The sequence below is a fragment of the Ursus arctos genome, unplaced genomic scaffold, assembly GCF_023065955.2.
Source record: "Ursus arctos isolate Adak ecotype North America unplaced genomic scaffold, UrsArc2.0 scaffold_9, whole genome shotgun sequence".
Lineage (NCBI taxonomy): Eukaryota > Metazoa > Chordata > Mammalia > Carnivora > Ursidae > Ursus > Ursus arctos.
The window spans coordinates 46251953-46396131 of record NW_026623111.1 but is presented as its reverse complement, the minus strand read 5'-3'; the positions used below and the strand labels follow the sequence as shown (position 1 = coordinate 46396131).

Below are 144179 nucleotides of genomic sequence, written 5' to 3'. Positions count from 1 at the left end.
TACAAAATTATAAAATAAATTACTCATGGTGATATAATTTATGGCATATGACTACAGTTAACAATCCTGTATTATACATTTGAAAATCGATAAAAGTGTAGATCTTAAAAGTTCTTACCATAAGAAAAAATTGTAACTGTGTAGTGATGGATATTAACTAGTTTTATTGTGGTGATCATTTCACAGGAAGTACAAATATTGAATCATGTTGTATACCTGAAACTAATGTTATAGGTCAATTTTAACAACAAAAAAAATCATTGCTAAGGCAAATGAATTCTCCACATGTGAAATACAAACTTTACTACTTAAAAAATACTATGTTTAAAGCATAACTGAAACTCTTTGGTTAAATTATGATTCAAGCTAGAACATGTAGCTTTTATATCAGTGCCCAAAAGCACTAGAATAATTTTCAAGATTAAGGTATTTTATCTCATAATATGGAAAAAAATTTCCTCAGAGGGAGTATCCACATGCAAAATTGGGGGACAAAATTTCAAAGTTGGACCCAGTATTTTTTATTTAGGAAAGTTATGTTTGAGGATTTATCTAGATTCATGATGCTTTGGCAAATTAAGTGATCAATTTAATAAGATATTCTATTCAAAGAGCTATTTGTTTGTGGGAAAAAGTGCTGGGATATGACCTTTGAAGATGGATAGTTTGGTAAATACATAGGACTTCTAAAAAATGTGAATGAGTTCTGTGTTTAGTTTTTGTTTAAAATATGTTAGTTTATTTTTTATGTACTGTGGTTCTGAAAGAGCATTTATATTTCAGTGATAGTCTAAACATTTTTTTTTTACCTTGAAACGGATAGTTTTTATAACAATATATGATTTAGAAAAAGTACAAATGTCCCAAAAAGGTGCTATGTATAACATTTCATTTCAATGTATGCATTTTGCAGTGTTCTGATAGTTTAAACATTACAATTGTTGGTGGACCCACTTTCATTACAAAGAAAGAATGTTATTCCATCATACTGAAAACAAAAACACAGTCTTTCCACAGATTTGTCAACAGTATTCAAGTATGGTACACTTATGAATAAGGAATAAACTACAAGAAAACTAATGAATGCTCTCAGAAAATGTACCCAGAGTAATTTTCCTTCACAATATTTCCATTGGAGATAAGTGCGTCAACAGCAGCATCATTAAAGTCTTGTAGTCAGTACCAATGGAGCAACCCTTCACTTTAAGAATTGAGTGGTTTATCATTTTCAGGTCCTCAGAAGGCGAAGAAACAGGCTATTATCTATCTCTTACAGTAAAGAAGTTTATTTTGGATGTGCTCTAACTGGAATTCCCTTCTGAAACAATTTGAAACAATAACCATTTCTATTTATTGTAATATCACCAAGACTGATAATTCCTCCTTTGCAAAATTCTAGTGTAATCAATGTACCCCTGCATATCTATTTAAAAGTATAACATTTCAAATTAAGACTTTGTCATGTTTTCCTCCTGGGTAGAGTAGGATTGTTTTATTTTTTTGGTGGGGGTGGATAGGGAAGTAGAAGACAACGGGGCAATAGTGTTAATGACAGAGAAGTACCTGATGTATTTTTCAGAGGATTCCCCAGAATTTCTAGGTCATATTTGGAAATAAGCGATCTTTTTTGGTGATCTTTTAAAGAGTTGAAGCTGTTTACATTTTTAATATATGGATTTTTGTTTTGTGGCCAGGAGGCAAATGATGGTGAGTTGGGGAATAGCTACAGCCAGAATCTACCTGTTATTGTTCACTTAATCTATAGACTATTGTAAGAAAATAAGTTAATGAACTGTGTTAATCTTACTTGGGTCTATAAAAAAATTTACACTTTTCTTTTAGAAAAATATCATTCTCATGTCTAGTTTTTACTCTATTGGGATATTTAATAAAAACAAGTGGTTGTAGCAGATTTAAATCTGAATAGGACATAAAACTGATTTTTTGACTGGTACTATAGCAATATTTCTGAAAAAATAATAAGGAAACAAATTTTCACTTATAATTCTCACCTCAATAATCAATTAATTGCTAGGATATCATAAAGGTATTCTTAAAACATTACCTGACACATGCCCCTTCTTAGGAAACTATTTTGGGATATATTGCCCCGGAAAACTAAGAAACAAATCAAACGTATTTGTAGAACTCAGGCACAGACCATCAGGATGCTAGCAGGGGTACTGTAGCACTGGTCAATAATTAGTTCTGGATCTAATTAGGAAGAGCAGTATAACGAAGGCAAGGGAATTAAAGGACAGCAATGTCAACTGGCCTATATTGTAAGCGTTACAGATTGGAACAGCAGGAGTGACAGATCTAAGAGGAGGCTTTCTGGGGAGGGTGTGAGCATGAAAGCCAACGTGGGACTTGTAGATTATGTGATTTAGAGTCAGGATAGACGTGTTCACTCCAGGCCATCAATTCTGTAGCTAGGTTACATTCAACAGCTCTGTACTTCCACTTCTTCCTATGTGCAATTGGGATAATAGGGTTATTGTAAAATAATTAAATGAACCCTTGTAAACAAAGCAGTAAGAACAATGCATGACACAGGGAAAACCAATAGTAGGAGCTAAAGGAAAGATGAGAATATGGTAAGAAAAATGAAAGGTTAGAACATCTATGTACAAGAAGGACTACTTTTCTAAAATGTGGCATCACTTAAAAAGAATAACACAAGTTTTCGTTTGACCTTGATCTTAGGGTACAATGTCACTTCAGAGGGCCAGACTTATAGTTTTCCAATGGATAAAGAAATACTACTATTCTAACTCAAAACTTGACTTGATATTGAATAAGATTCATAAAATCCTAAAGACATAAATTTCTAGGAACTAAATTTTAGAGCAACCTCAGGAAAAAGTAAGTTATTGGAGAACAGAAGGTAAATGATTGTCACCATGGCAATGTAAAAGTGAAAGTAGATGTGTAGCTGAAAGAATGTGGGCAGTAAAAAGGGAGAAAAAAGTAGTATTGCTTACTAATATTCTTATCTGACCAAGTATTAAGCAGAAAGAACTTTTCATATATTGATGGAGTCCCAAGTATATCATTTCAATTACAACCAATAGAAAAATTATACATATATGTATAAATAAATTCTCATTTAATATAGCAAAATCCTTATCACTCATATGAATCTATATGTAGATTCTGCCTAGCTTTTGGTTTATCACAGAATAATGTGTAATAATCTAAATAAAAATCTCCCCCACCAAAAAAATAATAATTTGGATCTTTAGCATAACTATGAAATGGAGAAAACTGAACTTCAAACTACCTGTCCATATGAAAAATAAACACCCCAGTCCACCAGAAACAACTCCAGATTCCACACCTAGGTGTGGTGAATCACAGGTATATTCACTGAGAAAAACAGATCCCATCCTCAATGGTAAATATTGAGAACAAATCTGATGTCATATAGATTGATTCTGTCCTTAGGAAATTAAAAGGAAGAAGGTTAAGTGTTGTGAGGCCCAAGAGAACAGTACTGTAAAACCACTTCTGTGGAATAGGGGATAACTTGGAAGGAGAAAGCATCTTTTGGAAACTTGGCTGTAAAGATAAAGAAAACAGGAAAATAAATTACCCCGCTGAAACGCAGCAGACTACATATTTGTAAGTCACGCTCTTTATTAATTTCCCACTGTATTGGTAATATAACAAATTATCATAACTTGGTGGCTTAAAACAACACAAATCTTTTTTCTCACAGTTCTTGGGACCAGAAGTCTGAAATTATTTTCACTAGGCTAAAGTCAAGGGGTTAGCCAAAATATTATAAGACTGTTTTTTTTCTGGAGGCTTTGGGGGAGAATCTGTCTCTTGCCATTTTAGGCTTCTAGTAGCTGCCAGTGGCCTTAGCTCGCAACCCCTTTACTCATCTTCAAAGTGCATCACTAAAAAATCTCCTTCCATCATCACATTTCTTTCTGATTCCTCTTATGTCCCTCTTACAAGAACCATTGTGATTGCATTGGATCAACTCTTATAACCCAAGATAATCTTCCCATCCCAAAGGTCCTTAATCACAAAACCCTTTTCTAGATAAGGTAATATATGTCCTGGGGATTATGGCATGGACATATTTGGGTACCTTTGTTGAGTTTATCCTCCCCACCCCCAAATAAAAGAGCACTATAAATAAACTGCAACTTACTACACCAATGGTAGAGGGCAGTCTTGAACTAAGAAACTTTGTTAGACTCCCATACTTGCACCTGTGAGTGCACATAACTGTTATAACTCATCCAAAGGGAAATAAAATAAGGAAATGAACAGAAACAGACTAGAAAACAGAGGGGGAGACGAACCATGAGAGACTATGGACTCTGGGAAACTGTGGGTTTTTTTGGGGAGGTGGGGGATTCGGATAGGCTGGTGATAGGTATTAAGGAGGGCAGGTATTGCATGGAGCACTGGGTGTTATATGCAAACAATGAATCATGGAACATTACATCAAAAACTAATGATGCAGTGTATGGTGACTAACATAATAAAAAAAAGTGGAAAACAACATTCATACAATGCTTCAAAAAGAAGAAAACTAGAAACTAGAATAAAAATACTTCAAATTATGAAAACCTTCCCCCCAGTCACAAACATAAGACTGAAGAAAGCTACATCACAGCATTCTAACCCGAATAAAATACACTTCAACAAGAATTTTCAAATATAAATATCTTGAATCAGAATTCAAAAACAGAACATAAATGTATAAAAAACCAGAACAATATGAAACAAGAATTAACCAAACTCAGGAAAAACATTGAACAAACATACCACATCATTTAAAAAATTATGGCTAAATTACAACCACCAAAGAGACAATATGCTCATTTAAATTTAATGAAGGACATTGAGGAGGTGCTTGAAAATCCACAGGAATATGAGTATGAAATAGAGAATAATATAAATGTCAGGAAAAAAAACATTCATACATAGCATAGGGCTAAGAAAGTCTGTAATACATATAACTAGAGTACCTGGAAGAAAAACAAAAGAAAGCAAAAGAACGTAAAATAAATAATATATAATAATAACACCAAGAAAGGAATTAAAAAGAAAGCTAAGGAATTAGACCAGATAAAATACAATACTTACATACACATAGATAAATGTAGCACAATAAAATGGCAGAGTTGGGACAAAATATATAAATCATATAAATAAATGTAAATGAATTTCACTCACATTAAAAAGATCTGCAAGTGGGCACACAAAATTTAGCTCTGTGTTGTATACAAGAAACCTACCTCTGATTAAAGGACTCAGGAAGCCTAAAAATAAAAGGGCAAAGGTATGCTGGAAAAATACGTAAACATCAAGAAATTAGAGGTTGCATTCGAGATATCAAACTCAGAAATTCAGGATAAAAAAGAAATATGTCAAATAAGACAACCTGAGATTCTGAAAGCCCCAATTCACAATAGCATATTAGAACTTTGAATATCTATACTCAAAATAAGATAGTAATAATCATAAACAGAAACAGGAGATTCAAGAAGAAATAAACAGAAACACACTAATAGCAACTTAACTCACAATTAAATACAGGTCACCTGAACCAAACAATATGGATATAAAGTCATCAACAGCATATCCTTAAAGTAGATTTTAAGGTGGTATCTCACGTATTATACCCTACAAAAGAGAATATCGCTTCTGCTCAAGGACACACAGAACACTGACAAGAAATTTGCCTACATATTACATTTTAAAACAATATTAAATTCTATGCTACAGAAAAGTTACAAACACTCCCTGGTAAAAATGTAAAATGGAAAAGTAATAAAGTAAAAATTCAGAAAGATGTTTTCATCCAGAAATTTGAAAGCTACCTATTAAAATTCTATTGTGAGATGGAGCCCCACATAGGCCTCTGTGCTGGGCGTGGAGCCTGCTTAGGATTCTTCCTCTCCCTCTCCCTCTGCTCCTCCCCCTGCCTCTCCTTCTCTCCCTCTCTAAAAAAATAATAATAAAAGTAAAAATAAAATAAAATATTTTTGGATGGGGAGTTCTGGTCCAAGATGGAGATGTAGGAAGACCTTCAACTTAACTCCTCCATGGACATACCAAATGTACATCTCCTTATAGAGCAATTACTTCTGAGGAAGAACTGAGGGCTAACTGCATGGCTTTTGGACAACAAAAGATAGACCACATAGAGAATGGCAAGAGAGATGGAGACACGGAGACACAGTAACAAAGGGTACCTTCACCTCTGATGCTGTGAACTACAGTGGGGAGAGAGAGTACCTGGGACTGTAAGCAGTTTTATCTGCTCTGGGGCACACAAAAAGAGCTGAGGTTTAAAAGGACAACTAGAATATAAAGGAACCAGCCCTAGAACCCTGCCAAACAGCTGGGAGCTGCTAGAACTCTCTCCAAGTCTGAGGGGCTAGTGAGTGCAATGGTTTATGTTCCCTTGCACCTTGATAGCATGAACAGAGCAAGGTCTGGGCACTCTAGCTGGACTACTGCCTTAGTGAGCCCTGGGCTCCTGATCTACACCAGCCATTCTACCAAGGAAGCCCCAGTGCAGCATACACCAGGACACCTCTGATAAGTGCTCACTACAGCACCAGTTGTCTTGTCAAGGTGACACAGGCACAAAGTACCCTATAATATACAGGCCCATATTATTTTGGCTCTAGCCTACCTCAAGAAAAAAGAAAAGTTTCAAACAACCTAACTTTATGCCTCAAGAAACTAGCAGAATAACAAAATCCAAAGAGTAGAAGGAGTTAAATAAAAGATCGGAGCAGAAATAAATGAAATAGAAACTCAAGGAAAATATAGAAAACATCAATGAAACCAAGAGCCATTTCTCTGAAATGATGAACAAAATTGACAAACCTTTAGCTAGACTCATCAAAGAAAAAAAGAGGACAAAAATGAAAATACAATCAGCCATGAAAAAGAAATAACAATTGACACCAAATAAATATTCTTTTATAAAGGATTATAAAACACTACTACGTAAAATTATATGCCAACAAGTTGGGCAACCTAGAAGAAATGGACAAATTTCTAGAAATATACAGTCTTTCAAAACTGAATCAGGAAGAAATAGAAAATCTGAACAAATTACTAGTAACAAAATTGAATCAGTAATAAAAAAAAAAAACCAAAAACTCCCAACACATAAAAGTCTAGGGACAGACGGCTTCACAGGTGAATTCTACTAGACATTAAAAGAAGAGTTAATACCCATTATTCCAAAACCATTCCAAAAAAGAAAGAAAGAAAAGAAAGAAAAAGAAGGAAATATTCCAAATACATTCTACAAAGCCAGCATTACCCTGATACCAAAATAAGACAAAGACACCACAAAAAAAGAAAACTACTGGCCCAAATCCCTGATGAACAATAGACGTGAAAATTCTCAACAAAATATAGCAAACTGCATTCAACAATACATTAAAAGGTTCATTCACCCCAACCAAGTAGAACTTATTCTGGGAATGCAAAGATAGTTCAAATCAAGCATGATATACTACATTAATAAAATAAAGGATAAAAATCTTGTGGCCATCTCAATAGATGAAGAAAAAGCATTTGACAAAATGTAACATCCATTCATGATAAAAATTCTCAACTAAAAATTCTCAACTAATACCTCAACATAATAAAGGCCATATATAAAAAACCCACAGTTAACAAATTCAATGGTGAAACACTGAGTGTTCTTCCTCTAAGACCAGAAAGAAGACATGGATGCTTACTATCCCCACTTTTATTCAACATAGTACTGGAAGTCCCAGTGACAGCAGTCAGACAATAAAAAAATAAATAAAAGACATCCACACTGGTAAGGAAGAAGTAGAACTGTCCACTACTTGCAGATGACATGATACTATACATAGAAAACCCAGAGGACTCCACCAAGAAACACTTAGAATAAAAGAATTCAGCAATGTTTCAGGATACAAAATTAATACACAGATCAGTTGAGTTTCTATATGCTCATAATAAAGTAGCAGAAAGAGAAATTAAGAAAACAATTTCATTTACAATTGCACCAACAAGAATAAAAAACCTAGGAATAAACTTAACCAAGGATGTGGAAGACCTATACTCTGAAAACTGGAAGACACTGATGAAAGAAATTGAAGATGGCACCAAAAAAATGGAAAGATATTCTATGCTCATGGATTAATCAATACTATTAAAATACTATTAAAATATACTATACTACTCAAGCAATCTACAGATTCAGTGCAATCCATATCAAAATATCAATAGCATTTTTTACAGAACTTCTGTATAGAACCACAAAATATTCCAAATAGCCACAACGGTCTTGAGAAAGAAGAACAAAACTGGAAGTATCATGATCGCAGATTTCAAGATAAGCTACAAAGCTGGAATAATCAGAACACAAAAATAGACACATGGATCAACAGAACAGAATAGAGAACCCAGAAATAATCCACACATATATGGTCAATTAGTCTACAATAAAGAAGGCAAAAATATACAATGGGGAAATACAGTCTCTTCAATAAATGGTGATGGGAAAACTGGACAGCTACATGCCAAAGAATGAAACTGGATCACTTTCTTACACCATATACAAAAATAAGCTCAAAATGGATGAAAGACCTAAATGTGAGACCCAGAACCACGTAACTCCTAGAAGAAAACATAGGCAGTAATCTCTGACCTAGGCCTTTGCAAAATTTTCTAGTTATGTCTACTGCAGCAAGGGAAACTAAGCAAAATTAAACTATTGGTACCACAGCAAAATAAAAAGCTTTTGCGCAGTGATGAAAGCCATCAATAAAATGAAAACACAAACTACTGAATGGGAGAAGATATCTGTAGATGATATATATGACAAGGGGTTAATATCCAAAATATATAAAGAACTTATACAACTTATCATCAAAAAACAGAAAAACAATTCTCGTAAAAACTAGGCAGAATAAGCAAATAGACATTTTTCCAAAGAACAAATACCACATAGATGGCCAACAGACACATGGAAAGATGCTCAACATCAGGAAACATCAGAGGAATGCAAATCTAAACCACAATGCATTATTATAACCGTCACCAGTCAGAATAGCTAGTTTCAAAAAGATAAGGAATAACAAGTTTGGTGAGGATCTGGAGAAATGGGAAATCTTGTGTAATCAGTGGAAATATAAACTGGTACAGCCACTGTGGACAACAGTATGGAAGTTCCTCAGAAGATTAAAAATAGAAATAACATGTGATATAGTAATTCTACTACTGAATATTTACACAAAGAAAATGAAAACACTAATTCAAAAAAATATAAAAAGTACATATATATGCACCCCTGTTTATTGCAGCATTATTTATAATAGCCAAGATATGGAAACATCCCAAGTGTCTATTAATAGATGGAAAAAGAAGATGTGGGATATATAAAGTGGAATATTACCCAGCCATAAAAAAAGATGAGATCTTGCCATTTGGGACAACATGGATGGATCTAGAGAGCATTATGCTAAGTGAAATCAGTCAGACAGAGAAAAAACAGATACCATATGATTTCAGTTAGTATGGAATTTTTAACAATAAAACAAACAACACACACACAGCATTAACAAACATATAAATCCAAAAAACAAACTGGTGGTTGCCAGAGGGAAGGGGGGATGATGTGGCACATTGGGCAAAGGGGAGTGGGAGGTAGAGTTTTCCCATCATTGAATTAATAAATCATGGGGATAAAAAGTACAGCATAGAGAATACAGTCAGTGGTACTGTAATAGTGTTTTATCATGAGAGTTGGTAGCTACACTTGTGGGGAACATAACATATAGAGTTGTGGAATAACTATGTCTTACACTTGAAACTAATGTAATATTGTATGTCAATTATACTTCAATTAAAAAAAAACTTGGCAACTTGGTAGTTTCTTAAATGTTAATTGCAAAGTGGATGGGAAACCATTTCAATCAGCTTCTGTCATCCCTTACATTAAAATCCTATGGTTGGACTTAGACTTTGAAGGAATCTTTTCACTACACATGATTCTGTAACATCATGCATTGATAATTTGGAAAAATCTTGGCTTGCTAATTTATGCAGATCATCCAAATGTTGACATAGTTCACTATTTAATACTTTAAAAGTACAGTTGTTAATATTGCCAATGATTGTATTGAGTCTTTAAATATTGGTAAGTTGTCAAGCTCACAGTGGCAGATACAAATTTTCCAAACTTCGAATTTTTACTTGGAAGCTCTAATTTTGTCACTGGCCACAAATACTATCAGCTATTTCCTTGAAACAACAGGATCACTATTTTTTTTTTCCTCAAAAAAAAAAAAAAAAAACCAACAACAAAAAAAACCCCAAACAAACAAACAAAAATGCTAGCAAAATATCCAAATTAAACGTGTGGTGCTGGATGTGTTAATTTACTTGATGGGGGGAATCCTTTCAAAATGTATACATATTTCAAATCATTATATTGTAGATTTTAAATATCTTAAAATTTTATTGGTCAATGATACCTCAATAAAGCTAAAAATTTCTACCTAACAAAAAAGGAATAAAATAAAGAACTTCTGGATGAAAGGGGAAATGCAAACCAAAACTGTAGAACTTGTGAACTATAATAATATAAACATTTAATACCAACAGGACACATTTAAAACAATGGACAGAAGGAAAAAAATAATGCTTTAAATTATCAATGAAAATTAAATCATGTAGGTATGAACTACTTACCAACTCAATAAAATAGAAAAGGTACAAAGAAAATCATAAAGGAAGGACAATGGATCCCTGTACAGCTCATCAGTTAAGTGTCAGATTCTTGACCTTGGCTCAGGTCTTGATCTTAGGGTCATGAGTTCAAGCCTCACATTGGGCCCACACTGGGCATGGAGTCTACTTTAAAAAATTTTAAAAATTTAAAAAAAAAAAAGGAAGGATAAGATAGGGTGTATCAGAGATAAAAGAAGAAAATAATGAGGCAGAATAAAAATAATATAGTTAACAAATCAAGATACTTATTTAAAAAATTAATAGGCAAACATAAAGAAAATTGGAAAAAACAAATATTCAAAAAATTACAAAGGAAAATTAAATATAACAGCAGAAAATTAAGAAAAAATAGATATTCTATACTAATCTATCCACAAAATTTTGAAAATCTTGATGAAATGGATAACTTCTGAGGAAAATACATGATTCAAATTTGATAATAGTGGAGGGAAAAATTAAAAAACTGACAAAAGAGATAAAGAAAATGATAAATATACCTCACAAAAATTTACCAAGTTCAGATGATTCATTGGGGATATTCAGATGATTTCATTGGGGATATTTAGCAACACTTAAAAGACCAGAAAACTGAATTGTTTTATATACATTTTTCTAGATTATAAGAAATTGATACTTAAACCTGAAGAATGGAGCTCCCTCTCAGGTTAACTACATACCACTTTGTTATCAATATTAATGGAAAAATCCTAAATAAAACATTAGTGAACAGATTTATGATAACATTCAGAGAATAACATACTGTGATTGAATCTATCATCTTGAGTTATACTTGTTTTTCTCAGAGCTGCTCATTGTTGTTCAAAGATTAAATTGCCTCTCTACAGTCATTATCCATACAAAGGATTCTGACAAATGACTCAAAGACAAAAACAGTGAAGATATGGTGAATGATGTTTAACTACAAACTAAGCCTGCTGATGAAACCCTTCTTTAGGAGAATCAACCACCGTGGTGAAGATCTGGACAATCCCTGATGATCTGTATTATAGCTTGGAACAAAGACTGAACTCAAAAGAAGAAAAAAAATAAGAGAGAGAGAGAGAGAAAGAAAAAAGAAAGTCTACCCTCCCCCCCCCCCCAATAGAAAAGATCTCTTTCAAAGTCCAGCCTAACTTATATAGGATTTTGAGGAGGGTTTGTTCTGGAATTGTGTTGCCTGCTAAGGAAACACAAGGTTGATTTTTGCCTTAGAGGATATTTATATTGGTTCAAAAGCAGGAGGGGATTGAAATTACCTACAAAATTTTATTGACTGAAGTGAGTCTACCACAGATCTGCTGACTTTCAAAATATGAGGTAGCTACTAATTGATTTATTTTCAGAAGAATGTTCATTGTAGTGATCTGTCATTGATCAATTAAACATGGAAATCAATTATGGTATTGCTTATCATGATTAACTCCCATTAATTAAAAGTTTTAAACCTCTTTCGTATTTACTTACAATCATTGATACAGATGATTTTCCTAGAACTATGAGAAATCATTATTTTCATCTCTTTGACCTTATAGATCAGAAGATGCCCCTTTTTAGTCAAGGGGAACTAGTTTAATATTTTGTGTTTTCTATTTAAAAGACCTATTTTTTTTCTATCCTAAAATTGGTCCTGTTGATAAGCACATAGAATCCAAAACATTTTATGTGTCATGTTCACCTCCCCAGTTATCTGTTAATTCATGTTTCTTCATTCCTTCAAGATTTAACATCTCTTCATAAGACAGTATGCTTCATTTATGTTTCACTGATAAGTGTAGTTTATTAATAACTATCTGTTATTTCTTTTAGGTAGAGGTAGAAAGAATGTGGATTTATTTTGGATATATTAAATATTTTTACCATTGTGCAGCAGAACAGAATATTGTGGCTGTGACTGGTAATTACCTACCCAATATCTATTTTCTTTAAAAACAGAACCCCAATTTGAGTCGAGGTTCCCAATGAAAGCCATATGACTCTGTTAGCAGTAGTTACCCAAGAGATATATAATTCATTCATGAGGCTTTACGAAAAGACCTTTAAAAGTGGGCTAATGTCTTGTGATCATTTGCTCTCCCCATCTCCTTTCTTTTTTACCTTTCCTAGAATGGGGGTATGATGCTGGAAGTGGAGAACCATTTTTTGAAGTGCATACTCTGAAGATGCTGAATAAAGGCAGGTGAAGGTACCTGGGACAGAGAAGACATCATAATACCAATAAGCCAGTCCTGCATTGCCTTCCTCTAAATTTATTGTTATATGATAGGGAATTAAAAAAAAATCCCGCTAATTTGTTTAAATGGAGTGCGTATGTGTGTGCCTATTATTTCCAACGAAATGTATCCCTAACTTTTACAAATAGCTCTGACTAAATGCTATTACTATATGCGGTACTATCAACTTAGTGGTCACAAAGTGATAATAAATTGCATTATTTTACAGTGACTTCATGTCACATACTGTGGGCTTTAGCAAATATACTCAAGTTTTATACTAGAAAAAGATACTGAGAAATAGATATTTATAGAGTATACCTTTATTAATATAGGTTGCATAGAACTTTATTTTTCATGTGTTTGAATATTTTGTGCTTCAAGCAGCCAGGAATGGTGTCGCTGGTCTCTACAGTCAAACAACAGAATAAAATGCAATTCATATTGGGTTTTTTGGAATATATGAACAAAAAAGTCAACTAAACCTTACACATTTCAAAATTGTTGTTATAATGTAGACATAGGGGATCCAAATGGTACTATAGAAAATAATAATGATACACTTTTCAATGATCCTCTATGGAGAGGACAGTGGGATCTGTAGCTATGAAAAATTCAATCACCTTTTGAAACCACACTATGACAAGAGATATAGCTTTGCATTTATTATCCTTTTACCAAGAGCAAAATTTACTCTTATTAAGTGCTTCTGCTTAACCAACCTTAAAATAATCTAATTTTGATCATTAATTCCTTATTAAAATACTAAATATTACAAAAGAGGGACAGGTTTGATTGAATATTAAGGAACCTTTTGATTAATTCTGAGCTTAAAGCTTGCTGCCTCATCTTTTTCTTGTCATAAGAACACTTTCGTTTTTCATTATATAAAATTAGTTACATTGGAGCAGTTACTTAGGGAAGAGTAAAGGAAAATATTTGGTTTTTAGTCATTGCGCTAAAGTTTTCAGGCCTCCTGCTTCTTCTCCAGGAATTCTCCAAGTTAAGTTTATTTAAACGCTTACATGATCATTATTAAATATATAAACACTTAAGAAAATATATTTCAAGGACCCTGGGTCTAACAGCCCATCACACTTACGTTAATTTAGAGGGCATTATAGTAACAAATGAGCATTTACAATGACACAGGCACACTTCTTCCTAAGATGATAATCATTCCACCACAGGTATGATTTCAGTCTGGTCTCCTGTCCTTTAGAACAAACTGTCAGGAGAGCAGAGTCCTAGTTTTGACTCTGCGTGTATAGTAGCTCTTGGAAGTTGGGAAAGACTCATACACTTACTAGTTTTAGTTTCCAGAAAGTGAAAGAGGATACTGACATATATGATGTTTAAAGTTTCACCATATCTGGAAGGCAATGAAATTTATGGATGGATGGTAGGAAATATTATTTTATTCTTAATACATTTTCCTTGCAGGCCATGTTTCAGCTTTACCATTACCTCACTTTCCTGTATCTATTGCACAAGCCAGTAGGGTCGACGTAAAGAATGTTGGCTTTGGAATTAGAAGACAAGAAAAGAACTGGACTGAGTAACAGTTTTACCGCTTACTGCCTGTGCGACATTTACCGAAGCAATTAACCTTTAGACACTCAGTTTTATAATCTGCTAAATGGAGATTACTATTCCTCCAGATATAAACAATGGATGAGATAACTTTTCAAGACACCTATTAAAATGGCTAGTACACTGTATAAAATTAATAAATATTAGGCTAATTACAAGTATACTTTAAAAACAAACAGATAAACTCTGACATGGAATACATGGTTTATTATGATTCATTAGTAAATTGCTCAAGTGACTTAATCAGATTCCAGGAGAGCAGGAATCTTGTTTGTTCAAATTATGATGCCAGCATCTTGAATTAGTTTGTCCCTAAATATGCCTCCTTATTGAATTTGAGTAATATTAACAAAATACTTGTACTCTGAAACAACAAGTGGGACAGTTTGTATATTTTGATGGAAGAGTCTTAGGAAGAGCATGTATGATTTAGGGCTGCACAGAACAGCATTCTAAGAAGACCTGTGGCAGTGAGTTGAAGAGGCACATCTCAAAGGAAAAGAAAATAAACCAAAACAAATAGAACGCACTGAAAATGAAATTTTTCTATTTTATATCTGCTTAGCCAAATACGTTTGGGGTTTTCGCTAGAGGATGGAGAAGTTATTACTACCTCTTGTGGCTTAAATTCCATATACCTTATATGAATATGAACTATAATCAAGGAAAAGTCTTTTTATTTATTTATTTTTCTAATAATTAATAGTCATTGTTATCAAATCTGCCTCTTCTTATCTGGGAGACTTAGTATTTAAATACAACTTACATATTAATTATTATGATTACTTGTGACACAACCAAATGCAGACCCCTGTGAAAAGGTTTTTCTTGGTCTTCAAAAATCAATGTAGTAATAGAACTAGTATTTTCCAAACTAATCCCTACAGTTTGGTCATTATGACAACTTAAACCAATGTTTCCTGCTGTCCTAGAATCTGATGAAGTCATCTGAACTACTTAGCAGTGATTCATAACAAACTAATGAATTCCATATCAGGGTTTGTCTTTATGTTTCAATATGAGATTTAACACAGATGAATACCAATCCAGCCTCTTGTCCCCCTTCAGTTATAGTTACTATTTCCACTTTTAGGTCTGAAACATTCAGTTATCTATTTTGGTCCACTTTTAGGAGTTTTTGAAGACTCATGATCTTATAAATGTCCAAAATAGAATTTTAAAATCGCTTGTATATTGAAGTTTAAGTTAGATCAGATGACACTGAGGGACTTCATGCCTTATTTTTATGCATGCTATATTTTTCTATAGACATGGTATTGGAAGAATGCTACTTTTTTTGTGAAATATTATGTGTCATGACAATGTCCATTAAACCCTTTAATGTTTAAAGCTTTTCTAATGTTCTCAGTTAGATGAGAGAGACTGTGAGAGACTGGATACACTAACAATGGCCAGATCATATATTAAAAATGGGCCTCTGACCCACAATCTGGTAACTAGCTCAGGAAACCAACTCATTATTACAGTAACCAGTACATGAAGCCATCCTATTATTTATAAGTCAAACTTGTAGAAAGTCAGACCACCATCTCTAGATAATACTCCACAAAGCCAAACAATAGCGCCTGTAGCAGCTGCCCCCAAATAGCCAGGACTTGATTAATAATTGATAGCTTTCCTAATAATTGTCTTCTTCCAATTTCGTATCAACCAGCAAAGGCTAAATATACACCCCTACCCAAACTTTACATATGATACCTCCCTTCTAATAAGCCTGCCAAAAGCCATGTCAACAGCTGCCAATCAGGACACACCTGAAACCTTCCATTTTTTTCCCACATAAAGCTTTGCTACCCATCAGCCTTTGAGTTTCTGTCAAAATTCAAGTGACAGAGGCTGATTCCCTTGCTAGAGCAAGCTCTGAATAGATAGCCTTTGTCTGTACTCATTTGGTTGTTTCTTTTTTTCTTTCCATACTTGCTTAGCCTACATAAAGTGAATTTACTTTATTTATTTGTTATTATTTTTTATTTTTTTAAAGATTTTACTTATTTATTTGACAGAGAGAGAAAGCCAGCGAGAGAGGGAACACAAGCAGGGGGAGAGGGAGAGGAAGAAGCAGGCCTCCAACGGAGGAGCCTGATGTGGGGCTCGATCCCAGAACACCGGGATCATGCCCTGATCTGAAGGCAGACGCACAACAACTGAGCCACCCAGGCACCCCTAAAGTGAACTTACTTTAATACCTTTGGTGTGAACATTTTTATCTGTTAGGATTTGTGCTAGGCACAAAGTTATGACAATAAACTAAATAAGTGAAGTTCATGCCTTTACCCAACATATAATTGGCAAAGAAAATAAGCAAGCAAATAGAAAATATTAATATTATAGGTTGACTTTGAAGATAAAGACAGACACAAGTTGTTATGGGAATACAGAATGATCTGCAGGGAGGAAAGACTGTGTAGCTAAAAAGAACAGTACACATATAATATGTTTTTAATATAAACATTTAACAAGCTATTTAGTGAGCACAATTATCTCCCTTATGTTTTACTTTTCAGTTCCTTTATTTACAAAAGGATCATTTTCATTATTGTGGCTTTACTGTATTTGCAATATGCACATGCCTTCAGATTTGCTATTATGCTGATATATATTCAGCTGAGTATATATTTTTTTTCTTTTGGATTAATGAGATTAGACACTTCCTTGAGTATTTAATCAATGTTTCCTCTTAGATTTTCATGTTTTTGACATTATATATGGGCCAAAAGTAATATTTTTTGTAATTTGGACTTGATAATTAGTATTCTCCAACTGTCTCACATTTAAATAAGGACATTTAATTTTAATTTATAAAATATTCTTTGCAAAATTTTGAGCATGCTATTGGACAAAAAGTTCTCTCTTCTTTTGGGGCTAAGATGGAGTATGTGCTATCCAGTATTGTTAGCTTGCTTAATTCTTTTTGAAACTTGAACACTATTCAAATGTTAAAATATTGCTCCGCAAAAAAAGATGAACTATATCTAAAATTTGAACATGATTATGCCAAATTCATAAACTTGTTTTTGATCAAGTTGATTCATAATAAACTATAGAAAAGTCTAGTATTTTCTCTTCATCAATGACTATCCCAATCATGCCTTTTTGTTTTTCATTCTCTTTTTAGTAGCTGGACAAATGAGTTGCCTCAACTGGTTCATCCTGTGATATTTTTAGTGATTAGAAATCCTTCTTTCTTATTTAGCTTATCTCTGATGTTAGACTATTCTCCATAGTTGATTACTTGTGGTTAAATTTAGGGGATCTGCAAAGTGTCCTGACAAAAAAGAGGAGTATATGAGTAACTGCAAATGAGAGAGGTAAGGTGGGTTTAAAAAGACATAGCTGGATTGTGAATTTTAAGTAGAATTTTATGAGAGAGAAAACAATGAAAGAAAATTCTTCTTAATATACATATATCATATATATTTTATAATATATATATATAGTTTTCAGATAGCTGCTGAGTGTGTAGTCGTAAAACATATGAAAATATTAGAACACATACATATATTTTAAATTAATTAATGAGTGGTAAAGCCTACAAAAAATAAGGAAAATCACTTAGAAGATAAGAACTAATCACAGACATCACTCCAGATAAATATCATGGTGATGAACCCCCAGTGGTTTTGGAGTGTATCTCTAAAACCAAGTGACATAATGCTTCGAAAGACTAAGGGTTTTTGGTTTTTTTTGGGTGTGGTTGTAGACAAACTATCTTCACTTTCAGGATGAGAATCTAGCTAGAAGACCCTTTCCAACACATATAAAGTCAAGATTCTAAAAGTGCTATAGTCAGAGAAAAAAAAAAAAAAAGCTAGTCAGAAGAAAACCTACCCAGTAGAGGCAGTGACTGTCTTGTACTGAGCTTTGGATGGTGTGACAGTGGTAAAAGGTGAAATTCAAAAAGACAAAACAACAACAGCAACAGCAACAAAACCCTTGTGTGATTTTTCTAAACTCACTAGCTTATATTCACTTGGGTTTGGGATCTAAATACCCACTATTTGTATATCCTCCTCTCATATTCACTGGAAAACAACAGCAACAATGTAAAAAGAACATTTTTAAATTACAGTGAATCATTTTTAGGCAAACCCTCAGTACCATGGAAAAACAACTGCTAGAGAAGACAGGCTCAATCCAGGTCTGCTGGTAGCTCTTTGTGAGAAGCCCCATATGAAATATGCCATTTAACTACAATTAACAAAAATCACATAACACAAAAATGACACGGCACATTTAATGAGAGTCAGAAAAATCAGCAAATTTTCAGTAACAAAATGATAAAAGGACCAGAATTACAAAAAATTCAGATAAAGGTGTTATTTTATAATTATTATTATCCAAGCTTTTAAAAAATGTTTTGTATGTTTTGTTTCTTAAATTCCACATATGAGTGAAGTCATATGGTATTTATCTTTCTCTGAGTGAATTATTTCTCTTAGCATAATATTCTCTAGCTCTAGCTATGTTGTTGCAAATGGCAAGATTTCATTCTTTTTCATGGCCAAGTAATATTTTTTTCATGGCCAAATAATATTCCATTACATACGCGCGAGCGCGCGCGCGCACACACACACACACACACACACACACAACATCTTCTTTAGCCATTTCTCGAGGTGGGTGGGGGGACGGATTAAATAGGAGATGGGAACCAAGGGGTGCACTTGTTATGATGAGCACTAGGTGATGTGTGGAAGTGTTGAATCACTATACTGTACACCTGAAATGAATATTTCACTCTATGTTAACTAACTGGGATTTAAATAAAAACTTTAAAAAATCTATTCTGTGTTTAAAGGAATAAAAGCTGGGTTTTAAACAATGAAAAAGAAGCAATAACGTACTAAAACAATATGAAATATTTGAAAAAGAGCATGTAGGACTTCTAAACATTGGACAATAGGAAGCACAGGATTGAGATCTTTTTAAGAGGAGGAACAGAGAAAATGAGCTTCACATTTACTTCATATTTCTACCTAATGCAAATTAAAAAATACAACAGGGGGAGACAGGACACAGTGGACACCATGAAGAACAACTGGTGAAAAACTAGTGGAACAGGAACAGAACAGGAGGTACTGATGTTCTTGAAACATGAGGGTCAAAGGATCAGAGGAGGGAGCTGCAGAGAACAGGCCTCAGAAGTCTACACAGGCATTTCACCAAGGTAGTGGCTCAATGTTAAGCTGTCCATGTGTACGGCAAGACTCTGCAAGGCCTGGAAAAGAGCAGCTATGAAAGCAGTAGCTGAAAAAAAGACTTTGGAGATGATTTCACTCTGCCGGAGAGATACTGGTGTTCTTATACAGCAATAGTTTCAAGACTGGTGCAGAACTTGATAATTTAGTTGAGATGTCAGAAAGGAAGTTTTATTTTAGGAGTAAGGACCATGCCCTAGGAATAAAGGAAACATTCTAAAATGAAAGACAAAACTGAAAATTTTCTGTACTAATGAAGTCCAAGCTAAGCCTTAATGGGATCCAGGTGATCTACCAGAAATGTGACTGCTTGCCAGAAAAAATGTCAACATTCTTTAGAAGAAAATAACATAATCCAGGACCACTGCAATATATCATTTACGGTATCCAGCATAATGTAAAAAAGAACAAATTACTACATGTGTGAAGCAACAGAAAAATATAATGCATAAAAAGGAAACAAAAAATAGAAACAGCAATAAATGTCCCAAGTTCTTCAATTATCAGTTAACTACATTAAAACGATACATTAAATGATTTCATGTAATGATAGGCAGAAATAGTAAAGAGAGAAATTCAAGGAAGAAACGGGTTCTCTGAAAGAAAAGCAAATATAATTATAGAAGTGGAAATTTCTATATCTGAAATAAGAATTTATTGGAAGCATTTAACAGCACACTGGAAACAACAACAACAATAGTGAAACAAAAACAAAGAAACACTACATCTGTACCTTTGGGGTAAATATCTAGTAGTGCAATTGCTGGGTCATAGGATAGCTCTATTTTTAATGTCTTGAGGAAACTCTATACTGTTTTCCAGAGTGGCTATACAACGCTGCATTCCCACCATCAGTGTGAGAGAGTTCCCTTTCTCCACATCCTCACCAACATTTGTTGTTTCTTGTCTTGTTAATTTTTGCCATTCTAACTGGTGTAAGGTGGTATCTCATTGAGGTTTTGATTTGTATTTCCGATGGCTAGTGATGTTGAACATTTTTTCATGTGTCTATTTAGCGACATGCCCTCCTTAATACCCATCACCTGGTTACCCCAAGCTCCCCCCTCCCCCCTCCCTTATGAAACACTCAATTTGGTTCCTGGAGTCCAGAAACTCTGATTTTTTCCAAGTTTCCCCTCCCTTCCCCTGTGGTCCTCCATGCTATTCCTTATGTTCCACATACAAGTGAAACCCTATGATAATTGTCTTTCTCTGCTTGACTTATTTCACTTAGCATAATCCTTTCCAGTTCCATCCATGTTGATGCAAATGGTGGGTATTCATCCTTTCTGATGGCTGAGTAATATTCCATTGTATATATGAATCATTGAACACTACATCAAAAACTAATGATGTTCTGTATGTTGGCTAATTGAACATAGTAATAAAAAATTAAAACAAAAAACAAAACAAAAAAAACCCAAAGAAACAAAAAACACAGGGGTAAGAGGACAGGTCCAAAAATATTTCTAAATCAAGATCCAAAGGAGATAATAGAATAGTATGAGAAAAGTAATAGCAAAAGACATAATAGCAGATGTTTTTACAAAATTGTTAACACAAATATTCACAGCTAAAAATTTTATAGTCATATTGTAAAGCTTCTAGAAAACTTTAAAAAGAATGAGAAACAAGAAACAAAGAAAAATTCTTCAGATGAAAGTTGATTCCCCAAGGTATCAATGGTATTCAGATAGTGGAGTAAAAATACTGTAGAAAATCTCAGTCAACTTGAATTGTGTATCAAGTAAAGCTGTATTAAAAAAAAATAGGATGCAAGAAAAATGAGTAATTTACAAACAATAGAACTTTGGTATGGAAAATTCTTAAAAGAATTTACTCTGATAGGCAACTGACTTCTGAAACATTTAAGAGAAAAAGAAAAGAAAAACAATATACTGCTAAATGTGTAGGTATATTCCAAACAAGTATTTAGTGTATAAAAAGATCACTTGAATAATGTTTAATTTTTGTGGTTAAAAATACATCAAATTCTGGAAATTCTAGTAGATAAGTAGAGTGAGGGAAGAGTGACTGGCATTATAAAGGCGTATGATCCTTATATAAATTGAGTAGAGAGCAAACCTACGGGTTAAGGGAAGATACTGTAAAACTAACATTTCAGGTTAACATTTCAATTGTAACTACTCAAAGAATAGAAATCAAATGTTTATTTTCCAACTGGTAAAAAAGGGAACTAAGGGTCAGAATGTGAAAAAGTAAATCAGTTTGAAACTATGCAATAACTGCAAAAATACCCAGCGGTATAGCATGTCAGATAGAAATCACAAAATAAGATGATATAAGTAATGACAAATAGTCACCATAAATACAAATGGATTTAACTTTCAATTTTAAAGACATACATTAACAGACTGGGGAACATATACACATAGACTCCAAATATGTTATCAGCAAGAGATACAATAAAACTTAAAAGTAGAAAGAGACTTAAAATAAAAACATAGAAAAATATACTAGAAAAATGTTAATTATTAATCGTGCTTTAATATCTACTTTGTTTGATATTTATATTACCATCCAGATTCTAAGACAAGAAGCAACAGAAATTAGTATGTATTCGTTCATGGGAAAAGTTTTAATTCACTGGAAAGATACAGATATTATACTTTTTAAGAACTTAATAAGGAAGCTTCAAATTAAAGTAAATATCAGAAAATTGCAATAAGAAAGTGAAAGATCTATCATTGTACTGGAACACTTTTATATATATCCCAGTAATTTACTGAGCAGCAATATATTTATTAAAGATGTAGAAGATGTAAAAAATTAACATAGATGATCCAATTTATATACAGAATCTTCAGCCAACTATTAGAGAATGCATATCTTCCTTAAGCATGTGCAAATCAGTTATGAAATTGAGCATAAATCATGCATTAAAATACGAGCCAACAAATCCCAAAGAACAGATTTCATACAGAGTCAAGTATTTTTACCAAAATGCAATTGTTATAAATCAAAAACCAGAAAAAGAATAAAAAATAAACTCTCATAAATCTACATATCATATACTTTTCTAAATAAAATCTGAGTCCAGATGGAATCAAAATGGAAATTAAGCTACTATAATGGAAAAACTGCTTATCGAACTTGTGAGACGTTCATAAAGCAATAGTTGGAGGGAAATTTGCCACCTAAGGTGTATATATTCAATAAGAAGAAAGACTAAACAAATAAACTAAGAATATACCTTAAGCATTTAAAAAATGAACAATATACCATACAGAGAAAATAGGAAAAAAGCATAAGAAAGTTTAAATTAATAAAACAGAAAACCAAGATATAATAAGATTTTAAAACTCACAAAATGTGGTTCTTTGAAAAGACTAACAAAATTGATAAAACCTGTAGTTGAATCAAGAAAAGATATAGTGCAAAAATATTAGAATATAAAAGGTATAGCTTTAATAACAGTAGCCATTAAAATACACTAAAAATAAACTTAGACAAATTGTATACTTTCCTAGAAAAATGTAAATTATCAAGACTGACTCATAAAAAATAATTCCAAATAGCTCCAATAATCAAAAACAATTAAATCAGTAATTTAAAATTTTCCCACAAAGAAAACACAAGTCAGATAGTTTTGAATGTGTATTACTCTCTATCAGACAATCAACATAGTTCTAATCTTTTACAAACTCATCAAAAGGGAGTAGAAAAAGAGGGAGTTCAAATTCTTTAATTCTAGCATAAATTTAATTCTCAAACCAGATGAAAAAGTCCCAAATCTTAGTGATTGGAACAATAAACATTTATTCTCTATTTTGTGGGTCAGCAACTCAAGAGTTTGCTTACCTGATAGGTTTTGGCTTGGGATCTCCCTCTGGGCTGCAGTCACCTTGAAACTCACCTGGAAGACTATCCGCTTCCAAATTCATTGAAGTGGCTGTTGGCGGGCCCCGCTGACTGTCGGCGGGCAGAGGAGACATTTCCTTCTTGCTGCATGGTTCTCTCCATAGGGCTGCTCACAACATAGCAGCTTGTTTCTCCCGAAGAGAAATACCTGAGAGGAAAGTGTGCATGAAAGTAACCAAAACGGAAGTCACAATAATTTTAGACGCTAATATTAAAAATGGTATCCCATCCTTTTGTAGTATTTTATTCATTAAAAGTCAGCAACTATGTCTAGTCTACAAAGGAAAGGGTTACACATGGGTGTGAACACCAGGAGGCCAGGATTCATAGGAGATCAATTTAAAGGCTGCCTAGCGGGGCTCCTGGGCGGCGCAGTTGTTAGGCGGCTGTCTTTGGCTCAGGGCGTGATCCCGGCGTTTGGGATGGAGTCCCACATTGGGCTCCTCCGCTGGGAGCCTGCTTCTTCCTCTCCCACTACCCCTGCTGTGTTCCCTCTCTTGCTGGCTGTCTCTCTGTCACATAAATAAATAAAATTTTTAAAAATAAAAAAATAAAGGCTGCCTACTGTACCAGATAAGGAAATTGAGACCATACAAGTTAATAAATGTAGATGCAAAAATCCTTAATGAAATAATAGTAACTAGATTGCATTAGTGCTTTACACTGATACATCCTAATCAAACTGGGATTGTCCAATAATATAAAAGTGGTTTAAGTAACATTAGAAAAAAAATATTGACTACACTGTAATGTACTACATTAATAGTATAAAGGTGGAAAAAATGATTAATTGAATAGATGCGGGGGGGGGGGAAGCCCAACAACAAAAGACAGCATCTAGTCATAACAAAAGCAAATTAGGGGAGAGAACTTTCACAAACTTATAAACAATGTCAATTCAGAGATTTACAGCAAACATTATACTAGGTGGGGAAGTATAAGAATCATTAACTATAAAATTAATAGACAAAGATAGCCATTATCATGGTATTTATTCAGTATTTTCCTGGAAGACTTAGGGAACTCAGAAAGAAAAATAACTAAAAAATATAAAGAGAGCAAAATAAGAAAAAAATTAATGTTGCTTCATATACACATAAAACTACTGACAAATTACAGTTTAAAGCTCATTTTGTTAAATGTTAGATAAATATAAAAATTACATTTTTGACACCAAAAATAACTAGTAAATATAATGAAAAATAAGATACTTAAATAGAACAAATACCATATATACATAGGAATTAATTTTAAAAATATATACATGCACCTTATAGCAAAAATTATAACTCTGATAAAAATTATAAAAAATTATCTGCACATATGGACAACTATTACATACAAAAATAGAACAAGAAAATAAGAATTTTATGGAAATCACATCACATAATATGGAAACATTTCCCTGTCTTCATTTATCTATTATTTCATAATATTGATATTAAACAGTATTGCTTAGTAAAATATATTTTTCATGTAAATAGTTTTTAATAACCTAGTCAGTTAAAGAGATAAATCTAAGACATTTCAGTGAAAAACAGTAAGTGTTTTGAATGAATATTTATTTAAAATATAATAAAATATTTAAAAAACTCTGCTAGTTACAAATTGTTTTAAAAAGATTTTTATTTATTTATTTGACAGAGAGAGGCAGCGAGAGAGGGAACACAAGCAGGAGGAGTGGGAGAGGAAAAAGCAGGCTCCCAGCGGAGCAGGGAACCCGATGTGGGGCTCGATCCCAGGACCCTGGGATCAGGCCCTGAGCCGAAGGCAGACACTTAACTACTGAGCCACCCAGGAGCCCCTAGTTACAAATTTCTGAAGGATGAAATCTTGTGCTACAAAACATAATTTGAGGATATTATGGCAACCCAGTAGCATATAGGCTACATTAAAATAATGCAGGTAATTTCCCTCTTGGTAATCAATTGCTGTCCAAGTTCTTTCTTTTGTATGACGACTATAAGAAATAGGAAAAAGAAAATCTGGACTTATATTTTCCTACTCCATACAACTGAAGAAGTCAATCACTTGTTCTGAATTAGGTTCCATATTTTGCATTCTCTACTTTTTTGTCCTTGCTATATAACCTATACTATGTTGTCATAGAGAAGGAAAAAAAAAAAGGCAGCAGTGTTTTGTGAACTGAAATGGAAGAGATTTACACTGTTACTTATTTGTAAGTGTGTGGAAAAAATGATTTAGCTCTAAGCATTTGTGCCGAGATGTGTCACAGATTGACCTCACTTTGAAGGTGACAATTCAAGTCACTACAAAAAAAAAAAAAAAAAAAAATGAAAGTGTACTTTTAGAGTTATAATTACATTATATAGAAAATTAATTAGTGGAATTAAATAAGGTGAAATTTCTGAATTGATGCCCTCTAAATTTTGATTCCTTCTTTTCTTTTTTTCTTTGTATGGATTTTTTTTTAAAGCTTTGCAAGTGAAAGACAGCAGTATTGTTCAAGCACAGATCTTAATGTGTGTTAATGAAGCAGAAATGAGGATCTGCTCATGGACTCAGACATCTCTATAGACGATTTTCTTGCAGGGGATTAATTCCAGTTATGCTCTCTTCACATTGATAATAAATTAAGATATATATTACTTCTCTTTGATTTTCCTTGCCATATTATGATAGTTATGATGCTAATTAGCTAATTGTGTATTTGTTCACCAATTTATTTTGATTTTTTAAAACAGTAAGAAATTAACAAATTAACAGACATATTATACAATCACCATAATAGCATAGCAAGCAAAAGAAAATGGATGAATGAATATGCACATAGCTGAAGTTACTTGGAAGGCAATTCGTTATTTTTTGAGATGGAGGATAATGATTTACCTACTTTTGGTGGAAATTTCCATTAAAATGGGCAACACAGTAGACTCTTCTGAAATTTGAAACTGAATCAACCATTACTATGAGAAAGGTGAATTATTTTTTATTCTATGAAGGTTTTTTCCTGCATTTTTGACTCACTGAAAATATATACTGCAAGAGGTTTGTTTGTGCTAACATTCCAGAAATTCCTAGCCTCCTTGCACTCAGGATGTGTCTGCACCAATTATTTATTCAAGGTAGATTAATCATGTACTATTTTAGTGGGGTTTTCTTTAAAGATTTTATTTATTTATTTGAGAGAGAGAGAGAGCATGAGCAAGAGTGAGAGGCAGGAGAGGGGCTGAGAGAGAGAGAGAGGGAGAAGCAGGCTCCCTGCTGAGCAGGGAGCCCAAAGATGATGACAACACAGGGCTCGATCCCAGGACCCTGGGACCACGACCTGAGCTGAAGGCAGACGCTTAACCTACTGAGCCACCCAGGCACCCTACTATGTTAGTTTTATGTACAAGAATAAAACCATTAAAAATCCTTTAAAATAAAACTTTAGTTATTTTACTAAGACTAAATTTTAAGAACAATGAAATTATATGCTTAACCTCTTTATATGCAAAGATACCCAGCAATGTGGTACACATGCAATGACTAAAAAGTAAATAAATATATAAATGGACAAATGGCATCCGAGATCCATAAATCATTCTCCCTGCTTTTATTTATTTGCTGTTACATTAGCAGACCTATGTTTCATGTTTGTCGTGTGACAATCTTAGATTGGCTTTGAGGTAGAAAGGGAAGTATAATCTCCAGGTGACCAGTCACACATTATAATGGGATAGCATAAAATGACACACAGAAATAAAACAAGGGTATTGGCAACCCGTCTGGCACATCATGTGCCAATTTTTTTCCCTTCAGGAGGTCTCTTTTTAGTGACTTTTAGCAGTCCAGTTGGTACTGGAGTTTGATTTGTGACTGATGAAGGCAGTTCACGTCTGGGTGCCAACACAATCACCTGGAAAGGAAGATCTGTTATCATTTAGACCCATAACAAAATCTGATGTTTACAAAAAGACCCTTGGCACAGGGACACCAATCCTTGAAGCCAAGAAACCTCTGCAATAAAACGGCTTAAAAGAGGAAGAGAGAATGGGATTCTTTTATGCTTTGGTTTGATCGAGCTTGTGTATAAATGGTAATTGATACTTTTAAAGGCATAAATGGCCTCCTAGCTGGGGTTGAATTTAGGTTTTTGTTGTTGATATCCATTCTCCTGAGGATTTATTTATTAGAAATCATTTTCTTTTTTTGCCTTTCATATAGTAAGAGATTCTGGGCCTGGCCTCACAAACCCTCATGTTTGGTCTCCTCTATAAAAGACCCAAATATGACTTATAACTCACATAAAGCCTAAATTGTCTTTTTTGGAAAGGGATTAATGAATGTTAACAAGAGTTGTCTAAATCCTTTTGCTGGAAAAGTTTAAGATTTTAGAGCTAGACCATTACAAATGGAATTCCCACGGTTTTGTCAATGCAGTTTGAATTAGTCTCTATACTGACTTGAATAGTGACCCTGCAAAATTCATAATCACCTGGAACGTGTTAATGTGACCTTATCTGGAAACAGGATCTTAACAAATGGAATCAAGTTAAGATTGGGGTATACCCTAAATATGCTTGGTGTCCTTATAAGAGGACGGAAATTTGGACAGAGACACTGACTGACACATGGGGGAAAGGCTGTGTGAAGATAGAGACGAAGACTGGAAAATCAAAAACTCCTGACAGTAAACAGATGCTGGGAGAAGCAAAGGAAGAATTCTCCCCTGCAGTCTTCAGAGGGAGCATGGTCTTGCTGACATCTTCATTTTACACATCCAGCCTCCAGAATTGTGTGACACAGAGATTTTTGTTGTTTTAAGTCTCTATGTTTGTTGTAGGAAACAAATACAGATTTGGGTACTGGGAAATTAGGTGCTATTGTAACATATACCTGAAAACGTGCAAGTGGCTATATTCAGCAAAGAAATATTTTTCATTTGCAGAAAGAAAAAATGTTCTAGGTTTATTGGTAGAGGGTGGAAGTGTTTGGAAGCACATTATAGTAAAACCTAAACCACCCTGAAGGGACTGCTGGCAGAAATATGGTTATTACTGGTAATTCTGGTGAGGACTCAAAGAAATGAACGTGGGGCAAAAAGCTCCTACCATCTTAGGGAATACGTGAACGTTAATGCTTTTCAGTTGAGATCTCCGAAGGAAATGAGGAGCATGCTATTAGGAAACAGAGTAAGCTATCCTTGCCATAAAGAGGCAGAAAACTTGACTGGATTGTTTTCTGATGTCGAATAGAAGGTACAACTGTAAAGTGATTAGGTTGGATATTTAGCTGAAAACATTTCTAAGCTAGGTATGGAAGGTACAGCCTGATTTCTCCTGTTGCTTATACAAATTGTAGAAGGAAAGAGAGCAACTGAGGAGTTAAGTGTTAAGTAAAAAGGAACCAGTACTTGAAGATACAGAAAATTCTCAGCCCGTGCAGATAGCATGCCCTGGAGACAAGGCCAAGGATGTAGCTGAACAACCATTTACTAAGGTAATAGGCATGTGATTAGGCATGTGCCGTCTGGATCCAGCAACCTTCTCAGCAGATGCCAGAATAGAGATGAAATAATCCGGAGGGAATCTATGAAGAGCCCTGCTGTCTAATGGCATAGAGCTCCTCAATACTAATGGAAGACAAACAAGGATTTTGGGAATTTTATACCAGCAGAAATACTGCAACCTAGACTAAAAGGGACAGAAATGGGATGCGTGCGTATTGTTTTAAGCCACTGATTTTGTTTTAATTTATTACAGCAGCCCAAGGCAACTAATATAACTTCTAAAAGAAAGAAAACTCCATTGAACAGTTTCTAACCTAGGGAAGGATATGATCTATGGTGGAGGGGAGATGGCCAAGATTAGCTACACGTGCCTCTCTGTCTTTTGAAAAGTATCTCTAATGTCTTATACATTGAGTTGAAGCAGAAAAGGTATGTATCGACCTATATCCATATCGACTGTCATTATCACATCCATATCTATATATCTATGCTTATAATTATGTCTACATTTATATCTCCCCATGAAAGAGTAAGTACATAATATCGTAGAAAAAGAAAAAAATCAAAAGAATAAAATATCCTGAGGAAGGTATAAAATAAACAGTTCAAGAACAATCTATAGGCTAAATCACAGGCATAGTGATTGACAATTTATATGCCTTTGGGTGTTATATGGGCAAATTAATTGAATGAAGCCCATTAGATGCTTATATGTTAAACACATGGAGATATTTTTCATTTATACAAAGAAATGTGGTCTCCCACAATTTTCTCGAAATCATTATTTCAAAATGCTTTCCAGTTCCATTGAAATAAATTTTTCCACTTTTGATTGAGACAATGGTATAACCACAGGGTCTTTGTAACAACTACTTAACTCTACCACTGTAGAGTAAAAGCAGCCACAGACAACACATAGAACAAACATGGCTGTATTTTATTTACAGAAAAAAAAAAAAAAGTCAGCAAGCTGGATTTGGATCATGGACCCTGATTTACAAATCTCTGCTCTAGAGAACAGCAAAATTAATACTTTCGTTCTCTACCAGAGAGACAGATAGTCACCTATGTGATACAGTATCTGCCATTAAACTCAAAGTAGGCTGCGTGTATGTGGGATATGGCATCAGCCACCTTACTAGATAGGCTTCAGACATTCTCAACCCTGGTCTTTTTTTTTTTTCTTTTTTTTTTTTACAGACTGCTGGCCTAATGTATAATTCTGAACGAGTTCATTTCCTGTAAAAACATCTTCATAGGATTTCCTACTAATAACAGAAAGAAGTTCAAACCCCTGCTTCCCGGCCTCCAGACTTCTTTAAAATTTCCTCCCCTTATGCCCCTTAATATATCTTGTTAAACTGAAATAGGCCCTTTATGCAGTTTCCTTCTCTTTGGTCATTCTTTTCCTTCCAATTTGAATTGTCCATATTCACAGCTGGCTGAAATGTCATTTTTCCTCTTTTTTGAATGCAATGGTTTTTCCTCCCCCAAGTAGATGTCTCTCCTGTTAGAATGCCCACATTTATTTTATTCATACTTTCTTATGGCATTTCATTATTACATTCTGCTTGCATTCTTTGTATGATACATTAGCTCTTTTATTATAGCAAGATTTTTGAAGATAGGGCTGCTGTTTGACTCAACCTCATTTGTTCCCAAAGAATCTCACTAGGTGCCAAATAAATACTTTGTCTTTAAATTAATGTACATGGGACAACTGTGACATGGCTTTACTTAGAGGAATGAATTTCTATATTATTTTATTTATAGGCTTATTCTAAATCATTCTGTTTTGCATACAGCTTAAATCATTCTTCTTGAGGTTTTTTTCTTGCTGTAGCTATTTTATGTATATTAATACACACATATATACATACGCATATATGTATTTTTTATGTTCTTTAAAAATATTTGATTAAGTATGAGGATTCCTAAAGAAGAAATTATTTGTTTAGAATTAAGCGAGGACGTATTCAAGAACAGGAATGCTAAATGCAATAACCTCGGCTTTTATCTTGACTCCTTTATTTACCTGTTGCCTGACCATGAAAAAATTTCTTAAATTAATTTCAGACTTTTAATCTGTAAAAAAGAAATAATAAAAATAGTTACCTCATAGAGTTTCTGTTAGGACTAAGAGCTTAGCACAGATGAGTCATATTGTTAGCACTTCAATTAATTTTGGGTATCAGTATCATTAATCAATACTAAGTGGCAGCCATACATATAACGAATGTTATGTGTAGTGCTGGGTTTGTACACTCACCATTCATATCACTGTACTAATTTTCACTTTTCAACCATTCAAGCTAAATTTTAATTTCTATTGATTTCTATGCTCTATTGCAACAGCTGTTAAAATACTCCCGTAGTGCGACAGAAGCAAATACCACATATGGTTCCTATGCGGTGCCGAGGACAGCGACTTCTAATTATGCTAATGTGTACAGAGGCGAAAGTTAACTGAGCAAGTTAAGAATAACACAAGTTGTAATAAGTCAGCATTACTATTTATCATGAGTAAAGCCATTTACACCAGAATGCAAGAAATATTTAAGAATTGAAAAATGATCAGAATCTATTTTCAACACAGAAACACCATAAATTTTCAGAGTTGTGTGTGTGTGTCTTTTCCTTTTATAGTAAAACAGTATGAAATGCTTCTCTGGCTTCATCTTTTCATAAATTGAAGAAAAATTATTGAATTCATACTTAACAGAGTTATCTTACTTAGCTTCATAAATATAAATCATCAATAAATAAAACATCATAGGCCACTTCAATAAAAACACAGTACATGCCTAAGATCTGGAAAATTATTCCATTTTCCTGATATACTTAGGCATTTAATAATTCATTTTTTAAAAGTGAATAACACACACTTTCCATTCCAAATGTGAATCCTCTCAGAATTAGGATTTTGATAGTTCAGTTTGTTTCTGGTTTATGAAGCCACTGCCTTTATGGGAACTTAGTTTTGGAAGCTATAGAGACATGGTAAATCCACTGGTTGCTAAAACAACCCACTAAACTATACTCTCAAAACCTGGGATATACTTATTCATGTAATATTTGAATATTTTAGTACTAGCTTAATATGCATCAGTTTAATTGTAAATCAGATTCTCTACCATATCAAAGTAAAAGAAGCTTCTCTAAACACAGTATAAATAGATATTTTGTAAATTATTCTTACCAGGTAGAAAAATCTGAATATTCAAGTTTTAAAAATACCGTATGATTTCACTCACACATAGAATTTAAGGAACAAAACAGATGAATACAAAGAAAGGAAAAAAAAAAAAAGGAGAGGGAAGCAAACCATAAGAGACTCTTAATGACTGAGAACAAACAGAGCTGATGAGAGGAGGTGGGTGGGGGATGGACTAGGTGGGTGGGTTTTAAGGAGGGCACTTGTGATGAGCACTGGGTGTTATATGTAAGTGATGAATCACTCAATTCTACACCGGAAACCAATTTTACCATATATGTTAACTAACTAGAATTTAAATAAAAAATTGAATTCAAAATAAAAAAAAATAAAACTTATTGCTCCTAAACCAGCCAGGCAGCAGATGTTACTGTTATAATGCCTCAGGGTCTTCAGTGGAGGAATATCTGGTTGAACGCAAGGGGAGACAATAAATGACACAGTGAAATTGTAGGTCAAGCGCCCTGAAGCTAGGTAGTATTCCAAAATTGAAGGAGTAGTGTCCTTTGTATTCCCACGTCCAAAGGAACCATGTTAAATGATTGCAGGAGTGTGTTAGGGACTGGGGTCAAATATAAATGCAGTAGCCTTCTTAAAGTCTATAGTCTTATGAGTCAAGAGACCTTATGTCAAAAATAAATGCCTTCTGTTACAGAAACATTTTCTTTCAAGCCAGAATGAAAATCCACCTGATTGTCTCTGTCATAAATGGCTAGCTGCTTAAAAGGTTCTCTCTCTCTTTTTTTTTTTTAAATCAACCTGAAGTTCTGAATGTCCTGGAGATTAAATATCTGGTCTTGCAGAATTCTTACCACTGTTGTTACATTCATCCGGATTTTGTATTATAGTGGTCCTGATGAAACTCAAGAAACTGAAGTTCAAAACAATTCTGGAATAACTTGTGTATGTATATAAACATATAAAGATGCAGGGAAACAAAACCTCAAGATGTTACTTGGTAAAAATATTTGCGATTAAATAATGTGAAAGAAACTATGGAAGTTTATCAAGATGTTTCAATTTGATATTGAAAATATGTAGATGAGCACCTGACTGGCTCAGTCTGTACAGCATGTGACTCCTGGTCTCAAGGTCGTGAGTTCAAGCTCCACTTTGGGCATAGAGCTTATTAGAAAAAAAAAAAAGAAAAAGAAAAAAGGAAAGAAAATATATAGAATAAGCCTACTTAAGGAATCATGTAATGAAGATAATCATTCACCTCTGGATAAGAATCTCAGTGAACTGGAAACAGTTGGGAACATAAGCATTTGTGTTAGAGTTTTATTTGTTATAACTAATATTTTAGTATTTATTCACATTGGTGGAGCAAGAGGGAGCAGAGAGAGACTACGCTGGAAAGGGTGGAGAGAAGAGAATTGTGCACAGAAGAAAAAAATGTCTTTATAATCTAGAACAAGAGAATTATGACTGCCTTACAGTAGTCACACTGATAGTAAGTAAGAGAAGTGCTAAGAGATCAGTTATCATAGGTCACAGAAACCACACCTTCCATGGGTTTCAGTTTCTTCATGAAGAACTAGAATTTTATAGTAGAGACCTCTAAGTTAGAATTCTACAGTTTGACAGACTTTGGTTAAACCTCACTCTACCTCCACTTACAGCTTTGTTTGCTTAGCCAAGTCTATTAAATAATTTGAGCTTTGCTTTGTTCAGCTATAAAACTAGAATAATATTATCTACCTCAAAGAATTATGTTGAAAATTAAATGAAATAATAAATATTGGCTGTTCTGGTATAATTTTTAAAAACATTTTATTCATTTGAGAGGGAGAGAGAGAAGGAGCATGAATGGAAGGGAGGGACAGAGGGAGAGGGAGAAGCTCCCCTGCTGAGCAGGGAGCCCCATGTGGGGCTTGATCCCAGAAACCAGAGATCATGACCTGAGCCAAAGAGAGATGTTTAACTGAGCCCCCCAGGCACTCCTGTTCTAGTATAATTAACATAGTATGTGGCATAAAATAGATTTTGTTTAATGCTGGTGCCTCTTTCTTTTTCTGTTAACTTACATAATAATTCTACCATTAATTTAATAGGCCTGTGAATTATCCCTTTAGAATGCTTCTTACTACTGATTTGGTGAATATTTCTAGTCATCAATTGAATGAAACCTCTGTGTCTTTCACATGAATAGTGGCAGGAAATCAGTACTCTCAACCTGGAATGTTGCCATTTAAACATGCGTGTTTTTATTTATAATCTAATCTTGTTGGTTTAATCTTATCCTGATAATGTATAGAAGTCTTTTGGATTTCTAATTTTTGTCTTTTTTTCAATATTTTATTATTTTTAAAAGTTTATATGTGCACATCATTATGCAAAATGTATTTGAAATGTGTCCTACATCTTTGAAGTGGATGGAGCTTGGGCCACAGTGCTCTGGACTTTCTTCCCAGTTTCCCTGAGTATAGTGTCTGTATTCCTTTTATATGGAGATTCAAACTTCACCAGTATGAAGCTCATGGATTTCATCTTGTATATAAGATTACCATGAGACTTTGTTACTGTCCTCTTGAAATTCTAAAATACTCTATGTCTGGGGTCCACCTGATCTGTCATCCTAAAGTGTGAATCAATAAGGGAATTGATGTCAGTCTAGCATGTCTCATGCCCAGCCATGACTACTCCCCTTTCCAAATACTTTACAGGCTCTTCTTTAAATAATCCATTTGAAGATTTTGTCTGGTTCCAGGTTCACTGGTCTGTATTTTTTTCATCATTTTTACCCTTTCAAAAATTGAAATATCACTTCCCCATATCTGTTCTTTCACAATGTTCCAACTGGTTCATACTTAGTCAAAAATTACTACCAATAAGCTTACAGTCTTACTATAACTTTTCTCAGTGGCCTGGTATGATTGTTTCTATAGCTGAAGATTGAATTCACTGAAGAATATAAAAAGTATTTTTTTTTACTATATCCTCAATCATCTTTAGCTTCTGTTCAGATTATACACTAATCATACCCTTTCTAGACTGAGATTCTGCTTTTTGACAGAGGCAAGAGAAGTAAAATCCAGGTTTCATAACTCCCTCTGTCTGCTGCATTTACTAACACAAGAGTGAGTATATCCTTTCTTTGTTCTTCTTACTCTAGTATAATTAGCAACATCTCATTCCCCCCCTTTTCTACTTTATCATTTTATAAGACTCAAGGCATTCTGGGTAGGCATACTTAACCCTGAGTACATCATATTTCCCTTCTCAAAGCAATCTCTAAACATAACCAAAGATGTTTGTCATCTAAACTAAACTATAATCTACACTCAAATGCTTGTTCCCTGAAAGTTATTGGTGATGTTGGTTATACTCTGTGTGAAAGAAAATATTATTTAGACTTCTGTTTTGAATGGGTCATTTTAAAAGGACTTGTGCATTTAAACTTTGGCATTTCGAGTCTCCTCAGCCAAACTGTTATGACAGAATGTCTAAAAATATTCTAAGAATTCTGAAAGTAAAAATAAATAACCCGTCTTAAATAGTGTTTCCTGGGAAACAGACACTGACATGGAGATTGGCACGCCTGTAGTTTGTTAGGGAGTCCTTTCAGGATCAATGCCTATTATGGAGTGACGGAAGAAAGACCGGGATTAGTGGAGGTTATAAAGCTATGCAGGAAGCTCCGAATTTCAGATGTCCTTATATTAAGTGAGGTGGTCAGGATTTCAAACCTCTGCATTGACCTGAAACAAATGAGGACTTCCCTTGATGAGATAACTTCAAGGAAGACATCTGCATTTTGTTCAGGGCTGTTTTCAGAGAATAAATGCCTAACCCTTAAGGGGAATCTGGAAAAAATACTATAATATCTACTGCAATTCACTTCTTGTGCCACTAAGATCCATTTGCCCATCTTTGAACAGATTCTCGGAAATTCTGATGAGTCTCTAGTTCCTGGGGAAACTTATAGGAAAAAGGTTAATGGGACAAATGATAAGGAGCTATCTTACTGCAGCTGGTCTTAGGAGTGCAACTGATACTTAGCATCTCTCTCCTCTACTCCTCATTTTAGAGTCTCCTCTTCTTTGTTTAGAAATTCTGAGGATCTAGGTTCCTTATGTGGTAAGTCCTCATCCTTGCACCCTTACTTATCATGCCTTTCTCATGTTGTATCTTCTATATTTGTCAATTTTCTATAAAATCTAGGTAAGGAAATACCCACAGGTGCACCTATGGATGGCAAACATATTTTTGGTGTAATAGCAGCTTCCTGTCTCCTGACACTTCAGGTCACAGAGAATCAACTTTAACTAACTCAGACCCTGTCTGTGTCTAACCGTCCTTGATGTGTCAAGAGTATTCTCTGCTCCTTTTCCCCCCCTCCCATGCACAGTTATGTGAATAAATACCTGCAGGGCCCATTGGTAAAGGAATGTAGAATTATTACCTTATATGTTTGCTATAATGTTGCAGGATCCTAGTTCTTAGAGAATCTTATCTCTCAGTGAATGACTTCCAAGTTTGAAAACTGACTCAGGGTCTTTGGGGATCAACTTCTCTAAGCAACTGGTTATTCAACCTTGATTTCTTTTTATTGTATAAGTTAACACCTTTGTTGCTCATCTATATTGTTCCAAGGTTGCTATGTTTTATTTTTTTAAAGTTGGAGATCTAATTGACTTTATTAAGTGATTCATGAATTGGACAGCATCCCATCTAACAAGTAGAGAGGTGTTCCCTGCTGTGTTCTATTAATCATGCCCATAACTGTGTCTCACACTATCTTGGCTTCCACCTGACCTGGCTACCCATGCAATAATTATTCCCAGTTATTATGCCTCCAGTTGGCCTCTATTATTAAGGGTCTCAGTTCTGTAACAGCATCTCCTACCCTTATTTCTAGCCTATAGAGAACAGCCGTTATTGAGAGTCTTACTAAAGTATTCTCTCTAGAGCATTCCTTATTTCTGTGGTAAATGGGGTATCCTTTGGATTCTCTTATCGATATTAATCAGTTTATACTGTATATCTATCCTAGCATGCCAGCGTCTCTGAGCCAATCATCTCTTCGTCCACTCTCTACTGTGGCAGTTCTGGCATTTCTATCTCACGTAGTGTGGGTCATCAGACACTAGTTGCTTCCAAGAGCCATCCTAGCTTTGAATTAACACAGTGTCCTGGGGCGTTATCGGGTTGTTAAATCCTTATCCTTGGAGAATGCACCATATTGATAAACTTTTATTTATCCAACTTTATATTCTGCTCTTCTTAATCCAGCTCCCTTAGGATCCATTCCCAATTACATTCATGCTACTCTTGCTGGTACATGTACTGCAGCCCCTTTAGGTTATAGTGTCATTTCTTCCTTAGCATTTTTCTGACCAAATTGTATTTGCACTTAATTCTAGTTATTGGTCTTGTGACCAGGATGAAAGATGAAGATAGAATCTGAAAGGATGGTGGCGCGTTGTGTGTTGAGGGGTCTCTACATCATCTTCATAGAAGGACAGAATACTAGTTTAACCAAGAGAAGTGAGTCAGTTCTATAAGCCCAAACAGTTTAGAAAGACGGGATTTCAAAATCTTTTGAGTATGGCAATACCAATGCTTATATCCCAAGTGTCAGGGTCTCATTCCTTCCTGATCAGGACTCTGATTTTAATTTATTAGCTCCACTACTCTTATAATAATAAAATCCTGGGTAGGATCTTTAATTTTCTCTACTCTCTAGCTATAGGAGATGATAGTTTCCTTAATGAGCTTCAAGGGAACCCTGTCACCTTCATCATTTTATTTTCCTTTACCAAAGGACATATAGTCCTGTAAAATAACCATCCAATTCCATAGTTCTTATAAGTACTTTTTCCCCCAAGCCTCACTAACATCTGAGATATTCTACCTGCCAGGACATTCCTTTACATTGGTATACCATCCCAACTTATCACCAGTAAAACTTCAACAATTTCATCACTACTCACTACTATATGCTGAGGACTATTGGCACTCTTCCCACCCATGAGGTGATCTTCATTGCTACCTGACTTGACATCCAGCTACCAAATTCCAGTTTAGAATCTGCTTCCTGGGATGACTCCTGGCACCAACTGATATAAGTCAGATTTCTTGGGAATCAGAATCTGCAAATAGATGGATTACTGCACTGTGCTCTTGGAAACAACATCTCGAGAGAGTGAGATAGACAAGATTGAAATGAGAAAGACTTTGAACTTCGATACAAAAACAAAAGAGACTTCAGCCAACCTCACAGGGAACGTTGAGGTTGGGATGTTCTTCTGAAATGTTCTACATTCAATCTTCAGATACAAGTTGCCCGCAGGACAGGGCATATCCTTGGAGGAAGCAGCTCCCTTGTCTAAGGAAACTCTTACCTGTGAGCTGTCAACCTTCAGTTCTCCCAGCAGCTATAGGGGAATGAGTGTCTCAGTCTATAAGGGGTCATCTGGGCAGTGCACTGCAGCACCCATTACCTGACCTTATGAAGTTTACAACCATTGCAGGATAAAACTTCTTTCCATGGGGGGTGGGAAATGTGATATAACAGGGCAATATAGTGAAACGCTGTACTATCAATTGTATTTTCTGCCAGCATGATAAGAGTGAACTGAACGAAATATTTAGAGTTCTCAAAAATGTATTCACAAAAGTTTTTATTTGTTGATGAAAGTTTTCTCTTTTACGTTCACTTGGTTTTAACCAAGTTTTAATATCGATGATCATGCTTTCAGTTTTGTGTAACATGCTACCCAAAATGTAACTTAAATAATTTAGACATGTATTTACAGAACAGTAAAATGTGAGACTGTCATTTTACAGGGTTAGTTCAGAAGCCCAACCACATCAATAGGGGGCTAGGTCCCTCTATGTTTTCACTCTGCCCTCAGTGACACTCAAAGCACTGCAACCTGACAAAAATGTTTCACAAGTAGGAAGGAAGTGGATGGGGAAACACTTGCCCTTCTTTTCCATTTATGTCAGAAATTAAAATTTTTCCTAAGCCCCTTATGCCCACTGTCCAGAAATTTTTCACTTGATTACTCCTAGAATTTCAAAGAGGGATGAGAATACTGCAGTTAGCTTAGACCAATTCATTAACTGCCTGGGACAGGGCATATTGTCTCCCATCTCAACTAAACTGGCATCTATAAAAAGAAGAAAAGAGAACAAGGATGTTGAATAGGGAACCAATTTCTTTTGCCACAGTTTCTGGAGAGGAACTGGGCTCATGTGTAAATCAGGATGTGGAGGATGATAGGTTTATATTTAAGGAATGGCAGAAGAGTGGGTGTGATCGTATTATACAAAATATTATTAACTCAAAAAGGAACAATTCTCTAAAATGTTGAAGAAAACATTCCTTTGGGAGAGTTCAAGTAAATCTAATGTCTTACTAATCATTATAGGGTATGTTATTTATGATTTTGATTAAGTATACTCATTGTCATCATTTCAATGTGTGATATATCAATATATCAGCTGAAAATGATGACAGGTACGTTTTCACTTCAATAATGTTTTTCTACATTCAAAAACTCTTATTTTAGCAAGATAATGGAGTATATGGCTCATTACTAAGAGCATAGTGTTCTTGATTTTCTCTGTCCCACCACACACACACACACACACCCGCAGTCTTTTGATATAGACACAGCCTTCAGCTAGGGCATGTACATTTTAAAAGAACTAATTACAGGACACCTGGGTGGCTCAGTCAGTTATGTGGCCACCTCTTGATTTCTGCTCAGGTCATGATCTCAGGGTCCTGGGATCCGGCCCTGCACTGGGCTCTGTGCTCAGTGTGGAGTCTTCTTGAGATTCTCTCTCTCCCTCCCTCTGCCTCCCCCCCACCCCCCCCCCCCTCCAGGGCCAGCTCCCACTCTCTCTCTCTCAAAATAAATAAATAAAATCTTTAAAAATATGAGAACTAATTACTTTTAAATGTAGTTGTGAATGAGTGAAAATGATATCTGCCTTTTTAACTTTGTTGTGTCCCTTTTCTTTTTTTGTATATTTTTTATTATATTAGTCACCATACAGTACATCCCTGGTTTTTGATGTAAAGTTCCATGATTCATTAGTTGCGTATAACACCCAGTGCACCATGCAATACGTGCCCTCCTTACTACCCATCACCAGCATATCCCATTCCCCCACCCCCCTCCCCTCTGAAGCCCTCAGTTTGTTTCTCAGAGTCCATAGTCTCTCGTGGAGAAGAAAGGGATAAAGAAAGGGGGGGTAATCAGAAGGGGGAATGAAGCCTGTTGTGTCCCTTTTCTTTCTTTCTTTTTTTTTAAAGATTTTTTATTTATTTATTCGACAGAGATAGAGACAGCCAGCGAGAGAGGGAACACGAGCAGGGGGAGTGGGAGAGGAAGAAGCAGGCTCATAGTGGAGGAGCCTGACGTGGGGCTCGATCCCATAACGCCGGGATCACGCCCTGAGCCAAAGGCAGACGCTTAACCGCTGAGCCACCCAGGCGCCCCTGTTGTGTCCCTTTTCTTACAGCTCTCTGACACAGCTTGGTTTAGCTTTCTATCAGTAAAAATTCATAGTCATGTAGCATTTTTTACTTCTGTTTTCTAATAACTTCCTGTACTTTTAACATTGCTCCCAATTATTCTGATTTCTTTGGCTCCAGTTCTTTGCTTTGAAAACTGAAGCAACACTCAACTGCTGTGTGATGGCAGGTTTCTCACCTGCGGCCCTTTCTCAGTTCAGCTCGCCAACTGAGCAGCAAAGGGGTTCAGTTCAAGCTCTTTCACTCAAAGATTTAAAAATTTTTTCCTCCTACATTTAATCCTTTTAACAAATAATCTAAATTTTAAAAAATTAAACCAATTTTCAGACAGTATATTTTTCCATAAGGAAGTCTTTCTAAAAGAAATCTCTATGTATATTTATACTTCAATCTATATGTTTTTCAATAAAAAGTGATTGTTGTTTTATACTTTTTTCAATTTTATTTTTATTTCAATTGTACCTTTTTTTTTTAAGATTTATTTATTTGAGAGAGGTGGGGGAGGGGCAGAGAAAGAGGGATAGAGAGAATCTCCAGCTTACTTTCTGCTAAATGGAAAGCCTGAGGCAGGGCTCCATCCCTTGACCCTGACATCATGACCTGAGTGAAAATAAAAATCTGCTGCTTAACCTCCTGAGCCACCGAGGTGCCCCTCAGGGTACCTTTTAAGAAGCCTACAATGCTACACTTTTTAAGAAGACTAGTTCATGATTATATTTACATCCCACAATATTAAAATTAGTAAAATTTTCTTTATTTGCAGATAACATGATTTTATGTATAGAAAATTCTAAAGATTGCGGGGCACCTGGGTGGCACAGCGGTTAAGCGCCTGCCTTCGGCTCAGGGCATGATCCCGGCGTTGTGGGATTGAGCCCTACATCAGGCTCCTCCGCTATGGGCCTGCTTCTTCCTCTCCCACTCACCCTGCTTGTGTTCCCTCTCTCTCTGGCTGTCTCTATCTCTGTCGAATAAATAAATAAAATCTTTAAAAAAAAAATTCTAAAGATTGCACCAAAATATTCCTATATCTAATCAATGAATTCAAAAAAGTTGCAGGACACAAAATTATTATATAAAAATCAGTAATGTTTCTATATATTAACAACAAAGTGTCTGAAAAAGAAATAAAGATAATAACTCCATTTATAATAGAATCAAAACAACTAATACTTAAGGGGTAAATTTAACCAAGGAGGTGAAAAATCTCTGAAAACTACAAGACACTGTTGAAAGAAATCAAAGAATACAAATAAATGGAAGGGTATCCCATATTCCTGGATTGGAGGAATTAACATTGTTAAAACGTCCATACTCCCCAAAGCTACTTATAGATTCAATACAATCCCTGTCAAGATTCTAATGGCATATTTTACAGAGGTAGAAAAAACAATCCTAAAATTTATATGAAACCACAAAAGACCCCAAACAGCCAAAGCAATCCTGAGAAAGAAGAACTTCGTTTCACATTTCCTGGATTCAAGCTATAACATAAAACTACAGTAAGCAAAACAGTATGGTACTGTCTTAAAAAGAGACACACGGACCAATGGAACAGACTTGAGAGACCACATAAATCCATGTATATGTGGTCAACTATTATTTGACAAGGGAGCCAAGAATACTTAACGGAGAAAAGATAGTCTCTTCAGTAAATGGTGCTGGAAAATTGGATATTATATTCAAAAGAACGAAACTAGACCCCTATCTTAACACCACGTACACAAATTAACTCAAAATAGATTAAACTTAAATGCCATGCTGCAAACCATAGAATTCCTGGAAGAAAACATAGGAAAAATTCACCAACTTCCAATTCTAAGATAAATAAGTACATGGTGTCATGTACAGCATGACTATAGTTAGCACTATTGTATGGTATATCTTAAAGTTGCCAGAAGCAAATCCTAAATGTTCATATCACAAGGAAAAAAAATTCTTTTTTTTTTTTTTTGTATCTATATCAAATGATGGATGCTAACTAAACTTACATGGTAATCATTTCACAGTATGTATAAGCCAAGTTACTACGCTGTATGCCTTAAACTTATATAGGACTATGTGTCAATTATAGCTCAATAAAACTAAAAGAAACAAAAAGTAAAAGGGTTAGAATGAGTAAAGGAAATTTCAGGCATAAAAATTTTTTCTATGTTGTTACATGTGTGATTATGTGTCTCTGTGTGTGTTTGTAGACTGCTTAAGAATATAAAATGTATTTACTTATAGACTATGATTAAGGAGTTCTGAAGTCATGAGAATGTTACATATTAAAAGTTTTCCAGATCAGAAATAAGTTAAAGGCATTTTCATTCAGAATAATGTATATGGAAGGAAATTATCCCTACCCATTACTTTTGAAAAAGTTTAAAACGTTAGCTAAAATTATATAGAAAGTCTAAATATGATTTGAATAATTAATAGTATGATAAACATTTATCAGTTATTACAATTTATTCTAAAATTATTATAGCTGGTAAATCATCAGCATCACTATGGTATAAACACAAATGTATTTTAGTGCATGGCAGAATTATGACTTAAATCAAAGATTGCTGATTTCTGGCTTCAATTATATAAAAAATATATACTTTTTTAGAAGGGGGAGGGACAGAGGGAGAGAATCTCAAGCAGGCTCCATGCCCAGTGCAGAGCCCGATGCTTGGTTCTATCTCTGAGATCACAACCTGCGCCGAAATCAAGAGTCAGATGCTTAACCAACTGAGCCACCCAGGTGCCCCGGGCTTCAGTTATATTTAAAACAATAGTGTGGGGCGCCTGGGTGGCTCAGTCGTTAAGTGTCTGCCTTTGGCTCAGGGTGTGATCCCAAAGTCCTGGGATTGAGCCCCGCATTGGCCTCCCTGCTCTGCTGGGAGCCTGCTTCTTCCTCTCCCACTCCCCCTGCTTGTGTTCGCTCTCTCACTGGCTGCCTCTCTCTCTGTCAAATAAATAAATAAAATCTTTAAAAAATAAAAATAAAAATAAAACAATAGTGTGATCTAATTTTAAAGATTGTTTTAGTAAATTAACTGGAGTGCCTTTAAAATACGATATTAAAGCTCTGTGGAAATTTTGCATTATGTTCCATTAAACATATTAAAAATTATAAATCCTTTTTTTGTTTTCATGGAACATGAAATAATATTACCTCTGCTCTAATTTTGACTTTCTAGAGAAACTATCAAGAAATGAATATTAATTATTTACAGAATGTTCTTGACTACATATTTCCACATATTCTTATGTTGAATTGTGAGGTTACTTTCATATGTTGTATAAATGGAATTTATTTTGAGATGTTCAATTAAGAAAAGTGTAAGAATTTGTCCTGTATCAAATGAGTCAAAGAAAAAGCCATATGGAGTTAATGATATATATATATATATGTAATTTTTTTCATTTTATTTTAGACAATGATTCATAGCATGAAGCGATTTCTACATTCCTTGGCAACCAAAGAATTATCTGGGTCAAAATGCCCCTTTAACAAGAAGTCAATGTGGAACGAGACATGCATTTTAGTAAAGATTTTCTTTTTCCAAGGTACAATGAGTAATGCCACCTTTTAAAAGTTAATTTACTTTGTTAATTTAGTAATCAAATATGTAATTATATTTATTGGTCAATAGATCTGAATTGAGTTGGTGGTGGTACAGCTTGAAACAATATGTACAGAACAGAAAACTAAATCCAGAAATGGGGACCTGCCATGTTTCCTCCCAAACTCCACTGGCCATGTGCCCCCATTATTATAGTTCACACATTTATTCAACAAACATCTGATGGTTGCCTATGCTACAGATGGAATGCAAAATAATAAAATTATGATTGCCAGTGGACATCTTGAAATAATAGATTTCCATATTAGAACTTTGCATCCAGCTGTGATATCTGAAAGAATCTGAAAATGGTTTCTAATTGAGCTGGCTAAATTCATGCGCATATGACCGTTTGGTATCTACAGCCAAGGCCATGTGTAACTTCCTAATAGCTTATTATTCATAGTTTCTTTATAAAATTGAATGAAGTCCTTTTAAATGACATGCAAGAACAAAATCTTATTTTGTTTAAAATTTGTTTTTCTTCATTTAGAATATAGCTTATAATACACTACTTGAGCTTATATTTTCTTGGTATTTTGAAGACAACTTAGTTGGTTTCTTTCTGCATTAGAGATGAAAGGATGGTGGCAAATAAACTTTTGGAGCCATAGAAATGATAACAATATTATCCAACAATTTTTTAAGTAATTCCATAATGATGAATAAAATTATAATATTAGAAATTAACGTTGATACAGGGATACCTTATGAGAAAAAATTCAAATAATAAATATATGCTAGGAAATATTCTCTAGCAAAAACACATTTCTGAAAAGTATTTCTACTTATAGACATTACTGAAAAGGTGAACCTCGGCTGAGAATCCTAGTACATTGAAAGGTTAAATTCAGTTCCAATGTTTCTGTTAATTCTTTGTGCTATTAAGGGGTAAAGGCATGGAATAGATGGCTTTTGTTTACCAGAGAACTTTAACAAGGTTTTACACAAACATAGATCAACCCAGAGCCTACTTTATATTGGAAGGTATCGGCAAACTTCAACATTATGCATATTAAGAATTAAGAAATTTGTGTGTCATGAGCTGGTTTATAAGTTCGCCTTTGCTGTATAATATGCCACTCCAAAACCTAGAGGATTAAAACAGCAACTGAGGATTTTAGAGGGGAGGGGGTGGGGGGATGGGCTAGCCCGGTGATGGGTATTAAGGAAGGCATGTATTGCATGGAGCACTGGGTGTTATACACAAACAATGAATCATGGAACACTACATCAAAAGCTAATGATGTACTGTATGGTGACTAACATATCATAATAAACAAAAACAAAACCCAGCAACTCCGTGTTTAGTTCCTACTCTGCAGATTGAGTTGAGTTCGGATGGTTATTTTTTCTGATCTATACCAGGTTTGTCTGGTATTGCCTGAACTTGCTCCTGTATCTTTGGTTAGCTGATATGTTGGATAGGGCTGGCTGGTTTATGATAGCTTCAGGTAGGAAGGCGGGGATGACTGAGACTTTTTTTCTGGTAAGCCAACATGTGCTTATTTATTTACATGGAAAGCTGTAGTTCTAACAGCAATATGGCAAGCCCCTATGCACAAGCCTTTAGCCTCTTTTTGCTTCATATTTGCTGCTATCCAAGTTAAGATTTCAACCAATGAATTTTGGAGGGGGCACAATTTTGTCTGTAACACAACATTCTGAGGACTAAAAATGAGATTATATATATCTATATATCTCAAGATGTTCATATGTTCAAGAAAATTCAGCTATTATTGTTATATATTACAATCATTGTTACTCTATCATTTAGAAGTGACATTGAACAACTTGAATGAAAATGGGTATGACATTAATACATATACAGTATGAATATACAGAATGAATAATAGAAACAAACCAACCATGCATTCCTGAATGTATTCTTATTTACTGTGTAGAAGAAACTATTTGGGGAAAAATAACAGAAAAGTTATCTTGAGAATATTTTTCTATGTATTTTATAAAACAGGCAGTAATTTTTCTTTGTGCCCCAAGACAGAATTTGGATAATCTGGTAGAAGTATTAAGTAGGAACATTTCAGCTCCATATAAATTAGCACACTTTGCCAATCATAGATTACATTTCTTTAAAAAGTGGTGAAATATTTCAAGCAAAGGGCAAACCTCATGTTCTGGGATGTGGTTGGGTAACAGATTGGTTTCAATGACTTCTAAGGTAAATTCCATGCCTAAACTCTGATGTTACTGATTTAAATCCGTAGGGTTATGTGGGAGTGAGATCACTGAGAACAATGCAGTACACATAGAAACTTAAATGTTTTTGAACTCAATCTAAATTGAGTTGAGCTCAGCAACAGTCTGTAATTTGAGAGATTCTTTATCACCTATTCTTTGAAATCAAATTTAGTATTAAAATTAACTATAGGTCCCTTAAAAAGTTAAAAATTGAGCTACCCTATGATCTAGCCATTGCACTACTGGGTATTTACCCCAAAAATACAGACGTAGTGAAGAGAAGGGCCATATGCACCCCAATGTTCATAGCAGCATTGTCCACAATAGCTAAATCATGGAAGGAGCCAAGATGCCCTTCAACAGATGACTGGATTAAGAAGTTGTGGTCCATATATACAATGGAATATTACTCAGCTATCAAAAAGAACGATTTCTCAACATTTGCTGCAACATGGACGGCATTGGAGGAAATAATGCTAAGTGAAATAAATCAAGCAGAGAAAGACAATTATTATATGGTTTCTATCATCTATGGAACATAAGAACTAGGAAGATTGGTAGGAGAAGAAAGGGATGGGGGGGTAATCAGGAGGGGGAATGAAGCATGAAAGACTATGGACTCTGAGAAACAAACTGAGGGCTTCAGAGGGGAGAGGGGTGGGGGAATGGGATAGGCTGGTAATGGGTAGTAAGGAGGGCATGTATTGCATGGTGCACTGGGTGTTATACGCAACTAATGAATCATCGAACTTTACATAAAAAAATAAAAATAAAAAAATTATAAAAAAATAAATAAATACTTGTTGAATAAAGAAAAACAATTATACATGGGGCACTTGGCTGGCTCAGTTGGTGAAGCATGTGACTCTTGATCTCAGGGTTGTGAGTTCACGGCCCACACTGGGTGGAGAGATTACTTAAAAAATAAAATCTTTAAAAAAATACAATTAACTATACATAATAGCTTTTTGACAGAACCTACAGGATAATTGGCTGAGAGAATAATTCTGAGGTATCAGTGATCAGCTCAGGAATATTATGTTTTTGTTTTTATTTTTGTTTTTTCATAATTTGAAACCAGAGCTAAGTATATACATATAAAGTATCTCAATATTAGCTGAAATTCTTCAGAATGTTAGATGTCCTCTGACTTCTATAAAAGAAAATAATGTTAATGACTACATTTCTATCAAATAACAGTTTCCCTGAAAGTAACACCTGATGCTTTATTATCTTTAACACTATTTATCTTAATATATCTTTAATTTCATTTTCAAAAATTTAATTTTGTAAAATTTAGACTAATTTTAATTCAACAAAACAAAATGTTGTCACTTCTTTTTCAGGGGAATTATTGTAACCACATCTTATTTTTTGATTAATTTTCACATTTTTATTAGTCAAAATTAGAATAGTCTATATTACAATAACAAATTGAAATATCATGAATGAAGACTACATAGATTTATTGTTCATGTTGTGTTCAGTGCAGCTTTAGTGGCTTTCTGGAATTTATCCTCTTTGGTAACTCAAGAAATAAGGTGCCATCAATTCTGTGACATTGCCTTCTCAAATACTTGTTCTATGATGTCACCACAGAAAAGGAGGAGAGGGTGTATATGGAAGGTTTAGTACCAAATTTCCAGGTACTGTATATGTCCTACAAATACATCATTTGCCAGAACTCCATCACATAGCCTCAAACCAATTGCAAGCACCAAAGCTGAAAAATCTAGTTGTCTTTTGTGACAAGGAGGAGGAAAATGAAATAGGAATTGGTAAAACACATAGCATGAGCTCTGCTATGATACTTGAGGGCATATTCTGGGAAACAAGAAGGGAGAAGGTCAGGGGTGCCTGGGTGGCACAGCGGTTAAGCGTCTGCCTTCGGCTCAGGGCGTGATCCCGGCGTTGTGGGATCGAGCCCCACATCAGGCTCCTCTGCTATAATCCTGCTTCTTCCTCTCCCACTCCCCCTGCTTGCATTCCCTCTCTCGCTGGCTGTCTCTATCTCTGTCGAATGAATGAATAAATAAAATCTTTAAAAAAAAAAAAAAGAAGGGAGAAGGTCAGAACTTTCTCAGCAAATGAGATCTAAAGGAGTGGGGCTGATAAGGGGCAAAGCTGTGGAGTTAACTAAAATTAGGGAAATGTGTACTGATGAGAATCCAGCCACAATCTTAGCCTAGTAAACCAGAGAGGGGAGAATTAGTGGATTATTAAAATCAAGGGGCCAGATCAGTTATTTAAAAAGTGATATAAAGACCAAGTAAGTAGAGAGATAAGGTCAACATATGCTGGGCCTGTTGGATAGGAGAATCAAACATGTAGACTGTATTAATTTTCAAAGATATATTTGATGCCTCTCTGAAGCATGATTATACATTCCCATGCTTTTAAACTCTGGGCTAGAAATATAACTTGCATTGACCAATGAAATACAGGTGTCACTTCCAGACATAAGTGAGTAAGTATTAAAAGCCAGTGTGTATTTTTTTTTTACGACTTTCCCCCATTCTCTGAACATTATAGCTGCGTTGAGATATAGACTCTGACAGCCTGATATTTTAAGTGACTGAAATGAACAGATCCTCCTCACCCAGCAGACATGCAGTGTGAGCTAGAAATAAACTTTGTAGTTTTAAGTCACTGAAATATTCAGGATGTTGGTAATTGCAGAATAGCTTATCCCCTCCTGACAGATAAAGAAATTGAGACCCAGAATAGGGTCCTGGTATATCAGAAAACTACCTTATGTGTTTTGTAATCAGGTCATAGACAGGAAGAATTCTATTATTGGGGCCTAGGAAAAGGTAGTTCATATTATGCAAAAGTATAACATCCCTTTGGATAACTTGGAAAGCAGCTGAGGTAGTTAATATTTCGTACTTTTCCAAGAAAGAAGGAAAAACAAAAGAGACTAAGCATGTGGCTCATAAAAGTATAATAAGCTCAAAATACCAAGCATTCCTTAGCGTGACTATACTAATAGACACAACAGCTATGCCACTATGGACAAAGCATTCTACAGTAAGACCCAAGTAGATGATGCACATAGATGACTCTATGTATCATGTTGATTGCTATTATTCCAAGCACACAGAAAATGCCTGGAACACAGTGGTGTTGCTATAAATATTGTAAAATGTTTCTATCTTGTTTTGTTTTGTCTTTCTAAAAAAAAAAAAAAAAGAAGAAGAAGAAGAAAAGAAAGAGAGGAGGGATGAAAGAAATGATACCCTACATTAATATTTGTATTTGCTCTTTTTTCTTTTTTTCATATTTTTTCTTTTATCAATAGAATTAAAAGAAATAAAACTTAACCTATGCAGTTTGAGTCTTAAAGAATCTAGAAATACTTGTCCCCTTAAAAATACTGCCTACCACATAAGCTTTGGTTTCTCCAGAATGGTATCCTGGTAATAGGTGAAGCCCTTGACCTTGTTCTTCATTTATTTTTTTTCCTGGTTCTTCCATGAATAACTTCTCCATTATTGATAATTTCTCAAGTTTTTTATTAACTCCACCCTCCACCCCAGAAATTGACCACTACTCTACCCTTTATGATGGAAAGGTCTATATATGGAAGATCTACCATTTTTGGGGTTTTCTATACAAGTTTAGTCTTTTCCTGATATTTTTTTTACCTTTGTATTGAAAAAAGTCTTTTATTTTATGGTTTATGCTCTTTTCCTTTTTTTTGCCCCATTTAATATATTTCTTTTAATTAATTAATTTATTTATTTTATAATAATTTTTTTATTATGTTATGTTAGTATATTTCTACCTTCCATTACTTAACTAGAATACTGTTGTTTGTTAGAAATATTGCTCTCATTAACCTCTAACTTCTATTCTAAAACTTTCTTCTATATGAAATCTTTGGGCCATTATTTTGTGACTCTTGAATAGGTGACTAAGTGCTTACCTTGCTTATTCCTCCAACAATTAAAAAAAATTCTTTCCATTTAAATAGGAATTCTTTTCTCTTCCCAAATACTTTAGACTTTTCTAGGTTATACTATCTCTGTATTTTAAAAAGTAGTTATTTTAAAATTGTCAACATTATGATATTCTAGGCATTTTTTAAAATACTGCTCATTCATTTACATCTTTTGTTAGTATATCACATTCAATTAGCATTCTTATCCAGATACATGAATTCAATCCTTAATTCTTGTAGAATGACTCTATTATCTTATACAATGGGCCTTTTAAACATTTTCCCCCAGCTTTATTGAAATATAATTGATATATAACGTGTAAGTTTAAGGTGTACACCATGTATCTATTACAAAATGATTACCACAATAGGGTTAGTTAACACTTCTATCACCTCACATTATTACATTTTATGTGTGTGGTGAGAACACTTAAGATGTACTATTTTGGCAAATTTCAAGAATATCATACAATATTCTTACTACGGTCACCATAGGTCCTGAAACCATGCAATGTCTTAGAAGAAACTATAGGAAAAAGCTCCTTGACGTTGGTCTTGGAAGTAAGCTTTTTGATATGACACTAAAAGCACAGTAGATAAAAACAAAAATAAGTGGGGCTATATCAAACTAAAAAGCTTTTGTAGAGCAAAAGAAACAATCAACAAAAGGAGAAGGTAATCTATGGAATGGGAAAAATATTTGCAAACCATACATCTGATAAGGAGTTAATATTCAAACATACAAGGAGTTTCATATAACTCAATGGCAAACAAACAAACAACAAACAAACAAAGACTAATTTAAAAAATGGGCAGAGGACAGCAATAGAACATTTGTCCTAAGAAGACAGATAAATGGCCAAGAGGTGCATGAAAAGACATTTAACATCAAAAATCATCAGGGATATAATTCAAAACTAGAGTGAGATATCATTCACACTTGTTAGAATAGTTATTAAGAACACAGGAGATAGCAAGTGTTGGCAAGGATTTGGAGAAAAGGGATCGGTTGTGCACTGTTGGTAAGAATGTAAATTGGTGCAGCCACTATGGAAAACAGTATGGAGGCTCCTCAAAGAGTTAAAAATGGAATGACCATATGATCTAGCAATTCCACTTCTGGGTATATATCTAAAGGAAATAAGGATCTTAAAGTGATATCTGCATTCTCATGTTCATTGCAGCATTATTAACAATAGCCAAGATACAGGAAAAAATCTGAGTGTCCATCCATATGAATATATGTTATATATGGAATGTTATTAAGCCATGAGAAGTAAGAAAATCCTGCCATTTGTTACAACACAGACGGACCTTGAGGATGCTAAGTAAAAGAAGTCAAAGAGAAAGACATGTACTGCATGATCTCATTTATATGTGAAATCTTAAAAAAGCTGAACTCATAGAAACAGAGAGTAGAATAGCGATTGCCAGGAACAAGGGGCTGAGAGGTGGAAATGGGGAAATGTTGGTTCAAAGGGTACAAACTTCCAATTATAAGATGAAAAGTTCTGGGGGTCCGACACACAGCATGTTGACTACAATAGGCTATTATTTACTTTTCATCCTCTTCAAGATTCAGTTGAAATGCCTTTTCAATACTAAAAATGTCTTAAATGTAGAAATGGCATCATATCTTTAAAGAAATTTTCTTTCTCATTTGCTTTGGACGATATACAAATTTAGAACCCTGATATTTTCCATCCTGGCTCCTGACCTTTTATGATAAATAAAATTTTTTATTTATTCCAAGTATTATATAAACATAGTAAAACTACTCTGGATAAAAGCTATAATCATTTATTCATTTATTATTGTATTTGCTTATTGATTTATTCTGGATATATTGTTTTGAGAGCCAAATAGATACCAGAAACTGTGGCAGATGCTCTGCATACAAAGACAAGGAAATGTAGTGTCTGCTCTCAAGGAGCTCACAGTGTGGTAAGGAAATCCCCTGTCATTCAACTCAAATTTACTGAGCATCTAATTATTATGTGCTAGCCACTGTTCAGTGTCGTGAGGGTACAATGGTAACAAGAGAGGCAAATACTCTTGTCCTTGTGGGACTTAACATTTTAGAGAGGAGAGGGAAGGATAGATAAGCCAGAAACAACAATAATAAGCGTTTAATATATTACATTGTAAAAAGTGCTTTAGAAAAATTACAATGGGTCAAAGGAGAGTATAATGTGGGAAGAAAGACGAGTGTTGTATGGTATTAAATGGGCTAGTCAGGAAGTCCACATTGAGAAGATAAGACTTATATAAAGACTTAAAGGAAGTGAGGGCATTAGCTAAGTAAATGTCTGAAAAAAGAGAATTCTAAGCAGAGGGAACTTCTAGAATAAACGTTAAGATTAACGAGGCCAAACTCTTGCTATGTTTTAATTGAAGTGGTCAGTGTGAATGATTATGGTGAACAAAGGAAAGAAAAGTAGGAGGTGAGGTCAGAGTGATAACAAGGGACAAAAGATGTAGGTTATTTTAAAGATTTCGGCTTTTACTATTAGTGAGGTTATATTGAGCAGAGGAGGAATACACTATGATTTATGCTCTGAAACCGTCAATCTGGATATGCATGCAAAATACAAGGAAACATATGCAAATAAAGATGCATATAATACAATGTTATGGGACACCTGGGTGGCTCAGTCTGCCTTTGGCTCGGGTCATGATCCCAGGGTCCTGGGACCGAACCCCGCATTGGGCTCCCTGCTCCGCTGGGAAGCCTGCTTCTTCCTCTCCCACCCCCCCTGCTTGTGTTCCCTCTCTTGCTGGCTGTCTTTCTCTCTGTTAAATAAATAGATGGATGATAGATAGATAGATGATAGATAGATAGATGATAGATAGATAGATAGATAGATAGATAGATAGATAGATGATAGATAGATAGATAGATAGATAGATGATAGATAGATAGATAGATGATAGATAGATGATAGATAGATAGATAGATAGATAGATAGATAGATAGATAGATAGATAGATGATAGATAGATAGGAAGATGATAGAGTTGGTTCTAGCTAAAAAACAGGATTCTTCTGTCAAACATTACGCATAGGCCTCTGCTCAGAATTTATGATAAAATTTCAAGTTATTTCACAATAATTTCTGAAATTATGATTTTAGTTAACTATAGAGTGAGAGCACAGATATGTACTTGAGTACCCCTGTGTGCATGTGTGTGTGTTTTGGTTAATTTGCTTTCTGGGTTGGTTTGAAATATAGAAGTCATTTCAAATTGTTAAAATCAGTTTCCATTAACTCACTTCTGAGTCTGATTTATCTCTCGATTGCCTGGCTTAACTGCAACTACAGGCTTGCTTGCTTGTGTTCCTCTGCTCTCTCGCTTGTGCTCTGTCTCTTTCCCTCCCTTTCTCCTTCCCTCTCTCTCTCCCTCTCCCCGTATTAGATTTTGCTTTTATTTCTAATGGCCCTTTACCTTCACTCCCTTTCATATTTCTTTTAGATATTTTACCTAACACTATTCTTTTCACCCACTAATTCAAGAAAATGCACTTCTTTGGAGACACATGCCACCTGCCTCTTCTCTTGCTCAGGCTCCCCACTTCCGCCTTCTTCCTTACCTCTTGTTTAAACCTTGCTAGCCTGTTTTTTCCCTGTCTTTTTTCAACCATTTTTTGTAATCCCCTTGATGTTTGATGTTTCCCATTTTCTCCCTCCAATCCCATTTTTCTCTTTTCTTTGGACAGTGCCACATAAGGGAAACCTGAGACAGATCCAGAGAGAGCTAAGTTTAAACCTAGTTTGTCTCTTGGTGCCTGCTTAGCGTCTGACAAGTAACTGGCCTTCTCTGAGCCTCAGTGTCCTTCCCAGTGAAACTGAGATCATAACAGACATCTTCTGAGATTGTTGCCAAGATGAGAGATAATGAAAGTAAAGAGCCAGGCTTGTTACCAGCACTCCACACTAGAGAGCCCTTCTTGCAATTTTCGTTATTACTGCCCCAGTAGCATTACTGTATTCACTAGTGCAGATGCTAGTAGTTTTGTTGATTCATTTTTCCTTTCAAACTAGACCCTTGAAGCTGCACAGTCAAGCTTGCTTCCATTTTAATTTGACTTGCTGGGGGGCAGTCTGTACAAAGAAAAGTTAAATCCAAAGGTTACATTTAACTGTTTTTTCATTAAAACAAAAAACAAAAAAACCCACAATAGGTACTGGTCTTCTATATAGCAAATGTTATATCTGTCTTTATGTCTTCAGATTCTGTTTTTGGTGACCAATAATCAGCTATAACCCTTTTACATCCTAAATCTACTTATACAAGTAGATAAATAGCCTTTTTGGGAAACAGTATAATATAGCCTTATTTGGAAATGTTATCCTTTTATTGCACACTTTAAAGTAGAAGTAAGTATACTTACTTTCCCTGGCACTGAGATGACATTATTTTTAAACTTAACTTCGGTAATTTAAAAACAGAACTACCCAGAATAAAATTCAGGGACCTGCCCACCAAGCAAAGTTCCTTGGAGCTATATAAGCAGATTCACAACGCTCAATCTCTCCAGGAATCAAAGAAAAACTATTGAACCTTCAGGTCCCCTCCTGAAAAGCAAACCCAGGACCTTGTTCGACTCTTGGGTATCAGAGACAACAAATAACCCACTTGGGCATGCTCCTTGGTCTTTTATATGGACTAATCTGCCTACAAATTAGAGCCCAAACCAGCCATCTCTAGTGGAAGCATGGCACACTCTCCATCAATGGGACCACACAGTTCAAAAGACCTCTTGAGAGTAAAGTCTCTTTGACGGTTTTGCAATTGGAACCTCTGGGGAAAAAAAAATATATATATATATATAGGCAGCCTAAAGCCACAAATAATCCTTACGGTTTTGGATTCCCATCAAATTTAATTTCTTTGGAAAGTAGTTATTAGTCTGCATGGTCAGTTCCCAGTAAGAACTCTTTTCTGGATTGCAGAGGACTGTCTTCTTGCTGTATCTTCACATGGCAGACAAGGGGATAGGGTTGGGACACTCTGGTGTCTTTTCTTAAAATGCCACTAATCCCATTATGAGGGTCCCACCCTCATGACCTCATCTTATTCCAATTGCCTCCAAAAGACTCATCTTCAATTACCATTGCATTGGGAGTTAAAGATTCAACATATTCATATTGGAGGTACATAAATATTCAGTTCATAACAGTCTGCTACCAGGCTGTCATCAAACCGAACACCTGACCCAATATCCTGTTAGTGCTGTGGGAAATAAGACAGGTCAAGCTGACTGCTCTCCAGCAATCTGCTGTGGTCTGAATGGTTATATTCCCGCCTCACCCCCTCAATTGATGTATTAAAATCCTAATGCCCAATGAAATGATATTAGGAGGTATGAATGGGATTAGTAATCATAAAGGAGACCCCACAGAGCCTGTCAACAACTTCTGCAATGTGAGGATACAACAGAAAGTCTGTAACGTGGAAGACAGCCCTTACCTGACCATGCAGGCACTGTGGTCTCAGACTTCCAGGCTCAGAACTTTGAGAAACAAAGTTCTGTTGTTTATAAATTTCCCAGTCTGCAGTATTTTGGTATAGCAACCTCTATAGACTAAGACATAGTCCTTCCAAAGTGAAGGACTAAACTCAATTATCCAACAGAATTGAGAACCCTAAGGCTTACCAGCCACCTGAGAGGCCGTGTGGAAGGCAGTTCAAACTGGGTATGCCAAATGTCATAGGTCCCATGTGGGAGGAGTGTTTAGGGACTCTAATGACATTTTCTTTCCAAGGGAGACATGTGTGCACTTAACACTGAGCACCTTGTGTAGAAGCCAGGCATTAGATCGTCTGCTCCCAAGACCATGGTAGGTTTTATGGTAGGGACACCATAACAAACCTTCAACTGTTAAATCTAACTGTTAAAATAAACCAGTAGATTTTCTTTGAAACAGGTTACCCTTAGTTACAAAAGAAATCCCTAGAGGGATAACTAATTCATTAATTATATACACCCAGGAGGTGACTGCTCCTACCACAGGAGTCATCCAATTAGAAAAGGTGGTGTGAAATGTGTCCTAGGCTTCAGTAAGCGGAAATCCTGAAAGAAAAAATATCTTCACTGTCTGTCTGTCCCTAATACATATTTCTCAAGTTTTCTTCTTGCTTTGTAAGCTACACTATCCCTATTTCTTTTGTTGAGTCCTCTTATCCTGCCCATCCTTTTCTACTTGTGTGCTGAGTAGGTCTGCAAACTCTGTTCTCTTTCCAACACATCTTCTTCCTTCTCCTTTGTTTCTGTTTCAATAACTACAACTCTCGCTGATATGCAAGTAATGTCCATATCTATATTTTTATCTTAAACATCTTTCCTCAGATCTATCCCATATATCCAGCTGCCAGATACTTTATATAAACATCTCATTTAATCCTCACACTAACCCTATAAAGTATTATTTGTCCCCATTTTACAGATGATAAAATTGATATCTGAAGAAATTCTGTAACAAAATGGCAAAACCTAATTTTGAGCCCATGGGTTAAACACCATGTTCTTTTTCCACCTCCCTCCTTATCTGTGATTAAAAAAAAAAAAGTTAGGATTACCCTTAAGACCCATAATGAACATACCATTCCTTGTAGAAAAGTTTGAGTTTCTTTTCTTGGATACAAGAGACACTAAGACATGGACCTAGAATGGTTTTCCAACAATTTCCCAATTCATAACCTCAGATTAGATCATACTGAACTACTTACATTTTTCTGGAAAAAAAAAAAACTTTGTTTCTTTGCCTTTGTACATTTTAATTTCTTTGTCTGGAAGGCCCATTTCTTCTTTATCAATAAGAACACTTATTCATACTTTTGTTGGTTTTTTTTTTTTCTCTTCCCCAATTCTTTAACTGCTGCCTAGGTAGAGTATCTTCTAGTGTATCCCCATATTTTAACATTTTTTTAAAATATGGTATTTGTATCTTTCTCTCTCTTCCTAGATTTTGAGTTCACCAAAGATAGGGATCTATTCAGAATGTAATCTTGATTTAAAGCCTAGATATTGGATGCCTGGGTGGCTCAGTCCATTAAACGTCTACCTTCAGCTCAGGTCATGATCCCAGAGTCCTGGGATCAAGCCCGCATAGGCATCGGGCTCCCTGCTCAGTAGGGAGTCTGCTTCTCCCTCTCCCTCCTTCTCTGTGTACTTGCTTACTCTCTCTCTCTCTCTCTCTCTCAAGTAAGTAAGTAAATAAATAAATCTTAAAAAAATGAAGCCTAGACATTTATATTTTATTTTTTAAAGATTTTGTTAATTCATTTGTCAGAGAGAGACAGAGAGAGAGAGAAGAGAGCACAAGTAGGGGAAGTAGCAGGCAGAGGGACAAGCAGATTCCCTCCCGAGCAAGTAGCCCAATGAGGTACTTGATTCCAGGACCCTGGGGTCATGACCTGAGCTAAAAGCAGACAAGCAACTGACTAAGCCACCCAGGCATCCCAACATTTATATTTTATTAAGTAAATCAAGTAAGCGTGTGTTTGGTTTCTGGCTCTGAAAAATGTGTTAACCATATTTTTGTTTATGTGGTATTAAGCAAATCTATTATTTTTTCTCTATATATTTTCGCTTGATAATGTTTATGCTTAAATTCTCAAAATTTCTTAGCCATTAAAATTCTGAATATACATATAATCATTTTCCCCATTCTCCCCCATCTGTCTTAGTATGGACTGAAAAGAGCAGACAATAAGACAAGCTAAGATCTCCATCACCCTCCTACCCCATTGTTCCTGGGCTTCTGGTTTCATAGGAACTAATGCAGAGATTTCATGTAATGTTTAGAAAATCATGAGATCATTATAAATGTGATAGGAGTTGGAAACTAGAGTAGTTCTCCTGGGCTTGAAGCCAATTATTACTATAGAGAAACAAACAAACATGCAAAAGTTCTAGATCTAATAATTTCATTAGTTCTCTGTTACTCTTCTTAGTTGCTTCTACTTAACTGGGAATAATTTCACTTAAAAAATTCCCACGGTCCTAACGTTAAAATCTTCATTGACCCACAATTTTATTACTGTGTTGAAAAAATTCAGTGATGCTATTTCCAGTGGTTCTTTCTACCTTCGGTCCTGTGATAGACATTTATTTCATGGCAGCATATACTAGAGCAAATACAAATATAGGCTCTTGACATGCAAGGCTTGCATTTAATCCATTGCGTTTCCAGTGTTATCTAGAGAATTTTTAACTTAGCTTTTCCAAACACACTACTTTAACAAATATTCTTTCAGATGTGACAAGTGAGATCACTCTGGGGAATTCCCTGAATCTTTCTATTATAGTCCCCAGCTAACAGATTTTGAAAGCTTCTACCCACACATGTTTATGCTATGGTAACATCTATGCTAATAATAGGATAAAAAAATGTATTTCAAAATACTGCACTTGAACTATAAGTCAAATTGCCATCTTTATAGTCATTGTTAGAATGTAATTTATAATATGTATTTTATATATATATACATATATATAATCTATATATGTAATATATAATATATATGTATTATATATATGTAATTTACAATATGTATTTTATATACATATATACATATATACATATATATATGTGTATATATATATATAATCTAGAAGACATTAAGGAAACTACTCTTAGCCCTTTTTTAAAAAAATTTAAAAAAATCTCAGGTTTTATGAGAAATATTGCCTCTAAGTATTGTTAACTCTTCATTTATATATTCTGTCTTCAAGCATTTGAATCTCTTGGTACTATTATAACTACTGAATACTGAATATATGTTGTATTTTTAAATAGTAGTTTATTCTGAATGCACTAAAGCTGAATGCACAATGTTTGATTTACAAATATGAATTGCCTGCTAAAATTTCAAAAAAATATAATGAGAATCCAAAAGCTATAATAAATGGATTTTTATTAAAGATTTGATATGAAAGTAAGTCACTTTTTTTTTCTTTGTGTTTTATGGAGAAACCCCTAGTGTCACAAGGACATTCTGCATGTTACTTTGGATAACACTGTGGCCCTAAAATGTAATTTCCACAAGGACCAGGACTTTTGTCTGCTTTATTCACTGTTGTAATTTAAAAGGTCTAACAATAGTGCTTGACACAATGTTTGTTGAAAGAACAAATAATCACTTCTTGACTTTCAGGTCAATAGACATAAAACTTTGGACTACTGGGGCGCCTGGGTGGCACAGCGGTTAAGCGTCTGCCTTCGGCTCAGGGCGTGATCCCGGCGTTATGGGATCGAGCCCCACATCAGGCTCCTCCGCTATGAGCCTGCTTCTTCCTCTCCCACTCCCCCTGCTTGTGTTCCCTCTCTCGCTGGCTGTCTCTCTCTGTCTAATAAATAAATAAAATCTTTAAAAAAAAAAAAGTTTGGACTATCAACCCCTAATTCAACATGATCTCCTTTGCTCTTTATTAACTATATAGTCCCCACAGGAGATGAGACTACTACATTTTAATTCATGGGAAAGAATGAATAAAGAGACAATATAATTGTTTTTTGGGGACAAAACAATGAGAATATGAACATTTTTACAAAATAAAGTATGTCAGTTCTGCTGTATTTTATGATTAAGATTATTGTTTTCCTGTCTCATTTTTATCTTAACCAAGGAGCAAAATAATGAAGTAGACAAAAAATTGGAGTAAACATTCAAGTTCTCTTCTGGAATGGCTCTGAGGGAAGAGGTTGGAATTCCAATCTTTTCTTTTCTTTTTTAATTACAATCTAAAAGCAATTGAAAATACCCCTTTGGCCAATCATTCTTCCACTTGTCCACTTGCCCTTTTGCATTTTTTCCACTTTGTAAACCATTCCCTACTCCCCCTCATATCTACCAAAATAGATCTAGACTTCACTTAATCCTGAACTCCATGAGAACTACCTTTTAATTTGTAATCTGTAAAATTGTTCTTAAAATTTAAACCTATCTAAATGCCTGAAATTCCTCCACTTTGACAAGTCTAAAAATCCTTGGGAAAATTTTTAAATAGTTCCCAATTTAGCTAGGATGACTTGGAATGTCAGTAATTGGGGTGCAAAAGAAAGTTTTGGAGTTTGATGTTTAGAGCCCTTTAAAGGTGACTTCAATGAACTGCTGGAGAGGTTCCAAAGGGCTGCCTGGACATCAGGTAGGGGCCCCATCTCCTTTTAAATGAAACAGAAAATTCTGCAAAACCTGCTGCTATCTCCTGCACCTTGACATCTGACCAACTGTTACAAATCACTGTCTAGTTAGCCTGACAAGTAATAAGATGCCCTGAGGAATCCTGTTTTGTAGCTATCTGGCAGAATAATTATTAAAAAATTATATTTCATAAGGGGCAATGTATGTGCAAGTCTTTTGAAAACTCTAGTGCTCTATACGTGTTAGTTGTTTCCATTACCCGTAATTGAAGTTGTCATGACTTATGTTTTGGGGCTGGGTGAGAAAGTATTTAACTCGTGCTTCCTTTTGCATTGCTCAGAAAGTATGTCTCATGGACATGAACTGGGACAGCTTTCTGCAAAGCGTCCTCTTGCTTGCAATGTCTTTGTGGAAGATTTCTTAAGATTACATAGCTACTTTCAGAATGTGGCATTTTAGTTGGTAAATGAATTATTTGTGAAGGAAGGTCACTGTGCAATGTATTATTGAAGACACTGAAGATGATGCAGTTTGCTGACTTTTTCTGAAAACAGTGATTCTTGAATATTTTAATATTAATTGAACCTGGAGTTTGTAATGGGAAGAGTTCAGGAACTGGAAGAAAAAAATTGTAGTCTAATGAGGAAATGCTAGAAGGCGTGCTCATTAGTGCCCGCTGGCACTTTAACCCACAGGAGTACAAGTACCTGTTCTCTGTGTCAATACTGATTCACATTTCCATGCCTTGATTCACAAAGGACAGGAGAAAAGAATTCTCTCCCCAGTCACGCTCATTTCACTTGTTTTCTCCATGTGTGTGTTTTGTGTGTGTGTACATGAATGTGTACACTCAGAAGTAATCATTTAGTATTTCAGTTGACATTTTTGGATGCAAAATACATGCTTGTGGTGTATCAGCAGGCGAGACTTTTCTGCCCAGGTCCTTAGTTTCCACTTATCAATTTATTTTACTGTAGACCTGTTCCTTAAGCAGCTACTAATGAGAGGTGATCTCTCAGCAGGAAATAATACAGGTAGAGGGGGAGAAACCCTGCTCTGTGCGATCCTCTCCAACTGACATCTGCTGAGGTAACTTAGCTCAGGGAATCTCTGCCGCCTAGTCAGCAGCAACAGATCAGCCTACGTGATGAGCAGACTCCACAGCCCCAATGTCTATGCAGAAAGTCTTTATCTAGATAGCAGTTGTACCCCAGGTATATGTGTTCACATATTTAGTATGATCTCACTTTGGTGCTAATGTTGAGAATACACACACACACCCTTGATTGTCTTCTAGCGTACCTCTACAAAATAAAAAAAAAAAATTCCTTCTTCCTAAAATTATCCTGAAATGTTAAATCTGCATATTGTGTTAGAAAGCAGAGTAGACGGGGGAGAAAGCCAAGGCTTTTGTCCAGTATGAGATAATTTTTCCCCAAATATAAACTGTCAAGGGTTCGTTGAACAGTCTGGTACTCACCTTATAGGTCTGTAGAGATTACATTGCTTTTCTAAGAGCCTGCCATGGGCTTTGAGAACAGAGCACTCAAATGGAAGGTTTTGGCCTTGTTGCAAACCATGATTATACATTAATTTCCATACTTGACCACATTTACACATACAGACTATGTTCTGTGGCTATTATTGCCTTAGGCCATTTGGGCTGCTCTTAGCAGAATACCATCGAGTGGGTGGATTTTAAACAACAGAAATGTATTTCTTATAGTTCTGGAAGCTGGTAAGGTCAAGACCTACAAGCTGGGAGATTCGGTATTTGGTAAGAATTTGCTTCCTGGTTTACAGCTATCTTTTCATTAAAACCTCACATGGCAAAAAGGTCTCTGGAGTCTCTTATAAGGACACTAATACCAGTCCTGAGGGCCCTGCCATTATGCCCTAACCACCTCCCCACAGGCCTCACCTCCAAATACCATCACACTGAAAATTAGGTTTCAACATGTACAATTTAGGGAGACACAAAAATTCAGCCTGTAAGATTTAACAAAAGACACATTTCTGGCCAAAGTTTAGGCTACCACCACCTGCTCAATGATGCCGTCAAGAACCAGTCTCCTACATAGGCAACAACCTCTACGACATCGGCCAAAGCAACCTTTTTCATGACACATCCCCAAAGGCAAGAGAAACAAAAGATAAAATGAATTTATGGGACTTCATCAAGATTAAAAGTTTCTGCACAGCCAAGGAAACAGTCAGAAAAACTAAGAGGCAGCCCACGGAATGGGAGAATATATTTGCAAATGACACTACAGATAAAGGACTGGTATCCAAGATCTACAAAGAACTTCTCAAACTCAATACACGAGAAACAAATAAACAAATCAAAAAATGGGCAGAAGATATGAACAGACACTTTTCCAATGAAGACATACAAATGGCTAACAGACACATGAAAAAATGTTCAAAATCATTAGCCATCAAGGAAATTCAAATCAAAACCACACTGAGATACCACCTTACGCCAGTTAGAATGGCAAAAATAGACAAGGCAAGAAACAATTGTTGGAGAGGATGTGGAGAAAGGGGATCCCTCCTACATTGTTGGTGGGAATGCAAGTTGGTACAGCTACTCTGGAAAACAGTGTGGAGGTCCCTTAAAAAGTTAAAAATTGAGCTACCCTATGATCCAGCCATTGCACTACTGGGTGTTTACCCCAAAGATACAGACGTAGTGAAGAGAAGGGCCATATGCACCCCAATGTTCATAGCAGCAATGTCCACAATAGCTAAATCGTGGAAGGAGCCGAGATGCCCTGCAACAGATGACTGGATTAAGAAGTTGTGGTCCGTATATACAATGGAATATTACTCAGCTATCAGAAAGAACGAGTTCTCAACATTTGCTACAACATGGATGGCACTGGAGGAGATAATGCTAAGTGAAATAAGTCAAGCAGAGAAAGACAACTATCATATGATTTCTCTCATCTATGGAACATAAGAACTAGGATGATCGGTAGGGGAAGAAAGGGAAAAAGAAAGGGGGTGGTAATCAGAAGGGGGAATGAAACATGAGAGACTATGGACTATGAGAAACAAACTGAGGGCTACAGAGGGGAGGGGGGTGGGGGAATGGGATAGACCGGTGATGGGTAGTAAGGAGGGCACGTATTGCATGGTGCACTGGGTGTTATACACAACTAATGAATCATCGAGCCTTACATCGGAAACCGGGGATGTACTGTATGGTGACTAATATAATATAATAAAAAATCATTAAAAAAAAAAAAAAAAGAACCAGTCTCCTGCCTCCTGTTCCGCTATCTTCATTATGGGTGTTGCACCTCCCAGCATCGTAGACAGAGTTCAGGCATAGGGGAAGTAGCAGGAGCAGCAGAACTCTGTTTCATTGGCCAAGAGTTGGATACGTGGCAATCAGGGAAGTAATGAGACTGAGTTTTAGCCTTTATAACCTCTAATAGTACATGTGAACAAACTCTGTCTTCCACAGGTCAAAATGCTTTTGTTCTCTTTGCTGGTTTAGAGGCACTATTCCTCTAGAAAGCGAACACTTGTTTTAAGTAGAAATGTCCCCAGTAAAAGTTGAAAAAAAATAATACTGAAAAATAACATATATATGATTTCATAATGTAACATATATTTATAATTTATAAAGAAATATAATATGGAACAAAACAAAAAGGAATGATTCTAATGTTCCTACAGTGGAACACAGTAGAGGATTTGTGTAAAACCCAGGGCCACTGATCCCTCAGGACCTACAGTGCGGGAGTGCCGTTCTGCGTCCTTTCCCAGGCAAAGCTCCAACTGCAGTCTAGGAACAGTGAAGTACGTGCAAGCCAATGAGAGTTTTATATTCATAAGAACCAGAGAACAAGGCTCATTAATGTACTTACAAGATCTAAAAAGGAGCCAACGATGTGTCTCTTATTTCCCCACTGAGAAATCCATCAGCTTTCTTTGTTCAAGAGCTCAATTGGCAAAAACCCTTTCTGTCTATTTCTGAATGTTAGGTCCTCAGTAGGAATCAAAGAATAACAGTTGGAAACATTTTCTTAAAATATTTATCCCGTCAATTGTTATTGTCAGAGGCTTTAGACATATTTTTTTTTAACTTCTGTGTTACCTCTTAGTATGGAATATTTTTATAGTGAGCTATGTCTAAAAGGACCAATAAAATTTAAGAACAAAGACTTTTGAAGCTAGAACAAACTTCAAGACATCTTTTTCAAGCTTTCCTGTCTTCAGGCAGGCAAGTTTATACTACACTTATTTTAAGGACATTATCCTAAATCCAGCATGACTTTAATCAATGGTTTATGGGAGAGAGTTCAAAACAGTGATGAGAGGAAGTGACAGTATTCATTCCAGGCAGTCAAATCAGCAAAGCACTAGCTATTGGGTGTCCAAACACAGATTACAGAGGCAGAGATTTTGCAAATCCTCTTTAAAGGATGTCATTAGTGAGGCCTGACAACAGATAAGCTGGCACGGTGTGTCGTATGATTCATGACCGATTGGATGGAAGGAAGGAATTAAGGCAGGAAGGAGGAATGTAGGTGAACTCCAACCAGCAACTGAGCTCAAAAGCAAATCCTCATTTCAAGTGCCAAGAGCAAGCCATTGCTGAGAGTTTATGTAACTGGAGCACAGACAACCAACAATAAGCCAGGGACCTGGTTCCTCAGACTATTCATTTGTTCTTAGCCAGGGGCGTTTTCAGACTCCTATTCAGAAGAGTGATAAAGAGACATGTTTTCTGTTCTGATTTGGGACACCAGTTGAAATAAATGAATTTCTGTCTTGTTCCTGGGTTTCTACCTGGAAACAGGAAACAAAGAAACTGGTCCAATTTCTAATACAAGAAAAATTTTCAAGAACCACTTCATCTGAAAAGAGGATCCAAGGATATAAGGGCAAAAGACTACTGGAAACCCAATTCTGCTGGCGAGGCCTAAGTCAAGGACAACTGGGTCAGAAGGCTGGGGCTTTCCACGGCAACAAGCAGCATTGCTCAGGAAACAAAATGAGCTCAAATCAGGACTATCCGTGCACTTGATTTTACTCAGTCATCTGGTTCTTTTTCAAATTATTATTTTTTGACAAGTTGTCCAACATACAAAGTTTTAAAATTCAAGAAACTTTACAGGTTTATAGCAGCAACAAAAAGCAACACCTGCCCTATTTCTCGCCACCTCTGATCTATGCTTCACACAGGCAGCTGTTTTAAATATTTCTCCTAGTAATCACCTCTGTGTTTCTAAAGAGAAAGCTTATATGATTTTCTGTGAGTCTGAAGTTATTTTTAGATATTATCTGTTGATTTCCAATAAGAGTTTTGGACTCCTGCCTTCAGCTCTTCTTGGTAGTCTATAGTCCAGAATTTCCATGCCTCCATATCTTCATAATAAACTCTATTCTTCTGAAGGTTCATAAAAATTTATCTGGAAAACCGCTTCATATAAATGTTTTCAAACCACCCTACTTGTCTTTTCCCTTGTTATTTTGTGACTTATTAATCTTTTTTTATAATTTCAGTGAGGTTTTATGAAGGAACGGAGGGAAACATGGATGTTGAATCCACCATAATTAACCAGGATTCTATACTCAGTCCCCTGATTAAGAACAAGAGTGGTTCTAAAGCAGTGATTCTCAACCAGGGACATTTGACAATGTCTGGAGATACTTGTTTGTCACAATTAAGGGTGCTATACGTCCAGTGAGTAAAAATCAAAGATGCTGATAAATATCCTACAATGCCCTAGATGCTGCCCCCCCCCACCTGTTCTAGAGGGAACTTAAAACTTTTCATATAGGTGTGGCTTAAAGTTTTTAAGGAATTCAGAGATTTGAATATGAGGAAGTTACATGCTAAAATCTATATTAACCAATGGTAATATTTCTGTGCAAAAGATGGAAATAACTGAACTTTTGGGTGTATGCTTAAGATATTATAATAAATATTTAGACTAACATTTATGCTGAGATAAAAATTTTAATGCAAGGGTAAAATCATTCAGTCATTTCAAGAAGATGTAAAAAAAGCATTTGACAAAACTCAACTTCTATTCATAACAAAAACTGTCAACAAAGTGGGTTTATATAGGGAGCATGCTCAACATAATAAAAGCCATATATGAAAAACCCGGAGGTAACATCATACTGAATGGTGAAATACTGAGAGACTTTACCCCTAGATCAGCAGCAAAGCAAGAATGCCCAGTTTCCATACTTTTATTCAATATAGTACTGGAATTCCTAGCCACAGCAATTAGACAACAAAAATAAATAAAAGCATCCAGATGGGTAAGGAAGAAGTAAAACTTTTACTATTTGCAGATGACATAATACTATACATGGAAAACCGTAAAGATTCCACCAAAAAACTATCAAAACTGAAAAATAAATTCAGTAAATTTTCAGGCTAAGAAATCAGTTGCATTTATACACATTAATAATGAAGTAGCAGAAAGAAAAATTTAATAAAACAATCCCATTTACTATTGCATCAAAAAAATAAAATACTTAGGAATAAACTTAATCATGGAAACAAAAGAACTTTACTTTGAAAAGTAAAGAACACTGATGAAAGAAATTGAAGACAACACAAGCAAATGAAGGGATATTCCATGCTCATGGATTGGAAGAATTAATATTGTCATAATGTCCATACTATCCAAATCAATCCACAGATTTGATGCAATCCCTATCAAAATACCAACAGAAGTTTTCACAGAACTAGAACAAACACTAAAATGTGTATGTAACCACAAAAAAATCCTGAATAGCCAAAGCAATCTTGAGAAAGAACAAAGATGGAGGTATCACAATCCCAAATTTGAAGATATTCTTCAAAACTATAGTAATCAAAACAGCATGGTACTGGCACAGAAACAGACACATAATTAATAGAGGAGAATAGAGGCCCCAGAAATAAACCCACAATTAACATGGCAACCTAATCTACAACAAAGGAGGCAAGAATATATAATGGAGAAAAGACAGTCTCTTTAAATAAGTGGTGCTGGGAAAACTGGACGGCTACATGCAAAAAAATAAAATGAAACTGGACCACTCTCTTACACCATACACACACACACACACAAAAACTCAACATGAATTAAAAACCTAAATGTGAGACATGAAACCAAAAAACTCCTGGAAGTAAACAGAGGCAGTAATCTCTTGGACATTGCCTTAGAAACATTTTTCTAGATAGCGTACTCAGGTAAGGGAAGCAAAAGCAAACATAAATTATTGAGCACTACACCAAAAAAAAAAAAATGCAACTTACTAACTGGGAAATATATTTGTATATTATATATTCAATAAGGAGTTAATATTCTAAATATATAAAGAAGTTACACAACTCAACACCAAATAATCTGATTAAAAAATTAATAGAGGACCTGGATAAACATTTCTCTAGAGAAGACATACAGATGTCCAAAAGACACACGAAAAGATACTCAACACTAATTATCAGGAAAATTTAAGTCAGAACCACAATGAGTTCTCACCTGATACCAGTTAGAAACTGGTGTTTCTAAACACAAGAGATAACAAGCCTTGGCAAGAATGAGGAGAAATGAGAACCTTGTACGCTGTTGGAGGGAATGTAGATTGGTGCAGCCACAGTAGAAAACAATATGAAGATTACTTAAAAAATTAAAAATAGAAATACCATGTGATTCAGTAGTTTCACTCCTGAGTATTTACCCAAAGAAAACAAAAACACTAATTCAAAAAGATATATGCACCCCTATGTTTATTGCATCATTATTTATAATAGTCAAGACATGGAAGCAACCTAAGTGTCCATCCACCGTATATACAATGGAATATTACTCAACCATAAAAGAAAAATGAGATCTTGCCATATGTGACAGCACGGATGACACAGGGAGTATTATACCCAGTGAAGGAAGTGAGAGAAAGACGAATACCATATGATCTCACTCATATGTGGAATATAGAAAATAAAACAAACAGACAAAAAAAGCAGAAATGGAACCAAAAATACAGAGAGCTAGTGGTTTCCATATAGGAGAGGGGCAGGGGGATGGATAAAGTGGATGAAGGGGAGTTGGCTTCCCCATATAGGCTTCGAGTTGTGGAGTAAATAAGTCACAGGATGAAAGGGACAGCATAGGGGATATAATCAATGGTTTTATAATAGTGTTGCATGCTGGCAGATGGCAGCTACACTTGTTTTGAGCACTGCATAGCCTACAGAGCTGTAGAAACACTATTTGTACATCTGAAACTAATGTAATAGTGTGTGTCAACTATGCTTCAAAAACGTTAGAAACATTTTAATGTAAGAAGTTAACAGGAAAATGCGTACATGTTTTTCTTACCATATCTAGAAAAGTAAATCTACCAGGATGATTCTCAACCCTGTGTGCTCTTTCTTTGAAAACTAAAGCCATCCTCGTTTTATAAGGCATTTTTTTGTTTTTGTTTTTTGTTTTACTTTATATCTCTGTAGCAATTTCTTTTCTACCCTCTAATAATGTTTACACAGTGCCTGCTTAGCAGTGGGTCATCTATCTTTTCTATCTTCTTTGACTTTCTGTTTAGTTCTCATCAAAGTAACCCTATTCCCTCCTTGCACGATAGTATCTGATTCTTACCTCCACAAATAAACTTTTAAAGATGGAATTAAAATAATTAACACATTTTCTGACTAATAAAACTTGAGAATTTTAAGAATGTATTTTTAAAATTTTATCTGATCTTTAACTTCAGTTTAATGAAGATTATAGAATAAAAAAAATCCATAGGCATAATAATATATGAAAGTTTTTAAAATATACAATAGGCTATATATTTGTGGATATCACAATTTCTAGCTGACATTTACTGAAAAATTACTATGCACAAGGCATATTATATGCATTAATTTATTTAATACAAATTGATCAAACTATTTAATCTGCCTCTATTCTCTGAAACCTGTATAAATTATCTTCTCAGAAGCACAGGGCTTTATTTTTGTCCTCATTTCCTCAACTGAATTAAATGTGCCATAATTGCCCTGAAACCAGGCTAGTATTTTAGAGGTTTTTCAAACCAGAATCAAAGTGTGATTGCAATTCTTGGGCTCTAAACACATAACGATATATTCTGCTCTGACAATTGGTAGATCCAAGCTTCTACCTCACTACCTTGAAGGCTTAATATACATGCACAAAACTGGTCCATGTTTCCCATAGTTTGATATCCAACTGAAGTGTAGACACATTAAGAAAAAGTCATAGAATCAAAGGTTTCCAAATAGGAAGAAACCTTAGGAAAATCTCTAGTTTATCATTCTTATTTATAGAAAAAAAAAACTTCAGCAATTACTTCAGAAAAGTCCCCTCCAATGGCTTACAAAAATAGATTATTTAATAAATTATCATGGCCTATGCACATCTGTTAAACTATCAAAAATATTTAACCAAAAATATTTGCTATCTCAATAAATCTCATAATTATACAATATGATATTTGTTGATAGTTTCTTACAAAATTATCATTCTTGCAATTCAACAATTTCCTATTGCATTTATTTATATGAAAAAAATGCATAGAAGTCAACATTTTAGTCAACAGAAAGCATTGTCCTTGCTTCTAAGTGCTTTATTTTTTATTTCATTTTTTAAAAAAGATTTTATTTATTTGACAGAGAGAGAGAGAGCCAGCGAGAGAAGGAACACAAGCAGGGGGAGGGGAGAGGAAGAAGCAGGCTCCCAGCAGAGCAGGGAGCCTGATGCGGGGCTCAATCCCAGGACCCTTAGGATCAGGCCCTCTGCCGAAGACAGACGCTTAACAACTGAGCCGCCCAGGCGCCCTGCTTCTAAGTGCTTTAAATAAAGTACTATGCAAGTGTACATAGTTTGGAACTGAATTAAATTATATAATAATGGTTTAATGTATTCAGTTAGTCTATAATTAATAGAGTCTTTTAGACTATTGCACATAGCATTTAAAATAGAATAAGATTAAAAATATGATATATGAAATTCCGAGGCCAAATTAATAAAGAATTGCTGAACCCAATGTTAATACATGGTGTCTTTAAAGCTTAAAACAATAACAACCCTCTACATGTGAAAAATTAACTTTAAAAATTAGCGTTGTATGACAATTACCCCAGTTAAACAGAATATAGGTTAGGAATTTCTTGGTTAAGAATGTAGATGAACTGTCATACAGATCCTGGTTTGATGATTATCTCACTAGTCTAGATTTTATCTCTTATTAGTGTTAGAGCTTTTCAATTCATGCTGACATTTAGTTCACTGTTTTATACATTTTAGAAATAATTTTTGCACAATACTTTATGTTAATTCCCAATGCTTATTTTTTTCAGTTTCATCACTGAGCCAAATATGGCATTCTCTTGACCAAAAACTGTAAATTCTTGAAATTTGTTTTTCCAAATATGTACCTTGTTGAAATATTTGTACTTCTTTTGTAACTTATTTTTCTAAATCTTTCCGTTCTTATTTGAAATATATGTGTGTGTGTGTGTGTGTGTGTGTGTGTACTTTTTGACTAAAGAATATTGCTGTAATAACAGAGTATCTGCGAACTAAGCTGAAGCCTAGTGGTAATAGTCTTAAGAAGATTACTAAGAGTTATGGCATTTTCAGGAGATAAATCTTTGTTCTACAACATATAAGATTTCAATTCCATATATTGCTAAAATCCTTTAAGCTCAAGTTAACATACTGATGAATGTTAGGATAAAATATACTTTCTGCTATTTACTGTCATTTTCTTTCTGTAAAAAAAGTTGTTTTGGTTCATACATTTCAAAATCTTGCTTGACTAGTGGAAGTTGTTACCCGCATTCTTGGTATTTAAATGACAGAGTGAACAACAGTGAACACGTGATTGAGAAATACACTTTTTTGTATTCTCTCATTTCACCTCCTTAATAAAAAGATACTTAGAATAAAATTAAGAAACAAAACAGTATCTAAGTGTATGGGGTACAGTATCAAGAATTATCTATGCATCCAGAAATAAAATGTTCCTCAGTAATATCAAAATAGAACAGGAGGGAGGAAGAAAGAAGACCTATTGGTTGGTGATATGGAAGAGCACTTTTGTTCAATGAATTCTAAGATAAATAAACATAAAGCTGTTGTGGGACAGAATATATTCATTACAATGAATTTGTTTTGAAATTTCCTCATCTAAGTAGTGAACAGGAATTAAAACACTAATAATTACATATAAGACACTCTTTGCTGAGGGGTAGCAATGAAGGTTTAGTAATGCAGTCTAGTAAACACAGGCACAGAGAGGAGTTCCATGCCTTAGGAAGCCAAGTTCCATAATTTTATGGATATAAATAGCTCGTTTAGACTCTTTTCTTTTTGTGAGCCTGCCAGAGAGTATGTCTACTGTATCTTGACTATGGAGATTTTATTTATATGGCAACTATTAAAAATCAATGACATGTAGCAACTTACTTTTTAACATATGTTTGCTTTTGATTGAATTTTGTTCTGTATGGAGATGGATGGTGATTGGCTGACTAGCTTAACTTTGTTCAGGAATGCCACTCCCATTTGTAAAACTTAAGTCAGTCTTCACTGTTTTTCCTGTCCTCACACTCTCAGAATTTTATAACATATCTTGGTATTGGTACATTTGTGTTCCTTTTTCAAAAAAATGGATTATTAGTGAGATATATCACCAGTCAGATCTTCCTCAACTGAGCTCCATCTTTCTCTGCTTAAGGACTCGTCAATGGATATGTATCACCTCAAACCTTTCTACTATGGCTGTGTCAGAAAATATAGACAAGCATAGATTTGAAACCTAGATTTTGTATATTCATTTCTTATGTAGAAACATTCATGTCCCATTGTATCTTGAACTGTCATATGCCCTGTGAGTTTTTGTAACTATAGCAATGCTTTTAAGATTATTCTTTTAACCTAATATTTTAAAAAGAATAACACAGAAGAGCCTTATCTATATTCTCAGCTTTTCTCTGCCCTTTCCCAAGGCTGCCCTCTCTCCATGATTGCCAAAATGACTGTGGGCTAGAGGAACAAAAAATATTGAGATGTGGACAGAGCTAATTAGCTTTAGAACCCTAGTAAACCTCCTTATGTGAGAGCCATAATTGTAAATACAAGCCTGCTTCAAACCACTCTCATTTGAGAGCAATCATAACGAGTACCATCTGCCAAAGGGGAGAGAAAAGGCTGCTTGGAGCAGTTGGCTTGTAGGATGAACTGCAACTTGTATTATTGTGTCCTAGTTCTTTGTTTCAAGAAAGTACGTTTGATTTGACAATGAGCTCTTATGTCTTCTTTTAAATATTGTTTACATGGGAGTTAAACATCAAATAAACAACAGTCATTGATGTTAAAAAATTCAGAGCTGATTTCCTTTATATTCTTCTTTCATCTAGCAGAGGATTATACTCTATTGTTCCTATTTGCATTCAAATCGTTTGCATATGTTGTAATTAAAATCTTTGAAGTTTACTGATTACCAAAATGCATAGAACAAAGTATCATCTTTAATCAATATGTGCTGTACAGATAGATAATATGTATATAAAACCCTGGCAGTCACTGTTGGTGTATACTAAATTTATTAGGTACATTTTTCTATTATTAAGGGCCCTACTGTCTAGGTTTCAAGACAAGATATATGCATAATAATGATGACAGCTAACATTTTTGTTATGCATTTTAATACAGGTAGCTGCTCTTTTAGATCTTTTTTTTTTTTTTTTTGGTAATTGCACAGTAACATTTAATTGCAAATCAAGATATGGTATGATTCAACGACCATATGCGGTTCCAAAACAGATTCTACTATTGTGGAGAGAATGGAAAGTATAATGTTGATCAACGTGATCAAGGAAGAGGGTACATAAGCTTATTACTGACATAGGTAGGAATAAACTATTAAGAAGGGATAAATAAGGGAAGCCAGATGGGGGTCATTTGGCAGGATTATAAAGTTGCTCAAGGACACGCCCTATTTTAGAGGGCATTTGTTAATAAAGATAAAAGGAATGTCCAATTGAGGAGGTGGAGTTAAAACTCAAGTGCCAGTTTGGATAAGAGAACAATTAGTCAATTAGCCTGTGGCTAACTGTGATTTGAGAGAAGAAGAGTTATCTTGGTTTAAAGTCAAGGCAATGGTTGGAATGGGGATAAAGGTGTGGTCCTCTGGGTACCTCATCTTTTATCAACCAGAGCTTTTGTGAAGGGTCTATTTTATTTTATTTGTTCATGATTCTGGGTAAGGTTCTCATTGAAGAAAGCATTTCATGCTCAGAAAAATTAGTTGGAATAATAATGAGTGTTGGGGAATTCTAACCAAGTCTAGATAAGGCTGAAGCAGGAAGAAGCATTAACAAAACAGAAGGAAGAATCAGAAGAAAATGCAGGTGGGACTTAACAGATAACTAAGGAAACGAGAGTTCTGAAAAGGAGAGTGGTGACTCCTAAAGGCTGCTGAAATTGCCAGGGGCTCGAGACGAGAAAGGCTGGCTGAATTTTGTGATTAGTTGCTCACTAGTAACCTCTGTGATTATCTTTTCTGGAGAGAGTAGGAACAGAAGTCAAATTAAACTAAGCAAAGAATAAAATGAAGGAGGAGATGATAGGAAATTTTGTCAAAAAAGAGGAAAAAATTTAAAAAAGGAGGAAAAATAAAAGGAGAGTCAGAAGGATCAGTGTAATCAATGAAATCATTATCACCAACAGAAAATGGTTATTGCTCAAACACCGAATAAATGCATTCTATTAGATTGACACTGCCCAACAGAACATTCTGCAACAACAGGAACGTTCTATATCTGCACCGATCAATACAGTAGCCACTAGCTATATGTGCTTACTGAGCACTTGAAATATGAGTAGTGCAACTAAGGAAATTAATTTAATTTTAAATTATACACCCACACGTGACTAATAGCTAACATATTGGATCGAAGATACAAATATTACTGATATAAATAGCAGAATAGGATATCACCTTTTGAAACTGAAGAATAATTAATATAAAACAAAATGCATAAATCTTAATTGATAAACATAACTAACTCCCTGAGAGGATATATAATATAAATATAATTTTATAAGAGATAATTATTGAATAGCTTTTATGAAAGCCAGATCTAGCTCCAAAACGTAGGTAAAACCATCTAGATTTCATGGGCATAATGTGGTAGGTTATTTTTGCCAAAAGAGTACTGCTTTTTGAAGAAAAATTTGGGGAGACAGAGACAAGATACACAATCTAATGGTTTAGATGCTGGGCTTTGGACTAAGATTGTAAATAGCAGCAATATCACCTATCAGATATAAGATATTGGTCAAGTTATTTGGTTCCTCTGTTTCTTTATGCATAAAATGAGAAGAATTTATAACACGTAAAACAATGTTAGGTTGTTGTGAATATTAGATGACAGAATGTATGCCAAGTGTTAGCACAGTCCCTGTTATACATAAAAATATGAATTATCATTATTATTAAGTATGCTCAATGAGTCTCTTCTATAAGTGGAGAATTTGAGACCATGAAGAATTATTTGATACTTGAGGACTTGAAATATTTGGAGCTAACTTTTTTAAGCTCATACACTAGTAAATTACTGAACCAAAGCTAAGACCATTCCCCATTTTTTTCTGTCCATTCTTAAAACATTCTTTCAAGTCCTGACTTACTATCTTTACCTACTCTTTTTGAGACTTAAAAAAGAATTGTATTTACAAATAGACAAGCAGCATTAACTCTCCCTGAGTGATCCTCACAGGATACAGTGTTAGTAATCAGGAAACAGTCCAGTCTTGAAAAAAACAGTTGGATTACTCGGCCATTTTTACCTCTTTCATTGTTTCGTTTACCTTTTCTCTCTCCCTACCCTGTTTATTCCTCTATTAATTATCAGTACTCTTTATGGACTCTTCCTAATGGGGATTCTAACTATTTAGCTTACACAAGAGTCTACTGTTGGAGCCAGGAAGGTGCTCCTGAGGAGTGAAGATTTCGATGAACACCAACTACGTTTGTACCACTGAGGAGATTGCTAACCCTGTCCGGAGGTTAACTGCATCAGCGTTGTCTTTCTTCTCATTACCATCTTCTCCATTCCCACCTCCTCCCATAGATAAGACAGTACATGTGTCAGTGTCCTGTGTCAATGCATTATTCCTAAGGCTAGTCAAAAGGAATGTAAAGGAAACTGAAGTGAAGAATAGATTAAAGAAGAGAACTGTAAAACAGCAGTTGCCATGCCTCAGATACACTGAACACAGTTTCTGCATTTCCTTGGGGCTGCTATGGCTGATATGTGCATTTTACACTGGGAGTTACCTTTAACTGAAGAAACAGAAAACAGTATAGAATATTTGTTTGATTCTTAGCAAAAATTGTCCTTCTGGTGGCAATGGCCCATGTTTTTACTCAAAGTGTTGTAATGGAGGTTTCCTAAAGGCCAAATAGCCCTCCCATCAAGCTGTAAAGAAGGGCAACATCTGAAAGAAGTTGAGAATTCTTGAAATAAGAAAGGAATGTGGGGAAAGGAAATGTGGGTAGGAAGGGAAGTCGCATCAGAAAGAGAGAACTAGAGATAAAGGTGTGCTAACAGATGAGTTTGAAGAAAATCAAATAGGAGGGGGAAATACATGGCAGAAAAGATGAGGGGAAAAAAGGAGCAGGTGAAAGTAGAATTGTCTTATGCGAGAGTTGCTGAATCTAGAAAAGCGAGATCTATGGAATTAAAAATGGGAAATGGTGACTCTTGCAGTGGAAATATGTTTGATCCTGCAATGTACCCTATAACTTTAACTGAAAGAATAATCAGATGAACGGGGTGAAATATAAATGGATGGAGGTAGAGAGCTAGTATCCCACAGTAGCAAACAATTGGAGTTCTTTTGTAAGGAGGCAATAGAAATTCAGTTTATGTTTTTAACATTTACCTCTGAGTATCTGTAATTAGTTCATGTCTTTCATTTAACTGATTGATAAATCTAGTTATAATTTTGCTTATAGTATGCTAATTGAGTTATTTTTAAATGGTCCTTTGATTTTAAGGTGTGAATTTGAGAGTTCTAACTAAAACTATTTGGAACTGAAATACCTAAATGTGTACACACTGTTCTGACACTTTGGTCATTATATTTCTGTGCCTTATTGATGCAAAGGGCAAATCATTACCTTAATTTCTATAAAGACTATTATCCATATATTATGGAAGATAATTAGATTATGATCTGACAAGAAAAGTTACTTGTTTTATACTACTGCTAATATAGTTTGGATACACGTTCAGGAAAATGAGAAGTTTATAGCAGTGTGGGGCATCTTCACTGGGCAATATTATTTTCAGCTTTTCCTCTATGTAAAAAAGAGTTATACGCTATTTTAAAAAATATTTTATTTATTTGAGTGAGAGAGAGAAAGAGAGCAAGCTAGTGAGTGCTGGGGAAGGGCAAAGGGAGAGGGAGAGAGAGAATTGCAAGCAGACTCTGTACTGAGCATAGACTCTGCCCTGAGCTTGGAGCCTGACTCGGGCTCCATCGCACAACCCTGAGATCATGACCTGAGCTGAAGTCAAGAGGTGCACTTTCAACTGACTGAGCCTCCCAGGCACCCCTGTACACTATTTTTAAATATTTGACACATAGCTTAGGTGGAGATAGTTATGTGTTTTCGTAACAAAATAAACTACCAATATTAGCATTTACATTAAATGGAAACTACTCTTTGGTATTTGATATTGCTGATAAAATGTGATCTCAATATTTTAATGTCTACCATTTTCTGCTGTTATTTCTCAGGTAAATTGCAACACATTCCTCCTTTCCCATTTTGATGTCCTTTAGTTGATTTTTAGGTGATTTCCATATAAGATCATATTTAATGGCTAATAAATATCAATACACGTCCCAAAATAGCTTTTCAATCGACCTCAGTTCAAATTTTCACTTAAAATCATTTACATGAGTATTTGCCGGAACCCTATCTACAAGTTTACATTTCTCTTTGTCAAATGTTGATTTAGTGTCATTCCTCCTTGTTATGTTATAAGCTGTTCATGAGTCTGGTCAGCTGGTTTCTTGCCTTATTGTTGAAACAGCTTTTCTAGACTTCTTATCCAATCACGGAAATTGATTAATCAAAACCAGAAAACTTTGATGAATCACAGTGTGCATTGCATATATACCTTTCACAATAGCCTCTTACTTTGGTCTGCCTCTGGTTAACCTCTTTGGAGTATTTCACTCAGAGTCATAATAATAAAAGTCAAGCCATCCAATCTACTTTAATGTAAGACCCATGCCATAAGGAAAAAGACAAAAAGCACTGGTGGAACTTTTAGAAATTACTTTTAGCAAATTATAAAATAGTTTTCTACACATCTAAAAATAGAGCAATGGTGAATAAGTATATAAAAAATAATACAGGTTTAAAAAAATTTTTTTTTCTACTTTCTTTTCCAGGTAAAAACGTAGTAGTATTTGACATCTATTAGTTGATGGGTATTAACCCCCCCCCCCCAATGATAAAATAGTTCTTGGTTTCATGCTTTATTTTCTACCAAATTTTCATTAGTGTTTCTTAAAATAAATGTTGAATAGCCATTGTTTCAGATTTGAGGACCTGCTCTTGATCTCCACACTATGTTTTGTGTTCAGCAGCTGCATGATTAAAACTTGTTACTATTTCCTCTTATTTTACAAATAGTACTTTAAGGAATTCTTTTATACTTAGGTTATGCTTAATATGTAAGAACTTTACCCAACTAAATAACATATTCACCTTTTATGGCTAAAATACAAAATGCTACATTTTTTCCATGGTCTATATATTACGTTTCCATGTTCCTAGCCTTGAAAAAGTTGTTACTGTATTTGCATAGCTGTGTTTCTAGAACACCTTTTCCCTAAAATTCTCTTGTCACCTAGAAATCCTTCTAGGTGTTCTTAAAACTGAAGGCTTTATTGATTGTCTGGAACCAAAATGACCTTAATGGGTTATCCTCCAATTTTCTCTATTCCTAGTTTTTTGTTTTGTTTTGTTTTGTTTTTTGTTTTTTGTTTTTTTAAATCTCAGTGTGATCATTCACATCTATTTTTATTCCTTCTTTATCTGTTTTTTTTTATGAAAGTTTCCCACCACCTGTGACTTCCAGAACCTTGTGCCATCTCCTTTCCTTCTCAGTTTTAATGGCCTGTGTCCTTCCAGAGGACATGCTACATTCTGATACATTTTAGATCACAGTCATCAACATCTAGGTACAAAAGTGCTGCAAATGAAAATAAATCTTATTTTCTTCAGGTCTGTGCACAAGTACTTATGATAACACTTTTTATGTACAGTGTAACTTCATGAAATACTTTGATATCAACTATTATTTCTCAATTGTTTTTCAAGGTTCTATGTAATAATGGTGTTATATTATCTCCATTTTGTAGAGAAGAAAGTGGATACCTAGAGAATTTATATCACTTGATCAAAAGCACTGAGCTGATATTCAGTGAATGGGAGCTTTATAGTAACTCCAAGCTAGAGCTTTTTACACTGCATTGGGGCAAAAGTCTAATTAGAAATTATTCTTGCAATGTTCTTAAGATCAGTTTTTAAGTATATTACCTCTGAGTTTCCCTAAGTCTACAATCTAGGCATGTACATCTCAGGATTTGCTACTATGTACAAAACTTAACGATCCTAGGCTGAGGTTTGGGGGGAAATTTTATTCCACTAAAGTCAAAAGATATTTATAAGGTGACTTCTCTTTTGTTGTGAGATATTGAAAATAACTAAAAAACTGAACTCATACATAGAGTTAGAAAAGTGGAGAGAACTGGGACAGCATCCATAATTGTGGCATTATACCTGCTAAATGTGTGATCGATGATTAAATGAGTGGAAAAGATAAGTGCTTTAGAACAATTGTAGGTACAATTTATTGAACAGTTGCTATGTCTATATACAAGAAACTGTATGCAAACACACATATGTCCACACAATTACATACACATAGAGTTAAACCAGTCTTTACGAAATGACATGAATTAGATACACTGTCTCATTCTAATCCTTAAAGAATCTGAAAAAAAAAAATCAGGAAATGTGTCCAAGGTTACAAAATAGTAAGATAGAGAATTAACATTTAGATGTAGTTCTGTCTGTTACCAAAGCCCAGCATGTTTTAATCCTTAACAAGGGGGGAGAGGGATTACCATACAACAGTATGTTCAGAAAAACTTTCCTGAAATGAGTGAAATGTATGTTGGGCTTTTAAGCATTAGTAAGATTTGGGTATATGAGGAGATAGGAGTGAGATTATTAAGAATTGTAACAATAGCAAGCACAACGTACCTACAGGAATGAAATCTTTATAAGAAATTTAAAGTGCGGTGAGAATATCAGTTTGGTTGGAATTGTGGTGACACATTAGGAACAAAAGCGGATGCAGACAGAAAAGCAAGACATTGTTCAGGGCTTATAATATTAAGATTAGTAGGTGGAAAACCAAGAAGACTGATTCAAGTATCCATTGAAAAAATTAATAAAAATAACTTTAAAAATTATTAAATTTTTTAAATGTTTACAGCAACTTTAGGTTCACAGCAAAATTGAGAGGAAGATATAGAGATTTCCCAGATACATCCTGCCCCCATCCATGCATAGTCTCCTGTATTTCCAACATCCCCCACCAGAGTGGTACATTTGTTACAACTGATGAACCTACACTGATAAATCATAATCACCTTTCATTCGTGTAGTGAATGTAAAAGAAGGATCCCAAGAAAAAATTGGAAGAAGTTAAACCTCAGTCTTTGAAGAGAGAGAACAGGGCATGAAAAAATATGAGAGTTTTCAGTGTAAGTAGTAGGAAAAAATGTGATCCAATTCATTCTATTTTATCTAAGTACCAACTAAGAGTGAGGTATTGTATTATTAGTTTAATCCTGTCCCAACAGAAAGATAGAGGAATTGAGAAAAAAAAGCACATTTTAGACAGGGAAGAGTTTGATGTTATGCTATAAAGAAGCATTAGGAATTATTTAATTTGAAGATTTGTCTGAAATATGGCGATAGAGGTCAATATTTGAAAATTCGAAAATGGTCTTGTTAAGGAGTATAGAATTTAAAGCAATGGCAATGCTTTTCAGCTTGCAGAATATATTCTTTTGAGGGAAAAAAGAGGAGCCAGTGAGGAAGATAAAGACCAATGAGTAATGCAAAACCAAGAACGTTGCATTTTCATGGAGGAAAGACAGTTTATAAATTATGGAAAATATAACTGAAGATTCATTTTAAGTACTTTGGAAAATGAAAGACTTATATATATTTTTTATAATATATTTTTTGTTTTGTCCTTTGGCTTAAAGAGATTTTGTTGTGGTTTTTTTTGCTTCTCAAGCACATGTTTTCTCTCTATAAACTGTAGCCTTCAAAAAAAGTTCAGATTCCTGTTTAAGATTTCTTTCAAGAGTTTTTCCATAATGTTCTTGCAATACAAACAAAAAATAATACTTGGCTGTTTAAGAAAGAAAAATTGAAACAACAAAGGAAAAGAATTTTTTACAAAAAATTACATTTCTAAAACAGTTTGTTAAGAAAATGTGATTTTCTTTATACAAGGGAATTCAAAAAATGCATGCAACTTCTAATCTCTCAGGAATGACACAATAAAAAATTATGATACCATGGATGACTTGCTCAGCTCTAATTAATTATGGTAATCTATGTTAGATAGCAGAACAAACTTTCTTAAAACATTCAAAGCACCATTGCCTAAAACAAGTCTTATTGTTTTGAGTTACTACAATTTTTCACGTACATGACTTACATTATACTAAGAATATATCCAAAGTTTACAAAGAAGTAGGTAATAATCACAAAATTGATTTGGGACATAGCTTCCCTTAAGGAATTTATAGATGAAGGTTCTAAAATATGGATTGGTTTTCATAGCATGACAGACGTAAAATTGAATTGTGTGATCTGAAGTCCATCAAAACATTTCTAAGGCCAAATTGTCTTCTTGGAAGTTGGTATGCACATTTCATATTGTTTTACATACTTTAATTGTATTTGACTCCAATTCCCTGAAAAACTGTCAAGAATGCTGCCTTAGGCTTTGCAGCACAACTCACAGAAGAGTCCCATTCCATTGATAGTTGCCGCTTACAGAAATTTGATAATTCTGGGATATATATATATATATATTTCATATTACATACAGTAAGTTTTATCCTCTGTGTTTATCCCCACAACCTCCTTTCAGAACAGTTTACAAACAAGACAAACCAAAGATATCTCTCTACTATTCAGATATCACAGTAATAGCAAAGTTGTAGAAACATGGGAGATGCTGAATCACTAGGTAGTCCGAAATTGGTATGTTATTGGTTTAAAATTAAGACATCTGGGTGTAATAACTTGGTACAATACATAAACATAGGGAGTTTTTAGTAGAACTCTGCATCTCACTTAAGAGAACCAATCTCTTTCTTAAGTCATATGATTACAGTGTCAATTAAATGTGCAATTAAATATCAAGAGCAGGAGACCAGCATCGATGTTTAAATCATAAAAGTACATGCAAATTATAGCCTACATATATGAACTATATTTGGTGAAAGTATTGCTAAAGGTGGAATGAACTTGAGGACTTAAACATACTGACAGGTTACTTTGTATAACCAATTCTTACAAATTCATGAGTGGCTAAAATTGGGAAACTAAAGAGAGCACAGAGAAATGTTTTCGTAATTCTGGAAATGGCAATAGGTGGATAGATGTTTGTAGTGCAACTGATGGTTTCTCTGAAAAATCTAGAGACAAAAAAAGAAAATACCATGAGCTGTCTGGCGAGGATTGTGGAATAGAAGGATCCTAAGCTCACCTCATCCCATGGATACAACTAGACAATACCTATATCAGTGTAAATAACCCAGAAAATGACCCAAAGTCAGGCAGAAAGACTGTCCTTAGCCAAATGCAGAGAAAAGGCCACATCAAAAAGGGTAGGAAAGATAGAGACATGGTGGGAAGCTAAACTGCCCCATGGGATCATCCCAAGAGAAAATAAAGAGTCCCTCATATCAGGAACCCCAGGCACAGGGAACCACACAGGGAAGATGAATTCCCATAACATTTGCCTTTGAAAACCAGAGGGGCATAATTTTGCAAGTTCTTATAGTCAGTGGGCTTAATACCTGGAACTTTAAAAATCAGCAGGCTTATGCTAAGTGAAATAAGTCAAGCAGAGAAAGACAATTATCATATGATGTCTCTCATCTATGGAACATAAGAACTAGGATGATCGGTAGGGGAAGAAAGGGATAAAGAAAGGGGGGGTAATCAGAAGGGGGAATGAAGCATGAGAGACTATGGACTCTGAGAAACAAACTGAAGGCTTCAGAGGGGAGGGGGGTGGGGGAATGGGATAGGCTGGTGATGGGTAGTAAGGAGGGCACGTATTGCATGGTGCACTGGGTGTTATACGCAACTAATGAATCATCGAACTTTACATCAGAAACCGGGGATGTACTGTATGGTGACTAACATAATATAATAAAAAATCATTAAAAAAAAAAAGAACCAGAAAATCACAACTTGAATGAGTAAAAACAATCAACAGATGCCAACAACAACATGACTCAGATACTGTAATTATCTGATAGGCATTTGCAAGCAATTATGATTAAACGTTTCAAAAAGCAATTACGAAGACTCTTGAAACAAATAAGAGACAATCTCAGCAAAGATAGAAGTTATAAAAGTGAACCAAATAAAGTTGAAAAAATAAAATAATAAATAAAACAAATACACTGGATGGGTTCAATAGAAAAATGCAGGTGGCAGGAATGAATCAGTGAACTTGAACACAAAAAAACACAACTGACCCTATTTGAACAACAAAGAGAAAATAGACTAAAAAAAAAAAAATGAAGAGAACCATGACAACGATAACAACAATATAAGATATAACATTTATGTCACCCAGGTCCCAGAAAAAGAGGAGAAAGGGTGTGTAATTGAAAAAATATTCAAGGAAATAAAAGCTGAAAATTTCCAAAATCTGGCAAAAAGCATAAACCTAGAGGGCTCATGTAATTCTATGTTCTGTTTTTGTACCTGCCTGCGAGTCTCCATTATTTCAAATTAAAAAATTTAAAAAAGAGAAAAATAAATAAATAAAAATCAGCAGGCTTGGCTTTAAGTGATCTGGGAAAGTAAGGAGAAACTGAGTCCCTGCCCTTAAAGAGACAGCACAACAAATAGCCCCAAAGAGATACAACATAGAAGTAGTAGTTTGAAAAATGTGTGGGGTATTTGGGAAGAAGATTTGTTTACTAATCTTAAAGCATATGCTGGAGGGGCAAGGATCACTGGGAGACTTCTCCAGGAGCAAAGGAGCTGGTAGACCTCATTTCCTTTCTCTGCCTGACAGCCTAGATGCACAGACACCTGCAGGAACCAAGATAGCATGTCACTTTCTACCTAGCTTGATAACAGCACTCCATGCCCATGCTTCTGTGGCTCTGCCCCCTCCAACCCACCTGAATTTGATTGGAATTCAGGGTGGCTGCAGGTTCCTTCTTGCAGCAGACCAGTGTAGAACTTGGCTGTCACTGCAGGACTAGCATTCTCCTGTAGACCCACTCCCTCCAACCCTGCCACAGGAGTTTACTAAAGTGGTTCCAGGTCCTCTCCCACAGCAGACCTGCTCAAATATTTCTAACATTGTACTCCACCCCTGCATTTTCCTGAGACCTGCCCCTTCCAATACACCTTTGACAAGAGTACATCCAAAGCAGTGCCATAAGCCTGACTGTATGCAAGCAGCCAACACAGGGGTTAGTACCACCACAAGCTGACTCCTGCCCCAGAGAGAAGGGAAGATAACCACATATACCAGTCCAACTTCAGCCCCAGAAGTGGGCTGGAGGAAGATATGTGGTGTGATGGCATGTCCTGCCTACCAATGAAAGCTTCTCAGGACAAAACAAAGGGAAAGCACCCTGAAGTTTGGTGCTACTGTAGTTCTGGCAAATGCCTAGTCTGTCTCAACACAAGTCCAAGGAAGCCCCAGACTGGCCCACTAACAACACAAGGAATAAACCCTTCCCACAATAGGCAAAGAGGGCCATTGCGGATGACTGGACTAAAGGCAAACACAGCTCAGGTATAACAGAAGGGCACATGCAATACACAGGAGACACCTCTGAAGTGTCAGGTTCTGGTGAACAGGGAACAGCACACTTCAGGGCACTAAAAGACCTCTTCTTCATAAGGCCACTACTTTCAAGAGCAGGAGATGTAGCTGACTTTCTTAACAGATAAAAAAAAAAGACACAGAATTAGACAAAATGAGGAGACAGAAGAATATGCCCCAAATGAAATAACAGGACAAAATCAAAGCAAGAGTGCTAAAAAATAAATAAATAAATAAATAAAATAAAAACTATGCCTGATAGAGAATGTAATGGCCATAAAGATACTCACTAGATTGAGACAAGAGTGCAGAACTTCAGTGAGACCCTTAAAAAGTATTAAAACAAAACAAAACAAAACAACTTAAAAAGGAACCAGAGGTAAAGAACTCGATAGCTGAAATTTAAAATACATTTGATGAAATAAACAGAAGGCTAAAGGAAGCAAAAGAACATATCAGTGACCTGAAGGGCAGAGTAATGGAAAGCAATGAAGATGAACCGGAGAGAGAGAAAAAAATTAAAAAATGAAAATAGACGTAGGGAACTCAGCAACACCATCAAGTGTAATAACATTCCCATTGTAGGGATCTGAAAAGAAGAAGGGAGAAAAAGGAGCAGAAAAATATATAGCTACTCCCCAAATCTGGGGAAGGAAACAGAAATCCAGATCCAGGATGCACAGAGAGCCCCTAACAAAATCAAGCCAAGGAGGTCCACAACAAGACATGTAATAAGTAAAATGGCAAAAAGTAGTGATAAAGAGAGAATTTTAAAAGCAGCAGGAGAAGGGAAAGGAGAAAGAGAAAGCAAGATAAAGGAAAACTTTATGAGGAAACTCCATAAGGCCCTCAATTGAATTTTCAGCAGAAACTTTACAAGCCAGAACAGAGTGGCATGATATATTCATAGTGCTGAAACAAAACAAAAGAAAACAACTGCAGCCAAGAATATTCTTACCAGCAAGGCCATCATTCAGAATAGGAGAGATAAGGAGTTTCCCAGACAAACAAATTTAAAGGAATTCATGACCACTAAACCAGCCCTACAAGAAATGTTAAAGGGGGATCTTGGCCGGTGGGGGGGGGGGGTGCTTAAATAGAAGTAAGAAAAGTAGGAAGCACAAAAGCTATAAAATATATATATATATATATATATATATTCAGTCAAAGGATTAAAAATATAAAAGTATGTGAAGAATAAAAAAAGATGTCTTGCCATTTGCAACAATATGGCTGGAGCTGGAAAGTATTGTGCTATATTATGTTAAGCAAAATAAGTCAGTCAGAGAAAGGCAAATACCATATTATTTACTTATATGTGGAATTTAAGAAACAAAACAGATGAACAAAGGGGAAAAAAGAGAGGGGCACAAACCAAGAAACAGACTCTTAACTATAGAGAACAAACTGATGGTTACCAGAGGGGAGGTGGGTGGAGGGATGGGTCAAATAGGTGATGGGGATTAAGGAGTGCACTTGTTGTGATGAGCACTAGGTGTTGTATGGAAGTTTTGGTTCACTATATTCATACCTGAAACTAATATTGCACACTATGTTAACTAACTGGCATTTAAATAAAAACTTAAAAAAAAAACAAGGAAATAATGGCTTTGAATTACACACTGGACCAGATGGATCTAACTATATTTAGAACATTCCAGCAGAATATACAATCTTTTCAAGGGCACATAGAACATTCTCTAGAGTAGATCACATATTAGGTCACAAAAAGGCCTCAACAAATTAAAAAAAGACTGAAGTCATTCCATGCATCTCTTCCAATCACAGTGCTATGAAACTAGACTGCTCACTTTGGTAGCATATATACTAAAACTGGAATGATACAGAGAAGATTAGCATGGCCCCTGCACAGGGATGACACAATGCTATGAAACTAGAAATCAACCACAAGAAAAATTCTGGAAAGAACACATATATATGGAGGTTAAATAATACTAAACAATGAATGGGTCAACCAAGAAATCAAAGAGAAAAATTTTAAAAAATACAGGAAGACCAATGAAAATGAAAACACAAAACACAATAGTCAACATCTTTCAGATACAGCAAAAGTTGATTAAGAGGGAAAATTATAGCAATGCAGGCCTACCCCAAGAAGCAAGAAAAATATCAAGAGAACAACCTACCCTCACACCTAAAAGACTAGCAAAAGAAGAACAAACAAACCCCCAAACTAACAGAAGGAAGGAAATAATAAAGATAAGAGCAGAAGTAAGTAAACTGGAAACTAAGGAAACAATAGAACAGATCAATGAAATAAGATGTGGTTCTTTGAAAAGATCAACAGAGTTGATAAACATTTAGCCAGACTCCTAAAGAGAAACAGAGAGAGAAAGAGAGAGAGAGAGAAGACCCAAATATACAAAATCAGAAATTAAAGAGAAGAAATAACAACCAATACCACAGAAATACAAAGTATTATAAAAATTATATTACAACTAATTGGACAACACAGAAGAAATGGATAAATTCCTAGGAACATATAAGCTTTCAAAACTGACTCAGGAAAAAATAGAAAATTTGAACAGAGCAATAACCAGTAATTAGTAATTGAATCAGTAATTTAAAAAATCTCCCAAGAAACTAAGTCCAGGAGGAAGCTTCACAGGTGAATTCTAGCACACATTTAAAGAAGAGTTAATACCAATGCTTATCAAACTACTCCAAAAATAGAAGAGCAAGGAAAACTTCCAAATTCATTCTATAAGGCCAACATCATCTGGGTCCAAAGCCAGGTAAAGACACTACCAAAAAAAGAGAACTACAGGCCAATATCTCTGATGAACATAAATGCAAAAATCCTCAACAAAGTATTAGCAAACTGGATCCAACAATACATTAAAAAGTCATTTACCACAATCAATGGGATTTATTCCTGGGATGCAAGAGTGGTTCAATATTCACAAACCAATCAATCTGATACATAACATCAATAGGAAAAAGCATAAAAACACTTTGATCATTTCTATAGATGCAGAAAATGCATTTGACAAAGTACAACATCCATATGTGATAATAACCCTCAACAAAGTAGGTTTAGAGGGAACATACTTCAATGTAATAAAGGCCATATATGAAATACCCATAGCTTACACCAATGGTGAAAAACTAAGAATTTTTTCTCGAAGATCAGGAATAGGACAAGGATGTCCACTCTTATGACTTTTATTCAACATAGTACTGGAAGTCCTAGCCACAGCATTCAGACAAGAAAAATAAAAGGCATTCAAGTTGTTAAGGAAGAAATAAGACTTTCACTATTTGCAAAATAACATGATACTATATACATGGAAAACCCTAAAGTCTCCACCAAAAAACTATCAGGACTTATATATCAATTCAGTAAAGTTGAAGAGTAAGAAGTTAATACACAAAAATGGGTTGCATTTCTATACACTAATTATGAAGTAGCAGAAAGAGAAATTAAGAAAACAATCCCATTTACAATTGCACCAAAAAGAATAAAATACATAGGAATAAATGTAACCAAGGAGATGAAAGACCTGTACTCTGAAAACTATAAAACATTAATGAAAGAAATTGAAAATGGCACAAATGGAATGATATTCTATGTTAATGGATTGGAAGGACAAATATTGTTAAAATGTCCTAAATAAATATTTAACAAATATTGTTAAAATACCTAAAACGATCTACATATTTAATGCAATCCCTATCAAAATACCAACATCATTTTTCACAGAGCTAGAAGAAACAATGCTAAAACTTGTATATAACTACAAATGCCTAGAATAGCCAAAGCAATCTTGAAAAGAAGATGAAAACTGGAGGTATTACAATCCCAGATTTCCAGATATACTACAAAGCTGTTGTAATTGAAACAGTATGGTACTGGCACAAAAACAGACACATAGATAAATGGAACAGAATAGAGAGCTCAGAAATAAACCCACAATTATATGGTCAATTAGTCTTTGACAAAGGAGACAAGAATATGCAATGAGAAAAAGACAGTTTCTCCAACAAATGGTGTTGGTAAAACTGGATAGCTACATGCAAATGAATGAAACTGGACCACTTTCTTTTACCATATGGAAAAATAAACTTAAAATGGATTAAGGACCTAAATGTGAGACCTGAAACCATAAAATTCCTAGAAGATAGCACAGGCAGTAAATTCTCTGACATTATCTATAGCAACATTTTTCTAGATAAGTCTCCTAAGAGAAGGGAAACAAAGGCAAAAATAAACTATTGGAACTACATCAAAATAAAAAGCTTCTGTACAGCAAAGGAAGCAATCAACACAACAATAAGACAACCTACTGAATAAGAGAAGATATTTGCAAATGAAATATCCAATAAATGCTAGTATCCGTAATATATAAATTACTTATACAACGTCAAAATAAAAAAATAACCCAATTGAAAAATGCGCAGAGGGAATGAACAGAAATTTCTCCCAAGAAGAGAAAATAAAAACGCTAACTTAAGAAGTTATCTTTACCCCCATTTTCATTGAAGCATTATTTATAGTAGCCAAGATATGGAAATATCCTAAGTGTCCATCAACAGATTAATGGATAAAGAAAGTAGAATATTACTCAGCTATAAAAAGTAGGAAATTTTGCCATTTGTGACAACATGGGTGGACCTCAAGGGCATTATATGAACTGAAATGAGTCTGATAGATAAAGACAAATATCCCCCCCCTTTTTTTTTAGGAAGAGAATTAGCTTCTTTATTTGACCATCTCCACCCCCACCCCACCCTGGATTTTGAACTCTGAAAGGATTTCTATTCTTTATATGGAATGCTTAGTTACAAGAAGTAAGACAAATACCTTTTGATCTCACTTATATGTGGAATCTGAAAAATGAAACAAAACAAAATAAAACAAAACCCAGCTCATAGAGAGAGAACAGAATGTTGGCTGCCAGATGTGGGGGGTGGGAAGTAGGTGGTGGGCAAAATAGGTGAAGAAGATCAAAAGGTACAAATTTCCAGGGGTGCCTGGGTGGCTCAGTCACTAAGCGTCTGCCTTCGGCTCAGGGCATGATACTGGCATTCTGGGATCGAGCCCCACATCAGGCCCCACCGCTGGAAGCCTGCTTCTTCCTCACCACTCCCCCTGCTTGTGTTCCCTCTCTCGCTGGCTGTCTCTCTCTCTGTCAAATAAATAAAATCTTAAAAAAAAAAAAAGGTACAAATTTCCAGTCATAAAATAAATAAGTCAAAGGGATGTGATATACAGTATGGTGATTACAGTTAATAATACTGGATCATATATTTGAAAATTAAGAGGGTGGGTCTTAAAAGTTCTTATCACAAGAAAAAAAACTGTAGTGATAGATATTGACTAGACTTACTGTGGTGTTCATTTTACAATATAAATATCAAATAATTATCTGTACACATGAAAGTAATGCTATATGTTAATTATATATAAAAAAAACCCTAAAGAAATACCCATCTAATCATAAACTAGTCCTCTTCTTCCAGAAAAAACAAAAAAATCATACTTCTCTTGCCTAGAATCACACAAGCAATATTCTCTCATTTCACTGGAGCTCCAGGGAATAGGCTTTTCAAGAACTTGAAGGGGGAATTTTCCACCCTGATTATTGCCTTTTTACTGTTCTCAGCTGCCAGTATGAGGTGATGGGCACAGGTCTAAGCCAGCTTTTGTGGTCATGGCTGAATAATAAGCCTGAGATGCTGTCCTCCTTCACTACAGAGCCCTGGACACTCATCAACCCACCAGCCTTCCTGGGTGTACCTACTATGTGCAGGCCTTTAGAAAAACAGGTCACTTCCCTGTTTTTAATACCCTCCCTAGGTATTTTTTAAAAGTATTGGAGGGAAAGTTAATAATGAAGGCAAAACTAATAAAATTCTGATACTACCAAAGCCAAGGGACTTGACAAAGTTCACAGACCTTAGAAGGGTAGACTCAGGATTCAATTACATTAAACTTAGTTAAAATACACATTTTTTTAGGAAGGCTAAATTCAGTACCAGTCCAGTCTCTTGCTCCTCTGCAACTTGCACACTTGACTCCATATCCATCTCCTGTTCCTAGACAGCAGCCTACTCTACTGATCTCCAGGCCATTATACAGGATGTTTCATATGCTTCTTACACTTTGTCCAACCCCCAACCCCTTCACCTAGCTGATTGCTGGTCACTCTTTTGTCCTCAGCATTAAAAAAAAAAAAAAAAAAGCGTCAACCTACTGGAGGGAGGGATAGATTATATGCCTACTGTGTTAATACATGTGAACACATGCATATGTATAAACCTATACACATACATATTTGTACACACAAGCTGAGTGTGCATAATTCAGTCAGTCAGGCTTCAGCTACAGAAACAGACCAGCAGGAGTCATAAATTAAGAGGTCTATTGCAGGAAATTAGCTTGAAGGATTGCGGGGGCTGGTTAGGAAAGTCCCAAATACACCAGGCAGAAGGGTCAGGAAAGGCAGGCTGGAACCCTGCTGGCCACGGCTGAAACTACTGTCCATAGATGCAATTTCTTCTTCATCACAGAAGCCTCAGCTCTGCTCTTCAGGCATTTCAAATAATTAAATTGGGCCCATTCAGATTATCTGGGAAAATCTCTTTTACTTAAAGTCAACTAATTGTAGATTTTAATCACATCTGTGATTAAACACCTTTACAGCAACACCTACATTAGTGTTTGATTGACTGAACAGGGACTGTAGCCTAACAAAATTCACACATTAAAAAATTAGGAGTCAACATTATTTTATAGTTACTTAATATCACATCTCTTTTCCTCAATATTGTTAGCATCTAATGTCCAGGATTGAGTTTCTGGATCCTTGGATACTAAAATATTACAATGAATTAATAAATATTATTATGATTATATTGAATATTCATGAAAATCACTGAAGTTGTGAATCATCTGTTTTACATAACTGAACTAATTATCCAAACATATTTACTCATGTATTTAGTTGTTTTAATTTTTAATATAAGCATAACTTATTTTTTCAGCATCCTGGGAGAACTATTTTATTATAATTCTATTTTTCTCTGAAACATTTAATATATATGTATGTGTAAATATATTCATACATATATGTGTACCAATCTGTTAAACTATTAATATACATTTTATTCCTGTCTTATGTTTTCAGCCAATGAGAGCTAGTAAACAAAACTGTTGTACCTATTTTTGGTCAAAAATTTTCTTGCACCATACCACCAACACTTAGGCAAAGAATGCTAGATTCAGCTTTTTTTTTTTTTTAAGATTTTATTTATTTATTTCACAGAGAGAGAGACAGCCAGTGAGAGAGGGAACACAAGCAGGGGGAGTGGGAGAGGAAGCAGCAGGCTCCCAGAGGAGCAGGGAGCCTGATGCGGGGCTCGATCCCAGAATCCTGGGATCACACCCCGAGCCAAAGGCAGATGCTTAATGACTGAGCCAGCCAGGTGCCCCTAGATTTAGCTATCTTAAATTCAGTAAGAATTCTTAAGAATCTGCTGTTCACTGTGGCTTCCTGTTAATATTTTCTAATTTAACACTTTTGTACTGTAGTGCCTGGAAAAAGAGTGTACTAGTGATAGTATAATAGCACTATTTAGTGAATCCAAAAAGTGAAGTTCAAAAGATTCAAGGAATATATAACACATACAGAGCTAAAGTTGAATTGGAGATTGGGGATTTAGAGAATTCCCCAGACATGCTAGAGATTCAATAAATATCACTTCTCCCGGGAACATAACTCACTAATTATAGACAATGTAGCTGGGAGCATCTATGGTCTAAGGCATGTCATTTCATTTCCTCAGTAGATTCAAAGAAATGAGAAGAGTGACCACTAATATGCAAAGCGGGAACTTAGAGCTAATTTACTAAGAGTTCCTTTGGTAGAGATGCATTACCCTTCCTCTGACTCCAGGCAAAATATGATATGCAAGTCCTGAGACATTTTTAATGTGAACACTGTTCTCTATGCATTTGGTGCTAAATGTTGAGTGATTAGGGAAAACTGTAGCAGAGTAGTTTATATCCTTATACTATATAAAAACAAAACTGTAAGCTCAAGGAGTAGTCACCTGAGATGTGGGCATATGATACCTGTCAACAGCACAGTAAGGATAGCAGCAAAAGGGCTTTCATTAGAACATATTGTTATGTGCAAAAGAGAGGTACAGATAAGAAGTAGAAAGAGGCGGGGTTGGATTTGATCCCAAAGGAAAGGTAGAGTTTGCCTAAACAAAGTGGAGGTGGAGCCTCTGGTTGGGAGGAGTATTATGCAGACTTCAGGGTCCCTAGCAGACCTTCAGACTGCAAATAGGGCAGCCTGGTTGCTGTGGAAGATTTGGGCACAGAGTCGTACGTGATGAGGCTGGAACGGTAGGCTGTGACCAAACTGTGAAGGAACATAAATATCAGGAAACAGAGTTGGAATTTATCCTTATAGGTAATGATTCCTGAGAGAAGCATCAGCATAGTGAGTGGTGACAAGAATAATTGAACATGAGAATTTGAGAGAACACTTTAACTTAATAAATGTATCAGATGTATCACTTACCATAATGGACAGAATAAAATGATTTATTTTAGTGCTGGTAGAAACACATGAAGCCAGTGTTCTAATGAAAATGATTTGGTTTAATGAATTAACTTGTAAACCTACTGGACAAGATATATAATGCTATGTCAGGTATTAGGCTTTGCATACCGCCACTTTTCAAAAAGTGAAATGTAATAATGGGACTTGTCAAGACTGTGAAGTAATAAATGTCATTAAACTCAAGACACAAGGAGATCGCTTTGCTTTCATTTGCCCAGGGACCTGAAGTCCCAGTCTCTGAGGAAAAGCTAAAAGACTGTTAATAAATTTATATTTAAAAGAATGAATACCTTAGTTAAAGCCTGATTCAGTTCTCCCCATCATAAAGGAAAGGGAGTCTGTCTTACGGTGATTTGTCCCTCCAAGATGTATAGGAAAACACCCCTCTCCTAATCACTGAATTAAAGAGAATTCACTAGCATTAGTTTAATCAGTACCCTGTAATCAAATCAAGCATGAAATCAAGTTTTGATTATATATTATTCTCCCTATTACGAACAAATTGCCAAATCGCTGGAAACACCCCTAAGTATGGGGGAGGATGGCAAAGGATGGGAGAGGCAAATAGTTTATTTAGTAAAACAGAGAAATACAATTAAATTTCTGTGAAATTTACAAAGTTATTCAGCTTTTTTGGGGGTGGGAACTTTCCTGAAACAACTTAAATTACTTTCTATAACACATCTTAAGGCTACCCTAAGCTGCCACCAAGTAGAGAAATAAAGCTACTTGTTTTCTAGAATATCTCTTCCAAAAATGCTTAAAAATATAGCATCTTTTTTTAAAGCAAAGACAAGGACTTTCTAGTTTTCTGTAACTATTCTTATTTAATCCTCCAATTAAAAGTATTACTTGCTACTGCATTATTATTCCTGAGCTCTTTATGGGAAAAAATGGAATCTTTATATACCGTCTCCTACTACAGGGATTACCATGATTACAGTGAAATTAAGTATTATTGAAGTGATAAAGATAAGCTTTTATTACATCTCTTCAGTGTAAATTTTCTAAAAGTTTAGTAAGCTCTTATTTTCAAAATAGTTTCTCGTATTTGTAAATGATTCTGTCTGTGCAAGATTTTAGTTCTGAGATTTTTAGTTCTCATCATGTAAATGACAATTGAACATATAATTCTAGGGATATAATTTTTTGCCTTCAAAATTTGGATATAACAGTATCGTTTTCTGATAAATAGAAGAAATTATAGGCCAGACATTTCTCTAGCCAATGTTAGCCAATATCCTTTTATTTTTTAAATTATTGTCACTTTTCAGGCTAAATATTTTATTTCTGTCATTCACTTGGCCACAGTTTGTCCTGATATGGCTCTCTGTCCATTGACCATTTCTGTGATTTTTTTCATTAAATCATTCCAATCACAGTCCTCAACCATAGTCTTCTTTAAACAATTTACAAATTATATCTCGACTTGGAATAAAATGCCCTGTAGAAATAATATGATTTTGGAGCGTCAACTGTGTAAGTTTTCTTTATGGATAGCAGAATACTCAATTCAGTGTTTTGCATATAATTGTCCTACAAAAAATTTTGTGATAACTCAATAAATGACTAAACAATTGGTCTGACACTCACTCACCTTTTCTATTTTCAGTTTTATAAAAAAATAAAGTTAGTAACAGATGCAAATTTTTTCTAATTTTTAATACCATGCATTTAATAAAGCATATTTGGTTATGCTGAAAATTGTATATTGTTGAATTGATGCAGAAACACAATATATCACCAATAATTCTTTTTTAAATTGAGTGACTTGATGTGTCAATCAAAAATCTTGTCTGATTTCTAGGTTTGAAAAGATTTCATTTATTAGAGCTCTGCTAGCCTGAGAGGGTACTTTTTCCTCACCCTTAGTACCTGCCTTGCTGGCATCTTGAACAGGTAAGTATATAAATCCTATAATGGGAAAATGGCTTTTATAATGGTGATATGAAACCCAAGTTTCTGGAATCAAGCACCTCTTGATTTTGCATTTGCTAATTAGTAGCTGTTACAATGAGGATATTAATCTCATTTTTCTTATCTGTAAAATAGAGGTACCTTTGTCATAGGATTGTTGTAAGAATTTAACATGACTATGTAAATTAAGAATTTGGCATGGTGATTGGCCCTAAACATGACTTTACCTAGAAGAAAACAATATTTTTATAATGAACATTTTTATTTTTATAAAATCACTTTTAATTGGAGGATTAAATAAGAATAATTACAGAAAACTAGAGAGCCCTTTGCTTTAAAAAAATGGAAACAATTTTATTATTTTTTTAAACTGCTTTCAGTTAATTTCTGGAAGTTTTTTGTTCTGATAGAGTACCTATACTAGACCTCTTACAAAATGACTTACAGGAGCAAATTCTAAAAATCCTCCCATTAAGTCTTCTTGAGAACCTGTGTTAGAGAAGTAACTAACCATGAACTTGCTATCAATTTCTGTGACGTATGACAGACTAAGCAAATGGTCTTTTTCAAAATGAGCATATGGATATTCATTGGTCATTTTAATACCTGTCGTACAGCTGTTTACTTTCTCTCACCTACCTGTAAGGGCTTTAGATTTCATGTTATCAGGAACTGTAAAAATACATAAATAATAAAAAATGTCCCATTGGTCTTTCAAATATATTTTTAAAACATACTAGTACTATAAATAGAAACACTGTATTAGAATATCATTCTAAATTTTGTATAGAAGAGTCTCTTAGATTTGTTTTCACTTTGAAAAATGGCTTAGAATCCCATGGATCAGTGCCTTAAAAAGCGACAAGTTTACCACCCATTTTGAAGTTTTATTAGCATCTAGCAATGAAACTTGTTTCTTCTTTCCTCTTGTTATACTTCATATTGGTAACAGGGAGGACTCTGCCAGCCATGCACAGCCCCATACCCACCCTTCAGTTAAGTTCTTTCTACCTGTCACATAAGCTAGGATTGCAGAACTGCAAATTTCTCCATGTACAGAGTTACTCTTTTGAAGCATATTATGACATCAAATTTAATGTTATTTTCAAGTAGATTAAGGTGCCTCCAGAGTGCCCATATTGATAAACAGCCTACTCTTGTAGAGATGATGGTTTTCTATCAAAAAAAAAAAATAAAAATCAGGCAGTGCACATATTTGGACGCTACAAACACCTCCCTTTTTATATAGAATTTTCGAAAGACTCCACAGGACCCCTGTCTTCATGGGCTGTGCAATAGCAGGCCTATTTACTCCTACTGTGGCAAGCATATGTCTCCAATGTTCACGTACGGTTTACGGCTTTGTCAGGCATCAATTGCAGCAAATGTCTGCTTTTCTGTATTTGATTATACCTTTTGTTCATGCTTTTCCTCAAAGCCTTTAAGTCACAGGTTCTGAAGGACTAACAGGAAAGGGCAAACAGAAATCGAGATGTGCACATGACTTATATTCTCAGACCTGGTCTAGCCACTAACACGGCTTACCAGATCAGGGATCACTGGGTTCTCTATCCTTTGAATCCAATCCAAATATACTTGGAAAAAACAGCCCTCTAAATTGGTTAGTTAATATAAATACCTTTCTAGCTTTACTTTTCTTAGCAGACATCTATTGAGATTTTTTTTACTCTCTTAGCATAGGCTATCCATAGGATAATGAGTACATGCACAAGTTCTTAGGATTTTAACTTTAGCATCCTATTGGATTTATATGTAACAATAAAAAGCAGCTAAAATCTCCATGTTGACAAAGACAAGATTTCTGTTACTACTGGTTATACAACATTCTTGATTCTTTTAAATTATCAGCTCTTCTTGCAGGCTAATGTTAGATCCACCTTATTTTAGACCTTGATCCCTAGGAAACAAAACCTGAGGCAAGGATTATTACTAGTATTTGGCTGAGGACATACAATCCCAAGGCAACAAGAACGAGGGAAAATGGAAGGTAAAATAGGAAAGTATGGAGAAAAATGCAAGTCGTAGAGTACTGTCAGAATACAGAAGAGAAAAAAAAATCTAATAATGCTTGGAGGCAGCACAACATTCTTTAAGGAGAAGATAGTTAACCCAGTCAAGAAGGATAAAAATGGAGTTAAACAGGTGGATAAAGTAGAAAACTCATTAAAAGAAATTACACCAGATTGTTAAAAACAATTGGAGGAATGATAGTGTTTGGCATCATGAGATCAGCAAGATGTTTTACTTGAGAGAATGATAAGAGTTGAGACTGGGGCCTTGTGAACTCAGCCTAAGAATTTTAGTTTGATCCCCAAGGCAATGAGGAGCCACTGAAAAATATTCAGATCAATGACAATACAGGTTCTGAATTTTAGAATATCACTCTACTTGTTGCATAAAATTGTTTGGAAGTATCCAGACTATGGGCAGAGTAGTCAGGATTTTGTTGTGTAGAAATAAGTGAAGAGCAACCAAATGAGAACAAGCAATGGCTATTTATTCAGAGCTTGTCTACAACCAGGGAATTAGTCACTGTCACTTGTATTTTGGCAGAGCCTCAAAGGCAGGTAGATGGGTGCGTAGTGGAAAGAAGGAAGCTTTGGCTATGCCCCCCAGAGGCTACTGGCATGGGGAAGTAGAAGGTGTCTTAACTGGAAGCAAGAAATCTTGTGTGACTGGTTTATGGTACATATTTAGCTTTCTTTGGTTGGTTCTAAGTCAGAAGCAGAGACAGAAATTAGGAAAGCTGTCAATTAACCAAGTCTGCCTATTAGGGGCCAATTGTTATAGAAGCTATTGTTTAGCCCCTGCATTGTTACTAGAGACTGTGCTCTGACTTCCTAAAAATCTGACCTCTAGTAGGCTGGCTTCCTGGGCTGTTTATTTTACATAAGAGAGTTGGTTCCCTAGGGAGGTTGCTGCAGTTTTGGGGGCAGAGTTCTGTTTTTATACCTGACCTGGTCATTGTCAATTTATGCATTAGTTTCTCAGTTGTTATAGTTCAGTTAACATATAGGATTGAAGAAAACCAGTGAAAGTAGTTATGGAATTAGACATTTCAGAAGAAGTAGTAGTAAGATTTTTTATAAACATTGTTAAAATGTCTATCCTGCCCAGAGCAATTTACACTTTCTATGCCATCCTTTTTAAAATACCATTGGCATTTTTCAAGGAGCTGGAACAAAAAATCCCAAAACTTGTATGGAACCAGAAAAGACCCTGAATCACCAAGGGAATGTTGAAAAAGAAAAACAAAACTGGGGGCATCACATTGCCTGACCTCAAGCTATAGTACAAAGCTGTGATCACCAAAACAGCATGGTACTGGCACAAAAACAGACACATAGACCAATGGAACAGAATAGAGACTCCAGAAATAGACCATCAATTCTATGGTCAGCTAATCTTTGACAAATCAGGAAAAAATATCCAATGGAAAATGTCTCTTCAATAAGTGGTGCTGGGAAAAGTGGACAGCTACATACAGAAGAATGAAACTGGATCATTCTCTTACACCATACATAAAGATATACTCAAAATGGATGAAAGAGCTCAATGTGAGACAGGAATCCATCAAATTCCTAGAGGAGAACATAGGCAGTAACCTCTTCAACATCGGCCACAGCAACTTCTTTCAAAACATGTCTCCAAAGACAAGGGAAACAAAAGCAAAAATGAACTTTTGGTACTTCATCAAGATAAAAACCTGCACAGCAAAGGAAACAGTCAACAAAACTAAGAGGCAACCCACAGAATCGCATGGGGAATAGGAGAAGATATTTGCAAATGATTTTACAGATAAAAGGCTAGTATCCAAGATCTATAAAGAACTCAAACTCAACACTCAAAAAACAAATAATCCAGTCAAAAAATGGGCAGAAGACATGAACAGACACTTCTCCAAAGAAGATATACAAATGGCAAACAGACACATGAAAAAATGTTCAACATCAATAGCCATCAGGGAAATACAAATCAAAAACAAAATGAGATACCACCTTACACCAGTTGGAATGGCCAAGTTAACAAAACAGAAAACAACAAATGTTGGTGAGGATGTGGAGAAATGGGAACCCTCTTGCACTGTTGATGGGAATGCAAGCTGGTACAGCCACTCTGGAAAACAGTATGGAGGCTCCTCATGATGTTAAAAGTAGAGCTACCTTATGACCCAGCAATTACACTACTAGGTATTTACTCCAAAGATACAGATGTAGTGAAAAGAAGGGCCACCTGCACCCCAATGTTCATAGCAGCAATGTCCACAATAGCCAAACTGTGGAAGGAGCCAAGATGCCCTTCAACAGATGAATGGATAAAGAAGATGTGGTCCATATATACAGTGGAATATTACTCAGCCATCGGAAAGGATGCATACCCACAATTTGCATCAGCATGGATGGAACTGGAGGGGATTATGCTAAGTGATATAAGTCAAGCAGAGAAAGACAATTATCATATGGTTTCACTTATATGTGGAACATGAGGAATAGTATGGAGGAGCATAGGAAGTGAGGGAAAACTGAAGGGGGAGCAATCAGAGGGGAAGATGAACCGCAAGAGACTATGGATTCCAGGAAACAAACTGAGGATTTCAGAGGGGAGGGTGGTAGTGGGCTGGAGTAGCTGGGTGATGGGTATTGAGGAGGGCATGTGTTGTGATGAGCACTGGGTGTTATACGCAACTAATGAATCACTGAATGCTACATCAAAAACTGATGATGTACTATATGGTGGCTAACTGAACATAATTTAAAAAAAAAGAAAATATATAAATTAAAAATTAAATCATTTAAGAATTTTTCATGTGGAAAAAAGTTATTTTTACAATAACTTGTATATAAGGGGAAAGAAACACAAACATATTTCTGTTTGGGGCAAAAATCACACTTAGTGTAACAATAATTAGAGCAAGAGGACCAAAAGCCACAAAATCAATAATAAACAAATGAGACCTCACCAAACTAAAAAGCTACTGCACAGCAAAAAACTAACAAACAAAAATCAGTAAAATGAAAAACAAAAAAAACCCTACAGAACGGGAAAAAAAATTGTAAATCATGGTATCTGATAAGATGTTGATATCCAAAATACATAAAGAACGTCTACAACTCTATGGGAAAAATAATCTAATGAAAAAATGAGCAAAGGACCTGAATAGATATTTTTTCAAAGATGATATACAAATAGTTAACAGGTACATGAAAATGTGCCCAACATCACTAATCATCAGGGAAATGCAAATCAAAACCAAAATGAGATCTCACCTCATGCTTGCTGGAATGGCTATCATAAAAAAGATGAGGTAAATGCTGGTGAGGCTGTGGAGAAAAGGTAACCCCTGTGCACTGTTGGTGAGAATGTAAATGGAGCAGTCACTATGGAAAATAGTTAAAAATAGAAATAAGAGCAATTCCACTTCTGAAATATATCTGAAGGAAACAAAAACACTATGTCAGAAAGAGATCTGCACCCCATAGTCACAGCAGCATTACTTACAACAGACAAGACATGGAAACAACTTAAGTGCCCATCAACAGATGTGTACACGCACACACACACACACGCACACACACACACACACACGGTATTATTCAGCCACAAAAAAGAAGGAAATCCTGCCATTTCCAACAGCATGGATGAATCATTAAGGCATTATGCTAAGTGAAATAAAGCAGAGAAAGACAAGTATTACATGATCTTACTTGTATATGGAATCTAAAAAAACAAAAACAAAAACAAAAATCAACTCATAGAAAAACAGATCAGATTTGTGTTTATTAGGGTTGGAAAGGTTGGGGGAAGGAGAATTAGATGAAGGTGCCTGAAAGGTACAAACTTCTAGTTTCAATATAAGTCCTAGGTATTATAACATGATGACCATAGTTGGCACTACTGTATGGTACGTTTGAAAGTTAAGAGAGTAAATCCTAAGAATTCTCATCACACACACAAAAAGCAACTTTTTTTTTCTTTTTTCATCTATATGAGATGATGGATGTTGACTAAACACACTGTGGTAATCATTTTGTAATATATGTAAGTCAAATCATTATACTGTACATCTTAAATTTATACAATGCTACATATCAATTATATCTCACCAAAACTGAAAAAAAAAAAGGAGGAAGGAGAGGTTCTGGGGGCTTGGTAATAGTGCAGGGAAGGTAATCTGATAAATTCAATTTGGGGCACATTGAGTTTCAGATATCAATGGTATCTAGGCATTTAAGAATGAGGTATAGGCACTGTATGTCCAAAACCTTAATAAAGTCTGGCAAATAGGACATCCTCAAAACAGTTATTAAATAAATTAAATATATTGATTTAGCACTCAGGAGAAATATAATACCTAGAGATAAACAGAGCATTTCTGGTGTTACAAATCATAGTTATGAATGAACTTGCATAGGTTAAAATCTAGAGTTAAAATGAATGCTAAAAAGTCAATCCCAAGGAAACCCTAATGTGTCAAGGGTAGGATATAGGAAAGACTGATAAAGTATAGGTTCATGAAAATCAAAGGAATATAGCATTTGAAGAACAGTTACACCAATAACTTCAGAAAAACAGTAAGAAAGATAGCATTAAGATAGAATTTGGCAGGCAAATGAGGACTTGGAAGGTAAGTGGTGACCCTGTTGAGAGCTACTGTCAATTTATAAATATATAAACCAATTTGGTAATAAAAGCCAAATACCACCATTATCATTCTTATATTAAATAAAATTTTATTTGGTAATACATGTAGGAAATATCTTATTTGCCTAAAGAAAGAAATGAAATATTTAAAAATTAACGGTGAAGGGACTTATAGACAATTCTAAGAAGCTCCAAGATATCCTGGATCTTTATCTCTGGACCTAAACTGACTTTGAGAATGGCATATATGTATTATAATAGATCTAGAGAGTAGAAACTTTCATTACCATAAACTAGAGTAGCTATAAACTTGTTAATGACAACTCATAAAAATATTAACATAATTGACCAACCACTAGTGGTGAAATGCTGTTTGTTTGTTTTTGTTTGTTTGTTTTTTCCATCCATTCAATAGTATCTACTGAGAATCTACTGTGAGCCGGTTAATGAGGTAGCAACAGGAATACACACTGGACCAAAAAAACCATATATGGTACCTGGCTCAGGGATGTTATCGCTATCTAGATGAGATAAACACCAAAGAAACAATCGCATATATAATAATAAATTGAAATTAGTATGTGGTAAGTGCTATAACTGAAAGGTGCAAGGTACAGGAGAGCACAGAGTCAGAAGACTTGACCTGGTTAGGAAAATGAGATAAAGATTCCATGAAGAGGTGAGTTTGAGTTCAGATCAGAAGGAAATGTTAAACAGACAGAGGGAAGAGTGTGCATGCAAGGGGTCGAGGTAAAGGGTACTACATATATAAAGGTCTAAGGAAGATGAGGAAGTTAAAAGAATGGAAGGAGAGTGCCAGAGAACACAAAGGACAAAGAAACTGAGGTATATGATAAGTAGCCCAGGCATGGAAGCCCATACTATTTTATTAACTAACAATGGTAATGAATTTGGTCATTATCCTAAATATAATGAAAAGAAAATATGAGTTTAAGCAGGGATAAAGGCATTACCAAATATGCATTTTGAAAACTGTTGCTCTGGGGGTGATTCGATGGCTCAGTTGATTAAGAGTCTGACTCTTGATTTCGGCTCAGGTCATGATCTCAGGGTCATGGGATAGAGCCCCACATCAGGATGCATGCTGGGCAAGGAGCTTGCTTGGGATTCTCTCTCCTTCTCCCTCTGCTCCACCCCCTGACCAGCATATGCACACTACCCCCCCCCCAAATTAAAAATAAATAAAATGTTAAAAAAAGTATTGCTCTGGATTTAGTGGATGGAACAGAAGACACACAAATTGGAAGTGGAGAGAAACATTGGGATGCTATTGCAGTAGCTGTTGAAACCACAGGGCATTACTTCTAGAAGAACTTCAATCAACTACATGGACAGTTTTATATTCAGAAAAATATAAATTATTTAGAACAAAAGTTCTTAAAATATGAAGTGTCTGTATATTAGAATCAACTGGGTTGCTTTCTAAAAATTTCACAGGTCAATCTTCCCTTCCTGGCTTTCTTGACTCTGATTTCTCTCAAAACTAGAGTCACATACACATTAAAGACTTTTACAAATAATACTGATAAGTTCTTCTGATATGTTCCAATAGCCAATTACTTAACAACATACTACTAAATAACCAATGGGTCAGAAAAGAAACCAAAAGAGAAATAATAAAATACATTGAGACAAATGAAAATGGAAATACAACATAACAAAACTTATAGGAAGCAGCAAAAACAGTTTTAAGAGGGACGTGCATAGCAATAAATGTCTGTATTAAAAAACAAGACAGATCTCAAATAAACCATCTAAATTTATACCTCAAGGAACTTGAAAAAGAAGAAATAGCCCAAAGTCAGTAGAAGAAAGGAAATAACAGATCAGAATGGAAATAAATAAAGATTAGAAAGGCAAAAAAGGCAATAGAGCAGATCAATAAAACTAGGGCTGGTCCTCTGAAAAGATAAACAAAATTGACAAACCTTTAGGTAGGTAGACTCATCAAGAAAAGAAGAGGGAGGGCTAAAATACAATAAAAATAAAACAGGAGATGTTATAACTGATACCACAGAAATACAAAGGATCATGAGATTTCTATGAGTTATATATGCTAACAAACTGGACAACCTAGTAGAAACAGGTAAGTTCCTAGGAACATAAAACCTAACAAGACTGAATTGTGAAAACAAAATCTGAATAGACCAATTCCTAGTAAGGAGATTATATTAATAATCAAAAACCTCCCAACAAACAAAAACCCAGGATCAGACAGCTTCACTGGCGAATTCTATGAAACACTGAAGAATTAATACCAGTCTTTCTCAAACTCTTCCAAAAAAAAAATAGAAGTGGAGGGAACACTTCCAAACATGTTTTATGAAGCCAGTATTACTTTGATACCAAAACTTGATGAAGATACCAGAAGAAAAAAAATATATATAGGCCAATATTCCTGATGAACATAGATAAATCCTCAACTAAGTATTAGCAAATCAAATTCAACAATATATTAAAAGGATCATACATCACAATCAAGTGGGATTTATTCCAGGGTTTCAAGAATGGTTCAATATCCCAAATTAATCAGTGTGATAAACCACATTAACAAACGTGAGGATAAAAGGCATACAGTTATTCCAATATATGAAGAAAAAGCATTTGACAAAATTCAGCATTTATTTATGATAAAAACTCTCAACAAAATGGGTAGAGAGAAAATGTTCTTTAACATAATAAAAGCCATATATGACAAGCCCACAGCTAATATCATTCTCAATAGTGAAAAACTTAAAGACTTTCCTGTAAGTTCAGGAATAAGAAAAGGATGCCCAATCTCACCACTTTTATTCAATATAGCAATGGAAGTCCTAGTCAGAGAAATTAATCAAGAAAAAGAAAAGAAAAAGTCATCCAAAAGAGAAAGGAAGAAGTAAAACTGACACTACTTGCAGATGACTTTTGTATTATATACAGAAAACCCTGAAGACTTCACCAGAAAAACGGAATAAATAGATTCAGTAAAGTTTCAGGACACAAAAATCAATACACAAAAACCTATTGCATCACAAACTATCAGAAAGAGAAATTAAGAAAACAATTCTATTTATAATTGCATCAAAAATAATAAAATACCTAGAAATAAATTTAACCAAAGAGGTAAAAGATTATACACTGAAAACTATAAGACATTGGTGAAAGAAACTGAATATGACAGAAATAAATTTAAATATACTCTATGCTCAGGATTTGGAACAATAGATATTGTTAAAATGTTCATCATACCCAAAATAATCTATAGATTAAATGCAATTTCTGTCAAAATTGCAGACATTTTTCATAGAAATGGAACAATCCTAAAATTTGTATTGAACCATTAAAGACCTTGAATAGTCAAAATAATATTGAGAAAGGAGAACACAGCTGGAGGCAGCATAAGTCCTGATTTGAAACTATATTACAAAGCTATAGTAATCAAAACAGTACAGTATTTGCGTAAAAACAGAAACACAGTTCGAGGAAACAATGGAAAGCATAGAAATAAACCAAATCATACACTGTCAACTAGTTTATGATAAAGGAGCCAGGAATATACAGTGGGGAAAAGACAATCTAAGCAATAAACGTTATTGAGAAAATTATGTGCAAAACAATGAAACTGACCATTATCTTACAACATACAAAAAAATTAACTCAAAATGGATTGAATACTCAAATGTAAGATCTGACACCATAAAACTCCTAGAAGAAAATATAAGCAGTAAACTCCTTGACATTGGTCTTGGCAATGATTTTTTGGATTTGACACCAAAAGCAAAGGAAAAAAAAAATTACAAACTCAATAAGTGAGATCATATAAAACCAGAAAGCTTCTGCAAAGAAAACCACCCCAGCAAAGGAAATCAAAGGAAAAGACAAACTATTGAATGGAAAAAATATTTACAAGCCATATATCTGATAAGGGACTAATATCCAAAATAGGTAAAGAACTCATGTAATTCAAAAGCAAAAGAAATCCATCTGATTAAAAAGTAGAGGATGTGAATAGACAATTTTCCAAAGAAGACATACCACTTACCAACAGGTATGTGAAAGGGTGCCCAAAATCATTAATCAGCAGAAAAATGTTAATCAAGACTACAATGAAGTATCACTTCACATCTCTTAGGATGACCATTATCAAAAGACAGGAAATAACAAGTGTTGGTAAGGATGTGGAGAATAGGGAATCCTTGTACATTTCTGGTGGAAATGTAAACAGGTACAGTCACCATGGAAAGCAGTATGGAGGTTCGTCAAATAATTAAAAATAGAACTACCATATAATACAGCCATTCCAGTTCTTAGAATTTATCCAAAGGAAATGGAAACACTAAATCAAAAAGATAGCTGTACCTTCATGTTCACTGAAATATTATTTACAATAGCCAAGACATGGTAATAACCTATGTATCAATCAAAAGATAAGTGGATATAAAACTTGCAAATTAATTTATAAAAAGTTGTGAATAATATGCCATTATATATACATCTATGAAATTATACATTATTCAGGCATAAAAAATAAGAAAATCTTGCCTTTCGTTGACAATATGGATGGCCCTTGAGGGCATTATGCTATTAGAAATGAGTCAGACAGTGAAAGACAAATACTGTATGATCTTTCTTATATGTGGATTTAAAAAAATAAATAAATAAGCCACAAACTCATAGATACAGAGAACAGATTGGTGGTGTTGCCAGAGGCAAGGGGTGATTAAAATGGATGACAGTAGTCAAAGATACAAACTTCTAATTATAAAATAAATGTCACAGGAATGTAATGTATAGCACGTTGACTATAGTTAATAACAGTGCATCGTATATTTGAAAGTTGCTGTAAGAGTAGTCTTAAAAGTTCCCATTACAAGAAAAAAACTGTTTAATTCTATCTGATGATGATAACTGAATCATTTTGCTATATACTTGAAACTAATATGTGTCAATTATTCACATAATATAAAAACCAATAAATATATAAAAATAGTAACCATTTACTTGATAAAGAGTAATAAACCAGAATAGTGTTTCTTAAAGATAGTATGTTAATGGCCCACGTCACTATCAGTGAGGACATTTGATAAAAAGGATGATTCCCAGATCCAATCTCAGACCTACTGAATCAAAATCTCTTAGATTTGTGCCTGGGAATGTATATATTTAGACTTGTCTCATGTTGTAATAATTATGAACGGAAAAGCTTAAGAATGCCAATATTGAAGAAAAAATGAATAGCAAGATTTTCTAAAATATTCCATAAACATCACTTTTCTTAACTAGTTATTGATGATTAATGTGAATTTCAGAAAGTTTGACATTATATGGTGACGATCAGGAACACAGTGCTACCTATTACTGATTGAGTTCTAGGGCATGGTGAACCACCCCCAGATAGCCAGATCACAGAACTGAAATCCCTAACGGAAATTGAGGAGTATGAAAAAACTCTCACCAATATGGATGATTATTCCAACTCTAATATGATCTGCTCCCAGTACAATTCCTTTTCATTTTTACAACAACCTTCTGAAAGATATTCTTTTTTTTTTTTTTAAAGATTTATTTATTTATTTATTTATTCGACAGAGATAGAGACAGCCAGCGAGAGAAGGAACACCAGCAGGAGGAGTGGGAGAGGAAGAAGCAGGCTCATAGCGGAGGAGCCTGATGTGGGACTCGATCCCATAACGCCGGGATCACGCCCTAAGCCGAAGGCAGACGCTTAACCGCTATGCCACCCAGGCGCCCCCTGAAAGATATTCTTACCCACATTGCTAAAATTAGGGCTAGTACTCAACCCTGACTAAATACATTGCCCAAGGATATTTCACAAGAATATATTAAAATGCACAAACAGATTTTAACTATGAAATATAAGTGTACACACACTAAATTTAAAATTTTACATCTATCTAAAGATGAAATAAAAGTAGAATTTGGAGTTTTTTAGACATATATTACTTTGGATACCCAATGCTTATTTCCCTTTCTTAGCAGCAAAATGATTTTTTTTTTTTTTTTAAGATTTATTTAGGGGTGCCTGAGTGGTCATTCAGTTAAGCATCGGCCTTGGGTTCAGGTCATGATCCCAGGGTCCTGGGATCCAGCCCCACATGGGGCTCCTTGCTCAGAGGGGAGTCTGCTTCTCCCTCTCCCTCTTCCTGCAGCTCTGCTTACTTGTGCTTTTTCTCTGTCAAATAAATAAATAAAATTTTAAAAAATTAAAACAATTTAAAAAATAAAGATTTATTTATTTATCAGAGACAGAGAGTAAGCACAAGTGGGGGGAGAGGCAGAGGGAGAAGCAGGCTCCCCTCTGACCAGGGAGCCTGATGTGGGGCTCAGTCCCAGGACACTGGGATCATGACCTGAGCCGAAGAGAGACGCTTAACTGACTGAGCCACCCAGGTGTCCTGCAAACTGATATTCTTTTGGGAAATGAATACTTTCAAGTTATGCCTTGGTGGTACTGTTGAACAAAGTTTTCTACTCTCTCACTACAAAAATCAAAGAAGACTTGGCAATTTCCCCACTAGATTCATGTTCTCATTGCCAAAGAGTGCTCATGCAATAGGCTTATTCTCTTCAGAGAGAAACTAGAGCAAGTGGTGCAAGGAAGAAGTTACTTAACTCATTTCAGCAGCAAAGCCTCATGTCAAGTGGTCCTATGACTTTCAGGAGCTATCTTATTCCTATTTCAAGCCTGTTTCTCCCCCTCTAATAGAATAAATATGCTTTAGGGATAAATTCTTTCACAGGTGTGGTAAAGGATTAGCATGCTGGAGTTATTAGGGGAATTAATTATTTCACTTAGGAGTTGACATAATCTAAATGTGTTATTATCTATATGCCTATGACCTATAGACATATGTTTAGATCTCTAAGTCTAAATGGCATACTGACTCATAGTTGAGAAACACTGAAGTGCCCCAAAGTGGGGAGGGACAAAAGTAGGAGAGCAGCACTTAATTCTGTCAGTGAGGATGCACATGTTTTCTTTAGAGAATCAAACTTCAAACTCTGGCACTGCTGCTGCAAGTTGTGTGTACTGATATTAGTGCCATCTGTTAAATTATTTTTGTGATATATTGAGGACATGTATTTCAATTGTTTCAGACAAACTCACAAAACTGAATTATTTTTAATTAGTGCTCAGGCTCTACAAAAAACATTAATATATAAAATGGACTACAGTCATGTACACTAAGATGAAAGAAATTTTCTAATATATTAATGTTTTTATTGGAAATTATATTTGCTGTTTTCAAGGTTATTGACTTTTCCATTCAGAAGAGACAGGAAAGATGTCATCTTAACCATGAAATAAACTCACATATAATCTATCATTATTCCATGAAGGCACACATTTTTAGAATACAAACCTGGGGACAGTAAACTAAATTAAATGTTCCACATTTTAAATGATGTGAATTTGATTATTTATAGTGTTATCTATATTATGAACCTGATTTGTATCTTCAAATGAAATCTTTGGTATACTTGTACAGTCTCTTAGAATGTTTTTACCACAGCTAAGTATCACAGCAGAGATTTTCCATTTCTATTTTGAGCTCTATTTGTAAGATGACATATGTTTCCACACAAACAACTTTATTCATTCCTTCATAAATATTTTAAGAACACAATGGATTCATGTCACTTTTCTGTTTAAAATCCTTCAAAGGGTTCCTGATGGATTGAATACAAAATTCATAGAATGGTCCATAGTATGGGCTTTAACAATTATCATAATCCAGATCTAAACCAGTAGGGACTCCCTAAATATTCTTTTCCACGTGTACTTTAGTATTGTTCATCCACATCCTGTCTCATGATATTCTTTTGGTTACTCAAAATCCCAATATGCTTCTGACTTCAATCATATGTTATTCAAAGTGCCTAGAACTTTTTAAACCCCTATTTTTCCCTTGAATCATTTTCAGCCATATTATTACTATGCTATTCATTCAGAAAATAGTTATGAATACAGACATTCTTTTGGTCACTAGTAATCCAGTAATGGATACAAAATTATAATCCAGGCTTACTTACAGCCTATATTCTGGTAGATTAGGAAAAAAATGCATTGAATTTATTGTTATGCAACAGAATGCTAAGAAGTGATAAGTACCATGAAAACATACACAGACACAGAGTATGATAGAAAATAGAATAAAAAGCAGGTGCAATTTTAAATACAGTATTTAGAGAAGGCTTTCTTAAGAAGGTTACATTTGAGCAGCTATCTAAATCACAGAAGAAGTGAGCTATGCAAAAACCTGGAACAGGGTGGTCTAAGAAGAGAGAATGGCATGGCCAAAGCCCTAAAGGAAGAGCCAGTATCATATTTTCAAAGATGAATAGGAAAGCCAGTAGGGAGAGCCATCAATGGTATAGACAAGAGGAAACTAGGGAACAGATTGCATAGGTTTCATTGTGCATGTGTTGTATTTTGTATTTTACTGGAAATATAATTAAAATTCATTGGATATTTTGAGTAAGAAGTGATATGATCTGCCATTAAAAAGAATCACTCTGACTGTTGAATGATAATCTCTAAGGGATATATTGGTCAGCTTTTGTCACATTACAAATAATCTCAAAATCAAAGTATGTTGGAGAGATAAAGAAGACAATGATGGTGAAGTGTCAACTTCATCATGGCAATTTATTATCAGAGACCATGAAATCAAAGCCTCTATGATCAGAAAACAGGCAAGGATGCCTATCTTCCCCATTTGTATTCAAAATACTGGAAGTCCTATCTAGAGCAATTAGTCAAGAAAAAAGGGGGGGGGCATTCAAATGAGAAAGGAAAACTCTGTTTGCAGAGGACATAATCTTATATGTAGAAAATGCTAAAGATTCAACAAAATAATGATGGAACTAATAAATTCAGTAAAGTTGCAGGACACACAATCATACAAATGCAAAATCAGTTGCATTTCTGTACACTAACAAAGAACTACCTGAAAAAAATTATGAAAACAACCCAAGTTATAACAGCATAAAAGAAAATAAAATACGTAAGAATAAACATCAAACTAAGGAGATGAAGGAATTATACACTGTAAACTATAAGACATTGATGAAAGAAATTAAAGAAAACACAAATAAATGGAAAGACACCCCATGTTCATAGTTTGGAAGACTTAATAACATTAAAATGCTCACATTACCCAAAGTTATCTACAGGTTTCATGCAGTCTCCATCAATATCCCAATGGTACTTTTTGTTACAGAAATAGAAAAACAATCCTAAAATGCATATAAAGTCACAATGACCCTGAAAAGCCAAAACAATACTGAGAAAGAACAAAGCTGGAGGCATCACACTTCCTGAATTTAAAACAGATTATAAAGCTACAGTAATTAAAACAGCATAGTACTGGACTAAAGGAAGATATGCAGACTAATGAAACAGAATAGAGATCCCAGAAATAAACCCACGTACATATGGTCAACTGATCTTAGACAATGCTGTCAAGAATACAACAAAGGGGAATGGATAGTCTCATCAGCAAATGGTTTTGGCAAAGCTGGGTATCCAGATGCAAAATAATGAAATTGGATCTTTATCTTACAACATTCATAAAATAATCAACTCAAAATGTCCCAAAGACTTAAATGTAAGACCTGATACTATAAAACTCCTAGTGGAAAACAGAAGAAAAACACAACATTAGGCCTGGCAGTGATTGCTTGTGACACCAAAAGCACAGACAACAAAAGCAAAACTAGACAATTAAGACTACATCAAATTCAAAAGCTTTTGCATAATAAAGGAAACAATTAACAATGAAAAGACAATCTACAGAGTGGGAGAAAATATTTGCAAACCATATGTCTGATAAAAGGTTAATATTCAAACTATACAAGAAACTCCTACAACTCAGTAGCAATACACACACAGACACTAACCCATCTGAAAAATAGGCAAAGGACTTGAATAAACATTTCTCCAAAAATGACACAAATGGACAACAGGTATATGAAAGAAAACTCAAAATCTCTGTGAAGGAAATGCAAATAAAAACCACAAGAGATCACCTCATACGTGTTAAGATGGCCATTACTAAAAAAAATTACAGACAGAGAGATGATAGATAGACAGATAGTTAAAACAAGCGTTGGTGAGGATTATAGAGAACTCTAATGCACAGCTGGTGAGAATGTAAAATGGTGCAATCTCTGTAGAAATAGCAACGAAGAGCAAAGATGGAGGACTTGGTGGTTGTGGTGGAACTGGGATAATGTGCGAAGCATGGTGAAATCAGTGCATTCTCTCCTTTCAACACATAATGGGTCTTTGTAAATAGTTACTAAATGGAAGAATGGTAAAGTATGAAAATAAATCAACTCAGTTGAAAGACAAGGGGTTGAGCCTTATTTTAGTCAGTTTGAGCTGTTCTAATAAAAATACCACAGACTGAGTGCCTTAAACATCAAGAATGTATTCATCACAGTTCTGGAGGCTGGAAGGTCCAAGATCGAGGTGGTGGCAGATTCGTGTTTGGGGACCACTTTTGGTTCATAAGCTGTCTTTTCACTGTCTCCTCATATGGCGGAAGGGGTGAGAGAGGTTTCTGGATTCCTTTTTTTAAGGACACTAATTTCACTCATGAGTGCTCAACCCTCATAATCTAATCACTTCCCAAAGGCCTTAACTCCAAATACCACCACATTGAGGGTTATGATTTTAACATAGGAATTGGGAGGGGGGTAGGTGGAGAGACATTAACTACTCAGTCCATAACAAGCCTGAAACACTTACACTAAGAAAATTTAAGATATATGTTTGTTTTTTACTGAAGAAAAAAAGTTTGGGCTAGATTTTTAAGTCTGATAATCGGTTCAAAATAGTATTATCTGGATTATTATTATTATCATGCTCAGTTATTTGAAGATATAAGCAACTGTGTCAACTCTAATTTTAGTTCCTAGTACTCCCAGGAATATCAGCCACTAGTTACTTTGAAAATGCCCACTCTTATGTATTTTCTTTACCTATTTTGTATACTTCAAAATTGTGGACTTTTTTCTTGAATATGATCATATTTTCTAAATATTCTTTTTAGGAAAAAAGCTCCTTGACATGGATCTTGGCAATGATATTATGAACATGACACATAAAGCATAAACAAGAAAACAAAAAATAAACAAGTGGGACTATTGAACTAAATAGCTCCTCCACAGCAAAAGAAATGAAAAACAAGATGAAAAGATAACCTATGGAATGGGAAAAAAACATCAGAAACCATGTATCTGATAAAGGGTTAATATCCAAAACATATAAAGAACACATACAACTCACTAGCAAATAAAAAATGCAAATTATTCAATGAAAACAAGGGCAAGGGACTTGGATAGATATTTTTCCAAGAAGATACACAAATGGCCAACAGGTATAGGAAAAGGTGCTCAATGTCACTAATCATTAGGGAAATGAAAATCAAAACCATGAGATATCACCTCATGCCTGTCAGAATGTCTATTATCAAAGGACAAGAGATAACAAATGTTGGCAAAGATGTGGAGAAAAAGGAACCCTGTATACATTTGGTGGGAATGTAAATGGGTGCAGCCAGTATGGAAAAAAGTATGGCAGTCCCTCAAAAAAAAAAAAAAAATAAATAAATAAAATAAAAATAGAACTACCATATGTTCCAGAAACTCCACTTTCGAGGTTATATCTAAAGGAAACAAAAATACTATGCCAAAGAGATTACCTGTGCCCCCATGTTCATACAGCATTATTTAGAATAGCCAGGACAGGAAACAATCTAAGTGTCCATCAACGGATAAATGGATAAGAAAAATTGGTATACATGTGCGCACGCACACACACACACACACACACAAAGGAACATTATCCCAGCATAAAAAAAGGAAAAAATAAACACTTGCCATTTCAACAACACAGATGGGCTTTTGAGGGCATTATTCTAAGTGAAATGTCAGAAAGAGACAAATACGGAGTGATTTCACTTACGTGTGCAATCCGAAAAACAGAAACAAAAACTCATAGAAAAAGAGATCAGATTTGTGTTTATCAGAGGTAGAGGCGGAGGGAGGGCTAATTAGATGAAGATGGTTAAAATGTACAAACTTCCAGTTATAGATTGAATAAGTCCTGGGGGTGTTAATCTACAGCATGACGACTATAGCTAACACAGCTGTATGGTATATTTGAAAGTTGTTATGCGACTAAATCTAAAGAATTACCATCACAAGGAAAAAATATTTTTTTCTTATTCTTTTCTTGATATCTATACGAGAGGATGGATGTTAACTAAACTTGCTGTGGTCATCCTTCCCTTAATATATGTAAGTTAAGTCATTATGCTCTACGCCATAAACTTAAAAAGTGATGTATGTCAATTATATGTCAACAAAAAAATATTGTCTTATTGCTTTTGCAATTTTTTTGGTTTTCTATCCACATGGAAAAGAGTATTAACAATTAACATTTTTTTAGAATACATCAGCCTCTACAAGTTTCATTATTATTCTCTTCTACTAATTTGCTCTTACAATTTTAAAACTTACGTACTTCTTACTAAAATGATATAGGCATTTAGTGCATTTTTAAAAAATATTCTTGAGTTCATTTAGAAAAAAATATCAATAAAATACTCTTCTTTTCTGATTTTTAACAGTTACTTAAAATAGTAAAAAGAGGATTCTGATAAATTATTGTATGGGACTTTCAAACACATTGAATGATACACTCTTTTCAAGGACATTTGCTCCTGAAAATAGACCTGTGTTTACATCAATGGAATTTGCTGTTTCACTAAAAGGAAAAGCGTAGGATGGATTTAAAAATTACGAACACTTGAGATTGAGAACATAGGGAGGCAACATGTGGAGACATAGTGGGCCACAAAGTAGTTTGAGAAAGTTGGAGGAAAATTATTGAGCTTTACTTTAGGTAGTCTTTCTGAAAAGCAATAAAAAAAAATCTTGTAGAGATATTTTATAGATAATAGAAAGTAATTGAAAGTCTAGGAGCTGATGTATTCCTCTAGGAAAAGTAATATGTAGTAACAATGTAAAAAGACATAATATATTATACAATTCAACAAAGCCAGTGGGAAATTGTATTGAGTACATTGGCCTTTGCTTAAATCACAAAATCAATAAAGATTTGCCTCTGTATGGGAAGGCTTTCTGAAGATAAATTTCAGGGTACCAACACTAAAGAATTATTATTTTTTTTATCTACAGTATATTGGAAATAAGACAATTTTTTAGTGGAATGGAAAACATCTTTTAACATTAAAAACATTTGGAAGACGACATAGGCATCATCATTAATAAACATTTATTAAATATCTTGTGCATTTATAACACTCTGCTACATCTTTAGGTATAATACTTTAGTTTTTGGTTTTCTGTTGGCATTTTGCCATTTACTAATATAAATCCCAAAGGTACAATAGAATAATCTTTTAAATTCTTTCAGCCTGGGTTTTTCTCTCCCCTACTTCAGATAATGTTTAAATATGTTACTATGTAGCTTATTTTTTCTTGCATAAAATGAGTTCATCATGAAGTTTAATTACTGTGTCAGTCATGTTGTTAGGTAGCCTTCAGAATGCAATATATATTTAACAGATAAAAGAGAAGGAAGTAAATCATTTGCAGGCACTCTAAAAAAACTTCCAGACATTATTTCGTAAGAAAAATCAAATCATTAAGGCAACAAGGAATGACTTAAGATTTTGATAAAGATGACTGGGTTAACAGCTTTAAAATATGCATTTAACATCAGCAGCCTTTAAATGTTACTGCAGTGATCTTACTGGGCAATGACTACGTTTCTACATATTCAATTATTTGGAGCACAGAACGAAAACTACAAATATTTTACAGCAAAAGATTGAGAGATACATAGGAAACGATAGTTTTCACCACAGAGATAAAGGACAATGAGGTAGAAAATAAAAGATACTTTTCTGCTACTCAGAATCCATCCTTCCTCTTACTAATGCATGTACATGCATATGCGCATTTTCAAGCACAAAACTAATAAAACAATGAAAAGAAAATGCAAAATATAAAAGAAATAAGATTAGGCCTAGATTAGTCCCAATTAACACACAAATACAACCCCAAAATTTAGGAATGGTTTCTTCTTTTTAAATAACATTTTATTTGGAGGGGGGGTTTCCTGTTGAGGGGAAAATCTATTTTTAGTACAATGTGAAAAGCTCAATGTCATTCAGGAGCAAAGAAAATTAAATATGAAAATAGGCAATATTAGCAGCTATTAGCCCTAGGGAAATTACATTTCCCTATTTTCTCTCTTAATTAGTTGCAAAGAACTATTTGTCTACCACAAAGTCTCTTTGGTCTATACCAGTAGTACACATTTATGGATTTCACTGTATGTGTGTTGAGAATATTTATATATTGCACTCCTGAAGAGTTCTGAACATGAGTTAAAGTAAGTACCCATTTAATACCAAGTTATTCTTTCTAAATTAATTATAATAAGTAGACATGGTTACTATATTTGTTTTACGGTTTTATTTTGTTTGTACTCTATACAGCTTGTTATTTTTACCTGTCTAGGATACAACATCTTTAATGTCTTTGATATGGGATTTTAATTTTATTTTTGCTTTTTATTTTATTTATTGTTTTGTAGAGAGAAAAAGAGAGAGAGAGAGAATGAACATGAAGGGGGGAGGGGCAGCGGGAGAGAATCTAAAGCAGATTCCATGCTGAGCATGGAGACCAATGCAGGGCTCAATCTCTCCACCCTGAGATCATGACCTGAGACAAAATCAAGTCAGATATTTAACTGACAGAGCCACCCAGATGCCCCTAAAATGGGATATTTAGAAATATATAATATCGGCTTTTGGAATAACATAAAGTACTTTCCAGATGACCATGCCTCACTTCAATACCACTAGATAGTTGGAATTAGAGACGGTTTAAATTTAGCTGTTAATAACTTTTTTAAAGCTATTAATTGTAATCTCCCTTATCAGCTTTGGTACTGTGCTAAAAATATTATGACATCTATCAAATGCCATTACATTGTGCAAATAGATACAGCACCTAACCATAGTGATCCTCTGAATACTGAATGTAGTTGCCTGGAGTTAGCACAATTTCTTTTATTTCTTTTTTATTTTTTAAAATATTAAATATGTGATAAGTAAATATCAAACACACTATTGCAAAAGCAATGGGCCAAATAAAAAATCAAATGGCAAATCAAAATATGTCTCAAAATAAAAGAAAAAGAAAACACAATATTCCAAAACTTATGGAATGCAGCAAAAGCAGGTGCTAGAGTGAAATTTATGCTATAAATGCTTGTATTTTTTTTAAAAAGTGCAAATAAACAACATTACACCACAAGGAACTAGAAAAAGAAGAAACTTAGCTGAAATTTAGTAGAGGAAGGAAATAACAAGGAAAAATCAGAAATAAAATAGAGACCAGAATAAACGTAACATTGAAAATGACCAGTTTTTCCAAAAAAAAAAAAAAAATAAACAAAATTAGCAATGCTTTAACTATATTTAACTAAGGAAAAAAGAAGACTCAAAAACCAAAATGAGAAATGGAAAACAATGCAACAGATAACCACAGAAATACCTAGTGTGATAACAGATTACTATAAACATTTATATACTAACAAATCACTTAACTTAGAAAAACCAAAACCAGATAATTCCTAAAAATACACAAATTATCAAGCTTGAATTATGAATTTTGAATCCAAGAAATAGGAAATCTTCTTAGAAAAATAACAAGAATGAAAGTTCAATTAGGAATCAAAATCTCCCAGCACAGAAAAGTCCAAGACTACATGGTTTCAGTGGTGAATTCTATCAAACATTTTTTAAAAAATGATTAATGAAAGTCTTTATCAAAATCTTACAAATAACAGAAGAAACACATTCAAAATCATTCCATGAGGCCAGCATTACCCTGATACCAAAGCAGTATAAAAACAGTACAAGAACAAAAAAATCTAGCTTATCTAAGTATTGCTACTCTCTTTTGACATCCGTTTGTATAATATTTCTCTACCCCCTCATTTTCAATATGTAGGTGTCTTTAGTTCTAAAATATATCTCTTGTAAAGCATCATATAGATGTGTCTTATTTTTTATCCATTCTGACACCTTATATATTTTGATTGGGGTATGTAGTCATTTACATTCGAAGTAATTATTGATAGGTATTTTATTACTTGTTTTATCATTGTTTCTGGAGATTTTCTCTAATCCTTTCTTGTCTTTTTCACCTTTGGTCTCTCCTTTGCACTCAGAGTCTCCTTTAATATTTCTTGCAGGGCTAGTTTAGTGGTCACAATCTCCTTTAGTTTTTGTTTGTCTGGGAAACTCTGTCTCTCCTTCTATTCTGAATGATGGACTTGCTGGATAGAGTATTCTTGACTGCAGATTTTTCCCCTTTAGCACTTTGAATATATTATGCCACTATTTTCTGGCTTGCCAAGTATCTGAGAACCAGCTAGCCTTCTGGGTTTTCCCCTGTAAGTTAAGGACTTCTTTTGTCTCGCTGCTTTTAAGATTTTTTTAATCACTATATTTTGCAAATTTAACTACAGTTTATCTTGGGTTCTCATGTTGCAATTCTTCTTTCTCTCCTTTGTTCAGCTTATTTTCCATTCTTTTGTCTTTGGGCTATTAATTCATTCTTCTGCTTCTTCCAGTCTTGTGTTCATTGCATCAACCTGTTTCCAATCACATTTATTGCATTCTTCACCTCTGATTCTTTTATAACTCTTTTATTTCTGTTGTAAGAGCCTCACTGATGTTTTCTATTCTTTCATCAAGCCTCGTTAGGATTGTTGCTTTGACTCTCCATCAGTCATGCTATCTTTTTCACTTAGATCTCTGGCCATTGCCTTATCTTATTCTTCATTTGGGATAAATTCCTCTTACTTGGCATTTTGTCTAAGTCTCTGTGTATTAGAAAAGCCAGTAATGTTTCCTGCTCCTGAAAGTAATGGCCATATGAAGAGGAGGTTATGTAGAACAACTTCTTTTAAAAGTTTTTTTAAACGTTAGGTCAGTGCTTATTTTCATCAACTATCCACTTACTCTAATAATGTCATCTATAAATGTGCTGACGACCTTTTGTCATCCCTATGTCTTGATACAACTTACATGTGTTTTTTCAACATGATTTATTATTCTAAAGAAGGAGTGGAAATAGTCATTGACAGATCAGGGAGACATACTTTTATTTATAAGGACTTACCTTCCTGGGGCGCCTGGGTGGCACAGCGGTTAAGCGTCTGCCTTCGGCTCAGGGCGTGATCCCGGCGATCTGGGATCGAGCCCCACATCAGGCTCCTCAGCTATGAGCCTGCTTCTTCCTCTCCCACTCCCCCTGCTTGTGTTCCCTCTCTCGCTGGCTGTCTCTATCTCTGTCAAATAAATAAATAAAATCTTAAAAAAAAAAAAAAAAAAAAAAAAAAAAAAAGGACTTACCTTCCTTAACAGTTTGCATGTATTTGGGGCTATCACTCTGAAGTAAGATGCTGAACTTTTTTCAACCAAATTACCTTCTACCTTGTTATATAAGAGTTCAGTATAGTAAATATTTAGTGTTCCTGTCTGGCATTATCAGAGATAAAATATATAGATTGTATAAATGCAGCTTTTCCCCATGTGACAGCTAGAAAATCTATCTATATAACGCTATCAAATTTTAGATATCTGCTGGTTACCAAAAGTGAATTGATTAGTTACAAAAACAAGCTACTATACAATTGACCAGAAAAGTTAATAATTGGTGATATGCTGTTTCCTGATTTGTGAATGGCATTGTATTAGGTCCTATTAAGAAGACTGTTGATAGTAATTGAAATACATATATGAGTGGGAAATACAGGGCAAATACATGTTAAAGTGCAGAACATAAGATTTGCCAAATGCCTGCAGAAGAAATTACATACTTTAGCTTTGAAAGAGGAATTGAGTTCATTGATATAACTATTTGTCCCAAAGTCCAAAAATTATTAAAATGAGTGCACTAACCAGAGATTTTTAAATAGATATTTTGAAGTTTAGATGTTTGAGGTAGTAGTGGAGTTGATTTCAGTCTAGAGAAAGATTTACACAAAGATCAGGAACAAATATTCAAATGTATCAATAGCAAAACAATCACATTAGCTGTTCTGGAATAGAAATTCTGCACAGACAAAAATGAAAGATAAGTGTAACAGATGAGGGAGGGTAATAAGAAACTGATGGCATATACTTGAAAGAGATACTAAAGACTTTCAAAATAATGGCAAGAACATGCCAATAATTATACAGAAAAAAATACATTTTACAACACCTGCATAGTTTACAAATCTGATCTGCTGTTGTAGACTTTCCAGATACATCATCCTGTAGCTCACACACGCTGAGCTTGGGCGGTCGAGCCTACAGATGCTCTCAAAATGCCAAAGGACACCTTTTCTCTCCCTAGAATGGGAAGCTGAGAATTCCAGAGGTGCCAATGCTTATCAGTAACTTTTGATAGGATCCTGATATGTAGGCTTGGCAATTTTCCTCGGAGAAGTGATAAATGAACCAGGAATCAGTTCTTTAATGTGTTTTATTAATACAATTAAGGCTCATTGATTTGACTATGATTTCCAATAATGTAATACTTTATATTTTCGTCTAATTTAAGGAGCTCTGTGGACTCTAGAGCATTGTTTGGCTCCATATCATGCTGAAGGGAATAAACTGGAATTAACATTTGGGTAAAGAAATATATTAATATGACCTGAATCTCATTGAAGTAAAAATTACATTAGAAAACTAAATTCCATTTTTTTTAACTCACAGGGAAGATTCTTTGTTAAATGTTAGATTAATCCTCACAACTCTAAATTTCTTTACAAAGTATTCCTTAATGCATTTCAGACTTTTTGTTTAGGGTAATTTCCTTTATATCTTTATGTATATCATTCAGAATTTTCTTTTCTCAGTTTTTGCTAGTTTTAAAATGTTTGGTTTGCTTAAAACATTATTTTGTCATAACTTTTGAAAGAATTTTGGCTTCATGTAATATTTAAGGTTGACCATTTTCTCTTAGCGCACTGACGTTATTTCACTACACAGTTAACTCTTGACCAATGCAAGTTTGAACTGCTAGGTCCACTTACGCCTGAATTTTTAAATGAATATAGCACAGTACCATGAATACATTTTATCTTCTACCTTATTTTCTTGACATTTTCTTTTCTCTGGCTTATCTTATTGTAAAAATACAGTATATAATATATAGTACATACAAAATATGTGTTAATATAGTTTATGTTATTGGTAAGTCTTCCAGTCAACATTAGGCTATTAGTAGTTCAGTTCTGGGGAAGTCAAAACTTATACATGGATCAGCACCCCTAATCCCTGCATTGTTTAAGCATCAACTATATTCTGGCTTCCATTATTTCTAATGGCAAGTTCAGAAGTCACTCAAATATTAATTCCACTGAAGCTAATTGTCTTTTTTTTTTCTGACTGCTTTTAGGATTTTCTTCTTGTCTTAGATGTTCTATATTTTTATTTGTTGTGTCTGAGTGTAACTTTTGCTATTTTTAGGGGTTTAGTAGCCTTCTCAAATCTGTAAAATATTGTATTTAATCAATTATGAAAAATTCTCATCCATTTTCTTGTTGAATATTGTATTCATTTTCTTCCTCATCTTCAGAAGTCCCAGTTAGATGTGCTTTTAGATATTCTCTCTCTTAAGGTCTCTACTCATGTTTTCACATTTTTTTTTAAAGATTTTATTTATTTATTCGACAGAGATAGAGACAGCCAGCGAGAGAGGGAACACAAGCAGGGGGAGTGGGAGAGGAAGAAGCAGGCTCCCAGCGGAGGAGCCTGACGTGGGGCTCAATCCCACAACGCCGGGATCACACCCTGAGCCGAAGGCAGACGCTTAACCGCTGTGCCACCCAGGCGCCCCTCATGTTTTCATATTTTTAAACTCTGTTTCTCTGTGTTACTTTTTTGATAATTTCTTTACATTAATTTTTCAGGATACAAATTTCTTATAGCGTCTTAGTCCACTGCTAAAAACAATTAGATTTTTATAAGTCTATTATTAACTTCTAGATTTTATATGCCTGCCAATTTTAATTCCTTGCCTTTTACTCATAATTTTAATTTCTTCTTATTGCTTTAGACCTATTTTAACATTATGTTTAATAATTTCAATATCTGAAATCTCTGTGTATCTCAGCCTTGGCTTTTTTTCCCTTCATTTATGATAGCCTGTCTTGTTTGGTGGTTGTTTTTGTTCCTTTGCTTTTGCCACTGTGATCTTATTATCCTCAAGCTTTAGCTCTAGAAATTCCTGAAAGCTCCCATAGAAGGTGAGAGACTTAAAAAAAAAAAAAAAAAGTATTTGCTTTGCTTTAAAAATATGTGGGAGGGGCGCCTGGGTGGCACAGTGGTTAAGCGCCTGCCTTCGGCTCAGGGCGTGATCCCGGCGTTCCGGGATCGAGCCCCACATCAGGCTCCTCCGCTATGAGCCTGCTTCTTCCTCTCCCACTCCCCCTGCTTGTGTTCCCTCTCTCGCTGGCTGTCTCTATCTCTGTCAAATAAATAATAAATAAAATCTTAAAAAAATAAAAATAAAAAATAAAAATATGTGGGAGCATTACCAACTTTTAATGATTTTAAACCAAATTCCCACCTTGAAGTAGCATGACCTCATATGTAGGATTCCCTAAGGGAACTTTCCTCCTTTTTAGTAAATTAATCCCACGTATCTTGTTTATCTCTCCCTATCTGAATATCAAACATAATAATTAACACATATCCTAGGTGATGTGCATTTTATTAAATACATTTGTTTTACACTGTCACAGTCATGAGGATTTAGTCAGGCTCCAAGTGGTTTATCTGAAATAATTGAGTGCGCAGGGTGACTAAGAATGTAAACAGCATCCACAAACCCTTCTTTTATCATGCCGAGTCCTATCTCCTGGTGTTTATAGTTAATTTCAGTTAAATAATTTGGTGTGAGAGCAATAATTTCACCATATGCAAACAAAAGCATAAAGACAAAATTAAAGCACACAAAAAAAATCTATTTCAAACCACTGGCAGAATGCTATTTGTTAAATTTAGCATGAAAACAATTTGTAAAAAAAGAATTTTTTAGCAAAATTCCATTGGAGACATTAGAGCAATTCCCTGCAGTACCCAAACTCCTGTTTCAGTGAACACTATAAAATACTTTTTAGAGTGCTTTCTGGATCTGCTTATCTTATATACCCACAATACCAAGTGTAAGAATTCTTACTGTAGATGCTCAAGGAGGTTATTTCTCTTCATTCTAAGTCTGATTTTGATACACTGATATACCAAGTGCTAGCAAAGTACACCATTTTAGAAAATATTTTCTAAAGGCCACTTTGTATTTAACTGAACTAATGGTTAATAACTAACTAAACAACCTCTTTACCTCTCTTTACAAGTAAAACATATAATCCTATATTTGCAAAAGTTCAGTATAGGACCAATATAAAAACAAAATAGCAACTGAACAAAGAAATGTACATTCTTGTCTTTTAAGCTGCTATAAATTATTATGTTAAATTATAATGCTCATGTTCATAGATTGCTGTTTCCTTGTTTAGGTTAGCATAAAAAAAGTTTTGCACAGTTGGTTAATAGAGCTTTTTATTAATAATATTTAGAGTATTTTGCTATTTAGTGAAGTAATTCTACTTGATTCAGAATGCAAAGAAAACTGAGATGGCTGCTCAGCCATCAAAAAGAACGTTTCTCAACATTTGCTGCAACATGGATGGGACTGGAGGAGATTATGCTAAGTGAAATAAGTCAAGCAGAGAAAGACAATTATTATATGGTTTCTCTCATCTATGGAACATAAGTAGGAAGATCCATAGGAGAAGAAAGGGAAGAAGAAAGGGGGGTAATCAGAAGGGGGAATGAAGCATGAGAGACTATGGACTCTGGGAAACAAACTGAGGGCTTCAGACGGGTGGGGGTTGGGGGAATGGGATAGACTGGTGATGGGTAGTAAGGAGGGCACTTACTGCATGGTGCACTGGGTGTTATACACAACTAATGAATCATGGAACTTTACATCAAAAACTAGGGATGTACTGTGTGGTGACTAACATAATAAAAAAATTATTATAAAAAAGAATAAACAAAATAACTTGTTAGAAAAAAAAAAAGAAAACTGAGAAAATTCCAATGATAGAAACTAAAATGGCCGGAAATACCAATATCCAAGAAGAATAATCTCTTTGGAGTGGATTGTTCTAAGTTTTTTTTTTTTTAAAGATTTTATTTATTTGACAGAGAGACAGCCAGCGAGAGAGGGAACACAAGCAGGGGGAGTGGGAGAGGAAGAAGCAGGCTCATAGCGGAGGAGCCTGACGTGGGGCTCGATCCCATAACGCCGGGATCACACCCTGAGCCGAAGGCAGACGCTTAACCGCTGTGCCACCCAGGCGCCCCCTCTAAGTTTTTTCTATAATATATATAACTTATCTAAAATATGTAAAACATATATATAATAAATGTATAGAACCACCTATATCCCACAAATTCCATAACTCAGACAATATAAAATTTGTAATTTGTTTTTAAAATATACATATATACATATATACTTGATATATAGTTCATACAGCTGTTCTCTTAATACTTTGAAAAGCCACAGCAAATACATACATATGATCCTTTGGTTTTGTAGGTTTTAAACTATGTAACTGATTATAATATCTTCTTATGTAGTCTAAATGACTTCCGCAATTTACAGTCTCCTTATTACTATAGATTACATATTCCAAAGACACTGTATTTTGGAAAGAGAATTTTCATATTTTTATACTTGAAACTTGGGTGCTGATAAATGTCCAAATTCACATGCATAAGCCTTGAGAGACTAAACAATGTCAACATTCTCTAAGTTCCAATCACAGTTACCACTTTTATATAACTTTAAATTTTATAGAAAAAATACAACCGCTATTAATATTTCTGTGGTAGATATTAGTAGCAGAACTGTGTGGATTTAGGATAGAAGCAGACCTGGTTAAAATCAGCACTGCATTTTTCAAGTTGTGCCCTCTCTGATAAGTTCATCAATATCATAGATCCTCAGCTTTCCCTTCTTTCAAATCAGATATTCTCCATCCCCTGTATTCCTTACGGTGAATTAAATAAAAACTGCAAATGCTACTTGCTTAGCATTACACTAGCATGTAGTAAGTATTCAGTAACTGTCATTTGTTCCATGTGCTTTTTTTTTTTTTTCAAATGAGGAAATGGAAGCATGGAAAGATAAAATCACACATCCAAACTTACTCAGTGGTGTTAAAGCAGAATTAGACCTTGAATCTCAGTCTTTCACACTCAGTACAATTTTCAACTATTGCCCTCCCAATGTTGAGTACTCTGCTGACAAGGGATATGAAAGAAAAATGACAGATTTAATTGTGGCTCTCGACTTAGAATTATAGAATGAGAGGAGTGTTGGATATTTTTCCTATGCTTTATACTATGTCCAGTATAAGGGAAATGGCCAGAATATTCAGTGTGTCGGTGGTTCACCAAAACGAGAAGGGATTAACAGAAATTTAAAAAACAACCAAAACAAAACAAAACAAAAAACAAGAAATGAAATTTTTCTCCTTGACTGCTGGTTCCAAACACACTGTCCTTAAAAAAGTTAGCAAGGGTAGGAGAATTTTTCTAACTATGCCACTCTACCTAATACCCGGCCAATTCTGTACAACCTTAATTATGATAACATCTATTTTTTTGCACAAATTCTAGATTTGGAGCATTTTGCTATATAATATTATAGCTTAAAATTTGCTATATTACTGTAACTAAATTAGTATATTCAATATAAATTTAATATGAGCTAATTATATGAGAAATATAAGCAATTCTGATGTTCTGATTAAATGAATTAATGTACTCTTGACTAAATTTGAAAATGGACCATCTCTTTAAACAGGTGTTAAGTGGCCTTATTTTATTTTAAAAAATATTTTATTTATTTACTTGGGAGGGAGAGAGAGATGGAGAGAGAGAGAGATTGAGAGCACGAGTTGGGGGGGAGGGGCAGAGAGGGAAGCAGGCTCCCTGTCAAGCAGGGAGCTGGATGCGGGACTCAGTCCCAGGACCCTGGGCTCATGACTTGGGCCAAAGGCAGACGCTTCACCAAGTGAGCCACCCAGGTGCCCCTGGCCTTATCATTTAGAAAGCAGAAATAACCTTAAAATTAGATTTAAAATATGGACCTAAGAAAATTCATATTTTTGCTAAGACTGAAGTAGAATAAACTCCAAATAAACAAAGTCTTCCAAAGCCATCCATCAGCATGTCTGAGATCTCAAAATCCATCTACTTCATCTAAATAAGTATATACACCCCTCAGAAAATATATTAGCTACCCTAAATGCTTATGGTGGGTGAAATATAAAGCTCAGCTCTTTTGTTTTTACTGGAAAATCACTATATCATGCAAATGATTTGGGACCTCCCAATAACTCTATATCCATTATTTATTAAATGCAGAAAGCTCAGGGAAAGAGATCAAAACTCAACTTGGCAAAGCAAGGTAATGTGTAATAACACTTGTGGAATTGTCACTAGTCAGGGTCTGGTCCTCATGTTCTAAGCTTGACACTTGATTTGAATCTGGTCTGAGGAGACTGAATTACACTTATTGACTAGAAAAAGATTATAAAACAAATTCCTATTCATTGCTTAACTGTGAAAGGAATAACTTCACCGAGAAAACACACGTTCTCCCAACCCATAACACTTTCTGTTATCCAGGTCACAGGGAAACAAATTCATAATCAGAATCTGTCCATTGTGTTTGAACACAGCATCTGAATAAAGGGATACAGACGGCTGTGAGTGTTACAGTGCTGGTGTAGGGGTGGGTCAGTCTTCAGATTTACTTGGGGAGATAACAAGCCTACCTCATTCTCACCCTAATTCTAACACTTGATAGCAGTTCAGGGGTCATAAAGCACATACAGTTTTTACAAAAACGAATATACCCTAATCATCATGGGAAGTTTGAAAAAATTCCTTAGGTGGTCCTGATACACAGCTTGACAACTACCAGTTTTTGAAAGGCATTTCTTCCAGGCCATGGGAAAGTCTGATGAACTATCCATACTGTGTTGGAGAACATTCTGTCCTAGAAAAGTCATATTCATGTCTGCCAGCTAGTCTGCTACTAAACTTACGTGGGCAGCATTAGGCGAACCTGATAAACCTATTTCACTTATCTAGGTACTGTGTTAGTCCTTTTTGTTCATTACCTTTTATCCTCATTGTATAGATAAGGTATTTGGAATGAAATATATTCAATAATTTGGTCACTGTCACATAGGTAATAAGTACCATAACTAGGACTCAGACACTTATCTGCTTAAAATGCAAATCCTTTTAACTCTCTTGCCCTCACTAGAGATGGTATTGGTAAAACAAGGTATCCGATATTTCAGAGCACTGTTTTGCACTTGATAAATACATGCTTTCTAAATACATATCTATATATAGACATGACAGGGTGTATTTTTTGTACCACAGTATAACTGATCATATATTTGGTTATATTTTCATTCTGTTGATAAACTTTAGTCAGATTCCAGTGATTCCTAAATTCCCATTACATTAAAAGCAGTTTTGGATGGATTACTCTACTTATAAGCAGAAATGAAAACATACCCAACCAGGGTTAAACATCAGTAAAATGACAGGAGTAATACTCTAGCAACTAAACAGAATTGGGGTAGTCTTGAAGAAGAAATCACTGGACACTTCAGAGTACATTTTTAGCCTTAATCTTAAAAAATACCAAAACTCGTCCTTCTAAGTGAAGAGCATTCCTAATTGTCACTTCCCGGTAGAAGGGAAACAGCAACATAGAATCTAGTTCTTTAGCAACATTCTGAACAGCTTCAGAAGATGATCTTGACAGGCATTTTTTTCCCCCTGAATTAACTATACAAATTGTTAATTTCATGAAAGCTGCTCTTATTTACACAGTGTGATTCTCTATCTTGTGAAATGATAGATATAGTAACGCCATTGAGGAATAAGTTGGAAGTGAATGGGTATCTCGAGAACCCGAAGAAGGAAGTGTTATGCCACTTTCAAATAAACTTTTGATCTCTAGCAAGAATAGACGGTTTAAAAACATCTGTACTTTCAGTGGGTTATGTGAACTTTTATTAAGAAGGCTGCATTATGACTTGTAATAAAATCCAGTGTTAGAAGTACCCTGACAGTATCAGAATGCTCATTGGAAAAGATACTGAAGTTTGTGAGAAGGTAAAGTATAGAGCATTTTCTCTTAAGGGCTTCAGTCTCCATTGCCTCTGACACCCTTGCCATGACCGGGTACATTCTTTCTTATGGCATTTGAAAGCAGCACAATATCAATTTCACATAATTTAAATGAGAACCGTGTTCTATTGCATTTGTGGTTACGCTGTAAAATCAAGATTCATGAGGGCTCAAGGAGAATCAGGCTATGAATGTATTATAAGTGAGATTGCTAAAGCCCGTAAAACTAAGAAAGTCATGTTATGACAAATTGTGATTCCCATTACAAATATAAATCTGAAAAATATATGCTATTTTGTAAGAGATTATAATGAATAAATATAAGAAGTGTATACCTACTTAGATTTTTTTAGCATTTGAAAAAATGAAAACATTTCAAAATCTTCTCCTAGGAATGATTGCTAAGTATCAGAATGCTTGTAAAGATTTATAATTGAGATATAAGTAGTCTTCACAATGAAACTTGTATGGGCTTCACTGACATTCCTATGTAATTGATCTCTGCTAAAATAGATCTTTTTCAGATAGATGATAGCAGCCTCAAGATATAGCTTTCTGAATTCATACAGACATAAAGGTCTCAGTCCTTAAATCTATTTCCAGCAATTAACATGCTAACTTTTTGTTAAATTTTTACATTTACCTTGATTCATCTGCCAGAATCATACATTGTTATCTGAATAGCTTTTTGTGACATTTCTACTAAACAGAAAATCTTAATTACTGATCACAGTTTTGTGTTTTGTTTTGCAGTTTAATTTTTTCAACTTTTTATTTAAATTCCAGTCAGTTAACATACAGTGTAATATTAGTTTCAGGTGTAGAATTTAGCGATTCATCACTTTCCTACAATACCCAGTGCTCATCACAATGAGTGCTCTCCTTAATGCCCATCACCCATATAACCCCTGCCCACCTTCCCTCCAGCAACCCTTAGTTTGTTCTCCATAGTTAAGAGTCTATTTTATAGTTTGCCTCTTTTTCCCCCATGTTCATGTTACATTTCTTAAATTCCACATATAAGTGAAATTACATGGGATTCGTCTTTTTCTGACTGACTTATTTCTCATGGCATAATACTCTCTAGCTCCATCCATGTCATTGCAATGACAAGATTTCATTCTCTTTTATGGCCAAGTAATATTCCATTGCATATATATACCACATCTTCTTTACCCATTCATCAGTCAATGGACATTTGGGTTCCTTCCATAATTTGGTGATTGCTGATAATGTTGCTATAAACATCAGGGTGCATGTATCTCTTCCAATCAGTATTTTTGTATCCTTTGGGTAAATACCTAGTAGTGAACTTTCTGTGTTGTAGGGTAGTTCTATTTTTAACTTCCTGAGGAACCTCTATACAGTTTTCCAGAGTGGCTGCACTGGTTTGCAATCCCACCAACAGTACATGAGGGTTCCCCTCTCCCTGCATCCTCCCGAACACCTGTTGTTTCCTGTGTTGTTAATTTTAGCCATTCTGACAGGTGTGAGGTGGTATCTCGTTATAGTTTTCATTTGTAGTTCCCTGATAAGTGATGTTGAGCACCTTTTCATATGCCTGTTAGCCATCTGTTATGTCTCTGGAAAAATGTGTCACATCTTGTGCTCATTCTTAACTGGATTATTTGTATTTTGGGTGTTGACTTTGATAAGTTCTATATATAGTTTGGAAACTAACCCTTAATCAGGTCATTTGCAAATGTCTTCTCCCATTCTTTTCTCATTGTCTTTTAGTTTTGTTTATTGTTTCTTTCACTGTGCAGAAGCTTTATATCTTGATGAAGTCCCAATAGTTCATTTTTGCTTTTGTTTTCCCTGCCTCAGGAGACCTATCTTGTAAGAAGTTGCTATGGCTAATGTCAAAGAGATTACTGTCTGTGATCTCTAGGATTTTGATGGTTTCCTGTCTCACATTTAGGTCTTTTACCAATCTTGAATTTGTGTATAAGAAAGTGATCCAATTTCATTCTTCTGCATGCTGCTGTCTAGTTTTTCCAAAAATCACTTGAGAGATTTTTTTTCCATCGGATATTCTTTCCTGCTTTGCCGGAGATTAGTTGACCATATAGTTGTGGGTTCATTTATGGGTTTTCTATTCTGTTCCATTGACCTATGTGTCTGTTTTTGTGCCAGTACCAAAACCATCTTGATGACTACAGCTTTGTAAAATAGTTTGAAGTCCAGAATAGTTTGAAGTGATGACTTCAGCTTTGCTTTTCTTTTTCAAGATTGCTTTGGCTATTTGGGGTCTTTTGTGGTTCCATACAAATTTTAGGATTGTTTGTTCTAGCTCTGTGAAAAATGCTATTGGTATCTTGTTAGATATTGTATTATATGTGTAGATTGCTTTGGGTAGTACATTTGTTGTTTTAGATACACCAAACACTAGGGTGCCTTTTCTTTTGGTTAATACATTTTAAATATATCATAATGACTTTCAATACTAATACGTATTTTATTTCTCTATGTTTTGTATGTCTGGATCTATGTATGATTAATGACATAAGTGACAAACTAAAACTGCACTTGTTTTGTTAGAATTGGTTATGAATGGGCTTTGTGATACTTTAAATATTTGAGTAATAGTGTGTGCATATAATATGTGTTGAAAAAGTCAACATATTTCAGCAAAATATTAAACATTGCAATTATATTCCCCATTAAAAATATTTCAAACCAATGTGCTTTGACACATTCAAAATCAATTTCTACTAAAAATGCTTATTGGTTTCACATGCATGACATAGATAGTACATGTTTATCTTAGAAAGTACCTAGTTTATTAATAGTGTTTGAATTTTTAACTGCCCCATTGTGAAACTGTGTGAATGCTAACTAAAAATAACTGGATGGTCCTGGTTTGTCAAAATAGTTTAGATATTGAACAGTTACATATGTGGTCTTTCATTCTGTACTTCCTGCCCTTTCCTCCAATACCTTTCTTGTGGATGGTTGCTATAAGTAAGCCTCTCATCCAGATTTATGACTATTATCTTCTGCTCCAATTCCTTCAATCTTATCACCTGATAAATTCTCCTCCATCAAGGTGATCTAAGGTGACTTTTTTTTTTTTTCTTCTAGCCCACTTCTTTTAAAACTCAGGGATTTGACGTCACAATCATTGTTTCCTCTGTCTAGACTCCTTCTCCAGTCTTCCTTTGGCTCTCTTTCTGCTCTGCCGGTGGGTGTTTGGTTAAATGTCACTTTCTCAGAGAAACTTTCCCTGGGTTCTCAATCTGAATCAAGTTTCTTCTGCTATTCCCCCTCAACTAAACTGCTATTTTCCTTGATATCACTTACACCATTTATAATTGTGTATCTAGTCAACTATTCAGTTAGAATTGGTTTATTTTTACTAAAAAAACAATCCAATGAAACAGAAAGAAGTCCACATAGACAAGTTCCATGACAAATTAGGATTCCCATTACAAATACAAATCTGAGAAATATATGCTATTTTGTAAGAGATTATAATGAATAAATATAAGAAATTTATACCCACTTAGATTTTTTTTAGCGTTTGAAAAAATAAAAACATTAGATTTTTTTAGATTTACCATTGCACTGAATACTCAGACCAGGGACAAGATTTTGAATGAAAGAATGAAAACTTGTTGGTGTGAACATTACCTTCCTGGCAAAACAATGCTCTGTGAAATACCTAGAAAAACCGCTTTATGAATTAGACTCCAACATGATCCCTAATGAGGATGAATTTAATAGAGATTTAGATTCTAGACAGTTATTTAAATCCCACTTATGGTACTTACTAGCAACATAATTAAACAAGTTACTGAACATATTTTATTCTAATTCCCTCATCTATAAGTGGAAAAGATCTAATACGGGTGCCTGAAATGTAATATTTACTCAATCAGCAGCTATTACTATTGTAGAAATGTATACAACAGAACTATACAATAAGATCTCTTCTCCTAGATTTCACATTAACATGTGAAACTCAAACTGCTTTCTATTCTAAAACTGATCACCACTGCTTCAAGCAAGTCATTTTGTGATTTTTATCTTACTTATAATTCCTATTCCAGAATTGTGATCTTAACTACAATTTAATATTCTGTTGGGATTATGCAGCACTCTATTTTGCAGATAAGTTTACAGATCAGGTTTTGCAGAATCTGCAAAAGCTATTAGAAAAATGATGTTTTAAAAAACCCTAATCTTTCACAATCACCACCCTCTTGTTATTGTGTGAACTTTTAGTAAGAGTACCTGAATGGCCTGGTGTACAGACTGTTGAAATTGATGCTTTGTTTACTAATGTGTCAAATATTCTGGAATTTTCATATTTCTTTTTGTTGGGATTGAGCTACAACTGATAAAACATGTTTAAATCAGCTTGACTAACAGTAAAGTTTTGGGCAAATTTCATGTTCTTAATCAATGACATGTGGAATAATTAAAAGTCCTCTCCTACCCTGGTGAATGCATTTTAAAAGGAAAAAACAATAATTTAAATCTAAAAACTGATGAGAGGTATCTGTGGGAAAATTTTTCATAAAAACTATCTGGTTTTGTGCATTCCTTTAGCAAAAAAAAATTAATTAAAAGGGTAAAATTTCTTTTATTTTTAGCATTGTGTAATATAAATGTCTCAGCAAGCCGAAGTCTTTAAAAGGCACATAAGATACCACTTGATCTATCTTTTTCCCTCTGAAAAGAGTTGACAAATTGAATGCTTTTGGAGACTGAGATCTGTCAGCACCACACTGAGCTTTCCTTCTTTTCGTTCTCTTATCAAACAATGACAATGATTAAAAGTGATGAACAGCAGATGCATTTGAATCTATAATTGAATTTCTTTAAGCAAAATGACATCTTCTCTCATTTTGAATCGGCTTGTAGGATTCTGACGTTCAGCAAGAGCAAACATTCATACTAGAACAACTTATCTGTGGTCCCAGGTTGACTCCTCCAAACACTCTTGTTGCAGCTGGTAACCTTTAGATTGGAGACTAAAGCTAAATCATAAGAGAGCTGAAACTTGTGTCATATTGAAATGCAAGATATGTACTGGCCATGGAGTACATATTATGCATTTGCTTTTCAGAGGATTATGTTTTTTCCTCCATTGATAGGACCAGATGTTGCTGTTAATACATCTGGGAAACACATTTTTCTTTGTTTTCTGTCAGCTGAGAGGATGCTGTCAACTCTGGCGAAGTGTTAACTGATATTTCTTAAGCTGCTGAGGGCACTCAGAAGGTAGATGCTGGTTAATCATTGATTGGGACTTCATTGTTTCACGTTACTGGACCTTTGATTGACCAAGTATTCACATTACTGTATGTTGCATTATTAAGGGAATCCACGATCCTCAGCAATTTTCAATGTCTACTGCAGGATGTGTCTTTTATCTGATATTGCTAGTATATTGCCTGGAGTAGATTTTAAACATGTCAATCATTTGAATTGATGACCAAATGGGATACAACCATTGACCATTTATCTGTTTTCTTCTAGACTCTGAGACTAAAAGCACCGTCTCTGTGAGACAATAGGGTACACTGGAAAAAATATGTATACATACATGCGTATATCTCGACAATCAGAATACCAGACTTTTAGTTCTAATTTTGTGAGACCATGGCTGGTGGCCTTATATCTCAAAGTTCCTTGAATTATGAAAGAAGGAAGCTGACAAACTAATCTCTGAGACCCTTTGATTTCTAAGAGTCTATGATCTTCTTTGCATTTGACACTAAAACAAGATCATTAAATTATAGCTCACATGTCTTTTGAACAGAAAACACCATATTTAAATGCCTTCCATCTTATTAAGGCGTGAACTCGTGATAAGCATTAGGTGTTATATGTAAGTGATGAATTACTAACTTCTACACCTGAAACTAGTATTACACTGCATGTTAACTGGAATTTAAATAAAAACTTGAAACTAAAAATAAATAAATAAATAAACCTCCCAGTGCTGCCTGTCACTCTTTGATCCTTCCAGTTTGACATTTTAAATTGAAATGTGTTTTCTGTTCCAAAAAACTTTAGTGTTAGTATCCATTTTCTTATTTTCCTATAGCAAAGTCTAAAACATATAGAAGATATTAGTATAATGTTATTTAATTATTGTTAGTATTATTTTATCATTCTTCTTATGAAAGTCAATGAAATGAAAATATGAGTGAATTGTTTAAAATTTCTCAGTTAATAGCAGGAATTAGAACACAATGTTGAATCCAGGTCTTTGTTTTAAATACTTAAAGTATATTAGAAAAAATAAAACAAGACAAAATCAGAGAGGGAGACAAACCATAAGAGACTCTTATTCATAGGAAACAAACTGAGGGTTGCTGGAGAGGAGGGAGATGGAGAGATGGGGTAACTGGGTGATGAACATTAAGGAGGGCATGCGATGTAATGATCACTGGGTATTATATAAGACTGATGAATCACTGACCTCTACCTCTGAAATCAATAATACATTTCATGTTAATTAATTGAATTTTAAATAAAAATATAGCACATTAATCTACTTTTTCTATAAACTTGGAACTAAATGAGATAATAACTCAAAGTGCATTACTCGTATAACCCCTGTCTTCCTCAAAAATTGAAATCTAAGGCTCTCCACGCTACTGTTGATATAAAGCATATACACAAAATATAGACACACTGGGAAAAAACAAAGAGACAGCAGTAAAACGAAAGTTGTAAAATGAAATATTAACAATCATTACAAGCCACATACATATTACATACATATATATTGCAATATTATTAATCATATAAAGTTTTCTCACCTTCTATTAAAAGGTGGAATCTTCAAGTAAGGTTCAAAGTTCAGAAATTATGAGAAGTTCAAGTGGGAGTTAAAGAGAAGCAAGTTAGGAGTAGCAGCCCTGTGCTGCCGGGTGGCGTGTTTGCTGCTCTGGGAAAGTTAAAGCCACCCCAGGTCTTTGTTTCTTCATCTATAAAACAAAGCTGAGACTAGAGAACCATCGATGCTTCTTAATTCTAAAGTTTTGTGAAGATTTTTTTTTTTAAGCTTACTAAACTCCTTAAAGAATCTATCAGGAAGGCAGCCCGAACTATGCACTAACAATTCAATGCCTCCACTACTGATTGTTGGGCCATACTGAGCTCCTTGAGCCTCGGTTTCTTCAACCATGAAATCAGGGTGACATTAGCACGGTCCCCCAGAGAGCTTTTGTTATGACTAAATGAGATAACATGTTACGCTTCCAGAAAAGGGCCTACAATAAAATACCTCACATTCACAGAATGCTTACTAAAGACAATAATCTTTCAGAAAATTAGCTATTATTTTTACTAGAGGAAGTATGTAATTTTATAGATATATTCACAGTGATATACAAAAATATAGGATGAGCACCTTATCTCATGCTGTTCCTTATTCTTGGAACAGTCTTTTAGCCATACTTGTCTAGAATCTTGTCTTCCTTTAGTACTTTCTATAAAATGTCACTAAACTTGCAGATTTTTCTGTCATTTTGATATGAAAGACAGGGTCTTCCTCTGACAGTTTTGCTCTGCACTTTCCAAAATTTACTTACTCTCCTTTTGGTACATTTATCACTTTTGTGTTGGACTGAAACTCTAAAATTTCCTTTTTTTAAAAAGCATTTGTTGAAATTTCATAGTCATTTTTAATTTTTCATTTTAATCTACTTTCCATAATAAGCTTCTTCATCCTTCCTGAAATTTTCTCTGCCATTGGTTTCTATCACAATGGATTCCCTTTGTTTTCTTATTTGTCAGATATTCCTTTGCAACTCGACATGCTCTACTTTCTTCCTGCCAATTTTTGAAATAGGGTTCCCTTCATTTACAAGCGCTTTTAATCCCAAGACTTCAAATATCACCTTTAGGTAGCTGATGCCAAAATCTATGCCTTTAGTCCTTGCCTCATCCCTGAACTAAAGACCTCTATTTCTAAACGTCTGTTAAAGATTTCCTTGTAGATCTCATAGGTGTCACACAAGCATTTCAAGCTCAATTTATCCAAATAGGACTTATTTTCCAACCCATCCTCTAACTCAAAATTTTCCTATTCCTTAATTCCTTAATTTTCAAAATTATTTAATGGCATTTTATTCTAACATATTATCTTGTATATTCTTAAAAACCATAACTGTTTATACCTGACTTAAAAAATATAGTTTCTTCTATTTGGTTATTCAACAAATAATAAATAAAACCAATGCTCTTCATTATCATCTGCTTATTCTAAAAATATTTAAAAGAACCTACAAAGTACATGTGACAGAGTAAGATTAAATTAATTTTAAAAATAAGAAAAATGAATCAAATTCTCTGGTTAAATCATATGCCAATGGTGCTAATCTCATTATAACCTAATTTTGTTACATAAATGCTATTGTAACAAAATGCTTGATGTAATAACTGCATTAAAACTATAATTGAGGGCCTCCTAGTTTCAGTAAGTCATACAAAAGTATCAATAAATGAAAACTGCCAATAGTTAAAGGTTATGTAATAGGTGGGTTCTAACCTGTATGATTTATAAATTCTTTTATTCATATAGCTTTATTTCAAAGAACTTTTAAAGAATAAAAATATTTCCTTTTTCTCTTTAGATTTATAGCCTTTGAGTTTTAACATACTATTCTTGTCCTTTTTGAAAGGCATTTTAGATATTTTATTCATAACAGTATTCCTAAAAATATTCAATATTTAATACTTCCAAAGTACATCCAAGGTCTTATTATTTAAAACCACTTTGTGAATGAGGTTATTAAAATGTTTATATTTTTAATTTATGGATTTACATTTAAAGTGATATTAAATAACTTGGTTAAACTCACAATTAGTAAATGGCAGAAGTTGTACTTAATATCTTCAGATCCCCAATTCAATGTTTCTACTCGATATAACAAATTATTTGGGGACATATTTTATCTTGACCTACTTAACTTTTGGAGAAAAGGATTTTACATTTATTATATACCATATGAATTTGGTACCATAGCTAGAATAATCTTACTACATCTTAAATCTGATCAAGTCACTTCACTGCTTCACCCATCTTTGCCCTCAGATGATCCCACCTCCTTAGCACAGGGCTCCAGATCGCTTCTCCAGCTTCCTCTCTCACGTGGCCTCCAAGTGAGCATACTGTCACACACTAAATGTTTTCATTTCTTTAATCTACATGTTTTCTAGCATCCAAATTTCACCATATAATGTTTGCTTTGGTGCAGAGATGACGTTCCTACTCATTTCCATGACTGGACTCTTCAGGTCTCATTTATATATAATTTCTTCTGGGAATTCTTGCTTGACCACCACCTAACTTAAATGCAGGCTAGGTAGTTTTTCAACGGGCTCCAATAAGACTACACTTTATCATAACACCTTTTCTCATTGTTTTTAATCCCCCACTCACATTACTGAATCTTTCGTTAGACCTTGCTTTTTTTTAAAATATTTTTTAAAGATTTATTTATTAGAGAGAGAGACAGAAAGGAGGGGGGCAAAGGGAGAGAATCTTCATGTGGACTCCCCACTGAGCATGGAGCCAGATCCAGGGCTCGATGCCACTACCCATGAGATCATGACATGAGCTGAAACTAAGAGTCAGATGCTTAACTGACTGAGCCACCCAGGTGACCCTCCCTAGACCTTGTTTAATTGTATTCTTAGTGTCTGACTATACTTAAATAGTAGATGCGGAATTAATGTTCTTGGAGTGAATGAAATATAGCTTTCCTAAACTGCCCTTGTTTTATCTCACTCAAATTTATTTAGTTATTGGTGAACTCATGATTTTTAGCTTGTTCTCATACTTATGAACTGTCAGTTTTAAGGGTAGATGAACTGTAAGCCAGAAATCTGTATGTACGTTAGGCGTTATGACCACATTTTGAACCAAATCTGGTAGAATCTTGGTATTCGTGGATCTAACACTGGTTGCTTCTATAATGATATGCTGATCTACCAGAAGGTGAAGGAAATATAGCAACATTTCATTTAAAGAAAATCATAACATATAAATAGTATTAGTTCCCTCTCCAGACATTTCTGGAGCAAGCTGAGAATGTATGTATGTGGAAAGAAAAGAAAGAGAAATAGAGAGAGAAGGAGAGAGAGAGAGAAAGAGAGAAGAAAGAGAAAGAAAGAAAGAACATTTACAAAATTGATATTCAGAGAGATACCAGATATATCAGCTACAAGTATCTTACAATGTGTATCTTATCATAGCTCTGTTGGCATTAGTTTTATCCCAGACCAATAAATGTTATAGAGTAGAGAAAAAAATCCAACAACTATGTGGTATTCTAATCATTTATGTATTATTTTTTTTCTATTTTAAGTCATTTTTTTGGTTGGGTCTAATAAGCACTGTAAAATTAATGCTTTAAAGTTTTACATTTATATAGTTGAGGCTTTTTGTGTCCATTGTAAGTTTCCTAACTTCCTCCTGTCTCTTCTCTGTCTGCTAGAAGAACTTTTTGTTACAGTTCACTTTTTTCAATAATACACTACTCTCTCCACTTTGATGGAGTCTGAAAGTTCAATCTCTTACTGCTCTCAGTTTTTTTAGCCTTTCTCTTTTCTGCCAAGGCCTTCATAATTAAATAAGAATTATGTCCCCTCTAATCAAATTCCAAATCCTACAGTAAAATTGTATTGACTTAAATCAACAAGCATCTGAAGCAATTTTTCAACTCTTATATTATTTTAATTGCTTTTCTCTTTTATAGTGACTTTGTCCTCCAATCAGATTAGGCACTGAATTTCTCTGGACCTATAGGATGGCACAAAACAGTTTCTACCTACATTTTCATGGGAAGATTGGAATACTTACTGAAGAGATACAGAATCTGAATTGAGGAGGAAAAGAAAGAAAATCATAGATTTCTAGATTGATTGCATTTAGGACAAAATCATTGTTAATGATAATTATAAATTACCACTAAATGAATATTAAATAAGAAAACAACAATTTTAGCAAAATTTAAGAAAGCAATTTACTTTTCTAAATATATAATGTCTACATATTATTGGATGAAACTATTTTCTAATATTGGATAATTCTGTGTTTGTTAAGCTGTACAAGGTAAAATGTGACTTATGTAAATTACATACCATGGGTATATTTAAACAATAATCAGAAATGTTTTAAGATAACAGACTTGAAATATTTGCACATAGTAAACTCCTCTTTATTATCAAAGTTGAATTGCTTACATTATTTTGTAGTGTTTCTCTTTACTAGAAAAGCAAACATATAATGGCAAATGATACCCTATGGTCATCTTGTACTATTGTTCAATATTTAATAGTTTCTTCTGAATAAAAGGCATACAGCTATATTTGCTTCTCATACTGAAGTGTTACTGTGTATATACTGAAAATAACTTATGCTTCTATTAATAGGCTGAATTTAATTTTCTGAATTATTTTAAATTCTGTTCCTAGATACTATTAATGGAAAAATGTTACAAATTATAACAGGATGGGTCGGTTGGAATTAGAATATAACTAGTAAGCAGACTATAACTTGTGTCCAGTTTAAAAGGAAGAGTCTGGAGATAATACACGTATTGATAAGTCCCATTATTCATCAAACACCAAACATATACAGCATAGACTGGAAATTCAATGGTTGTAGGAGGTAAAAGATTCCACAAGAATAGCACAGGAAACATGGGCAAAGAGGGTTTTTTTTTTTTAAAGATTTTATTTAATTATTTGAGATAGAGAATGCACATAAGGCGGGGGGAGGGGAGAGGCAGACAGAGGGAGAAGCAGACTTCCCACCAAGCAGGGAGCCCACTGCGGGGTTTGGTCCCAGGACCCTGGGATCATAACCTGAGCCAAAGGCAGACGTTTAACCAACTGAGCCACCCAGGCACCTCAAAACATGGGCAAAGAGTTCTAATCAGTGACAGAGATTATTTCCTTTTTGATCTTTATTATCTTATCATTTTTAATGAGATAGTAACATAATTGTTAAGACTCCAGAGTACAAACCTTTCTCAGATTTGGATATATTTCTAATCTCTAGGAAGATTTTCACAGATACCAACACAATTCAAGTATTCAGATCACTGGGATGTCTCTTTCCATGCCTCTTTAAATTTGACATTTGACATTAGCAACCACTCCCTAATTATGCAAACACACTCTTGACTTCACACTCATGCCTCACTCCTTCTTGCATACTTCCACACAAATTTGATCTCTTTTTCCAATTCTCCTTCCCTTTTTGTTTTGTTTTGTTTTTCTACTTTTTGCTCCAATTATATTGATAACTCCTATGTTTTTTCCACATTTTCTCTTCTCATTTATTGAACATGTATTTATTAGGCTCCCATTATGTGCCATAAATTGGTCAAGGCAAATATAAACAATACGTTGAATCTTTGTCAGGGACTTGACATTCTAGTGGGGTGTAGGGGGATAGGTGGGGAGACTGAGAATGAATGAATGAATGAATGAATGAATGAATGAATACTAAGTTAATGTAGTAGGTTGATTTGTATCCTTTCAAAAGATACATCCAAGTCCTAATTCCTGTTACTGATATATGTGACATTATTTGGAAAAACAGTCTTTGCATATTTAATTAACTTAAGAATCCTGAGATGAGATCATCATGGATTGGGGGCAGAGGTACTAATGCAATGACAGTTGTCCTTATGAGAAGAAGAAAAGACAAAGAAGTACTGAAAAAAGGCCATGTGAACACAAAAGCAGAGGCACTGGGCAGATTCTCCTTTAGAGACTCCTCAGGGAACCAACTCTGCCAACACCTTGATTTTGGACTTATGGCCTCTAGAACTGTGAAAGAATGATTTTCTTTCTTTCCTTCTCCTTCTCTCTCTCTCTCTTTCTCTCTCTCTCTCTTTCTCTCTCTCTCTCTTTCTTTCTTCTCTTTCTTCTCTTTCTCTCTTTTTCTTTCTTTCTCAGAATGATTGTTTCTGGCCACAGAGGTTGTGGTTAATTTGTTACAGTAGCTCTAGAAAATGGATAGAGTCAAGAGGCTGAGAAGTACTATTGAATAAAAGAGAGAAGAAAGTTAGGGATTGTGAAGGTATGTAAGAAATTGCAAATTTAAGTGTCAGTGTATGACATTTGGCTAAAGATCTAGAAGAGGTAAGGGACTGATGAATGTAGAAATCCAGGGGAAGACATTTTCCAAATGCAGAGAACAAGGGAGCAGAACACAGCTATGCATTAGAGTAGCAGCAAGAACAGTATGGTTGGGCCAGCACAAGTGAAGGCAGACAGAGGGGAAAATGATTAGTAACAGCCTGATGCCTGCGACTATTTCATAAGCCATCCTATAGGTAATGTTTTACACCATGAAATGTGAGTTGTTGAATCACGGAGAATAACAAGGTGTTATGATCTAGGTGCTATGTTGAGAATACTGTAGTTTGAGAGATGGTAAACAGACTATTAGGGCAATTAGTTAATAGGCTAATAAACTAAGTGAGATTATTATAGGGACAGAATGATGAGACCAGGACAGCAACAGTTAAATCAACAAGATTTCCTAACAGATTGGTTATGGGATGTGAGAGAAAGAAAAAAAGTCATAGGTAAGTTCATATTGGTGGCCACATTAACTGGAAGAATGGAGTGACTATTTAATAAAGGGAAAAGGAATGAGGGTGGCTTATTCTAGGGGAATCGGTAATTTGATGTTAGATATGCCAATAGTGTGATAGGCATTAAAGACCTCTTCTCCCCCCACTCAGCTCCCTCAGTCAGTAGACCATACTCCACCATGACCTCGACTACCTCACATTCATCTCTAGATGTGGACTGTTTCTGCTCCTCTTCCATTCAAACATTTTACATTTCATTTCTTATTTCTTCTTTTGACTAATAAAAATGCCATTTATCCAGTTATTTGGATTATAAATTGTGACATGATCCTTGGCTCATCCATCTTCCTACTTACAATTAATCAGCAAATAATTATGTCAGTACACCCCTAAATTTTGTCTCAAAGATCTTCTAGGATCCTGGTCTCTAAAGCATACCATCCTTACAAATTTCCTTTCGAATGACTACCATAATTTCCCCCGAAGTTGTTTTCCTGTTGCTTTTTTCCTTTCTATTCCAGGTTCTATACCGATTACAGATTTGCCAGACTACTTTCCATTTTAAAACTTACTAGGAAATTTCAGGTGGCTAACAGGCTCTTCAGCTCCTTCCTAAGATCCTAAACATTCACTGAAAACAAAATATATAATGTCTGAAACCAGCCTATTAACAAAATCTTTATGAAATTTATGCAACACACACACAAAAATGATGGAACTGGATGGAAAATTACAATTGAGGACACATACATCCTCTTTTTAATGAAATAGTTATTACAAAAAGAGAAAAGGAAAAAAAGAAACTTCAAACAAAATAAGAGAGATAAAAATAAATCATGTAGTTGAATGCTCCTCTGTATTACTTTTTTGGTGACCACAGAATTTTTCTTCTGTCAGTAACACACCCTGCCTCTTTAATTTATTCAGAAACTTCAACATTTGGCAAATAAAAAGCCATTAAATGGTGACTGGGTAAGGGATTGTTGGTAGTAATATACTATACTTTGGAAAAGTTACATTAACTACATATTAAGTTGAATACAGGTTAACTGGTGAATGTAAAAGAAATAGGATAGATTTTCACAGAAATTGTGAAAAAATCTTCGTATCAAAAGCTCTACTAGGAAATTAAGAGAATGTTACTATCACACATGGATTCAATACTTCTATATCAGATGAAAAATTGCTAGGCACTAGAGACATGACAAGTTATTAAAAATAAGTTAAATATTCTCAGGTAAATAAGTTACTTGAGTAAAGCTTTAATCAAGTGATTAAAAATACAGTGATGATGAAGAACATTCCATACAACTTCTCCATCGGGAAACTCAGACATATTTAGCTGGGTCTTATATGCAACTAATGAATCATTGAACACAACGAAAACTTATATTGGCTAACTGAACATAATGAAAAATTTTTAAAAATTAAAAAAAATTATATAAACTGAAAAAAAATAAAAATGAGCAAATAGAGGGAAAAAATCAAAATGGAGGATGTCAGTAATTATGGCAGAATAAGGAAATGCAAATATATGCCCCTCCATAAGAGCAATGAACAAAATGATAATAACTGTCAGAGTCAACTTTTTTGGAACTCTGGAAACTAACCAAAAGCTTATAGCAATGATGGAAATGCTTTTTCAATAAAAATGGCTGAAAATCTGTAAGAACAGTAAGTCTTGTTGCCATTTTAACTTATATTAGCCCCTCCGCCAACTTCCCAGCACAGTGGTACAGTTGAAAATAACAAAACATTTCTGGTACTAGTACTGAAAAGAACAGAACTGATCTTCCCAGATAATTATCCTTATTTCGTCCATCTTGTGACTCCTAGGAAAGTCCAGTCAAAAGGCTTATATTTATCTTCCCTGACTCACAACTTAAATACCCGGGAGGCATTTGTCAAAAACACTTGCAGGTAGATGTTTTAGTTACTGAGGTAACAGATAGAAATTTGGGCAAACAGTAGATTAACCAAAAAGCTTAGAAGACCTGAGGGAATGAGATGCTTTAGGAGAATAAGAGCTTTGAAAAGCTCAGACATATTCCTGGGAATCTAGAAGGCTGCATGCACGCCCAGGGTTTGGGGCATGCTCAGGAAAGACATAAGACAATGTGAAGCTTTTACTTCTGGCTAA

General features: G+C 34.7%; 1 non-coding gene across 1 annotated transcript; it reads left to right on the top strand.

The window, feature by feature from the left end:
* Positions 1-86716: 86716 nt before the first annotated feature.
* LOC113262570 (U6 spliceosomal RNA) lies at positions 86717-86823 on the top strand. The gene has a single exon (XR_003318853.2). It is a non-coding gene; the product is annotated as a U6 spliceosomal RNA (small nuclear RNA).
* Positions 86824-144179: the final 57356 nt, after the last annotated feature.